The sequence below is a fragment of the Battus philenor genome, unplaced genomic scaffold (genome assembly GCF_028537555.1).
Source record: "Battus philenor isolate CCGP_79_NKW_IND1 unplaced genomic scaffold, ilBatPhil1.0.hap1 SCAF_27, whole genome shotgun sequence".
Taxonomy (NCBI): Eukaryota; Metazoa; Arthropoda; class Insecta; order Lepidoptera; family Papilionidae; genus Battus; species Battus philenor.
In genome coordinates, this window is record NW_027181690.1 from 3,275,318 (window position 1) to 3,396,479 (window position 121,162).

Consider the following 121,162-nt stretch of genomic DNA (forward strand, 5'->3'; position numbering starts at 1 on the left):
CATCACTAAATTGCTGATTGCACTAAAAACTGAGACAAACTAGTATACAATATCCATGGGATGGGTCAATCACAATATTCTCATCATTATTATGCAATAGTTTCTCTGCGGACGTACTTGTATGCCGTAGATTGCCCAAATGTATGTTGATTTCCAGTAAATTTTCTTTTTTTTGTTTTTGATCGGTATCGGGGAACATCGTGAGTTCCCTTTTGATTTTTTACTTTTATTGTTTACTCATTTTAAATTAAATAAAATGAGCTTACGAAGTACTCGATACAACGGTCAGAATAAAACTAAATGTATTTGGCTCCGAAAAAACGTGAGTAAACGAAAAATATACCGAAATAATTATATTTAAATATTTTTGTATACTTGGAGGCTCACAATAGAAACCGGAATCCTTTTTGCAAAGGTTGGAAAAGACGGTAGACTCCGAACTATAGCTCAGGTATGTCCCGTAGCCAATGCAACTACCTAACTGCCGAGCGGCTACTCTTTGAAACGGCTGTAACTCAAAAACTATTTAAGATATCGATCCAAAATTTTAGTATGTTATTTTTAAAGGTATAAAAAATATCTAAAATCTCTATAAAGGTATAATATATAAAAAAAATCGATTTTTTGAAAATTTCACACTAGGTGTGCCCCTTAAGGTGGGCTTTCACCGGCTGAAAATAAGATTAATGGTGATTAGAAACGATATGTTATTCAACTTATAAATATATGCCATAAAATAGCATTATACTGAAGTATTGTTTAAATAAATGGCAAACGTGTTTTCGAAACACCAAACATGACTAATCACTGAGTAATTTATTTTCCGAGTACTATATGATGTGTTGTACACGGAATATAGCAAACAGAGAAACTTGTTCTGTGTTTAAACAGATTAATTTTGTTCATTTAGTAACACAAAAATAATAATATTCTTAGAGAAACTCATTTGTGAATTACACATAGTTGAAAAAATTGTATGCAGGTTTTATATCGACTTGTAATTTAGTAAGACACGATTCGGAACGCCTTTATGGATGTTATATGTTATTAAAGATGATATAGTGTCTATATAAATAATAATTGAATAGTGGATAAGTAGTATGTTGGAGGTCACTGCTTTGATATATAAAATAAATCTTTTTATATCTTTATCAAGGTACGAGGATTGTTTTTATGGAGAGTTATATAAAAATATGCAGCAAAACAATTAAAACTTCTTTTTCCATTCAAACTAATAATAGATTAAAACACCACTCTAGCTGTAAAACATTTGACGTCAATCAAAAGTAAATTAATAAACAATACGTGGTTTCAACATTTACTACTCACGCCGAAAAAAGACTGTTTTTTTTTATTATAACATATACTCTTAATTAAACTGCCAGTTACTACATTTACTATTTCAGCGTACACAGCTGGACATAGGATTCTTCCGCAGATTTTGAATAGGACAAGTAAGATGCGGCCTGCTTTCAGCTTTATCCGAACGCCTTAACAAGGTAGTCTGGTCACCCTGCGGGCGGATGTCCTAAAATGCGCTTGCCGCTTCATGGTCTCCTATCTTGAATCTTACTTAATTTAAATACGTAACAAGGGCATGTATCAAGATTTGAGAAAGCTCACAAGAATCTCGATAGCTTTTTTTGGTTGTGACAAATTTTCTTTATATAGTTGTTACTCACTTCGCCATTTCTATTCATAGCAACCCTCTGCAAATTATTGGTGGCCTCTCCTAAATATATCTATAGGGAGATATACAGTAATTACCGCATTTCACAGGAGGGTTGACTTTCGCAGTTTGGTATTATGGAGCGCAGACGACGCTGCTGCCCATCCTCTAGAAACTTGTTTGTGAGCAGTGGCAATCTCATATAATTAATGCATAAATTGTAAGTTACATATAACACTGTATCCCTGTGATCGACCGATCGATGCGCGAACTTTGATCGCAGGTCACAGTCCTTTTCATTTACAGGGCTCTTCAAAGACCGGGATGATGACTTGTCTTGGTCTCCGTATTCAGCATCCTTGCCTATGACTTCGACTTACCTAGTGGGGGCCTACACACGCCACCTCTACCGGTTCTTGATCACTACTCAGAAACCTTTCAGCCCCAGTGGCCATCACTAGTTAGTTATGTCAGTAATCTTGTTCTTGTACGGATCTCATTTCAGATATAGCAACAAAGGTGCAAGCTTTGTCGTACCAATGGCTCTAGTAGTAGGATAAGGTAGTTAAAAAATACAACAGGTTACTATTCAGCATTTATTCGTGACACAAACGCGAAAAACGTTGGGAATGAACAATTTTTTTAAAACAATTGATTGTTAAATTCAAAAATTTACACTGAGACGTTATACATTATAATTCATCACAATATAATTATAAATCATTTTAATATTGCACCACACCAAATGGAACTATAATCATAAATCTTAGACTGTAACGCCATCTATACATATTAAATCTGATATATTTACAATCAATATTATGCACTAACCTAAATATATTACAATAAGTTGATATAAATATGAATAAGGAAAAAGCGTTATAACTTTAATGTATAATTGAAGATAAATTTATTTTTAAAAGCTATTTACAAACTGTAATCGTGATGTAAACATTTACAAATTATATTCTAAATATCAGTTGATATTAAATCCTATTGCAGCCATTATTATGGTTACCATTTCTATATATTTTCCTTGACCGTTAACCTTCACACAATTATTTATACTCTATACAGAATATATTATTTAATCTATGGCACTGATGATATTTACAAATTACATATACTTAAAAATTATAGTTAAATCGTGATGGTATTTTTTATCCTATTAAAACAATTATTGTAATAATAATCGTTAGATAAGCCTAAATATATAAAACAAAGATCGCAGTTTCGGCCTAGCTCACTGCAAGGTATAGGTCTCCCCAAATGCATCTATAGGTGGATATATCTTTCTCCCCACGCTTGGCAGGCGGGTTGGCGATCGCAGTGTGTTATTATGGTAAGTATAGGACGCTGCTACAGATCATTTAGAAGCTGAGCAGCACCAATCCGGTATATTTAGTGCACAAAGTGTGAATTATATAAGACTATATCCCGGGGATCGAACCCGCGACGTGGGTCGCAAGTTTGAGTCCTCTACCACTGCTCCAAATAAAGAATGTTTTAAGTAAACTAAATGCGTAATTGACGGATGACAGTTGTGTTTCCCGCCAATATAAATGTCACTGTGATTTATTTTTATTTCGTGGAATTAAATCACTTGATCTTAATTTATAGTTAATCAGATTATCTTCTTAATATACTATTCATGTAAACTGTAATTTAAGCAGAGATTATAGTATATAAAGATCAAATTTTTGTAGCACAATCAATTTTAGAAGTCAAATAGGTTTTAATGCAAGAAAATTTTAACAAAAATTTTATGTTTGAAACGGTACGTTTAGAGAACAATGTACAATATATTGGTGCTATATACAAAAGAGAAGTGTTGCAAAAGTTTAACCAGTAAGACTGTCACTTATTAACGTTTTTATGTAAAGGGTGATTGATTATAAGCGTAGAAGGTTTAAAGATACAAAATTTTAAACGGGTAATTGTATTTTTCTGTCAGTACACTTTATAAAAAAACGATGTATTGATTTATTATCGCAGTCTGCGTTGTCAACGATATTGGCCTGTTACATGTGAATAAAAAAAAATTATCACATTATCGAGTGATCATTGACAAAGAAGTTATAAATTGAAATAATGAAAGAAATATTGATAGTTTAGAATAGGCTTTGCTTAGCCAATTAAAAATATTTGCAAGTTTTTTTAAAAAAATAGCAAGAAATTAAGTAAGAAAAGAACCAATGTTTATAGGAGTTATGTTACACCGATTAGTGCCAAACACAGAGTTGGTTCCTGAAGATGCCCCGTGGAGGGGCGAAACACGTGTTGAGTAATTTGACGGTGGCGGTTGTGTGATTCGTATTGTTTGCCGCACACGCATTTATCAGCAGGCTGGCGGGCGGTGCACTTTGTTGCACGACTACCACTGCATGTGCGAAAGTGGCTAAATATTGGTCCTTTTCTTACTTAGGATGGACTTCCGCAAAGTAACGCCTGATTCCATTAAATAGATAGCAAGACATTGACGCTTTGTAAATTTAAACATGTGTTTATATATAGACTACCGCGTTTGGAATGTTGATTCTATGGAGAAGAATACGAGTATATTCACCTCTTTAAAGATTTTACACCTATAACCAATCATCCTGTATTTTCGCCATAATTTTTATTACAGATATATCATTTTGTTATATCTTTACTAGATTTATCTTCTAACTTTTCTTGGGAATCTGACGCTTGTGGTCAATATGTCCTTGTTAATGCGTCATTTCTTCCCTCCGATGCCGCCTATGAGGCCCTGAGCGGTAGTGAGTGTGGCTAAAGCTAGCCGGTCGGTGCTGGTGGGCAGACTGCGATCCTGGTTGAGCAACCTCTCAGCAGAGTTTAGGTTGGTGAGGGACAGACGTGGCTCGGAGCTGGTTGCGGGGCTGGGCGTAGCGCTGGGTGCTATTGGGGTTGGCGCGCGTGGGAGAACTTTCGCGTGGGAAACGCTCTGCGTCGTAGGCGGGGAATTCCGGAGAAGTGCAGTTGGTTTCTGCTCTCTGCCACTGCATACCTGTCAATTTATTTATTATTTAACTATTACGTTCATTGTATACAAGTTAAGGTTATTCATGTTTAGTTAAAGGATGGATATAATGGAGTTCAATCTAATTCTAGTTTCAATCAAGTTGGTCTCTTCTGATATTCTTATCATGACTAGTGGTCACTCTAAACGATCCATCATGTGGATATAATATCACTTAGTGAAAAAACAAATAAAGTACTCGTAAATAGCGGCTGAGCACAGATAACAAATAGGCAGGCGTGTAAATTGTGTAAATTTAAAAGTGTACATTTTTAATTTTAAAATTTTAAAAAAATATTTTACTTTAATACTATGTGCTGTATATGTATATGACAAATAAGTATAGTATTATTGTCTAATAACTAATAAACACATACTTATACAAGAGGATATAATATACACATATACTGTATAACTCGATAAGAGAGAAATTATGACGATTTTACCGCAATAAGTTTCCAATGTTCCTTTTAAGCATTTAATAAAAACTGACTTTCTAATTCTGAGAAGTTTATTTCAAAGCAGAACGCTTTGGACAAAAAAGAAGAATGAACCAAGACTGATTTTAAGAACGAAAAAGTCTTAAAAGAGTACTTGACTGTAGATTCTTCTTATAATCTAAGTCATATGAGGTTTAGTAGCTATGTGTTAGTCATAAGTAAGAAATAGAAAGACGTAGTAGTATTTCCGAAAGATTAAAAGCGAAACGAATGCAGTTATTGTGTATGTAGTTAAATTTAATTGTCCCAAAAGACGGTGTGAGTCTAAAAATTCTTTTATAAACAAGTAACACTCAATAGATTTCCGGGGTCTCGACTGGTCACGGTCTTTTTAACAAAAATCTATTTACTTTAGGTATTCTGCACAGTCCTCTGTGCAGGGCATGTGTGAAGAGTCCGAGGCTGATGCTCACATGCTGCTCCGGCGTATTGGGGCGACTCGGTGATCCATGGTAAAGGTAACACCTTCAGTAGTTACCTTTACCTTGGATCACCGAGGTACCTGCCTGAGATCACCAGCGACCTCACAGGTTTACAGCGATTGCATGAAGAATTGGGTAGGCCAAATTAAAGTCGGAGTTGACAACTATGCAAATTGAGCGCATTGCTACTAGATTGCGAAAACGAAAGAAGACGAGCGAGTCAAGGCAAGATATTAATGCTTGGATCCGTTGGCGCCGTAATTCGTGTTACCTGGTGGTGGTGTTCCCAGTCTTTGTGCTGGCAGAAGGCACCGCAGTAACGTGCCGCGTTGCACCCGGAGCACGTCTCCTGGGCCTTACGACCACAGTTCCAACAGCACTGCAAGTTAAAATGTGTTTTTATTTTTCCTTCTTAGTGGTGTTTTTTAACAGAATCTTTGCTAGATTTCCAATAACACTTTTTTCAAAAAGGCCTGCATCTAGTAGCTTGAGATGGTTCTTAATAAGTTCGTCAAGACATCCATGGTCTCGATTCCAAGAATTTACGGCATCATCGGCTGGAGCTTTGGTGTTATGTAGTGGAAAACCACGGACCGCCAAGCGCCAAATTTAGAAGGCATTCAAACTTCTTGAAAGTCTTATTTTAATGGACCTTAAGATTATGGTTTAGTGCTTACGTTCTGTTGGGGAGTGGCTGTGGGCTCGTGGGGTGGAGGCGTGTGGCGGCGTTCCTTGCCGCGCTCGGCCGCCACCAGCTCCAGTGCTTTGCACTCTGCTGCACCCACAGCGCGTTGCAGCTCTAACAGTGCCTGGCGTTTCACCTGCGAATAAATATCCTTATGAAGCAATTAAACGAATATTTATTTCAATAGTCTATGCTAAGTATTTTTCATTTTACGCATTTAAATATATATTTATAGATAGTAGTACACCCATCTCTTTTTTTACACGGTCTTTTTACATTTTGAAATAAAGCGATGTACTGATAAGAATAAATCCTGCAATTTTTTTAATATTTAATTTTGACAGTGTTTACAGAAACTTAGCTACACTGCAACAAAACATAACTGGAAGTATATTTAAGTTCCTCAAACTCAATTCAAATCGATTGATTTGTGAAGATCGTTAAATAAAAACTTATAAACAAAACCATATTGTAATGTGATGGATTTATTAAATTATAATAAAGCTTGGGAAGAAAATGCTCAATTTATTACAGATCAGGGTGCGTTTGAAATACGTGTAGTTTTCAAGCTGAAGAATGGCATTATAGGAAAGTTTAAAATGATTCTAAATTCTAACAAATTAAGTTCTTCTGTAATGTTTTTATACGGGTTCAATTGTCTTGCTTTTTACCTGGTTGACAGCATCTTCAGCTCGTCGCCTGACTTCTGCTACGCGTTCTTCGGTCTGCCGCACAGCAGACGCCATGATCTCACTTGCGGCTCGCTTTATTTCATTGCTCTCCGTCGTCTCAACTCCTTTAAAAGAAAGAGATTTAGTCAAAAATTCAACAAAGACGTAATACTAAGAGATGTTTATACATATACATTAACCCATAACCTGGCAGATTTTTTAAATATTACATTAATATTCATAGCACTTGACTTTTAAGACCCAAGGATGCCAACAGAAAAAAAACTGAATAAGCGTTCGAAAATTAAGAAATTACCTAAACATTCACATACAAATGATTACTTTGCGTTCAAAATTGATGACACTATTTTTTTTTAATTCTAATGTATTTCTACAGATACATTGTCGAGAAAAGGGTTAACGTACGTAAACATTTATTTGAATCGAAACTTTATAAATATGGCTCCTTTGTCTCGTTAAATCTCTGGTATTTGCTTTTTTTAACTAAATCTAAATAAATAAATAATTTGTAACAAAATATGACGTTAAGCGTTGAACTCAATGTCGATGCAACCAATTTGAATGAATCATAATATTTCTTTTTACATATTTTCGTTATATATACCAGTCAATTATCCTCATTATTTCAACCGCAGGACTTCCACTACTGAATAATGCTTCCTTCATAAAATTATCCTATAACCTTAGCAAGGCTGTCTGTCCACTTTGCCGTTGGACGTCCTAAGCTTGTTGGTTCATGGTCTCTTCTCCAGAACCTTAAGGCTCTAGATGCAATCTGTTTTACGCGCTATGTAACCTACCAACTGTCATTTTAACTTGCCAATTTGCTGGACTATGTCAGTTACATTCATTACTCTACGGATCTTTTTATTGATTATCTTATCTCGTACAGTAATTCCGGGCATAACCGTCTTCAAGAAGGTGAATACAGCTTTCTAATCTATGATAGGGCGAAGCTAAGTTGATCCACATCGATGAGCGACTCCTAAGGCGAATACATTTTAAAACAAAGGGCCAGGAGAAACATTTTAAACAAAAAAAAAAAAAAAAAACAAGGAAATATATGCTGCAAAATAAGAACCAGTTTAATCAGGAATGTGGATGAGGAAAGAAAGGCGGCGTATGAAAGAAAATTATAAAGCGAAGAAATGAAAGATTTTGTGAAGGATGTGCAGAACGGAGGGAAGAAATTTGTGACGAAAGAAAGAGGAAAAAACCTGCCTTAAATACAGCCTTGGGAAGAAACATTTAAAAAAGCGAATACATTGTAGTGGCATTGGAAGATCATACTTGACTAAAATCATTGTGGGTTTTTTGAGTTATTTTCTTCACTGAATTCTCTTTTATCATCGTCGATAAGGACCTAGACCGGATCCTTATCAGTGCCACCTTACGGAGTAGCTATGTACCTCCCACACCGTTTTTGGTACTAGATCGTGTCTTACCTCTCTGTTGTAGGATGGCCAGCGCTCGCTTTGTCTTCTCCACCATGCTGAGAATGCAGTTCAGCATGGTGTTGATATTTCTCCACTCGTCATCACTCTTGAAAGACCCAACTCCTCGTGGTTCTGACAGCGACGCGTTCATTGAGGACACATCACGCACCGATATACCACCTGTTGAGATTATATTTTTGTATAATGTCTGTGCACTTTACACATAAAGGAAAAAAAACTGTATCACAAAACCTAGTTTGAATTTCATTACCAACATTGCCAAATTCAAGCGCAACTTGCAAGAAACTTAACATATTTTTGATATACAAAATCGGATGAGGCTTTGCATGTATTTGCAGGTTCATCATTATCATTTCAGCCACAGGACGTCCACTGGTACAGACCTCTTTCACAGATTTCCAATAGAACTTGTTAGAAGCAGCCTTTATCCGGCGTCTTGTCGGTGAACAACCTTTATTGCGGTGGGAGGTCCATATCTTCTAATTCAAAATATTTAGTAAAAGTTGATATGTTGATGGCTAGTTGGTATATTAATTTTTAATGCTTACCATCCCTTCTTTCAAAGGCAGCGTCTCCCTGTCCACTGTGATATGGTGGGTAAGGATGTCCGTAGTCGAACAGGTTGGCGTTGCTGGGCAGAGGGCAGAGGAAAGGTGAGGGATTGATAAGCAGCCCCGACGCTGCCCTCTTAGCTTGCGGAGGGTAGTCCTCATGGGAACCGTTGGATTGCGATGCATCGTAAAACCTGAAGGAAAAAGGATTTTAATTTTGTGCAAAAAATTAAGTAATTCACCGCAGTCAAACTATTTGAAATATACTGTAATCAAAAAGGAAGGTGAAATTGTCATTTAAAACACCCGGGGTTTAAGAAGGCACGTAATTTTTTTTCCTATGTTGCTAGAATTGTCTATGCCATTTTCAAGCGTCTGTTTATCAAAAGGGTTAATTGTCTCCGAGCTACACGTGTTTTTGTCAAACGCGTCACGTCTTAATTGGTGTCAAAATCGTTCAATTTATTGGAAAAAACATCAAAAGCTTGACACATATTGTCCCCCAATCGCCATATTCACCTGATTTGGCTGCAAGCTACTTGTAGCTTTTCAGAAAACTCCAAGGGTCAATGCAGGGACGCCGTTTTCATACAATTGAGATGATAAAAACCAAATCGAAGGAGTTCTTGAAAGCTATACCGGAAAAAGACTACGTCGACTGTTTCGACTGGAAAAAGCTTTCAGACGAGGATTACTTTGAAGGAAATGAAATTGATTTAGAATAATTAATAAATATTTTACATTTTATCAACAAATACACCTTACTTTTTGACAACATTATATCATTTATTTTTTAATAATTTTATTTAATACTCTCTATTATTTACATTTGAAAATATTTAAAGACTTGCATAAGATAAAAATAGTAAAATTGGCCGTCTCATCACTCAAGATAATTTCTTCCGAACATTATAAAGTGGTCTCACTGAAATATACCACATTGATTAATTTTTTCTATTTGAATGAGACTGGCCAATAACTTTAAACAGTAAAAAGTTTGCATATATGTAATAATTTCTGCTGAAAGGTATGCGAGTGGCGACCACGAGCTGGTAGACGCAGGGTAGGTAGCCCCCCCTCCCCCCAATAGGTGACTTATGACATAGTTAGAGTCGAGGGAAGTCGCTGAGCAGGACAGGTCATCGTGGCTAACTTTGGTCTCCCTATGCTTTGCAGTGAGAGTCCATCGGCTGAAAAGAAGAAGAAGCATCCAACTTTTGCCAAGTTAAATCGCTTTTTCTTATTACATCATCATAACATTATTTATTATTTCTTATATAATTGATCTTGGATAAGTTGTTCCATACATTTATCTACAGCAAAAGACCTATACATTCAACCCTTTAAAACTTTCACACCTTTTTCCAATCCCATTATATACTCTTTTAATCAGGAACAAACAAAAGTATTTGCCTTGTAATAAATTTAACGTCTACAGCAATACGGAAAGTTTTTTAAACCAGATAAAGGAGGAACTTTACTGAATAAAGCTCTTTTAGGACAAAAAGAGTTGTCGTCAATTGAATTATCTTTGTAAAAGTTCATTGTGCAAGGAAGCCGCGAAACAAAGCAAAACTCGCTGGTAAATGTTTTGTGGATTAGAATTAAGGTTTGCGGTCCAAGTTATGAAAAAACGCGAAGTTCATTTATTAATTTACGTTTCTCTAATACATACAAACAAAAGAAAATTCAAAATGTTTACCAATTTAAATTACAATACTTTATTTTTAGTTTTTAATCAATTATTTGTTTTGAGGAAACTGTTTACGACCCCATAATAAATTCCCTTTTGTGCCTAAGCAGATTATTTATGAGTTGTGGTATTATAAACGTTAGTAGTATATACGTTATATATGTTCTTTTGACATATTCAGTATTAGCTTCTGGTGATGATTTAACGTTCACGTCTTGTTCATCTTTGTTGTGTGGTCTTAACTTGTTATTAAGTCTTGTTGTTAAGTCAAATATGATCGAATTAATTTTGGTCTTACTATATACCCGCTGGTCGCTTGTAACTTGGGCCAAGGACAATGTAGTGCCGCCGATCGGCACGCATTGTTTGCTCGGGGCACTGCGTTTGAACTGCGATAGTGATCTATAGCCACTAACAGATCGCTTTTGGAATCCGTTCAATTCATAATGAGTTCGGGCTTGTTCCAACTACCCTATTAACGTCCCACCCCACGTACGTTGATGAAATTTTAGAGGAAATTATGTATTGGTATGTTAAAGCAAAATTAATTAAATGAATTAATTATTAAACATGTTCGTAAATAACGCCATGCTGATTTTTACGTAACAAATACGAAAAAAAAATTGTAAAATTGGATTTTAATCTAACTGTCGAGTTTCTAGGCGTATTCTTCTCTTAAAAATCAATACTCCGTACCTTACAGTGGTACATGTATAAATATGTATTATATTAGAGAGACCGGAAAGTAATGTCGCTTTATTAAGTTAAATTTACACATCTACATTTTTATCGAGTTTTTATTTCTAATCAACAATATATTCATCTCCGTTTAACAACATTTTGCCATCTTGTATACGAATTTTCAATGCCGTCGCCGTAGAAGTTAATCGGTTTTTTTGTAAAATATATCGACAGAAACGACGTCATTTTCCAGTTCGCCTAATATTTTGACATACATTTTGACATACATACGCTTAGAAATGCTTACTCGAGTGAAAAAATATTTATTTTATTATTTCAATATTTAGCTCATTTGTCGGTGACTCCTTTAAAAATTACATCGATTTATTTTTTCAATTGAAATGCGACAGGCCATTAACTTTTGACAGCTTATTCTGCAGAGAAAAAAATAATGTTTGGCTTGTTTCATTGTTTAACAGTTTTCGTGTATTTATAAAAGGAGTCGTAAATTTTTTTAGAAGCAAAAAATTGGAATATTGACTGTCGCTCGTATAAAAATGTATTGTATGTGTAGGGTATATACAATATAGATACACCATAGTCGAAAACATATTTTATATACGTAAGACTCGTTTCACTGAGTCCGCAAATTTTTCTTTGGCTATGTATGCTGACAATAGGATCACAAATAATATTCACATAACTTCTATTACATTAAAAAAACTATATCAAAAGATGGTTCTGAGCTAAGAGTGTCTACACTGTAAATGATAAATTTAATAAAAAGATTGCACAACTTGCGAAAGACATGTTCGCCCTCTTACTCAACGCTACTCAATGTTAAATATATAATAATATATATCTTTCATAAAAACGTATTCCAATTGAGTTCCTATGTCTATCCTTCTTAGGTCTGAGAAATTAATCATACGAACCGTTGGTAAATTCCTCAAAGATTTAATCCATCCCATGTTGCATAGTTTTTGAATTTAAATTTGTTTTTTTTCATCAATTATCGATATTACATCATAGATGTATTTCCGTCTACCATTTAATTAATGCAAAGTTATTATGTTAATTATAGGTTATAGTAAAACTAAAAATAACAAAAATTTAAAACAGTAGTTTCTCTGCTAACGCCTGCTAGATCGTAATTAGCAGATGATTGGAGTTTACGAACTGTAATAATTGCCGCTATTTAACTTACAGGCGCCATCGTTTTGTAAAAGCACGTGTGTCATGTGCCTTTTACTTAATAATATAATTTAAACTTTTCTTTACTTAGAAAAAAAACTATATTAGCTTTTTATTTAGTCTCGACAAAAAAAATTAACTATACAATTGGGTCAATTGGATAAAAACCCATCTATTAGTGTTGTCATAATTTTCAATTCATTAAACAGTTGCCTAAAAGGATTTGTAGGTTATTAGTTTCAGGAAGAAAAGAACATATTTTTGATCACCCTGTAATTTACCCTTTGTATTTATTCTCATAATTTAATTTTATACTTCTCAGACAGATTTACATACTGCTAAACAAAAATCAATTGCCTGTCGCATTTGAAATAAAATAAAAAATCTATTTCCGTCTGGTGTACATGCATTTGACGTATAATTATATAAAAAAATATATATTTATAACATATTTCATATTATGTCAAACATAATTAATTGCCAGCAAATGAGCTATACGTTCATTCTCTTACAATCACCCTGTATATGTACGGTTAGATGTGTAAAGATCGAAAAACAGTATTGTGCACCCGCGATCGCTTGGCATAGTTGAGGCTCCGGTCCACCCCTTGTTCTAATAATTTGCGGGTCCATAACTCCCGCGCACGTGGGACCAACGAGTGCGGCCCGGGCACGATGTAGGGCCACCCCGGCGCTGCCAAATTGTGCCTCTATAAGTCAGCTGCCGGGACAAAACTACAGCCTTATTTATAAAAGCTTCGTTTTTGTACATTTTTTTTCGTAATACGCTTTGAAACCGTTTTACTATCTGCAGTATGAACACTGACCTTTATTATAACAATTTCGATAGAAGAATTTTTTCAGAGTCGCTGTGATCACGTTTCAAGTGGGCATCTATAACTACAAGTACTTATGTCTATTGTCAATTATTTCAAGATTATTATAGTAAGCTACCATCGTCTCGTAATGCTGATCTGCGAAGAATAGCCTCCCAGAAGCTCAACAGTTGCCCTTTTTAATAAAAAATTACATAATAATATTATATACCATGTAAATGAATCTACAAAACCAAGATCCACAAATTTCGATCAACTAAAAACTCTTAAATGCCATGGTAAGATTTATTTAACAATTAATTTAATTTCATTATTTTAGATTTAAAACACACAAAAGGAAGATCGAAGATATGTCGTGGAACTTTATTATGACCCATGAAGGGTTAGTTAATTTAGGCTTATCGAGTTTATTTTCATTGAACGTATTTATCATGTATCTGTCAATATAGTTTATATAAATATTTAATTTTTAGCGCATAAACAAACGTGTTTAATGTGTATAGAGAGGAACCGTCACAGTACCAAATAAAAAAATCATAGGTAATGTCTAGTTTTTAGGTTATAAATAGCCCGCCCATTTTGTAAAATAAATATAGAACTAATTACCGCGGCCGTGCCCCACAATAAAACAACATAAGGCGTAAAGCTGTGGAAATAACTAAAATAAACGAGTCGAGTCGTATTAACGTCCGTTAAATCTCTTACTTTTTTAATTGCAAAGACCGCCCGAGCTGAGTTTTCTGCGAGTGTTGAGAGATTGGGATTTCAAGTTTTGGAATTTTTTTGCGTTAGTTAGTTCTTAAAATTAATTATTAATAAGTTAGCTACATTTTTGACTTTTTACATTTGAAAATTTAACCTCAATTTATTTAGTTTTATGATAAAGCCTTTATACTGACAACCAGTGACTCTGTATATTCCTAAAATCAATCTTATCGACATGCTCTTAAGTTTTATTCTTCATGTCAAAATGAAGCGACAGCCATTTTGTTTCAAAGACTGATATAATGGTTGCTGTTATTTCTAAATTAATAAATTTAAAAATATCTACCCGTGCAGAGGTTCTAAAATTATTAAAGAAAAAACGTTGAATATCTTAACACGCTGTATATTATTGGTCGTAGCCAATCCCGTAACCATATCTAGTGGACTTATGGTAAATTGGTGATAATCAGTATGACGAATTTACAAATAAAAAATGTTTTCTGAAGATTAAAAAATTTCTTGTAAAATCTGAGCAGTAAAAAATAACACATTTTTTAGTACATAGAAGTTTTGAAAGAAATAAAATCTACTTACTCTTGATTACACAATAAAGAAGTAATAATCGCTTAAACAAGTTAATTGGTCATGGCGAAGGGATTCAGTAACCACGGCCTGGGTATTCGACCAAGTAATAATGAATCTAAAAGGTATCTACTTGGCAAAATGAAAGCGGACCAGGTAGTCTGCCTGGAATAGATAAAATAGACCATAACACTACTTATTTCTACCGATTGATCGATTTGAAAATGTACAGTAAAATTATTTTATGGATACTAAACACCGATTTTCCCAGGACGTGTTATATATGTTATACATACAATAACTCGACTTTATCGAACTAGAATATCTTTCTATGAGCAATGTATATGCCCTTTTGCAATAGGATCTCAAAGAATGTTCAAAAAACTTTCATCGAGCATTAAAAAAATGTCAAAAAACTCTCTAAATGACTTTATAGAAGTCAGTACATCAGGCCATATCAATGTTTATTCAATAACCAAATGTATATTATTAAAAAAAATAGTCTTGTTACGTTTCTTTCGCCTGTTCTTCCCAGGTCTGAAGCATTTATCATCAGAACAGCTAGTAAACTGAACTTAGCGGCAGTAAGATATGTATTCCATCTTAATTGAAAATTTGAATTTGAATTCGTCTAGTATTATAATTATAAAAACTTATCAACTAAGCTATCTGTGTTGAACTGATAATGATAGAATTATTGGTAAATGTTATAAATTCCACAAAATTTAAAAAGATTTATTTTTATACCATTTCAATTATAAACTTTGAATAGTTTGCGGTGAACGCTAATGCTTATCGCTAATTATGCCTGGTTGGAACTTTCGTGTCTCGGAGCCTTGGCGTGTGTGTGGTTATGCCTGGGGCAAAGCATGCGCCTGCCATCAACCTCACGGCAACATTTCACAATTAAACTTCCTTAGTAATTGCTGTTACTAAAACGACAGGCGTTGGGATAGTTTCGTTGGTATACACTTCTTAAAATTTATTTGTTAATTTTAGAGTACAAAATCTTTTAACCTTTATTTTTAATTTGGGGTTTTTACATGTGATATGTCAACCATTAGGGTAGCTATTATAATAAATGAACCATTAAACCATGCAATTATGATGGAAACGCCAACCTGCAAAATAATCTAGTCGCTTTTGACTTTGTTTGCAACAATATAGTTTGTGTGGCACCAAAACCGTACAGGCAAAATGTCAAAAGCCTCGAGGTTATTAACCATGTGCCGAGTACCAAGATGTACCAAGAATCGAATTAAGAGAGAGTCACTATTCTCTCTTAATTCGATTCTTGGTACATTCCATCAACACATCAACAACAAAAAAAAATCTTTACACCGAGGATTAATTAAGAATAAAATTCCATGTAGCGTTCACGCTCCGTATCCTGGCCATAACGGTGACAACCTTTTTATGATGAATAATTCTTGCGCGTTCGAATTATAATACGAAAGTGGATTTCAATTTTGCGTTACGGTCGTGTTAATTATAAATACTCCTTGTACATTTATTAATAAAGCATTTGGATTACTCTTGGCTATCATAAACGCGTGTACTTCATCGAAAGAAGATCGGATACGTGCTCGGGCGGTAACTCCCGCCCGCTAATCGCGTTTACGTCAATAACAGTTTGCAATGAGAAGCATTTCCTTCAGCAGAGGTTAAAAGTTAAATAGATATTACATTTTAATAGCTTTGATTACATAAATCTGTCACCATACGCGTTGTACATTGCAGTGCGATAAGTTTATCCACCACATGGTTTTCATTTGATAGTAACCAAACTTCGTTACTAGCCGTTAAGTTAAAAATACTAGCATACGTAACTAGCTGTCCCGACAGAATTATTTGTAACAAGTTATGGGCCCGAAGCCATCCAAAGGGAAAATAAACTAATATGGAATGTTTTAAAGTAATCATTTTATTTAGAGGTCGTTGTTTCAACCCATAGACGCCTACAGCAAGATAAAGGCTTTCTTCAAAGATATCTATGGGCGATATACTATAATCGCAACTCTTGAAAGGGGGGTTGGCGATCTCATTGTGGTATTATGGTACGCAGAGGACACTGCTGCCCATTCTTACTTTAATTATTTATCGATAAATGTAAAAAAAATAAATTAATTTTGTCATAGATATCCACTGTTACGACAGTTATACGATAATATAAATTGGCGCGTCAACTGTCAAAAGTTCGAAGCGAACTGTCAAACGCGCGAAGCTCACAGTATATTGTAAAACGCGCATATTTCAAAGAAAATTATCCAATACGCAGTTTTGTTGTGCGTAATATTATATTTTTTATCCATAAGAATCAACCCAATTAAGGAACTAAGGAAAATATAAACATTCTTTTATAACAAATCAATCAAAGCAAGTACCACAAATACTAAGTCCAGCTACCCCACCCCGTTTATAATTAAACTGTACGATTGTCGAAGTGCTGCCACTTGTCACTTGTCACTTGTCGCGGCGGCAATTTCGGCACAATCGCCGCATAGCCCTCACGTCATAGCGCACCGCAAAAACTTTGTCGACCGCTCGTGCGCGTGACAGCTAGGGATGGGACTGTCGCGCTATTTAAATTAGCACTGCTATATGCTACACCGTTTTACAACTGCTATTACAAATCTGTAAAAGCAACACGCTTTTGGCGTTATTAAATAATAATTATTAAATTATTTATTTATTCACTTTACGTTAAGATACGGAGAAATCATTCAAAATAAAAGTAGAAGTGAGAATAACAGTCTTATCGCAAACGACGATTCTACCAGAAAGAATGGGCCATCTTTGAGCGGTATTCGGCTGGAAATACGACGCATGTTAATATTAAAATACAAAGTAATATTAATACAAATATTATGAAAATAACTATAAACTATAAAATTGGAATATTAACTGTATATTTACTCCGTATCAATGGTTCCAGAAATAATAAACAACGTAATGACAATAACATAAATAAAAACGTTTTAAAAATTCGGATTACTATATATTAAAGTTAATCATTGTTTATTATCGTCTATGCTGACTATGTACTACCGGAAACACTTGATTTCTCACTGTCACATTATAATAGAATAAATAAATTAATGAAATATATTTCAGAGTGATCACTTTATACAGATTTATTGAAAATAGCTTTGAAGATAATGTAAAGTCAAAGGTATCATGTCAAAGGTATTTGCTGACAAATTAGCTATTAAGCATAGATCATCTTTTAGTCTTTTTATTTTATCACCTCGTATACAAAAGAGAATTGGTATAAACATTTATTTTCAACAAGAATGCTAAATGATTGTCAGAATTTTTTGTACTGTTAGTTAAATTTCTACTATTCTCTGTTAAATATGCAGAAACGTACAACGATGATTCTATTATAAGGAGTATATTTCAAGAGTAATGTTGTTATCTTTAGATAATTAGTAATCATAAAATAACAATGTAAGATATTCTGTTTTAGTCCTGTCTTAATCCTTAAAGTCCAGGTCCTCTGGGCTCCACGGGGGTCTATATCAGCGTTATAAAAATTGGAGGTTCACATTCCACAAGTGTGTGAAGTGAAAAACTAAAATGTTGGCTCGACTTGCCGATATCATGATAACATTTTAAAAACTTCGACTGTCACTTGTATAAACTTAAAAAAAGTGAGGAAAAAAGTGGGTTTCAATTGGTTCCCACTTTTTTTTTCTAAAACTATTAATTCGTAGTTAAAAGTTATTCGCCACGAAAATATCCACAGTTAAATTAAATCTTTATATTTTTTTTCTTGTGTAGAAATATGGTCAATCAGCTAAATTTTGAATGCCGTCTATTAGAAAAACAGTCTGTGAACCTCCAACGTAAAGAAATAAATCATAAAAATTAAATCACCAAATAGCGGTTAGTGAGTTATGTGTTTTAAGTCCCCTCCCTATGTGAGGTGGAAGGGAAGAGGGTTCGGGAGGCGCGGGCTCCCGCGGGACAAATTGCCTGTCCGGGGCACTCACCTGCGCCCGACGATTATTGTCCGGGCCTCACTTTGATTTTTGCTTGACGTGTTTTTAAACCAACCGGACCTTTAGTAATAGGATCAACTTTAATCAACATCAAGTTTTGACAACTAACATAGTCTAACTTTCGTTACTATAGCGATATATATAGGTTGATCTGAATTTTACTATTTAATTTAGAATCGAATAAAATATTTAGAAATTGACTTATTTTTTACTAGCTGATCCCGCAAACGTTGTTTTGCCAAAAAAAATTAAGTTTTTATTAACCAAATAAAAATAAGGGTTGATCATACAGGGGTGAAAATTTAGGGTTGTATGTATTTTTGTATGCTGTATCATAATAAAATAAAAACCAAAAAAAATAGGCTAAAAAATAAAAACACAAAATTTAACACTTAGGGGTACGGAAAATAGATAGTAGCCGATTCTCAGACCTACTGAATACGCATATAAAATTTTGTAAAAGTCGATCAAGCCGTTTCAGAGGAGTTCAAGTTCGAACACCGTGACACGAGAATTTTATATATTAGAAGAAGATATACGTTTTAACCTACCTAACTTAAACTTCTAACCTATCGCAACAGCCATTGTTTATGAACTTTATGCGTAATGGTGTAAGGCACACACACTGATTAGCTTAATTATTGTTATACAATTGCACATATTGTATATTGCACAATTAGAGCAGCTAACCCGGCCGAGAACTTAGACTTTAGCGATCGAGGATCACAGGTTCATATCCCGATATACAATGTTGCATACTTAATCTTGCCACAAATATTATTACAATGAAAAACGATTTTATTATTGTATGCTACATTTATTACTATGTCAGTTGTCAGTTTAATATATTAATGGAACCAATAACAATAAACAAAGCTTATTCAAAGTGGTCTATATATACAATCTTTTAAAGGTTGTGGCCAGTTATTTATACAGTACGCACTCTTTCTATGGGAAAATTCTTCACTGCGATCCTTATAGATTACTAGCTGATCCCGCAAACGTTGTTTTGCAAAAAAAATATTTTTAATTTTCAATTTAAAAATAAGGGTTGATCGTAGAGGGGTGAAAATTTAGGGTTGTATGTATTTTTGTATGTTGTATCATAAAATATAAAAACAAAAAATTTCGTCAAAAAAATAAAAAATTTTTTTTAAGGGTGAACAACCCTTATCACTTAGGGGTATGAAAAATAGATAGTAGCCGATTCTCAGACCTACTAAATACGCATATAAAATTTGGTAAAAATCGGTCAAGCCGTTTCAGAGGAGTTCAAGTTCGAACACCGTGACACGAGAATTTTATATATTAGATTTTAGGGACACCAAATTATCATAGCGTTTAGAGCAAGCTTTATTTTTTAAAACTGACCATAAATCACAATACAGTCTATTAATATGAATACTAGATGATGATCAGTTTTTAGCTGTGATGAAGTTCGTTTTTAACCAAGATTGGGTGAATCGAGCTTTAGGAACCGGCGCCGAGTCTTAAACTACCGTCTCAAGAATGGTATACTTGTGCCGATGTTTTGATACCGTTTTCACAAAAATATGGTTCAGTCACACCTTCATAGCTAACACCCCACCAAACCATCAGTGAAGTCAAATAAAGCCTACGTTGTACTCACTTCAGCAGAAACACACCAATACCTCACGTTGCGTCGTGGTTACGTTCCAAAAAAACACGACGCAAATTGAAACAGGCGCAAAGTGAATTAAGATTTTCTATAGCAAAGCATGTAAAGAATAGGATAGGACAAGATAGGTCTGGAACCTACCAAACCACCAAAATTTACCAAAGGTTACCAAAATACAACTTTTTAAAAATAAAATTGAACAAAGTAAACATTTAAAAAACAAAAATAATATAACTCTGCCAATAAATAAATTGAAAAAATATATACCTTTTTTGTAATAAGAAACAACACGATAAAATTTATATAAATTTATTATTTTCTTTGAAAAAATAACAACACTACATTGCAACACACTACGTAATTGAAACTGAACTCCAAAATTAGCAAAACAAAGTGAAATGAAATTGTATTAAAATTTTAGTTAGAAAGGGAATCCCCGAGTTTTGATGGCATGGCGCGATTAGAAACAAAAGTGTTGCCATTATTTGGAAAAAAAAGAAAATTAAAAAAAATTAAAGACTCGAATCCAAAACAACGCAACCTCGAAAATCTAACGACGCACAGTGAAAAATAGTATTAATTAAGCAGCGACGCAACTTCGAAAAAAACGCAAAACGAAACAACGCAAAAAGAGAGGTATTGGTGTATAGCCATTTTATTTGCTAAAATAATGATAACTAAGAAAGGGACTAATATATAGCTACTTCCGCTATGCAGCAGTAGTCGTGCAATGAAGTGCACCGCCCGCCAGCTCGCTGATAAATGCGCGTGCGGTAAACAATGCGAAACACAACTACCACTGTTTATCTCTCCAAGTGTTTCACCCTTCCACGGGGCAACCTCAGGAGATGTTAGACCGACCAGTGCCACCAAGTGACTTCATTGCGCGGGCGGTGCACTTCGTTGCACGACTACTGCTGCATAGAGGAAGTAACTATATATTAGTCCCTTTCTTAGTTAGGATGGACTTCCGTGAAGTAAAGGCTGAATCAATTAGATAAAATAATGCTAAATTGTAAATATTTTCTCATCCGTAAACAAAAATTTCCTAGGACCTCTGCGTACTGCTTAAGTAGATGTTTCGATTTTACTAGCTTACTCTTTTTTTTTTTAAATTATTAGCAATGAAATGTCCAGTGCGTATATATGCATAGGCTGCAAGTAATAAGTCATCTTTTAAAATACGATGTGTGGTCCTAGGTGCTATCTTCAACTCCCGAGATGAAATCTTTTGCTTTCGGACAGGATTTCTTTAAATTATTTCCCTTACTGCTTTGTCTGCTTTTTTCGTGCGAACACTACATGATCTGCGAGACCTTTTTCTGTCACAAACAGAAAAGGTTTCATCGTACCTATCAATAGTTCGGTACACAAACATTTGTCTAATATCAAAGAAATGGAGGATTTAAAAAATTATATTCGGCACTTACCTAATTTATATAATGCAAATAATATTAATTCGGTTCTTTATATAATCCCACTCCGTTTTAATATCACAAAAAATTTACACTATATTGGCGCGAAAATAAAACAATAAACAATCATATAAAAATGACAGATTCCAAATTCAAAAGTCATATTTTATTTTTTTTTAATTATAACTGTCTTTATGACCAGACTAAGTAATTAACTCTTTGCGCGTTAATCAATCCAACCCACCTGCCCAGCGTGGCCATTATGGTACCCCCATAGATCTTTGAGGGAGGCCTATGCCATTTGATTATTTAAATGCTACTTTAGTACGTAAGTACCGAGAGCATTTAAGAACTATATACTGAATTTGACTTGACGAGGTTGAATCAAAAGTAAGGAGATCCGTAGCAGAACCAAAGTCGTAGCTCGAAAAACTGCTTTAGCGTAGCGTAGCTTAGCGTAGCTTGGTAGTGGACGGGAATATCGCTCGTTCAATCGATGTGCGATGGGGCCGAAATATTCTCGAGTGGCGATCACAACGTTTTGTTTTATTTTCATTTGACTTCAATTTTATGTTTTGTATTTTGTGCAATTAATAAATATTATTATCATTCACACAATTTTACACTGAGGATTATTTATATATTTTGTGATCATTCCGGTAAGTTATAAAAATGCCCGAAGAGAAAATTTTATAGAAACTATAATCAAAAGAAGCTTCTTAAAGATTTATATTCGTCATCTTGAAATAAAACCACAAAGATTTCAAAGGCGTTTTTATTTAATTGTTCGAGATACGTAGGTCACCTTGATTCTTTTGCTGACCTCCTTAATTTTAATTCGATATCGCAGTTTTTCTAGTGATGTCATAATTATAGATAAATAAATATAACTATTTTTTTTTTAATTTACATATCTTTCAATCTTACGAGTAGTTCTGACACGGTAATATTATAATTATGAAATATATTTGAATTGAGAACGTTGATTTGAAATTCTAATTTCAAATAATACTTACTTTATAAAATTACTCGACATTTTTTATGACCAGATTTATACTATTATTCTAATTTCTAAATTACTGTCATTGATTCAGTTCTAGGTTTTATGTTACATTCTATTTTTCCATTTCGTAACATTTGATTTAAATAAATAAAAACAAAAACGGAATTATGGATTTAGTGACTTATATTAACGTATATGCGGATAGACATGTTTTAAATATCACATGTCATGAATTCTTATGTAAATACGATACAACGTAATGAAGGGTAATGAAGAGATAATTGAAAAGATTTAATCCAAAAGTTTCCAATTTGTTTATAAATCACTTTTAAAATTTAGCTGTTACTGGTGGACCGTGTAGCTAATAAAATATAAAAATTATGTCTAATACAATAGATGCGTTGCGACTGAACGCTAACGGAATATGGACCTCAATTTTTTTATCACATTAACGTAGACCCTTACCGAGACTCCTGTATAGCTCATTGGACCTGGACTATTTCAAGGACTAAGGCAGAACATATTACATTGTTCCTATTTTGTCCATCCCTATTTTTCCCACACTATCGTCCCCCGTCAAGCTTCCCGTCGATCTCTGACGAAACTAAAGTGTAATTTTTAGACCATTTTTATATTTGTCAATTGTTATATATGGAATACAGTAAAAAACTTACGGATCACTGGCACGTCTTTTAATGGGCTCCATGGGGTGATGCTGAGCGAAGATGTCTCCTCCTTCGCCCCCAACTTCCAACACCAGATGCTCGTGGCTCCTTATGTATTGGAGAGGTGTCTGATAACCAAAAAGTTTTTAATGAAGGGATATAGTTTATTCAATTGTAGTATTGAAGTGGCAGGGGACGGAGTATATCGCTCGTGGAACCGTTGGCAGTTGAAGTTGAAAGTATGTATGTATGCATGTACTTGTTATGATCTTATTATACTGGTAGACGGCTTAGGCTTTGTGCAGTTTTATCGACATTTAACTAGCGAGTACAGGTGGTCCGCCGTCAAAAATTTACACCCAGTTACATCGAAGATATCCGCACGAAAGGAGACTATACCGTGTACGTGTATAGTGTTATGAATGTAATGTAGCATAAGATGTGCGAAGCGAGAATTAAACTCGGCTTAGGAATTACCTTTGTATGTGAGAATATTATAAATATAAAGGTAAATGTACACTATCCAAGATCCTTTACAGTAAATATAAAAGTAAACGTATTCATCAAATATAATTACTTGTTTAGCTCTTCTAGCACGGGCGTGAAGGTCCCTCTGCGCCAGCGGGAGGAGGGCACGAAGGAAGCCAGGTACGGAGGCACGTAGAGGGTAATTCGTGCACTCCTGTACTCCCGCTTGGAACTCCTCTATACTCATTGTACCCGCCTGTAAACAAGTTATTTTTAAATCCCACCAAAGAAATATTTTGACGCCATAAATGAGGATTTATTATAACAAAACATATTATGATGACATCCACCCACAAAGACACACAGATGACCTTGGTAAAGTTGGTAAAAGCTGGATGAAGGCCATTTATAACAGGTCCTACTGGAAATGTATGATTGAAGTTCAGCTGTGGAGATAATTAAAAGGGTGATATAGAAAAGTTTTTAAACGGTTTTACTTAGTTCGACTCGTACGGAATTTGTTTATTTATTTAGGTCAAAATTAGAAATTGAAATTTAAGCACCTTCCCGTTGTCAGATTGATCTAAATTTTGTACACACATTTAATTTAGATGACAATACAATATAATAAAATCAATAACATTATAAATCTAAGATGGCCGCCGATACAAAATGTCGGATTACATATTTTTCCTTAACCACCTCAATATGGGTATCAAATGAAAGGGCTACACTAGTAAATCAACGATGATTATGTCAAAATATAAAATTCAAGATGGACGCCGTTCCAATATGGCGGACTAGGTACATATTTTTCCACAACCACCAAAATATGAGACAATAAAAGTCTTTTAAATGTATTTATTAATAAGTATCATGTTTGTCGCTTGATACGGGCAATTGTAATGGGCGTGTATTGTTATATTGTAAATGACTGACATGATGATCGCTAGTAGTGTACTTACCACCAAGTTGAATATAAGCTGTCGGACCCTCTCTCCCGTGTCAGCGCTGCCTTCTGGTGCGAACTGCTGCAGAGCGGAAAGGAACCTTCGGAGACGCTGAAGAGCAGGTGCAGCCTTCGAACCCTCCGGCAGAGGAGGTGACAGCGATTCAGTGGATGATAGATTCGCTGGAAGAAAAACTGAATTTGAATAGTCAAATACAAAATATTATTCAGGTAAGCATTTACACGGACTTTTAAATTGTCAATTATTTTAAACATTATAAGTAGTAAGCTACCGCCGGCTCAAGATACTGATCTACTGAGAATATTTGATAAATACGCTATAATATGCAAATGAGAACATGTATAAATATAGAATTTAAGTGGTAAAAGAAATATAACTAAAAATGTATCAAAGTAAGCTAAAAACAATATTATGTTAGAAATTAGCATAAAATTTCACAAGTAATCATACAATTTCTATTAAAAACGTCAATCAAAAAATAAGAAGCGAAGTAATACAATTAATATCATATAGAATAGCAAAATAAACACTAAAAGTTAAATATAAACATAGCAAATACATTTCCTGAAGTAGTCCGACTTAACTTCAATTGATTTTTCATGAAACCACTTCACGAGAGAATTTACAATAATATTACCCGAACTCTTGTGAATTTAAAAGGAGATATTCATCAAGAAATCAGTTTAAATGAAGCAAGTATTATAGAGCTTATGACACAGAACACAAAGCTCCGTTTTGATTAGTGTGTTCAATTTGACGGAAGACAGTTGGATGACATACTCATTAAAAAAATTAAATCCGGGTTTCTTTTTTGTTATTCAATGCTTTTATTAAAACTCACGTGCCAAGTATATATTTTTTATTTAAGTTTGAAAACATAAATTTGTGGCCCGACGTCCGTCCGTCATCTAGATATACTCGTAAGAACGTAGACAATGAGATATGAAAACATTATAGTTAATAGTATAGTTAAATCATAATATTACTTATTATCCATAGTATTTAATGGAATCAGGCGTTATTTTGCGGAAGTCCATCCTAAGTAAGAAAAGAATCAATATTTAGCCACTTCCGCATATGCAGTAGTAGTCGTGCAACAAAGTGCACCGCCCGCCAGCCCCCTGATAAATGCGCATGCGGCAAACAATGCGAATTACACAACTGCCACAGAGTGACTCTGTGTTTGGCACTAATCGGTGTAACAAAACTCTTGAAAATGCCCCGTGGAGGGGTAAAACACGTGTTGAGTGATTTAACGGTAGCTTATTTAAAAATCAAATACACAGATATTTTTGCAATGTTTTTCTGGCTGTAGAACAGGAATCATGTTAATTTCATGTACAAAATGAAATTCTATTGAATTATGCTTTGCTTTCACAAAGTCGCCTTTAATTTTGCTTATACTGTGTATCAGTTACTCCATTGCTATATCATGCATTGAAGTTCCTTTAGACTTTGTTGTTGCTTGAAATGCCAGAACGTAAGGGTCTCTCAAGACGTTGTTGTCCTATAGAAGTGTTTTGTAATTAACAACATTATGTCGGTAATGACGGCAAAGCGAACGTCGCACGTTCTTTTTAAACACATTACCCTGACTATTTTGCCATCGATACCTATGACATATATTTCAGTCAATAATGTACGAAGAGTCTGTGTGGCACTGTGTGGCCAAAGTTAGCCTATGTTACCTTAACTAGCTTGTGTTGCTTTAATTAGCACGGGAGGCCATTGTTGGCGAGCATGGTCTTAGTAATGTGCATGGCTTTAGTCAGCCTTTATTGCCTTAGATAACCTGTATTGCAATGATGAGCCTACGTGGCACAGATTAGTCTGTGTGGCACTGACGAGCATGTGTGACACTAATAAGCCTGCGTGGCCTTAGCTCGTTCATGTAACCTTAACTAGCCTGTGTGGCTATTACTAGAGATATATGAAAGAGCAAAGAGTAAGCACTTGAGAGGTCATTATCATAACGTAGTCGAATTAAATCCGCTTAACACTTGACTAAGCTTCATGTTGCGTTTCACGGTGCCAAAGATAGAAACAGAAGGTGGCTCCATGTCTAAGGGATCACGATTGTCAGCAACGAGGATTATGCTGGGAGAAGAAGTGCATGCGCAAACAATTTTTAACAATTACTAAAGTAACCAAGAGATTTAGACTACCAAAATAAAGTATGATGGATTTAAATGTACTGTTATTAATTTTTACAATTTTTTTACTATTATTATTAAATAATGACAAATCTAAAAAGTTACAATGTTTACTTCATTGAGGTCACTATAAGTAACATTAAATTTAAACTAGTTATTAATAGTGTGTTTAAATTGGATAAGAACTCTTAATAACGTACCAGCAGCGCCGTTGTTCTGTGGGCTGGGTGGTCCAGGTGTTGGGGATGTCCTAGTCTCCTCCTGTTCCGGTGATCGTCTCTCTTTATTGCTCCCGTTCGCTGCAACAGAAGTGATTGGTTATTTTTCCGCTTCTTGATCCCCAGAGTCCACAGAAAACTCACTCGGCCTCTTTTATGATCTCATCACAAAGGTCCTTAATACTGCGAAACCTGCTATAGTAGAATTTTTTACTACTACTTGTGTTAGTATTTCGATTAAAAGGCGCCCAAACGGGCCGAATCTTGCCCTGTCGGCTGCTATCGATTGTTTAACTTTATACACACAGGAAATATCATTATATATACACAATGTAGTTTGGACGTGAAAGATTGTTTTACCCATGAAATATTATAAATATGTTTTATGTCATAATTCCTAAGTCAGCGCTAGAAAATTTAAGCCATGATAGATATATATATATTTATATATATATATATATATATATATATATTTCATGGGTAAAACAATCTTTCACGTCCAAACTACATTTATGTTTACTTTTATCAGTAGTAAACTTTCACTTTGTATTTTTTTAGAAATTGTCAAAAGATATGTAGAAAGTGGAATTGCATTTATGATACCTTTATATGTATTGTTTCTTTATGACTATCTCTTGTTATCTAGAATTTAAACTAGCTGAAATTAATAATTATTCTTTTTTATTTTTGATACTCGTTATTATTATTATTATTATAATACAATAAGATTGGAACAAAAGTGAGTTTTATTAAAGTTATTATTTCAGGGTTCTAGAACCATCTGCATATATCGATTACTCCGTTTACAGTGCTGGAGAATCGAAGATTGTATAAACAGCGGGCCGTATGCCTGCGCACGGAACCCATCGGCCCGCGTTTGCTCAGCACACCAGCCGGCTCTACTTACGGCGGGCCAGGAGAATAGCGTTTACATGAGCGGAAGCGATTTGTCAAAAATTGAGATTGATACGTATTTTAAGTATATTGATATTACGATAAATTATCTATAATTTTTTAAATTACAAGATTCACCGATGACAGTTTTTTTCAACCTGTGTGAAATGTATACAAAATTCGAAACAAACTTAGGAATAAATAAATATTGTACGAAAAGGAGCACTGGTAACTTAATGATAGAGGACTGAGACTTGCGTTCGTAGGTTATGGATTGGATTCCAGGGGTAAAGTCTTATATAATTTACATTTTGTGCAATAATTAAACAGGATTGCTGCACTGCTCACAAGAAAGTTTCCTGAGAAGGGTAGCAGCGTTCTCCGCGTGCGAAAATACCATACTGCGATCTCCAATCTGTCTGCCAATGCCCCATAGGTATCTTTCGGAACGCTATGCAGGGGGTGTCTATAGCCTAAACGACTATACAGAAAAAAAACAGTTTTTATTTAATGATTTCTTTCTATGTTCTTCTAAGCTACTCGCGAACAATCTGTATATGTTTATACCACTATAATAACTTATAAAAAATATTTCTTAATTTGCTTGAAATTAAGTAAGAATAATGTTTTTTCCGCGTAGAGATCAGCTAAGAACGGAAGTGAAACGAGTTAAAGGAACGATCGAATTTTGAGAAATCGAGCAGTTAAAAATTTTGATTTTTGATTAAAACTAATGTTTGTCAGAAATGGGTAGGTGATTTAATATACTCTATTTGGTTTGTATGTGAGTCTTATATATTATTTAAAATCTTCCGCATGATTTAACGAAGATATTTAAAAATACACCGGATTGGTAGAGACGTATTCGAGTTTTACACTTAGAGACATACCTAGAGACTCTTTTTTATATAGATATCAGTGAAGGTTCAATCCAAGTAGCCACAATATTTCTTATTCTTGCTACACGGCTGTAGAATCTGACAACTAACCAATGGTTATCGCTTAACTGTGATGTAGCTAACAAATCTCTAGTTTATATGCAAATCCTAGACCGCGAAATGCTATTTACAAAGCTCCGGTCGTGCATGTCCGCGCTCTGATCGCAGCGTGTTTGCTCAGGCCGGGCTGCGCGCCGTGGGGCCATGAAAACAGCGTTTTTCAGTGTTAACCTAAATATTTTTTTATATGTACTTTAAAAATAAAATATCAAATAAGCTTCCGGTTATACTTTGTATTAATTACAATAAACAGAAGCCATAAAGATGAAGGCATAGTATTGTTAAATTAAAATGCGAGTAGATCCCAATTTAATAGAAACCAGAATCAGATTGAGCGTCCCTATAATGGCATCTATAAATTTTTAATACCAGGCTACGAGGACTCTGAAAGCACCCTAATCCTGCCATTGACCGTATTAGAACAAATAGAGAAATTCAATCTCAAGCTGTAAGTGTCCTTGTCGTCGTTTAAACCTTAACACGTATACTACTGGACATAGGCCTCCCCCCTCCATCCAGCCTCTTTCAATCTTAACAAGGTTGTCTGTGCACCATGTAGGTGGACATACAACGCTGAGCCGATCTTTGCTCTTCACTTCAGAACCTTAAACCTGTTCAACTCTCTATGTAGCAATTTGAAGTGGCAGTGGGCACCACTTCAACGTGCCAATCCACAAGGTTCTGTCCACTTTCATTCGCCTATGAATCTCCGCATGGCCTTTTTGCAACAGACATGGTCTTTTCACTGAGATGGAGATGTTGATAAATCAGGTGTTTACAAATAGCGTCGACCGATATAATGTGATATATATAATGTGATATATATAATGTGATATTAATGTTAAGCAAAAAAACAATGTAAATAAACAGAAATAAAATTTCAAAATGTTAATGTGTAACGAGGGAGGAATGAAAGGTCACAGAGCGAAAGAGAATGAAAGAGAGAGAAATGTGGAAGAAAACCGAATGAAAGATCTTAAGATGTATAAATGAAGAGTAAGAAAATAAGAAAAATTGTGAATAACTAAATAAATTAAAACAAAAAGTCCCTGTCCCACCCCAGATAGAGGGTAAGAGAGGCTCCCAATAGCGGGGGCCATTAAAATTTAAAAAAAAAATCGCGTCGACCCCAAAATAGTCAATTTTAAAGTCATGATTCACTATGTAAACATTAATAATATATATTAATTATACTTGTTTCATGGCCGCACAATTTATGCGGTTTAGTTTTGGTTTACACAAACAAGCAAATTTTGTTCATTAACGCGTCTGTGTGTATTATATTACCCAATTAATTGATCATTATTATCACTTTTAAGTCTTCGTTGATTCTTATTAGTTAATTGCAACACATTTTTAGATCGGATTTACAATGTTAGGCAAGTAACATTTGCAAATTTTTCGGGTTCAAGGTGGCAGGGCGCAAAGGGTACTTAGTCACAGACCTCTTTTTAAGGTAGCGAAAATCGAAGCCTTCCGGCAGCGTCTCGGCTCTCTACTATTATTTCACTGGATTGGGAGGCTGCCAAGCTTTAAATTTCGATCAAGTGTCTTCTCGATGGGACTTGGCCGGTTGTTATCCTATTAACCTAAGTCAAACGATGTATAACGCGAGGCAACAAACTACTCGCGCCATCTATTGATGGCTTCCGAATTAACAGCATTCCAACTTATATTTTTAATTATCAATGGTAGTTCTTTACAAATTATCATACAACCTCTATTGAAAATTCTAAACATGCGTTGAAAATCAAACTAGAAATATCACTTCGGTCTTGATCTTCGACTACCAGTCAACCAAATGTCCAGCGGTTAAATTTTATACAGTTATTACCGAAGAAGTCCATCTCTAACTCAAATCCTTACGAAATAACCAGAAATTGTTAGATTGTGTAACTGTATCCTTCATAGTCTGACAATATGAGAACTTTCTTGTGATAAACTGATCCAAAATAGTTTACATCACTAAAAAAAAATCACTCGTTGAGTTGACATCTTTACAGTTACCTTATATTCGGACTTCAGATTATGCTACAATTGTCGTTTCACTACACGCTTGCACACATGCTTACATAATTAGCAAGATACACAAGGTTCTATCCAATATTTTTTTTTGTTAACTAATTATGTTCAAATGTAATTGAAAATTTTTAACATCGAACGAAAACATAGCACAAAAACAGACATTTATATTTGTAAGTAACATTGTAAACATTGTTGGTAATCTTTAATAAATTAATAAATAAAATTAAGAAACTAAAGTGTCTGAAACTATTTCCTATTCACAGGCATTAGAATTATTATTATCTGTAACAACAGTTAAAAAACCAGGACCTTAAAAACTTTATTCACTGCGCTAACATTTATAAAAATAAAGATCATTATTACTAACATTTAAATAAAATAGGAGTGTAAATAAAAATTTAAAATTAAATTATAAAAAAAAGAATTATTACATGAAATTCTACTATAATTACGATGTCCGCCATGATTACAGATAATACATTACGTATTTATAAATAACGACTATAATAAATTCCATTGATTTTAAATAAACATCAATCATTAATACAGGTTTAAAAATCCTTAACCATATTTACGAATTTTATAGAATTTGGTATCAAAGTGGAAAAAAATTTTAAGCGATGCAAGTCGGCTTTGAGAATCAACTGCTTTAAACAATAATGTTTAAATTCTCCTAATAAAATGTGTAGAATGTACAATGATCTCACTGCCAAGTTGCCTCGTCTCTATATCGTACATCGTCATGCAAGTTCCGAAAAGAAATTTTTTGGATAAAGTTTAATAATCATTTTATTTATGTTTTAATATACATAATATATACCATATTAAAGCATCTGCTTCTAAAGTGCTTTTCTAAATAAAAAATAAAATCAAATATTTAATATTTCCTAATGATTTAAGAACAGGGGTCTTGCCTTTGATGTATTTTCCACGTACAATATATAAAGTGGCGTTCTGCGCTCGACAGAATAAATAAAAGTTTGGTCGAAATACTAGTGGTGTGCCAAGAGAGGCCCGCGTGCCGGTGACACGCGCCCTCTGCAGACCTCTAGTGATGTGCCACGCTTGTTTCTATCGATACAGTTGCAATCATCTGGTATTGACCATCTACTTTTTTACAAAAGGATCCCTAAAACAACTGTTTGTTACTTGCTAAAAAATGTCAGAGGACATTTGTGTACCAAGGGTTTCGACAGTTGTAAATGACTTCATAGAATATAGCGCGCCTTTTTAACGATATGTTAGCCTATTTCAAGGTTTATTTAATAAACATTTTCATAAGTTCTTCTGAGGTCTGAGGCCTTTATCACCCGAACAGACATTTCCGATGACACCGACATTTTTTCGCACATTCATTTGACAAAAAAGTACACACAAATATTAAGTGAAAGTTTTAATTTATTTACATCATACAGAAAAATGGTATCTCCATCTATATGGATTAAATGTCTTATTATAAAAGTATTTAATATGAAATTTATCCTATCATATATATAGAAAATAATAAAAAGTATATATATTTTGCAAAGTATTTTTGGCTTGAACCCTCATAGCTCTATTGTTCGGCGCATAGTAATATAAGATAAATTTATTCAAATTGGGTTATTTTGGTAATCTCTTCGCACATCATCACTATAAATAATTGTGTAAAATGAAATATAAAGTGGAAAAAGCGTACATATTACGTGCATTACTATGTAGATTATTTTAGAAAGTATCATATAACAATATTGAATATTTTCATTTATTTTTCATTATAAATAAGAGATACAATTTTGGATTGAAGATATACACACAATAAAACACTTAAATTTATATTCTAGCTAACAAAGTTTTGGATAAAAAAATTAATTGTGAAATTAGTTAAACTATGGCAATAAAATAAATACAATATATAACAAATAAATTAATAACGAATCGGCTTTGTGGTCAATAGGTTTCTGGTTGTTGTCAACGCTCTTAGCCTTGAGGGGTTGTTACGACTTAAAAATAAACCTTCGTACTGTACTGTGTAATTTATTCTGATGTTTTATTGCGCTACTTGGGTGTTCTGTATCACGCTTGGACCCATAGTTTATCCGCTAATTGTTTAGCAAGAAGACCTCGGAACGTTGCTACTGCTCTCATTCGTTGCTTCTTCTGGAGCTCTTGATGGATTCTTATAGTTGCCAGTCTTTTTCGAGCGACATTCTTACCTTGGTGTATCTAGTCCGTCTTTATACGACTAATTTTGGTGACTTTCCAAATTTTGAGAGGTGTTCGAGCTTGTTGAAGCAGCGTGGGTAGACCTCCAATCGATAGAACGCCAGCATAGTTTGAGCCCGCTAGAAGTTACTGGATGCGGGTAATGAAAGACTGGCCATAGTCGATATTTAGAGGTGGCCTTCACCTAGTAGTCCGCGTCTATAGGCTGGCATGATAGTGATGATGATGATGGAAATGAGTTAAAGAGTATAAGTATCTGTTTGCAGTGTCACTAGCAATATGAGTATATGTATTTAAATATTCTTAAGTTAGTATCTGTGTTTTTTTTTAATGGCCTCCGCTATTGGGGGCCTCTCGTACCCCCTATCTTTTGTGGGACAGGGACTTTTTGGGCAAATTTATTTAATTTTTCACAGATTTTTTTTTTATTATTTTCTTTCTCTTCTTTCATACTTCACATTGTCTTTCGGTCTATTCTTTCATTCCACAATTCTACTGTCTTTTCCTTTTGCTCTGTATCACCTTTCATTCATTACTCATTTCTTTTTACATTTTCTTAAATTACATTGTTATTTTATATCACATTTTTATTACTTAGATTCTATAATTATTTTATATCAACGTATTACATATTATTTTGCTTTTATTTTGTCTTTATTATCTTTTTATTGCAATATTTACTTTTTATTTCTTTCTATAGCATTATTTATAATTTTTTTACAGAAGGTGATGAATGAATTTTTGGTCTCTTTTTCGTTTATTAGGTAGGCTATTGACTCCTGCCTGATTTTTACGCCAGACCGGCACTCTAATTCGAGCCGGAGTCAGTATCTGTGTTATCGACATATGTATAAGTAAATTTATCGATACTGATGTTAGGCAGGCAATGTACATCACTATTCGTTATGGAGTGCGCTGCGCGCGACAGTCGACACCTCGCCCGGGGCCGGCTTTCATCTTGCCTTTGCAATTACTTGCGAAATATTGTTAATGATACGGTCCATTGTGCAAGACATGTAGTGATTGCTACCTCTACCTCTTCTTCTTAGTCGTGCGCTGTTTGCAAATCTCTAATAATCGTCTTTACTTTCAGTCAACTATCACTTTTCCCAAGATACTTCGCACATGTAGATTTATACTCGATTCTTCACAGCATACGTCGATTGCAAAGCTGTTTGATTCCCCTTAACTGTTATTCTATTTATGTGCAACACATATGTAGAAAACAGATAGCCGCTGTATATATTATATATCAAAACTAGCTGATCCCGCAAACGTTGTTTTTCAAAAAAAATTGATATTTTTATTTACAAATAAAAAATAAGGGTTAATCGTAGAGGGGTGAAAATTAATGGTTGTATGTATTCTTGTATGCTGTATCATAAAAAAATAATTTTTTTTTTAGTGTGAACAACCTTTATCACTTAGGGGTATAGAAAATAGATAGTAGCCGATTCTCAGACCTACTGAATACGCATATTAAATTTGGTAAAAATCAGTCAAGCCGTTTCAGAGGAGTTCAAGTTCGAGCACCGTGACACGAGAATTTTATATATTAGATTACCAAGAATCCAAAAAATAACGTACAATACAGAATTTATTATTAATAATTAATAACTTTTTCACTTCATAAAATTAATAATTATTTCGTAGACAACTATGTAGAGTGTTACTATACACATCTATTTAATGTCTATACATTATCATGCCATAAATTTAAAAAGTTCATTGAACAAAATCTTGTAAAAGAAATCCTATTATAAATAGTTTGAAGTGACAACAAAGCTAAGGAATATATATGGTTAGATACGATATCAGTATATTATATATTAAATTATATATGGCAGACCACATATCACGCAGACCAAATGACAGAGACCTTAAAGTTCTGGAGTAGATGCCGCTGATTTGCAAGCACAACGAAGGACGTTGGAAAGGTCGTCAGAAGACGCTGGAGGTAGACCTGGTCCAACCGGTCTTATTGGAAGCATTTCGATCAATGAATCACCTAAAACTGAAATGGTGTTTGGCAGGCAGGTTGGCGATTGTGGTGTGGCATTATGGTATGCAGAGATAGCTTGTTTATGAGCAGTGGCAATCCTATATAATTAGTGCACAAAGTGTGAATGACATTTAAGACTGTCCAGGAATCAAACCAGTGATCTACGACCTCAAGTATCATTCCTCTACGACTAGGCTACCATTGCTTAGTGATGAATATATGTACCTATATATATATAGCTAAAGTTACAAAACTATACATAATTTTGGAAGTCACATACAAACTCTGGCCAAAAAAACCGTTGTAAAAAAGAGTGAAATAACATTTGAATTTAGAATTTTCTCATTCATGTATCCATATTTACTGCATGTTATTATGTATTTTATTCTTTATAATTTAACCATAGAAGCAGTGCGAGACTATGAATATCCGGCTATAGCGTTTAAAGGATTGTATTAAGCCCGATATTAAGAATTTTGAATGAACATTAAGTATTTTTGATTTTATTCTATTAATATACAAACTAAGATTACACTATAGTTTATTATTTTTAGGCATTTTTTCTGGTTATATACATTTACATAAGCGCAACAAACTCTCGCAGGCTTGTTCTATATTCACAGAATACAGATAAAAAGCTAAAACAGAACAGATAAACATTTTTAATTAATATTATCTAATTTCAAAAGAAAATCAAAAAGGTATTATTAAACAATTTATTTCATTGAAAATATATTACGAGTACAATAATTGATTAGATTATAAGCTTATATATATGTGAAGTTTATATAAATATAAAAGAGGAATAATAATGTGAAATTAAAAAACAGGCTAGAATATTATTAATGGATTTCTGTTGTCCGACATGAAGGACCGTTGGCGGCTGACAGTATGATGGGTGACCACTTGAACCGAGGGGACACCGAGGGTGCCGAATGACTTATGAAATATACTGGACCATACTCTACACGTTCCTTGGACAAGCTAACAACTCATAAATATTTTGGTCTGAGAAGAAATCGTCTGAGTAGATATTGCTTCCTACCTTCATTCATTTATTTCAACGCACGATATCGCAACCTGGAAAGCATAGGTCACTCTCAAATATCTATACGATTATCTATCTCGCTCTGTCTGCATTGCATGTAGTCGGTCAAATTAATGGGCACCTATCCACGTCCACCTGTTCCAGGCCGCCAGTCGAGAACCTTTCGGCGAAAACAGCCTTCGACTACACGAACGTTGTGCCTCTCTCACGGTCCATTAAAATGAGCAATTCTTCGATCTACATCTATAACATGGATTCTTCTGTGGATTTCCTCATTTCTAGTTCTATCACGCAGCAAAGCTCCAAGTACAGACTTCACCATTGCTACCTGGGAGACTTTAAACCTTCTTCCAAGGCCCATCGTAAACATTGACATCCTGGATCAATAAGTCATCAACAAATCACACTGATCAAATAACTTCGTCTACAGACATCTCGGTATTTTATTTCTTCTTACTTTATGCCGAGAAAATAACTACCAAACCGATATGAATTACACCTTGAATATTTTATAAAGAGGTACTTTTCTTCAGAGGTAGATGGCGCTGATTGCTTCAAACATCGCGCTGTAGTTTGAACACAGCCAGTAAGACTTCAACAGACGTTATTTTGTACTCTTTCATATAGTTCACAGACTCTTCTGTTTCTTGAACCCATGTCAGATGAAGCTATAAAAGCCTTAGGGCTAACAGCATTAACTTCATCAGAAATAGACAGCATCTTTTCATTGTAACACGTAGCAGCTTTAATAGTTTATCTTAATTAACATCCTCTTAAAAAGCACGCTCGCTTTCAAGACTGACACGATTATTAAACATTATTAAACAACACTTAGTTTATTTGATACGTTAAATAAGAAAAATCCCGAAAAGTGGTCGTAGAGCAAACGTTTCCATACTAATTGAACTCAGGCTGTCTACTTATCAATCAACTAGATGTACAAAGATGATTTTCAAGTTTTTTGTTCACATTAGCTAGAAAGATGTTGATAACTTAGATAGAATGGACGGCGTCCATTCCACCAGCACAGAGGGCGTTACATAGTGCTCTACGAACTTTTGCATTAGCGTCACGATCCTCAGTATGTCTTATTTATGCCATGCAGTGGGCGTCTATTTGTTGACACGGTGATGATGATTGAGACCGTTTTTCGTTCACCCACGAGGTGTATATAGGACCTCGTCAAGGTCATCAGAAGACGCTGGATGTGGTCGCTTCCAACCGACCCTATTGGAAATTTACAGAAGAGGCCTATATCCAGCAGATGACGATTATTAAAAAGAACTGATTTAATCCATTAGACTTTTTACCAGTCAACCGTTTCTCTCCAATATAAAAATATTATTAAAAAAAATTTAAAAGAAATCAGGATCTAACTTTGCTTCTTTAACAACATTTACAATATCATCATCCTTTTAGCCACAGGATGTCCACTGTTGGACATGACATAGTCTTCCCAGTAGATTTATAATAGGTCTGGTTTTTTTTAATGGTATCGTTTTTGGGATCTCCCGATCAACTCCTACCACAGTGAGACAGTGATGGTGGGGTGGACTGTGTCTTCATTTACATTATTTCCGCTAATTTCTTTCATAGTATCTTTCATTCCTTTCCATCATTCCATATATTGCCTCACTTCTTTTGCCTTCCCTCCGGAGTTCTTCAATTTAATATTAATTTTAATCAATTGCTTTAACTATGTTTATATTTATTCTTAATTCTTCTTTATTTTTTTACTATGTATATCATACCTAATTTACATTTTTTATCAGCTGTTTTATAACTATTGTTTATTATTTTCATTACTCTTGATTATTTTAATACGACTTGTTGGAAGCTTCTAGAATTCAGTGACTTCCGTCGTCGTTGTTAACAAAATCGTCTTAGGCCCCAGCGGCGAACTGATTTACACGATATATGGCCTGGGTACTGCTACTTCAGCCAATCCGTTGTTTTATGTATCCTGCTTTCTTTTGTTTACAGATTTCCTCATTTTTTAATTCGATCTCGTAAAGAAATCTCGTACTAGCCCTCTACTAAAAATATTAAAATATCTATTTGCATAATATTTTATTAACCACAGAAGAAATGTTTAGATCATGCAAAAATTTGGTTAAATAACATCAAAGTACTATAACAGATGTCATTTAAACAACTATGATATGCTTTTTTATAATACTACCCATGATGGAAGTGAATTAAAGTCACGAATCAAGTTTGAAAATAATGTAGTGAACATAATGGATACGTTAATAATAAGGTGAGTCCATACCGCATTCATTATTCAAATGCAAGTCATAGACAAACACGCCATAGACCATACGATATATATTTTTTAATGACGATAGAATAGCGTTCAACTGCGTTTTAATTTTGTTAAAATAATTTTATATCACCCGAGTTGGTACACTCAAAAATGATTGTCACGACCTAGTCTAATATAGAATATAAATAAATAAAACATATTTCAATGTCATAAAGTTATTATATATTTAATGTTTTATTATTAATAGATATTTAATAAAATGCTTTCTATTTTGTAAGATTTGAATAATAATCTTATTGTTATTGCAACGTAAAGCTTTACAATGCGATACACGATATTAATAATTTTATTATTTGATATTTAATTGAGCAATGGTAGCCCAGCGGTGAAGACTGAGACTTCCTATGGTAGGTCACGGGTTCAATTCCCGGGATACAACTTAATGTAATTATGAACTACTACACGAATTGAATGTCAGCCAATAGCAGACGATGGCGCAAGATAGAGGAAAGTGGAAGTCTCTCGCTTCGGAGGCCAAGACCCACTTTGGGTCACTGAGCCAGCGGAGTAGTAGTAGTAGTATATGTTAAATTAATTAATGTTTACTATCTACTCCTGTAGATTTTGAACTGAAAGAAGTTATTGGCTTGTTGCTTAGATAAAATAAACTAATGTAGCATATTTCAGAGTAATCACTTCATACAGGGTGATTGGAAATAGGTGTAAAAACTTTAAAGCTAATTGCTGGCAAATGAACTGGTTGACCCCTTTAAAGTTAGCAGCGAAACAGTTGTAGCCCAGTGGTAAAGGACTGAGACTCGCGATTGTAGGTCGCGGATTCGATTTCCGGGTTACAACCTTATATATTTCACAATTTTTGCATTATATTAGATTGCCACTGCTCTAAAAGAAACTTTTCAGGGTATGGGCGGCAGCGCCCTCTGTGTGCCATAGTACCACACTGCGGTCGCAAACCCGCCTACCAAGTGTGGCGAACATGGTATGTCCCCTATAGATATCTTTGGGGGAGGCGTAAGCCAACTAGGATTGTCAAATAAATTAACAATATAACATACAAATACAGTCTTATACATGTTAAACCGTGATTACATTTCAACACTCTGTGTTTCTCACTAATCGGTGTAACAAAACTCCTGAAGATGCCCAGTGGAGGGGTAAAACACGTGTTGAGTGGTTTGGCGGTGGCGGTTGTGTAACTCGCATTGTTTGCCGCATACGCATTTATCAGAGGGCTGGTGGGCGGCGCACTTTGTTGCACGACTACCGCCGCATGTGCGGAAGTGGCTAAATATTGGTCCTTTTCTTACTTAGGATGTACTTCCGTAAGATAACACCTGATTCCAATAAATACATTTCAATATCCATTTTTTGATTTTGTTTTTCTTTATTTCTTTATTCATATTATTATTTACATGGGAGTGACGAGAACAAAGTTGCTTTTCATACAGACTGCTTAAACTTAATGTCGTAACTACCGGTATTCCAAACTCAAAACTTTTTTTAAAAATGGCGTCCATTTTATCACTAACTGAGTGATCGGAGCGACGTAAAAATTCCCGGATTGTAAACGCTTGTCAATCAACCAACTTTAAGCTTTTTTAACTGACATTGCATTGGCTCCATAAACGTCACAATTTATTAGCGGATTGGCAAGTTAGACATACGAGATTGTTAAAATCTTATTGGAAATCTGTGGAGCGAGACTTGTTCAGCTGTGGGCTTCCCACGATTAAAATGATGATACATATTCTTGTATATGTAGAAACATATCATTTATCCATATACACGTGTACTTCTCTAAACTATACTTTACCGTTCAAACGTTAACTACACTGCGCGACCGCTAATCGATGACGATAAGGGAGGTCCGCGAGAACAAACACCGTGAATAATAGAATGTGGGAACTAGCCGGTGCTGCAGTGAGACGGAGCGCTTTGCTACCCTACATTTATAGCTGGTTTTAGTACTTTGTTATTGTTTTGATTGGGCTTTAAAGTGGTACGGCGGTAAATAATGATATTTAATATAACATTTATACGCCTTAATTATTTATTCATTTATCTTCGTTCGGCTTCTCCCAAATATATCTATGGGGAGATACACTAGACACTGAGACCATAATCGCCACGCTTGGCAGGCGAGTTGGCGGTCGCAGTGTCGTATTATGTTACGCAGAGGATGCCGCTGCCCTTCCTCTGGAAACTTGTTTATGAGCATACGCATTCTTATATAATTAATGCACAAAGTGTGAATTATATAGGATTGTATCCCGGGAATCCAACCGGTGACCTATGATCACAAGTTTCAAACATCTACCACTGGGTTACGACTACTCAATTTCTATATCGTACACATAAAATTCTTTTCTTGATAATAAATAACCGTAAGGTGTTTTTATTGTCATTTATTACCATTTATGCACATTATAATCCAGTTGAATCGCTTATAGTAATATTTCTATCAGTCCTCTATCCTCTGACTATTCTTACTTTAACATTTATATCTCGCTTTGACATTATAAACGAATATTAAATCGTATAACAATTGACATGATATGACATATGAAGTTTATCTATTCGGCACTAGATGGCGCCAGTGGTTTATGTAGCTTTCGTTGGTATGCTGTCGGTAACAAAAGTAACATTTGCATTTTTCTTAGGGACACTTAGCTGCATAACGAGTTAGTCTTCACTGATTTCCTCTTTAAACGCGTTGGTGAATATTCTCACTTTTGGGACATGGCATTATAACACTTCAGGGTTGGATTATTTAAAAAAAAACAGTCAAAGGAGAAATTCTTAATAGTTTGTACATAATTTATTAAGTATGTTTATATTTTAATATAAGTATGTTTGTATTTATGTATGTGTAAGGTAATGTATGTATTTGTATGTATGTACACCCTCAACTGCCCTGTCCCTCGTGTCTCTCATCTCCATCCAAAGGTTGTCTGGTAGAGATCGAGCGAAAAGACCGCCTCTTGTACCTCTATACAAATTGTTTCTTTTTTTTTTGGTTATTACAGTACATTAGTTACATTAGGTACATTAGGTACCGTGTTACAATAGTTAATGGATTTTTTGGTACATTTTGTTTGATGAACTTTTTTAATTTATTACATTACAAGAGAGTAGGCGTGAGAGAATATAGAATAGAGAGGTAAGACATGGTCAAGGTCGCGGAAAGTTTCTTGATGCGGGCAACGCCAGACCACCGTGGCGTCTTTTAGGCCAGGCCTGTGCGTTTGAATGGGCGTCTATCAGCTGACGTGATGGTATTAATAACTAAAGAGTTTATTGTAGAAGGCCACACAGTTGCTATCAATTATAACAATCGGAAGCACATAATTAATCGATTTATAAATATACCTACAGTAAATAAAATAAATAGAAACATAATAAACAACCCTTAATACAATGTTCCTGGGACGAGCGCTCATTCGGCGCAAATACAGCGCTCTTTGTAGAAATGGTTACCGACACGGAATTGGGATATCTGGATGTGGCACGGAACATTCCAGATCAGACGCATCGAGTAACAGGGATCAAATTGACATGGATGTTCCTAGACGAAGACGACGGCGTTAGAAGATACGCGTTAATAAAACAGAGATACTAGAAGTATATTTTGAACTAGTGGTATGCACAATCAATTAGGAGTTTCCTTTTTGCGTGATATTTTCAAATCATCCACCCCAAAGATTTGTTCCAGATTAAGATGTTTTTTTTTTATTTAACTTTGAACAGAACTCTTGATGATTTTTTATATATTTTTGTTTGTCTTCACTCTGCTTTGTAAAATATTTTAGTTGCGGAGAAGAAGCAGGTAGAAACTCAACACTAACACATCTTTTAATAAAGTTCAACACAGGTTTACACATATACACTTTATTAGAAATCAAAATAATCAAGCGGCATCACTGCTAAGAACTTTTATCAATTAAGTATTCGTTTAGTTAATAATGTTTTTCCGTCAATTTACTTTTAACGTAGCTATAATTGGGAGACGACCTTGTAGTGGTCGTCTATCGGCTGACACGAATGAATGAATGGTTGACCAAGCCACGGCCACTTCAAAGACAGGCCCGTAGGGGAACCTAAATATATTTTTTGAAAGCCACTTCCGTCGACTCTATGTCAGTGGTTCGTACGGCTCCGTGCCGAGGTCCGCTATCGCTAGATTACGATCGGTCGACAGTTGCCGTCTTTCCCACGAGCGCTTCTGCCTACCCACTTTTCACATTACACCCATGCGAACGATTATATCCTACGCCTCGTCCGCGATCCTGAAGGCATCCTTCAATGCCTCTACCCTTGAGCTTCGGTACAGCTGAGTTGTTTTATATTAATTTAATTTTACAATTTGTAGTGTTCACTCATGTACACAATTTTTATGTATTTATTTAATGTTTCTCCTACTTGTTCTTTTTAAGATGGACGTTCACTGCAAGCCATAGACCTCAATCAAAGATGACCGGTCCTGCGGTACCCGCAAACAGCGACTTCCGGCGGCTTTAACTATATCATCGATCCATCTAGTGGCATGCCTATCCTCGCCGCGTCTACCAACTCGGACTCGAGCAGAGAAAGTATGATGTAAATAAATTGAATCTTTCTCTTGTTAAATAACTGTATGTTAGTGTAACACTCATATGTATCTTCGTTTTAGTAATAATGATATACAAAAGCACCTAGTTTTCATCAACAAACGTTTGCAGTTTAGGGATTTTCCATGTACTTTTTTCTCAGCTAAATATGTGGAGAATAAGTAGTAAAAAAATTATTTGAGAGTCTATATCGTAAGTCACACATACATTTACATAAGCGCAGCAATCTTTTACAAGCTTGTACGACATTCACAGAACAGAGATAAGCTGATAAAATTAATATTAATTGAATTAAATCAAATATAATTGTAAGTAACAAGACATGAAATATGTTTTAGTAGGAAGCAAATCGGGCCAGCTAAAATACAATTGTAATAACAACGTATTTAAATTAACAATACCGAATTGAATTTTCAATTTGCCATCAACGTTTTCAATTATGACGTCACGCGCATTTGTTTTAATCTAGCACCCTAATTTCGACCAATATTAAACATATTTGAAATTAATTAAAAGTCAAATAGTCGATGCGACGAACTGTACGGATAGTCAATTGCCTACGACGCAACTTATTACATACTATTGTGATCATTTAATAACTTGTACAGAGGCATAGCGAATGTTAGTTACAACCTGAAAATATGTCTGTTTCTTTTAATTGCGAGGAAAACGAGATCCAGTAATACTCGAGGTTGTATATGTTACATATTTACAGAAACTGTTCACAATTTCCACCCTAAGGAAATAGCAGGGACACTGATGGCGTTCGAATTCAAATCGGCGTTCTGAGGCTGAGACTGCGTATGTACATTTTACAAGGTTTACTGTCTATTAACCGTTTAACAATCTTAAAAGTAAAATGAATCTTATCATTGAATGTGTGGTCCATACCTATAATTTTATCATATTTCACCTGAAAAGTGTTGTCTTAGGAAGGTTAGGAATTTCATTATATTATGTTAGAAGGAACGTATAGCATCATTTACACATATACCAGATTATAAGTGGGTATATAGATTGTAAGTATATGATTTCTGGGAGTTAACCTATTCTTTGTTAAACATAACAAAATTGTTGTAAAACGAGTCTCATTAACTTTCGTAGACCAGTAACATTTCATTATGGCGTGGTGGATCTATAAGATCCATGGCTGCCCTGGCAGACCTGATAAATTGCTTCAATGTTCTACTGTAAACGCAGTGGTAGGTCACGGGCAGGAGGGTAGACGAGAGATGGGGACCCCAAAAGCTGTCTTCTGGACCTGTGAGATCCAATACCAACATCGGAGTTTTAAAAATAGAACTATAACTGTAAATCTGTTGGCCTGCCACAAATGGAAGGCTGGAATAATAGCTTTAACATATATATCCCAGTATACCAGGCAGAGCTGCTGGCATTGATGTATGCTACAGGGCATGCAGCCAGCGGGCCGCAGGAAAAAGTAGCGATCTTCAGCGACTCACGGTCCGCCCTAGAAACGGTCGCAAAATCTGACACCCTCCATCCCTTAGCGTGCAGTATAAAAGAGAATGTGATGGATGCGAGAAAGAAAGGAAAGGAAGTGAAACTGTACTGGTTGAAAGCGCACGCAGGGACAGAGGGCAACGAGAGGGCGGACCAGCTGGCTAAGGATGCAGCCCTGAAAAGTAAAAAGAGACCAGAATACGAGAGATGCCCCATCTCATTTGTCAAGCGACAGCTTAGGCTGGACACGCTTGGCGAATGGGATAGGAGGTATGCGCAAGGATGTACGGCTTCGACAACGCGGATATTTTTCCCGGACGTAAATGTAGCGTATCGCGTTCTACGAGAGATTCAGATGGACACAGTCTTGGTGCAAATGTTCACGGGGCACGGGGGATTCTCCGAGTACCTGCACAGGTTCAAACTCAAAGAGAGTCCTTCCTGCCTTTGTGATCCTGCGGTGGACCAGACTGTGTTGCATCTAATCACCTGTTGCCCGAGGTATGGCAGATTGAGGTATGACTGCGAAATGACAATGGGCGTTGATATACAGAGGAACACTATCTCCTCTATCATAGACGACGCCCAGAGCCGTCCCGTATTTCTCGAATTTGCAGCAAAAATAATTAAAAAAGCCACAAAAGAAAATAAAGTCAGTCAGTAACAAAAATTAAACGTAAATAGGAAACAGATATTACCCGACAAATAAGTATAAACCGCTGTAAAATAAATAGAGCAAGTAGAAAATAAGAAAAATGGTTAAAATTCGAAATGCATTGTAAATATAAGGTAAACATAGATAGGAACAAACATAAGTATAGAAATAAGAAATATTATTTAAGCATAGACTAAGTGAAATATTGTAATTAGCATAAGGAATAAATAAATAGCGATGTAAAAACAAAAATAACCATACTATAAGCGTAAGCAACAATAGATATATTAATATTAAATGTATAAAATTAAGATAGATAAATGATAAAACAGAGCCGGCGGTGGGGGGTTTTAGTCAGTAAGAGTCTGACACTGTCTGGGCCCTCCATTCCCAGACGTCCATTCGAGGATTTCCCCCCGCCGCCTAGAAATTGTAAACTAGAATAAAAAGGCTTTGACCATGTTAGAGGTACTTTTGCATTGTATAATTTAAAAAAAAAAAAAAAAAAAAACATATATATCCTTATTAAAAAGGTACATCACAATTTTTCGTTAATTATTATTATCTTATATTTTTTACTATTTTTTATGAATAATGATTCAACTATGTATTAACTCACATTTCCGCCTCTCTGTGGACGTTGGCTGACTGTAGTCTTTATCGGGTACTTCCTCTTTGACTTTTGCTTCCATCTGTAAACAAATGTACTTGTTAAACATTGATATTTCTGATATGACACTAATGTTGTACTTTAATTTTATATAATATATTCTTACTGCAAGCAAAAGAGGCAAAGCTCATCATAAGCTGCCAGGTCACTAACGCCCTGCTCTGGCTGACGCGATCACGATTGCGTTTGGTCGCAGGGACCTTTACCAGTCATGATCTTTTTAACGAACATCCATTTATATTAGGCGTTATGGATAATTCTTTGTGCAGGGCGCGTCTGGTGGATGACGAGACTGCTGCTCACGTGTTACTCCGGTCTACAGGAGTAGTAGCATAAAGAGCTACCAATATCGAACAGCCGAGGTTCCTCTCCGAGATCGCCGGAAACATCAAGGGTCTGCTGGGATTTCTCGAGGAGTTGGGTTGGATTGATTAAGACCAACTACGACGCAAAACGATCGCAATGTTGCGGAAACCAGCCCGCTGAAACAGGAAGAGTAGACATGTTCTTACTGTGAGAACATCTAGAATGTTTCATCATCATAGCAGCCGATAAACGCCTAGGCATATTTTTATTTCAGGGATGTCATTGTAGGAGTGCGTGATTTGATTTTAGTTTCTATAAAAATAGACTCTTCTGGCATTTTTCGATTGACGTATAGAAGTCTTTATTCTACACTTAATAAATTCACCTGAACCCTGTTTCACTTGGTAACGCCATCACTTGGCGACGACTTCACCAATATCTTTACACCTAACACCGGCTCGTGGTCGCTATACGAAAACCTTTCGGCCCCAGAAGCCTTCAGTTGCTTGTCAGTTCATTTAACAAATTACTCAAAACAAAACTAATAATTTTATCCCTTTTATATGATTTTATTTCTCGTGAAGATATCGACACTTAGTTCAGACATATACAAGGCGGTTTAACCACTGCGCTATCTGGGTACAACGCGTGCGAAAACATTTCGTGTACATTCAGTTTCAATCTTTCGTCTCCTGTCCATTCTTTACGTTTCGGCCCACGTAAATTTATATTTGTATTTACGTACTTTCGTTTAACTGATTTGTGCGCAGAACGGCTTGTGTGCGTCTGTGTAGAATAACATTTAAATGCGAATCTCTCAACTGGAAATAATGTCGACAGACAGTTAACAGATAACAATTAAAACGACAGGCACATTAACGAATGGCCAAGCGCAGCATAGGTTTGAATCCCAGTTTCGGTTACAGGAAAGAAGAGAAAAAAAGAAGGCAACGTTCCTTTTTTCTTTTCTTTCCTGTATGTTACGTTGATATGTAAAAAGTAAAAAAGTGGTATGTTGATATGTAAAAAGAAAGGCCGCCAGACCTTTTTGGATTACTGCCAGAAGTTAGTAAATAGAGTAATAAAACGCAGTAGTAATTGAAAAAAAAATGGTAATAAAGAAACTAAATAATAATACTGAGACAAAGAAAAGTTAGATCAATTAAAATAAGAAATTAGACTAAATGTAAAATAAATTAAATGAATAAATGAATTGGAATTATAAAGTAGCGACCCAGGAAGACCTTTGAAAGATAAGAGGCAAGGTATAAAAGGTAATGAAATGGATAGTAATGGAAAATAATGTGACGGATAAAAGAAGATAGAGTGAGAGTTATTAAGAAGGAAGTAAGAAGAGTGAGAAATTAAAAAAGAATACGAATAAATGATTAAGCGAAACAATCTTTGTGAAACTAAGACAGGGGTTGTACGGGAGATCCCCAATGGTAGGGACATAAAAAAGCGCAGCATAAGAACGTCTACCCACAAAATGGACGATCGTGATGAGGTCGCTGAAAGATGCTGGATACAGGCGGTTAAGAAGTCGAGGCAGTGAACGTCTTTTGGCTGGAATGATGATGAATTTAATTTAATACATAAAATTCTCGTGTCACGGTGTTCGAACTTGAACTCCTCTGAAACGGCTTGACTGATTTTTACCAAATTTAATATGCGTATTCAGTAGGTCTGAGAATCGGCTACTATCTATTTTCTATACCCCTAAGTGATAAAGGTTGTTCACACTTAAAAATTTTTTTTAATTTTTTTAACGAAATTTTTTGTTTTTATTTTTTTTATGATACAGCATACAAGAATACATACAACCATAAATTTTCACCCCTCTACGATCAACCCTTATTTTTTATTTGTAAATTAAAATATCAATTTTTTTTTTGCAAAACAACGTTTGCGGGATCAGCTAGTATTCTAGTAAAAAGTTTCTGTGTGTAGATGATGTTTTCACACAGATGGCGGCGCGTACGAATGGGTTGCGTCGTGTAACTGTAGGATGCGTACTGACAGTAGTGTTATGGAAAAGATTGAAACTGAACAGTGTAGCCGGGCGCCTTGTAAAATATTTTAATGGAGGACGCGATAACACGAGCCAGGCCAGCGCAGAGCATCGCGCGTCAGAGACGACGTCGACTTAAGAAAACCAAAATGAATTATCTAAAATTAGAAAGACAAATTTATTACTCTGCAATATATGTGAAGTTATTTTAAAACACGTATTCTTATTTCCCAACTATATATATATTTTTCTCTAGATTAGAGTTTTCCAGAATTTATTTATAGACAATTTTCAAAATTTTGCTAGTTCCGGTGGACTAAATACAGCTACATTTCTACCATATTAATATAACTTGACAAATATTTTAAAGAATAGATCTAACTATGGAAATTTGAGCGCAACGGCTGCGCTTCGCAATTCTCAAAAAAACTTGAAGTTTTTACAAGGTGCTGAGCTTCTATAAATATTATATGTCTACATTAGCATGTGAAGTGAAGTTAACATTTTAATTCTTTAATATCGAGAGCAGATAAATCTTTTTGGACCTCCGCTTACAAATTGTGAATGCATCAAATCTCCGGTGGACCTTTAGGGGTCCACCTGGACCATTTTGGAAACTAATAATTTAATGTATGTAATTTTTAGAGCATTCTTATATTAGTGACTTGTTATATGGAAAGCAGTCTATTACCATGAGCGGGATATATTTAAAAAAAACTAACGAATCGCTTCCTCGTCGTTTGAGAGACCTTCAAATGGTTAGGATGAACATGAACTTCTTTCGAAACCTATCGTCTAATCACAAACGCTTAGTAGCGTGGATCATAATTTTTTAACACCTCTTTAAAACGCTGTACCTAAGCAAGGAAATGTTAAGTTTTAAAAAGTTTTTTCGCATGACTATATTACATGTGTCTGGTTGGTTTTGATTAAATTAAAAAGGTTACTTTTCAAAAAAAGAAATGGGTTACCTAAATTATTTTTGGGGCCATTTTATATTAATTTTTTAATGACAAAATAAGTAAATCTAAAGAATTAATTCGATACATTTTAAACATTAAAAGAATGCATGCACGCATGTTGGGAAAAATAATTGCGCTGTTAATTTAACAAAAGCAGCATTAGTAAGAGTAAAACATAATAGTTTATTTAAGCGTTTTTAATCCGGTAAACATGATGTCAATAACGTACCGCGCTCTGGTCATCCAGTTACGAATAAAATGGACGCCATTTTTGCAAAATTGGATCATGATCAGCATATCAGTGAACACAAATCACAAAAAATGTGCATAAGTTATTACTATGGTTAAATAAAATTATTTCAGTGATTAAAATACCTGTTTATTTTCTTTGTAATAATCATAGTGTCACGAGTATTCCTTCAACTAAAAATCATATCGCAATGGCAGATTTGAGAGAAAAATATAACTTTTTTACTCTCGTAACTGCGACTTATCATAAATATTTGGCATAGATATTTTTAATTAATTCATCTTGACGCTGATATATGGGAAATGTAGTTTATTCTATTATTGTGTGAAGATTAAATATAAACGTAGTGTCTGTGCTTTGATTACTCTATGCAGACCGGCGATGCGTCTGGTCGGCGTCACGCTAGTCAACTGAGGGCAGCTGGTGCGGTCAAGTGCGTCTTGAGTCTAGACTTTCAGCAGAGCCGCTTTATACCTGCCCCTTACACTTTACAGTCTTTACCTTAATAAATACACGAATACTTGAGATAAACCAAGTGGTACAACAATTTTATTTAATACTATTTATCGAAATGAAATAAAAACGTAGATTTAACCTACAAACACACACACACATATATATATTTACTTACAGTACCCTGCGATAAATATTGCACATCGACCATTGGAAAGAGACAATTGGCTAATTACGGCATCGTACTGCCAGATACTAATCTTCTATCTAGATTTACGCACTTCAGTTAGATAGAAAAAAGGAAACGAAAGAAAACGAATAACTTAATGGAAACATAATCAATTGTCAAGGAAATACTTATTGACTAATTTCTTAAAATGTTATTGTTCATGAGTCAATTTTGTGATTTAACTTAAGTAGCGTCCCGATTTGAAATGCTAGAACCTTCAAATTTAGTAAATATAACACAAACTTTACATTTTTTATATAAAAAAATATACAAGTTGTTTAAAAAAGCTTTAAGGCTTTCCCACATATTACCGATCAACCCGTACTCAGTGATGATTCTGATAAATTTACTTTTGATATTAGAATGCAACAGGACAAATACTTCTGGCAATAAAGAGTCTACAGCATGGATGCACAGACAGCGGCCCGCGGGTTGCATGCGGTCCGCCAGTCGAATACTGGTGGCCCGCCGACAGCAAAAATGATACTCTCGTACATTCGAAAAATATTGAATTCTATTCCAGAATAAAATGAAAAAAATTAATTATCTATACTTCTGGCGGCCGGCCCGCCTTCAGTTCATGATTTACCCGAATTGCCCCTAGTCTTAATAAGTCTGTGCAACCATGATCTACAGAGACAGATAGTAAATAATCATTAATTTTGATAATAATTATTACAAATGTAATAAAAATACTATGTAACGTACTTTAAAGAGGTTGATTTGAAATAGGTTTAAAAGCTCAAAAGATTTTTGCTGACAAATGAACTACACATGCACTCTTTTAAATCTTTAGCATTTATAAGTTATAACTCTATATAATACCAATTACATTTAAGTACATTTCTTTTGAGAATTTGATACTACTTTATTAAATCGGACTCTTATGGTATGAAGCCGTTCATAAATATTATAAACGATTCGAACTGGACTATAATATAAATAAACGGTAATAAATGTCAACAAAAACCATCTTATAGTTATTTATTATCAAGAAAAGAATTTTATGTGTACGATATAGAAATTGAGTTGTCGTAACACAGTGGTAGAAGTTTGAAACTTGTGATAGTAGGTCGCTGGTTCGATTCCGGGGATACAATCTTATATAATTCACTCTCTTTGCATTAATTATATAAGAATGCGACTGCTCATAATCAATTTTCCAGAAGAAGGGCAACAGCGTCCTCTGCGTAACATAATACCACATTGCGATCGCCAACTTGCCTGCCAAGCGTGGCGATTATGGTAAATCTCCCCATATATATATTTAAGGAAGGCCTATGCCATGCCAATAGAAGAATAGAAGAATTCAATATATCTTTATTTAAATAGGCATAAACACGTACTTTTGAATGTTCATTATTTTAACAGTATATGTAGTAAGCTACCACCGATTTAGAACGCTAATCTGCTAGGAAGAGCCGGCCAGAAACTCAACCGTTACTCTTTTAAATGAATTCTAACAATTTTTTTCATGTGTACATTATAATATCAATCATTTAAAAGGCCCAACAAACCAAGTTCTACGATTTTAATTATAGTCATAATAGATTTAAAGCTAAGAAACGGGAGATCTGAGGTATATTGTGGAACTTTATTATATATGTATACAACTATACCCATTAAGGATTTTTATAACTTTTTTAAAACGAAATTTAGGCGTCACCGTTGTCTTAGGCTGCTATGAGATTAAACGAAAAAAACGAACAGTGAATTCATAAACATTTAATCCATAGCATCTATCAATCTATCAATCTAATTGGAGATACAACACACATTAGACATGCATCAACATTTGGACTTCAACTCACATTATAGATTCTAGCAGGTTTTTGTCTATGTCTTGTGTATAAGTATGTACAATCCTTACATACAGACTTGTATTTTTCTTATATATATTATTTATCTTCATAATTTCAGGCGTAAGACAGTTGACTGGTCGACTTATGCCCCTCCTGTAGATATCCAGTATAAACTGTTGTTAGCGACATACATCTAGTTTCTTTCGACGACTTTATGTTACATTTATGTACATTTAAATAAGAAAAGGACCAATATTTAGCCACTTCCGCACATGCATGTGCAGCATGTGGCCATTTTCTTACTTAGGATGGACTTCCGCAAGGTAACGCCTGATTCCATTAAACACATTTAAATATACACACATAGGACGAAAAATAAGGTTTTTCATTTGTCATAACTGAATAGTTTCAATAAAATATTTAAGGTTGTAATTTTTATATTTGAACGCAGCAGATTTTGATACCATTAAGAACATATCATTTTTAAATAAAGAACGAATTTTCCAGTATATTATTTATTCTCCGTAGAATTAAGTGTAAAGAAGAGTTGACTTATTAATATGGAAAAACGTTATTGTGTTATTTTTTAACAAGTTTCAATAAATATTTAGATGTCTGAGAAATAACCGACCGTAATCAACCGTAGGCAGGATCTTCTTGTCATCCACAACGTCCTACGTCGCGTTCGCCAGTCCATGGTCTCCTCTCCAGAACCTGAAGATCTCAACCATCATCAGTTCTGTGTGCTATGTGGTGTGTTGCTACCACTTCAACTTTTCCACCTACTGAGCTGTGCCGGTTACTTGCGTTTGTTTATCAATTCTCTCATTATCTTCGATCACGTAGAAAAATCCCAAGCATATCTTTCACAGTGGTATTTTAAATTATCTGTTCACATTTCTGCATTGAGATAACAAATGGGCTATCCTTCTTTTATCCTTATAATTTCGTTTTTAATTCCCCGGAGTATCGGAGCTTAAGTTATCGGGAACAAAAGGGGTAGTCGGGTGTGGGCGGAGGGTTGGGGAGGCCCCGACGGGGGCTCGTTAGAACAGGTGCGCGGACCAGCTGCTACCCGAGCACAATTTTTACTTTCACACGTAATTGCATCGAACCAGTGTCGGTTATGGCTTTAGCTTATTCAATAATTCTTTCGTACGGTGATAGGTTGACGGTGCTGGTGTATCTCTGCTCACTCTAGTTTAGTCTTGCGTCGTGTCATTGAAGACTGCCACCCTTTTTAGAAATTTCGTCTCTTTGTTACACCGCCTTCTGTGCCGGTCTTGCTTCCCCTTTGCCACTGCGTTATCGAACGTGGTGTGGACCTATCGAATCAGCACATGAAGCTGCCGCTTCGTCGTCAAGGTCCATCAACCTCTCATCATTTTTTTCAAAATTATCACCGCTTTTCCTTGCTATATAATTGAAACTCAAAATTCCTCCTTGAGCCTATAGTTAACCGAGTAAAAACTTTGAGTTCCATCATCGTATCGTATCGATGCGTTCGTTGTAGAAGTCCACGCGTCGAAACCTGATAAGTCAGTTTTTTTAAGGTAGTAGTGAAAGTAGGTAGAATAACATCTGGTCTTATAGATATAAAATGAGCACGAGTTATGTGACCTTATATATATTTATATTTTTTTTTCATGCGACTTTCCATGACATTCCTCGTCGTTTCATCGGACTTAAGATAGAAAATATTTTTTATCTTTGTTTCTTTATTTTGATAAATATATTATATTATATGCATTTTACTTTTTTAAAGTTTTCACTTATTTAACGAACATAAACTGACATGTATATAAATATTCATTTTTATCTCCTTGTTTCTTTCAGTATGTAACTTTCTATTACATTTTTTTCCATTTAAAATGAATGTAAATTAATAACTACATTGTTGTTACTTTTTTTAAATTTTTATGAATATATGACTTGCCATCCTACTTACAAGCATTATTATGTCCTTGAAATTTTCACTTGTTTCTTCCAATTACTTGATGATTTTACTTGATATTGGAAATATCAAATAATGCTCTGTTTTCTTAATGACCAAAGTCTATTATGTATTTATTTATTTAAGTACACCAGCAGTACACATAATTTAAAAATACATTCAATGTTGCCAAATCAATAACGTTTCGGTTATGTGTTTTTTTACACTTTTATTAACTCTGTGTTCGATCTCTTTTCTCCAACCAATGTTCTCTAATTCTATTCGCTACGGAATATGAAATATAAATGCTCTCCCGTATAATATAATATATCAATGTTAATTTATAAAAGAACTACCATGAAATGTGTTTTGTAAATAATTCTGGAAAGAATTAAATGCTTCATGTTCTAAATGGGATCGTTATTGCCCTTATAACATATTATTTTGTGATCATTCTTAATTGGAATATTTTGAAAATGCAAACGCAGTTTTTCTCAGACTATATGAAAAAACTATATTAGTTGGTTTTTAAGGTATAGAGAGATCTGCTTATAAATTAGATAGCTTGAAAACTTGTGCCAAAAAAATAGTTTCAGACCAGCTTGAAAGTATCTGGAGCAAGCTGGAGAATAACGCGTGTGCAGCTGCCACGCGGATTCCTGACTGACGACCGAGGCGTTGCAGCTTGAGGGACAATTCACATACACGGCTTTTATATTTTTAACATTTTTGGTAAAACACTTGTTTTTATCGAGCTCCATTTTTTTTCATAGTATTGACTTTATTCACAACTTAATGCAATGAATTCTTCTCTATTACTCTTATTTTAGAATTGTAGTGTGAACGATTGTTGGTCAATGTAGAGAGAAGTAACAAGATGCGAGCAGCGCTAGACCAGCCGTCGTGTTCACCTTTGGGAGAGGTCTAAACCTGTAATAGGCGATGATTGTTAGTGAGTCTCACCCTAAATAAACATATTAGTGTTGAGCTGAACCCATGGCATCCCCAAAATTCGCCCCGGAATTATCATTCATAAGGAACTAGATATAATAAAGGATGCCAAGCAGTCATCATCAACATTTCACTCATAACACTGCTGGCATAGGCCTCTATCAAGAACTGATGTGGCAGAGGGCACACTACTCCTGCAACAGTCAGCTGTGGGCTCCGAAAGTTTCAAGAGTAGCAACGAAAAGCCGATAGACGCAGTACTACGTGATCCGAATATATAGTGACAGTCTCTAAAAATTATCGGATGTGAGTAGCAGAGAACTACGCGTCTATCAGCCGACATGGTGATGATCATACATTGCCCATAGATATTGCTTAATCGAAAAAATCGAGACTTATTTATAAAAGTTTTGCAGAGAATTTTTCAAAAGAATTAATTATTTATCATCCCGATAATGCGAGTAGTCCAGATGTGAGCAGCCGAAGTAGGAAAACACATAAATAGCCCGCGCCCCCGCGCCATATGGCCCGCACGTGCCGCGTTTGCGTCACATCCGACCGCACCAGATCACTTCCGGTGCGCCAAGGTTACGACCAGTGTCTCCAACTCCTCAGGTGATTCTTGAGGAATAGTTTAATAGACAAGGGTTCTAGGGTACCATGGGCTCCGCTTCTTACGAGATATAATAAACCTGATATTGAAAATTAGTATATCATTCTCTGCTTTCTAAAAAGAGAATCCTATTTAAAACTTTCCACTAAATAGGTTTAAAAATGTTGTCAAAAACCTCGCTTACATTTATTAGACAATTGCAAAATGTTTAAATAACAAAGATACTCAGAGACAATCGGCTTTATTCTATTTACGAGATATGTATTCCAATAAAAATAATCACTTTGTTAATTGTATTTTGAAAAGAATAAGTGTAGAGTTTTCTGTCGCTTCTTATGGGTGTATATTTACCTTCTAAATGCGGTGATAGAGTAAATGTATATATACATATACGGAGTGATAAGATATAAAAAAAATTAAAGGAATGTATGCATAGCTTTACTTTTGAGCACTTGGATTGCGAGAACTCCGTTTCTGCTTTTAGATAGAGAAGCGGAAAAGAAAGTGCATTAGATTCTGGCACGACTTTAGTTAGAAAAAGAAGTGAAAAGAAAAGAGAGTCATTCGTATATTATAATATGAGAGCTAGAAACTCTATTAAAGAAAAATTTAATGAATATCACGATAAATTGCTGGTTGTAATACGATCAGTGAATCAAATATAACCAGGGGTCGTGACATCAATACCTATCCATTTTACCCTATGTTCAGCTATTTTTAATGGTTCAGCTGATTTTTGACAATTCCTTTATTTTTTAAATATACGGTTCCTTTAAAAACATAACGAAACGATGTAACGGTTTGATCTACGCTCGTGATTTTTTGTCTCAAACTAACTGAATATTATATTATATTATATACTATTTGTATCATGTAACCGCATTTAATCGAAACTATATAAAATTTTTAATATCATTAAGTTGAATATATTTTAATAAAGTATAAATTAAGAGTTTATTGGCCTTAATTTTAAAGGCTGTGGTGTAACAAATCACATAACCTATTTAAAAAACTACTAGGTTTCATGTAAAATAATTCTTGAAAATTTAATCTGTCTAGAAATACTAGCACTACATGTTGTAAACATATAATTGAGTGAAGAAGCAGCGAAATTTCAACATTCAACACAACTAAACGAAATGCCTACTTCATGTTGATGAACAATGTCTACCATCCACTGGGCAAATATGATTAAAATAATCAATTTCGCTTCAACTTTCGTAGTGTTTCTCGCCTGCTGGGACATCGTTTTCAATTCTCTTATATTTAGTTACAGAAACTATTTAGGATAAGTGAATATAACAGTCCCTTTTCAGATTGATGCGTCCTGATTTTAAATATATATTCTATTTCATTTCTTGAGCAATTGTATAGAGATTTAATATTTCCATTTGAGATTTCGAATAAAACTGCTTGAAAGTGGCCTATATCTAAAGTCTTTGGACGATATTAATAAGGTCGTGTATCCTTGTGGGTGGACATACTTTACTGAGATTACTATTCCGTGGTCTACGCTCCAGAACTTAAAGACCCCGTGTGTTCTGCGCAATTCGGTCTGCCCACGGTCACTACAAGTTTTCAATTCACAGAGCTTAACTTTCGTTTCTCTTATATCTTTTCATTCCTGATTTGATCTCCTCCACAATTATATGTATCATCTACAGGAATATATATGAATCGCCTAATCGTAAATTGCTTTTCATGAAGTATTTGCACTAACTAATTTCTTCTTTTTTCTTCAAATTTTGTTCGCTTATCTTAAAACTATAACAGAACTTTTGTTTCAAATAATTATCAGTACATTTTTTATTAGCGTTACCTCCTGAAATCCTTCATAAATTCTTATACTATATCTCCTTTCATTCTTTACATTTTCTTGTATAATCTTCTTTCATTCACAATCCTTCACTGCACTGATTGATTTAAATATTATGTACAGAATAACTTTAGTTAAAAGCTCTAGGAACTCACATCTCTCAAAGCTCATAGGTCCATCTCTGTCATCTTTGTAATTAAAAAATTAAGACAATTAAGGGACGTTAATACAGCCAGACTTGTATATTCTACTTATTTCCATAGCATTTTGGCTTACGATGCTTTAAAACAGGACAGTGTCGTTGAAATGAATTCTATATATGTTTTACAAAAAAAGAGCTGTCCAAGCTATTTATAACTTAGCTAAAATAGCTTGAGAGGTGTTTTGAAAGAAATTGATATTCAACTGGTGAAATTTGAAAAGTCTATAGAAAACAATGCAAAGACACATTATAAATACAATAAATTAAAATGAACCCATAACCAAACTTTTACTCTTCTAAAACTAAAAAATTCTTTATAGGTTTGAGTGTTCGCATGTGCAATAAAGTTCCACAAGATATCTTAGAGCTTTCTTTTCTTAGTTTTAAACCTAACACTAATACTAAATAAATAAGATTTATTTGGTAGCATTTAGCATGCAAAAATTATAAGTTAAACATAATGTGTGGAACTTGAGTGGTGAATTACAGTAATGTACAGACGGATGATTATTATTGAATTTCAATTAAATAAGACCAAATGAATTCTGAATTTATTTCCCGATTAGTATTGCCAGCCAGTTGCTTACTCTCGAACTGACATTGACCTTTTTTAACGTTAAAAATTATTGTCGAAACAAAAATGCGCTGTTTTAGTTTCATTTCAATTCGGCATGTATAGTAAATTCTCAAGCACAGCACGGCAATATACCAAAATTCATTAGAATGAATGTGGTGCCATCAGTTAATTTTTAAACCTTCGTGGGTTCTTGCCTAACAACTTCTTTAAAGATCATCGTATGATCCAATGCATAGTTTACAATTCTATCAAAGACATACACATTCTCTATATGTATATATATATATATATATATATATATATATATATATATGAATATTTATATACATATAGAGAATGTATGTATATGTATAAATATATATATATATATATTGATATACATATAGAAGTATTATACATTTTTACAATCGGATTAAAAATAATGTTCTCAAAACTTCTATCGACTAAAAATTTTAAAAAATTCTGTGATCTACTCCTTAGGAATCATGTGTTCACTGTCCCGCTAAGTTTCTTTCTTTTATTTTCAGGTCTAAGGTATCCACTTGAACAACTTGAAGTCAATAAGAGATGTAATCTATCGTACGTTGAACATAAGCATTAAGCGTTTTTTTTATGCTAAGTAGCAATCACTGTCATCTGTCAAAAAGAAGTAACAAGGTGAAGGCCCATTAGTAGTCTTTAGTTTCAATCTCGATTTACTACTCACACACATTTATATACATACATACATACTACATGTATATATAAACATACTGCATTTATATATACATATATATATACTATTGCGTGTTCGCAAATGATATTCGGAGTAGTCGTCCAACTGTCGACGTTAATACTGAAAAGATTCGGGGCGCAATGTGCCGCCAGATGCCGCCAGAACCCCTCACGGTCACTCACACGGGCACAAATCTTCTGTCCAAAATTAAGTCTTAGGCCCAAAACAACCGACCGGACCACGAACAAAGCATGAAATATCACAATATTCTAAACCTACCAAAATTATTATTAATAATATAATTACCCGAAGCTTAAACTCCATTTCTATCGGAAAAAGATTTAAAATTCCTTAAACCTACTCGCATTTTGAATTAAAATATTATTGGTAATATATCAAGGTACATAATTGTTTTAAATAGCAAGTTTATCATATATAACAATAGGTTTTAAATTACTTTGAATACTACATATATTTCTTATTTTTCATGTATAAAGTTAAAATAGTTCTTATGATTTATATAATGCCTTTACCGCATACAAATCAGGTTTAAAAAAAATACTTTAAATTTTATTTATATAACTCCTATTTAAATTTAGACCTTAAAGTAACACTCTTAAGGTTTCAAACGGTTTAAACGTAGCAGAGACTTGTTACAGAGATGGATTAGGTTTAATTTGCTTTAAATTATACACAGATACATACACACACATAAATTGTATTTTTTATTTAATTGTTATGTGTGCACTATGTGTAGTGAAGTTTACGAATTACTATTGATTTATATGCAATTACTTTAAAATATCTTTTTCATACGTCTTACTAAAAATGATTAATTTGTTCTATTTGCGCATGCAAATAAGATTTAAAATACTTTAAATGTTATGTACATAACTCATTTGTTTATTTTAACTTTTACACCAACTTTAATTGTTAAAATGTTTTGTTATTTTAAAATTTTGCGTATATAACTTATTTGACTTTTGACAAGCTTTAAAGTTTTCAGTGAATATAAAAATTTTCAGCAAAAACCTTTGAATCTTTTAAAACTGTATTATTACATTTATTTGTTTTTTTTTGTAGGTGAATACGACATGTTAATTTCTTTTGTCAATATAAAGTCAGCAGGTATAAATTTCTGTAATATGTAGTAATCCGTGTTTTGCAAAACATATTTTCTTACTATATAACTGATCCTCCTGTATACTTTTGAGATTGTTATTTATTAATACTTATATCAAAATATTTACTTTATGCACCTCACTAATAAAGTTTAATTTGCTTAAATATTATGTACATAACTTGTTTCATTTATTTCTAAAACTTATATTAACACTTGTAAAATATATTTAACCTTCTTTGTACACAAAGAAGGCATAGAACGCACAAAATCTTACGTAGGTAACCTATGTTTTGTATTTAAATCTTATAAGTTAAAGCATAAGGTTTAAAATCGCTTTATATAAATGTGCGAAAGGATTTTGTTGTAATTAAAGATTATATACGAATGCAAACAGAATTATTGCAAGTGAAAATCCAAAGTTATCCTGATATACGTGCCGTTTCGTCCGTGTTTGGACAGCGGCGGCCCCAGCTGGGCCCGTCGTGTTTGTTGTTTGTCCTGACCGGAGAGCGTTTTAAATCCTAACGCGACATGCCGGCACAGCTCTGACGTCACCTGCACCAATTACCTGCATTTAACTTGGATAAGCTTATCTGAAAAGCACTAATTGGATGCAATGCAAACTGAAAAATTGTTCACAAATCTACAAATTTATTTGAGAAGGTAAGATTAAAACTAGAGGCGACTAATCAGGCGTTTATTAATTGAAAATTCTTTTGCATAACCAAGTACACCTTCATCTCTTTGCTAATAACCATCATGTTGACATCTGAGACTTATAATAATACTATAAGCATTTACAATTCACAATCAATAACCCAAATTTAAATATAAAACTGTTTGATGTCTTTGCTATGAGCGAGGCATATAGCTTATGACACGGATATCCGGAAGGTTTACGAGAGTCGACCATGTGTCGGTAGACGCAGCGGTGATAAGCTTCCACTAGGTCCAGGTCGAAGGAAGTAGTTGGAATTATTTGCTCATGGTAGAGCACTCGTCATAAACCCTCCTAACAATTTCTCGCCCTCTTTTCGTCTCTAAAGCAATACCTGATCCATTAATCAATCTGGTCAACCATCAGCTCTTAAGCTAATAACTCTACTCTGGACAAGTCTCTCCACGTCGTCTCTACTTTTCGTAACGTCACCAAAGTATTTCAAATTTAAGTGTGAACGATTGTTGGTCAATATAGAGAGTAGTCGCTGAAGGTGGGTAACGCAAGACCTGACTGGTCATAGTGGCGATCATTGTGAAAGGCCTAAGTCTTACAGAAGGCGCCTATCACTTGTCATGATGATGAACCAAAATTAAGAATGAAAAAGGAAAAAATGTACATAGGAGTACATGATTTGTGTAAATGTAGGGAAATATTATAGTCAATATTAATATTTTTTGCAAATAAAAACAATAATAATGTCAAATAAAAAAGAATCGTAACAACGATATTGCGTAGAACATCGCTACAGTGCTACGCGTACCTCACGTAGCGGGCGAGCTTTAGCCCTTGCTACGAGACAGCTACCGTAGCTGCTATCGTAGAACCTTTAGCTATAGTGAGGCGTAGACGACGGATTCACCGCGCGTAGCGAGTTTAAGAAGTTCATTTTACTTATTTCATATTTAAATTCAAAATAACTATTCAAGTTGTCATTTAGAAGCGCTTTTGAGTCGTTGATTATTTTAATAATATAACAGTAAACTGCAAACAGCTCGGAACGTTGGTATGGTGTTAAGAGCAGACCAGAAACTCAATAAGTAAATAATTATCTCAACCATATAAATGAGTCAACGAACCAAGTTCCATACATTTCGATTAATTAAAAACCATTGAATGTTATTATAAGATTCATTTAATTCAGTTCTATTTTTAGTACATTTTTTTATTTAGATTTACAATTGAGATAATTAAAATTTAATATAAATCGTGGAACTTTATTATATATGCGTACACTCAGACATGAAGGATTTGTTTGCAATAATAGGTACCTCAGTGGTATTTGTAAAATTCTTTGATGATTTTATTATTTCCAAACATTGTAATCGTGAACATACTCTGAAATAGACTAATATGACATTTGACATAACCTATGCTTAATAATTTTTTTGAATTAACTAAGAAATAAATTTACCACGTCGTTTGGTAGTTCATTATAAAATCGTATTCATTCGTTTATTTTTGTTCCATATATTACATTGCTGGAAATCATAAAATGTCTTAAATTTATTGTGATTTTTATGTACATACATTAGGTTTGCTAAATATATTCCGAGTGTAATGTTAGTATGCTAGTGTTTTAACACTCTTCAATGTTCTTGAAAATAGTAATATATCCGACGCTAGACGACGGTACCACCATATCCTTAGAGATTCTATAGTTTGTTGCGTTAATGAACGCATCTGACAAACTACAATGGTAAGCGTACAATGAAAATATGGTACGAGGACAGAAAAAGGTTTTAGTTGTTCTTTTTTACTTTTGAATTTTCCAAAAAGGTCCATTTTATCCAAAACTAGGCAACTAAAGCGAAGTACATTTTTGGCATCAAAATTTCCTAATTGTAAACGCTTAAAACAACTTTTTTTGAGTCCGAATCTTAATTAGTTACGTAAACGTCATAAAGTTTTCGGCGGCTTGCGTTGTAAATTTTTGTTTCAAAAGAAAAAAATGCGTTTAAAAATGCGACAGGAATTGTAAATAATAATGTAAAATAGCACATTTTACTTTGACTTTTTGTCGACCTGTGTATTCTATTTACACAAAAATTACTGACTTTCTTTATATCGACATTTTATTTTTAAAAATTAATTGATCAGCTCTGGATATGAATATTTTACCAACAGAGATTTCATCGTGGCGATCTTTGTGAAAGACCTATGCCTCGCAGTGGGCTCTATCGGCTGAAAAAAAAAAGAAGAATCGAGAACTTTTTACATTACATACTATTTGCGTAAAAACATTTTTCCCCGGCTTATTACATATAATGGTACTCGACATTTTTAGTTTGGATATTTTTACTGCCATTTTTTTTTTTGGATTGTCGAAAAATGTTTCACATGTATTTTATTTTCCCAGCAGTTGATTAAGAAAAAGAAAAGGTGGTTAGGCTTTACACTTTTTTAACATTTTTCATTTTTCCTATCATTTTTCATTTTTTATCTGCGTAATCAAGCCGTTCTGAAGTTGTCGAATGCGTTCATATGCGGTATAGACCAGAAATATCAACTGACAGGGTTGATAAAGATAAAATAATTTAATTTATTTTTGTATTCTTAAATATATTTCACAGACCGTCCCGCTTCTATTAAGAGAAACCCCGGGCAGCCCTAACACAACAGAAGCTCCATCAGCCCGGGAAATTTGCCATATGCTTGCAATAAGATGATTGAGAACGTATTCAAAAATGCGTCTTATGTCTACAACGTTGAGTAGAATTTCCCGTGTCTCGGTTTGCGATGTTGGACACAGATACTATGGAGAGAAAGGGGGGGAGATAATGTGGAAACAGCATTTGCATATCGAAATCCCCGCGTGGGAACACACATCTGTCACTCCTGTTAGATATACAAGACCGTTAGATGAATGCCGTAAGATTGATCGTTACAAAATATTTAATAGCATTCTCATTATACATTGGCGAGTCTAAGAAATCTCTAAGAAGGTGTATTACTATAAACCATTACTATATTTAATATTATTATAAGAACCATATACAATACATTACTTTTTCATTAATAATTTACTTTTTATATTTCTAATGACTAACAAATCGACTTTGAGTATATATTTATTACAGAAAATTTAGATTATTAACTATATATTTATGTTACAGGCTATACTTTAGATCATTTCTATTTGTAAAATAAAATAATTATATTCAGTGACGAGAGGTCCACTGCTGGACATTGGCCACCCCATAAATTTCTAATAGTGCCGATTAAGACCGGCCTGCATCTTCCCACGATCTTAACAAGCTGGTCTATCCAACTTGAGGGTGGTAGACCTACGCTGGGCTAGGCATTGCGTGGTCTGTATTCTGGACACCTGAAAGAAGCCCACGTATTCCAGCAGACTGGTAAGATGAAGTGTTAGTGAGCAGGACACAGCATCCAAAAACCATGCAAGCCGGTGCCTTAAGGTTCTGGTCGGAGCGGCGATAGCAGCGTAGTATAGAGTACAAAATATACAGACATCCCTGATGAAATTATCGCAAAACACTGTATGTGGTCTGCTCTCAACTGGTTCTATTGGAAATCTGCAAGCATTAGTCCAGCTGTGGACGTTGTACAGCTGAACTGCTAATGAAAAGACGCATAATTCATTTGCTCATACAGGAAAGGTCGTCGCGGTTCAACATAAATTATTCACGTCTTTATTATTATATACTCAAATTACATCACTCTCCTTATTCCATAAATAGTCTATATAGTCCACTTTGAAAATACTACAGTGACCACAAATATATCATAAGAAGAAAGACAGAAGAGACCAATTTAAAATATACAATCAAATTGATCCTTCCTCCATATTGGCATTCTTAAATTTAAAGCTATGACGGTTCCAAATCGCCTTGGTTTAGAAAAAGTCTTTACTATTAACATATTACGATTTCGTACATAATTTCATTCCCAGCTTTGGTGTGACTTAGAAAATCCTTCACACATTAATTTTTTTACTGATATTCCATAAATAATTCAATGATATTACAAATACAAAAGTTTAAACTAAAATATATTAGGTAACAAATAGGTTTCTAAATGAATCCTGATGATGTTACCACGACAAACTAAATTTAAATGTTCAAAATTTAATAATATAAAATAATATTTTTTTATTTATTACTGTATTATATTTATAATATGTATTAAACCTTATTTATTATAAGTATATATGTTATATACATATGTATGTATTGCTACGTATGTTTATGTTCGTTTGTTTTTAAATATGTATTTTTTATACACGTAAACTACCCATTATTAGTACTTTTACCTTTTCCATACTAAGGTTGTCTGAAAGATATTGCCTTGTCTGATAAGACCGCCTATTGTACTTTTTTTTTGTAAAACTTGTTAAACGTATCTTAACGTGTACGTACAATAAAGAATATTAAATAAATAAAATAAATAAATAATAACGCTACATTCTAATTTATTTTTTAATTTTATTTATTTTAAATTTATTTATTTTAACTATGTCTTTGGCGACTCTCTTGAACTGCCTGAATTCGATTATATATTTAATACAATAGGTATTTAAAAACAATTGTTTTTCACCCGTTTTTTATTATTTTGTTTCACTTTCTTTGATAATGTATAAGAATCGTCAATTCCAGGTAATAAAGTAAGTAAAAAGTCGAAAAAGTAAAACTAAGAAAATTTTCATTCCTTACATCGTATAACGGTTAATGTGTCGGAAGTGTTTACGCCGCGGCGACACGTGCGTTGCATAACGACGCCCCACACCTTATTCCCACTCCCACTCCCATCCCCCCAAGTCCACCACTGCCACTAGTTTTACGCCCGGATTTACGCGTATACGATATTGGAAGTTTTTGTAGCCCCATACATAAAACATAGGCTAACCTATGGTTCAATTAAAACAATCGAAACATCTATACAGGGTGATTGGTTATCAGTATAAAAGCTTTAAACGGCTGAATGTGTCGTTCATTTGCTATCCATTATGTATGATCATCGTATCCATAATACAAATAGAAATCAGAAATAATAAATAACGTAATAAAGAAAGAGCATTTAAAAATTCACAATACTACATATTTAAATCAATAATTGTTTATTATCTGCTTCTACAGAATGTACTGCCAGAATTCATCTCTTGCTCAGACACTTCACGCACAGAGTCAGGTCTAAGAGGGCTTTTGATTTATCCACCCGTATCATTGGGCGGCCTCTTAAGTCTTGTATCATGAAGTGAGATAAAGCGTTTTCGACGTATTAATACTACATATTAAAACTAATACGTTTTAATTATCTGTCGCTGCACACTGTACTGTCAATATTTATACTAATATAAAATATTAAGTAAGAAAAGGACCAATATTTAGCCACTTCCGCACATGCAGTAGTAGCCGTGCAACAAAGTGCACCGCCCGCCAGCCCGCTGATAAATGCGTATGCGGCAAACAATGCGAATCACACAACCGCCATCGCCAAATCACCCAACACGTGTTTCACCCCTCCACGAGGCATCTTCAGGAGTTATGTTACACCGATTAGTGCCAAACACAGAATACTACTACTACACGGAAGTGGCTAAATATTGGTCCTTTTCTTACTTAGGATGGACTTCCGCAAGAAGGCTCTAACGCCTGATTCCATTAAAGAATTCATTGTCATTCTAAAATAAAAACAAATTAATGTAACGTATTTCAGATTGATCAATTAATACAGGGTAATTAAAAATAGTTGCCAAAGTATTAAAGCTATTTAGTTACTAATGTACCTTATATTCACATCTCTTTAAAGTCTTTTCTTTTATTATCAAATAACCTGTATATGAAATTTAAATAAACTTAACGCAGCACTAAACGAAAAATTTTGAAATGACTGTACTAATTTATTTTTGAATTTACGTTAAAACACGATGTAGTGTTCTAAGGCTGAGAAAAAACCCTAGCTGTTAAACTTTCTTTCCTTACGTCAATCAAAATATAAAAATTTCGTGTTACAATGATCATCAAGTTTTCAAACACTGCCTCCGTTGAATTTTCCGATATTGGCCTGTAGCCCCGATGCGGCCTACGCAAGACCAGTGACCATCGTTGCAATCTTTAGGAGGAGTTTATACTTAGCATTTGGAGTCTATTGGCTGAATTGACGACGATGGCTGGACCAAGAATATTACCAATACTGATTTATGAGAAAAATGCAACGAGATTTAACGCAACAGTTCAAATGGAATTGGATAAGCCACATGCTCAGAAGGGACACCCACCATATAACAAGAAAAGTTGATTTCAATCCCCAAGGAAAGTGCAAACATGGTTGTACTGAGAAAGAAAGAGAAAAAAAAACATGGATAGAGTTTAAAAAAACCTGGGGGAAATAGAAACAAAAGTCAATTAAGTGAAGACTACATTATTATTTTCATAGTAAATTTTACTTTATTTTCTTTTTGTATATATATATATATATATATATATATATATGTAAGGCGCCCTCATCAATAAGGCTAGTTCATTTAATTCATGTTTTCAAGGCTTTGGGCAAATTACTACAAAGAGACAAGAAAAAATTTAAAAATATATTATTTACTGATAATAATTCATATATGATGCTATACAAACCAAATAATAAAATAAAAGCCTCCTTCTAACTGTCAAATACTTGACATTGAACGGCGTGGTATAATTTGATAAAAGAAAAATTACCATGTATCTTGAACCATTACAATGACAATACAAGTACTTATTTCAAAAAAAATCATTTTAAATAACAGAATTTATACTTAAGTCATATTTAATTATTATTAATATCTTTTCAATCATTATTGTCAAACAACTAGCTGTCGTAACATACTTTGTCCTACAAGAAATTATTGGCATTTCGCATTTCAAGAACAAAATAAAATTAATATAACTTATTCTATAGTGATCACTATTTAATAAATAAAATGTAACAAAACAATTTAGTTTTCTTTCCAAAGCAGTTATAGAAAAATATTAATTTTAGTGCATAAATTATTTAAAAAAAATGTGTAATAGAAGTGTGAATTATTGGACTAAACAAGAACATGAAAATAAAAGTTTACACTCCTACTTTTCGTCTTATAAAATAAATCATTTATGACACAAGGTATACATATGTATAATACAATAAAAAGCACAAACAATTTCAGATCTGCCACTGGAGAGATTTAAAACCAATATTAAAAAAAAATTATTTAAAAAACTATATTATTGGATACAAGAATACTATACTGATATTGATGCGTGGCATTAAATGTTGTTGATGCTCACTCAGGAAACTGATTATTGTCGCGCACTCTTTATAAAACTATATTTATAAAGAGCAACTGTTGAGTTTCTCGCCGGCTCTCTACAAAACTGTCTTTCGAGCCGGTAGTAGCGTCCTGTAGTCCTAACAATGCAGATTTTTTTTCGAAGACTCGAAAGTATAATACTTAGTAAGAAAAGGACTATTATATAGCTACTTCCGCTATGTAGCAGTAGTCGTGCAATAAAGTGCACCACCCGCCAGCCCGCTGATAAATGCACATGCGGCAAATAATGCGAATTACACAACTACCACCGCTAGATCACTCAACACGTGTTCACCGTTCACCCCTCCACGGGGCATCCTCAGAAGTAATGTTATACCGATTAGTGCCAAACACAGAGTCATTGTCATTGTGATTTAGAGGTGGTAGTTGTGTAATTCGCATTGTTTGCCGCATGTGCACGGTGCACTTTATTGCACGACTATTTGTCCTTTTCTTACTTAGGAGGGACTTCCGCAAAGTAACGCCTGAATCCATTAGAGGTCGAAAGTACTTATAACAGCCTATTCTTATAAAGAACATTTTGATTTTGAATTATTGCTATAATTAGACTGGGGTAACCTACCCACTAGGTGGGACGAGGACATATTCAAGGTCACGGGAAGTCGCTGTATGCGAGCAGCGCAAGATCGGACATTGTGGCGATCTTCGGGAAAAACCTGTACCTTACAGTGGGTGTCTGGAAGTAAAAATGGTGATGATTGATGTAATAAGTTGACTCATGTATATACAAAAGGAAATTAAAATGTATCATCCAAAACTGTCTGAAAAATTTTGACAGCTGTGGCGAAAGTTTCAAGTCGTCGTGCTGAGGAAAAGTGATTGTTACCAAAGTTTCTGTCTAATTTATAAGGCAATCGAGCAAAAAAAACAAAAATGAATGCGAAGAGCACCCGACTAAGAATACCTTTATTCAGGTGACGGAGACCTCCGTGGAAATAATCTGTCACCCAGATATAAGTAACAAAGGGAATGTGTTAAAACAGAAGCCAGACGACGACTTGGGACCTAGCAGTATCAGTCACTTCTAGGAACACATTCACTTCTTTCAGTTCTAAAATCGGTATGCCCCGAATCCGCGTCTCTGTCGATTGTAGTGTAGGCGTGTATAACTGTTTACGCAATATACATAAGTAGTTTTGGCGGTAATCGGGCGAGCGGCGCGAGTTGCAACGCGGCAATGTATTCGGAGCAAACAATGCGCGCGTTGGTCGCGCGCCAGGGCAGCAGGTGTGGCCGACGGGCGGCGGGCGGCGCAAATTTTAATGAATGTCGCCGCGGATACATGAATGCGGGAAGTGGCCTGTGGACGTGGAGGCTGGCACAAGTACGCTCGTCTCATTGTATGGTAGGATTTTATTTGAAACATTTATTTATTCGTATCATTATCAGGTAAGGATATTCACAGTGATCACTTCTATACGAGGATGTACATTAATTAGATAAGCCACTTCGAACCATTTCAGAAGAAAATCTCCAGGTAAGGCCTATATCCAATAATGGACGTCTTAAGACAGAATATCAAGATTTTTTTTTTTAAATAGCATCAGTGTGATGCCGGGTTAAATTTAGATTAGTACAACTATATTTAGCAAGAGTAACGACATTGAATCAGCAACGTGTCTGAAACGTGGACCTTCAAGATCGTGTGAATGCTTACGAGACTTGGTTGTATCAGCCCATAGACACTGACTGCAAGGCATGGGCCTGCCCCAAAAATATCTATAAGAGGAAATACCTTAATCACCACGCCTGGCAGGCAGGTTGGCGGCTGCAGTATAGTATTAAGCCTCCACTCCCTGGAAACTCCACCCTCTGGAAACTTATTTGTGAGCAGAGGCAATTCTATGTAATTTATGTACAAAGTATGAGTTATATAAGATTGTATACTGGGAATCGAACACGAGACCTTCATTCGCAAGTCTTAGTCCTCTACCGCTGGCCTATCACTGATAGGTATATATATTATTATAATACAATTAATTAAAATATTTCGTATATAGTTCCGCCGAGTACCTTTCGCCGGTTGCTCTTAAATCTGATGCATTTCATTTGAACAAGTGGAAGACAGAAGTTGACGTCATCAAAAGATGTTAACCTTTATATGTTGAATAAAGAATGATTTAAATTGTAATTTTTTACTCTCATTTATAATGTCCACGGTGTGTTGGAAATAAACACAAAATTGTTATACCTTTCTCTAAGTTTCATTAAATTACTTACTGTTATATAAGAATTGCAATAAACTTCCCCTGTGAATATTGAACTAATAAATTCTGAATTTAAATTAGGATAAAAAGTATACAAGAAACAATATACCGTTGAATATAAAAATGATGATATAAAACGAATGAGTTTCAATTGCGAACGATTTTTTTATTTTTTTGTTACTGGCCGCATATTATACTTTTTAATATTAAATAATTCTTGCGCGTTTCAATTCTCATCCGAACGTCGATTTGTCTAATACGCCGTCAGTAATATGGTAGCTGCCATTACAAATTAAGGAATAAACGAACCTTGATTTTAAGGAATGAATATGTGCACAGATGGTACCACACCCCCGCATAACGCGTATATATTTGTGTTAAAACTTTTAGTAAATGTAGATGCCTCGAGTCGCCCACGCCGGGCCGCTTCCAGCGAGCGTTTCTCGGCGTCGGGCGCCATATGCCACCGACCGGAGTGTTATATGGATTTTCATTTAGGAAATCGTATAATATAATGGCGTTTAGCCCGTCGTTAATGTGAATTTTTATGCTTAATTTTTTTAAATTGCCCGCGTAACGACCTTTGTGCAGCTCACAGGCGACATTCGTTAAAACCAACATTCCGTGATGTTGTCAACGTAAATAAAAAGTTACCCACATAATAGTTAAACCTACATATATTATTCTATACTCATAGGCCAAGCTAATCGTGATACATTAAAAAGAGAAAGAATTAATTGTAGCACATCTCCTCAGCTGTCAAATGTTAGACATCATTCAGTAACTATTATATTATCTGTATATAAATGATAATCGTGTTACTAAACGCAAAAACAAGAACGGCTCGACGAATTCGACGTTTTTTTATATTTTCGTTATGGCAAAAATTGGTAGCTTCCACAATTGAGTCCCGATCGACGATATACTTTAAATGAAGGGTGAATAATCGTCTTATTAACAACTTAGTATAACACATAAAGTGCATTGGGACACCTCGTTGATAAACGCCGCCAGAACTAGCCACTCGTACGTCGTATGAACCCTTCATGTTAGTATTCACACAGGTGTAATTCTATCAATACAAGCATTTCATATGGATGAGACATGTTGTGATCATACTAGTATTTTATTTCATTTAGAATACAGAACTTCATCTAAGCTTTTACCTTTCTATTTCTAAAAGTTATAATTTAGAGTAAATATTAAAAATGTGGTGAAAATATCAGAGAAAAATTCTTTTATTTTCCTACAAAAAACAAAGAGTTAGTAAAACAATAAAATAAAGTTATGGTACACTACTTTTTTTAAAACTAAAAACGCAGAGAGGTTTTCTATCCCTAGAGTATCAGAAGCATAACAGTTCTGCAGACAATGGTAGGCTGCTCTTTAACATCCAGGAAGACAGAAACACAATTTCTTGGATCTATAAAATTATTTATTTTGTGGAGCACGTATTACACATTACAGAATGGTTTTAAGAAGTGCTTTCGTCGGTAAATCAGTACCACGTTTATGAGGCTTATTGACTAGCGCCATCTAGTAGATTTTTATGGAAATATGATAAAATAATTATATTTATTTGTCAAGTTCAAATTCCTATTCAACATTTAGTTTTTCAATATGCTATGTATCACATCTCAAAAAAAAACGAAAAACGGTGGAAAGAACTCAAAACTGTTTTTTTTTTCATTTAAAAAATCATTTAAAATTACATATTTAATTAACAATGAATTATGAAGTCACTTACTGTGTAGCAGCCTTTGGCACACATTCGTTCCTTGACATTTTATTTTTAAATCTAGCTACCAAAACTTTTTACATTATCTGGGATCAAATTCTAAAAGAGATATTTCCTTGCCTTCGACACACAAAATTTAATTTTTTCTTTTGATATTTGCAATGTGTTTATTACGCTTCTTGAGTAAATCGGTAATATTTTTGTAGACATACTATATATTTTCATAAACATTTTGGAAAGCGACATTTAATATTTTTATTTGAAATAAATTAAAATACAGTTTATGTATCTATATATTTATTCAAGAACAACCCTCGAGAGATACGTGACAAACAATGAATAAATATCAATCAATAAATATCACCCTTTTTAAAAACACACCGCGACCTGTTTCTAAATTAGCGCAGACCACAACATGCAATGAAACTGGTGACATACGATTGCACTAGACTTTCAGTATACGAAAAAGAAATATTGTTTAGTATGTAATCATTGTTTATTATCAAGACATTAGATTGATTAATAAAGTGATGACTCTATATTCATCATCAAAATCATCATGTCAGCAAATAGACGTCCGTTGCAAAGCATCTTGCTCAAAGATCTTAACACCTTGTTAAACTCGTAACTCCCTAAATTTCATCATCAAAAAGATAACAAATGCTTCACGGAACTAAGTGTATATAGATATAACAAAGTTCCACGAGATATCATATAAGTTTTAATTCATGAATGCTTTTAAAAGATTTATTTAATAACATACTTTAAAATAAATCTATAATCCAGCGGATTGGCAAATTCCAGCGTCAGTGGACTGGTGACATACCACGCAGAATAATTGACTTCTAGGGCCTTTGCCGTTACGCCTATATAAATGTATGTAACCTGATTAGGTTATATGAATTACTCAAAAGTAGGCAATTGTTAGCCCGTCTGTGAAATAAATAAATAAAAACAAACCCTGAGATATGAATCTACCGCGCAGTTTTCCGGTTCGTCGGTTTTATAAGAGCAAAGCATAGCAACAAAGCGCGCGCTAAACCTGAAAACTGAACGTTCAGAGGCGAAATTACTGTGGAATATATCAAACGAATCAATTTGGCGGCTACAGATAAATAAAACGAAGTCCGGAGGCTGCGGTTGACAGGCCGGCTGCGAGGGATTGCCGGCGCAGATGTTGCCAGCCCCGGCCCCCGTCGCCCCCAAACACCCCCACACACCACCCCAGCGGGGGGAAAGGATTACAATTATCGATGTTTGAGAAAAAGCCTCACACTTGCAACAACTTCTGTGACCTTTGGTGGTAGGTCTTAGGGCTCTTAGCGGTCACTTGAGAACGCTGTGTATTACTGGCCACTACGGCTACAACACTTTTTAAATTAAAATAACTTTGGTACGTTTAAAATTCGAACACTGATATGAATTCCGACGCCGTCATTGAGATAGTTGTTGTTGTTGTGTTTGAGTCAATGTATATACATATGAAATATACATTGCAGCGATCACACGTGATTTTTATTTTCCTTACCATCTTTAGAATTCAAATTCGTACACTGATTTGACGTCATCATTGTCATAGTGACTGTGTTTGGGTAAATAGTTCCTTTATATTGAACATAAGCCGCATCGATCACACCCGGTATATATGGAACATACATCACCTCAATTACACCTGTATTTCATTTTCCTCGCCTCACTGTACCCCTAAGTCATTTATAGTTGCCGCGGGTTTGGATGGGCAGGGCGCAGATGGCGCTTAGCCTAAACTTTTTTGAGAAAACAAAACAGGGAGGTTCTCTAGAGGCTTCCAGCTTAAGCTGCCGCCTACCTGACTGGATACATATTTATATTCAACAGCCACATAAGATTTGGAAGTATTCGTTTCATCATTTCACTTGCATTACTTTCACTTATAAACATTTCTCTCCCCCATAACTTTACAATAAGACTGGTAAAAGCAGCCTGCATTGATGGTTTTTCGGGGATCTTAGATGGACATATGACCTTATGATTGCATGTTATTAACTTTAAGGCCCCAATGGTCATTTGTTTTCAATCTAATGAAATCCAGAAAAATCAACCAAGACACGGCTCTGGCCGAAATGTTCACGGAGCACGGGGGACTCACTGAGTACTTGCATAAGTTTAAACACAAGGAGTCTCTCGTGCATCTGTGACCTTGAGATGAAGCAGACCGTGGTGCACGTAATAACTAACTGCCCCAGTTTCGGAAGGAAAGGTCGGATTATCAATTGGAGTTGGAGAGAAGGATGGAGAGTGATACCATTGTCTCTATAACGAGAGATAAAGAAAGCTGACATGTGTTTTTGAAATATTATCACAAAATTATGAGGCAGGTTATAATAAAGCTTAAAACATAAGTAAAATAAAGATAGAAACGAGTTATAGGAAACAAAAATTGTAAATAGTGTACAGTGATTTTTAAGATTGTGGCAAAGAAAGAAAGGCGATGTGTGAATAAACAAAAAGAGACCGTAAGATAATGTGAAAGACGAAAGAAGGTAGAAAAATATTATTTGCAAAGGATAAGAGAAGAGAGTGTCAATAAAATATAGATTAATAAAATTATTACGAAATAATAGTCCCTGTTATGTCAAGAAAGGGGTGAAAGAGATGTCAGGGGCCATAAAAATGAAATAATCCTTTGTGGATAATAATATAAACAAATAATTAAAAAACGTTTTCGTGTATAGGATTTTTTTTGAGTTTTTATTTAATAAAGTTCAGCGACATTACACAGGAGCGTATTGTAAAACAATACACAGTTAAAAATGTTATGCGCCACAATTTCTGTCCAAAAAAATTTTGACAACTATTATTAAAGCAATTTTCTCTTTTGTGGGGATTTCGAACATAGTATATATTTTTACCGTAGTGGTTTCGGCGCAAAATATAGCCCACGTCCTTTTCTATGGTTACTGTAAGAGCTAAGGTAAGAACATAACGTCCAGCAATGAACATCTTATGACTGAAATGATCATGATTCAATAATAACTCTTAAAAAATCCTATACACTGCAAACGTTGTTTTTTTAATATTGTTATATGTTTTTCTTTTTATGACCCTGTGTTTGGCACTAATCGGTGTAACATAACTTCTGAAGATGCCTCGTGGAGGGGTGAAACACGTGTTGAGTGATTTGACGGTGACAGTTGTGTAATTCGCATTGTTTGCCGCATACGCATTTATCAGCGGGCTGGCGGGCGGTGCACTTTGTTGCACGACTACAACTGCATGTACGGAAGTGGCTAAATATTGGTCCTTTTCTTAATTAGGATGGACTTCCGCAAGGTAACGCCTGATTCCATTAAATATTTTTTATATTATTTTAATTACTAAATATCACCTTACAAACATTTTTAGTGATGATCTGGATACGTCATGAGAATGCCAGAAGAGTTTAATTTGACAGACACTAGAATCAGGTTTAACTTCCCTTTAACATCATCCTTCAACAAAAGCTGTTAGTTTCGATGCTGTTCGCTTGTAAAATTATTTTTAACTAACTCTAACCAGAGAAATTAGAATAATGTTAAAGTTTAAATCACTTTGGATATTTTTAAATATCTTTATTAATAAGATAAAATGTACCGAGGACATAGACTGTTGCAAAAGGTCACTACAGGCACCGTAAAACCCGTCATTATGGAAGACTTATGCCATGCAGAGGGCGACTATCAGCGTACATGAATAAATAAATGAAAACGACCTCGTATGGTAAATAGATCGAATAACCATGAAAGCAACCTACGTATCGTATCAAAGAAACGTAAACGCAACGCAAAGAAGATAGAATAGCCCCCCGGCAAAGATCGATGTAATCCTTTGTAGAACAAATTAAAAAGATACATATATAATTTACTCGGTTTGGTGCATCTCAAAAGAAAGTTCTGTGAGATATTATTTACTAAAGTAGAATAATTATTTAATTAGACATTACATTACATATAATTTTTAATATACATTACAGAATAATAATTACATAAAAATGAATTTTTTTTCGGATTGTTAATCAACATATAATGTCAATAATTACAGTCTTGCAGGAATCTACCACCGGCTCGGAAGGCAGTTCTATTGAAAAGATTTGCCGAGGAACTCAACGGTTGCTCTTAACTAACATAGTCTTACAAGGAGTCCAATAATTAGCTTCCTGAGTTATACACACGTTTTTCATATGTATATATATATATAAATATATTTATATAAATATATATATATATATATTTATATATATATATATATATATATATTACTGCGTAGATTACTGTTTGTTTCTTTTACCGCAATTAAATGAAAATAAAGTTATATATTTACATTGAAACACTTCCAGGGAGGAAATATGAAAATGTTTTTGTAGATATACAATATATATTTAGGCACGTCTTGTGAATCTATATTTGAATTATTTATATCGTAAATAAATGTTTTAAAATTTTTATTTTTAAAAGGAATATGCTTATGCCATATAATATTTCATATTTATAATTATATTTAAAATTTTTTAACATCCTCTGTTGCGATTATAGTAAAACTTTTTATTTTCTTACCATGTTCGATTTTCAAGTTTCAGATATTCAAAATGGCGGCCGGTAAATTTTATACTGTGTATTTACGATTTGAGTTTATTGCAGTTTTTAGGAGCAGTATTTAATAGAGAAATGGTGTTATTTTAAAGGTGTACAATATGCTTCTGGAAATACGATATTCTTTAACTGGATATACTATACCATTTTTTACGTAACTATTTTGTAGGCAACTGTGTAAAAGGAGTTAAAAAAATTCATCGATGGAAAACCTTTTATGGATTTCTTAGTAATAAAGCTTGTACAGAAGGAAAACTAAGGAATAAAGTAACAATAAAAAACTCTGAAAAGATGTACATATATATATATATACATATTTTATATATGTATATATATATATATATATATGTATATATATATATATACATATATATATACATACAGTCTATCGCCATCTCTTCCCACCTAACAGATTCAAAGGCAATTCCATCACAAACGACCTCTAGATCTGAAGTCATTTACTCTACTGTCGCATATCGTGGTCAAGTATTTTTAAATTTGTGAGTGAACGAGACAAGGAGTCCTTGGTATCATTATTGCACTATTGAGAAACGTGATTTCAATTATGCGAAGAGAGTAATTTCGATTAATAATTCAAAATGTAATTTATAAAATGAACGGGAAATATCCGACCACATGTACAAAAGTTATCGATGTTCAATTAAAAAGCAAACTAACCGCCATTTTACAAACGATTTCCCGCCAAAATATCTGTCATCCGACTTGGAAATGCCGGTGAGCGCAAATGTTTAGCCGAAACCGGTTTTGCGGAGATCCCGGCGGTGCGAGGGGGTGTGAGGTGGTGTGAGGGGGTGTTGGAGGTGCGCGGGAGGGGTAATCGAGCTGTCAGTCGCATTCCCGCTCTCGACACCCGGCGCTGCAGGCTCGGGAGCGTACAGGTCGCCATCCGTAGCACGCGTTTTGTTATATCAAAGGAGAATTGATGGCGCGACGTCAAAGGGTACGGCAAATTTTAATTTGTTGTACGAACATATCGCAGACATTTATTTTATATTTATATATTTATTTATACTTTCTTTTACTTCTTTCTCTTGCTCTCCCATAACTAAGAGTTAATCTTAGTCTCTCCTCTAATTTTTTTCCAGGCTAGGCTATTTTTTGAAAATTTTAAAGTGCTGTACACTATGGTGTTGTAAGCTTTTAAAACTGTCTCAATTCAGCGAGTAGGTACATTCTAATGTGATTCTAAAAGAAATGAAACTCTTTGGTCAATTTACTGTTCTTTGCTACATTCATTCAATTGTCCGCTAGCGTTCATATTGCACTTCTTACTTACGATTCAAAGTATAATATTACAAATACTAAGGTATTATTAGTTATTGCAAATATATGCAAGACTTTAATATTAAATTAGATCACTTTAAATTTAATTATTTCTCCTGGTATTTATTTCACATAATCAATGCTCTACCCGTCCCTAGAAGGGTTGCAATATATTTTGTCGTAAAAATACATCTGATAGGATATATAGCACAAATTACACAAAACTACAACACAACACATTACTACAAAAATTTGAACAATGTATTAATGCAGTGGTGGTACAAAAGGCGGTCATATCGTTGGAAGCGATCTCTACCAAAGCCTTTAGATAGAGACAATAGGCATGTAAGAAAAGACAGTTTTTAGCAGGGGTGTTAAACTCAAAAGCTGTGACCAAAAATACAATGCTTAATTTACGAAGGGCCGTAAAAAATCAATTTATATATGTAAAGAAATATTTATTATTTTTACATATACATTTTAGTAACCATGTAAATACAGTTAAATTATTGTTTACGTATATCTTTTCTACTTTGTGATGAACTTTATTGACCGAAACTAGTTGCAAAATTGATCCAATATTTTATTGATATATTGACAAGCCGCGGCTCGCGAGTTTGACATTCCTGGTTTTAAGCGTACATAATAAAAAGGTACTATGTAATAAACACATTTAATGTTCCTTAGACTGAAGGATATAAATATATAAATAAGGTCATTTTAGTACTAAAGTCAAAATTGAGACGCAAATTAAAAATAAAAACGATTAAATAGTAATAACAACTAGCTAGCTGCCATCCGTTTTGCGTGGCCGTAGAAAAATAGCGATCGTAGATAGCCATATACGAATTCCGCTTGTGTAGCATTAACGTCTATACAACCTGATTCCAAATATACAAGTCGCGGAAACGCCAGGTGCTATCCGCGTTACTCTACCAGAGGCGTCACTATCGTGCTACATCCTGCCACCTTGATTGTGTCGTCGGTCCAACTAGTGGGATGCTATGTCTCTACTTCAGCCAGCACTAACACTTTCCGAAGTGATTTTTTTATTATTTATTTATTGTATGTAGTTCATTCGTTTCTATTCTTTATGTTCAGTACAAGGCATAAGCCTAAGGATTGTCTCGATGACCAGTCTTGCGCTGCCCGTAACCAAGGACTTTTTTTTTTCGGTGGGGGAAATCTTCTGGTATTCTAGATGCCCTGCCTCTGGGGGGAGGACAGGGGTATGTGGGATTCCTACCCACTAAACCCCCCCCCCCCCCGGTGGTCGCCCTCTGCGCTAAACGGGGGACCGCGGTATCTCCCGGTCAGGGATCGCCTCGCGGTCTTCCCTCGCGCCTTGCTATGTTTCGATAGCCCGTCCCGGGGTATCCGTGGATACCCCGGGACGGGATAACCAAGGACTTCCTTTGACCTTGGTTTTATCTTCGTTCCTCCCAGTGGAAGACATTACCCTCGCTGTAACCACCTGATCTCGGTTGTCGCTCGAGAAGCTTTCGGCTCTAACGTCTGTGATTCGTCGGTTGTTGAAGTACCTCGCCCATCGTCATTTCAGACGAGCAATTCTTCTATTACGTAGTCTTGGTGCTTCTGTGGACCTCCACGTATAATATATTTAGTTAGTAGATATATGCATTTGTATGCTCTGTGGTTTAAAATGTATGTAATATCGAATTTCGAACGTTTTTTATCACTTAATGACCACTTTCTATGTAGCCTCGGCAAAAAGAGCCTTCCGATGGTTGTCTTGAAAAAAGAACCGTTTACGATAAGACCCTAATTTGTGCTTTTTTCTTTTTCATATAATTTATTCTCTTTTCCCGTGACTTCACATATGTTAAAGAGCTAAATAAATAGACTTTTATAAAGTTTTAGTTATATATCTTTGGCGTATATAATAAAGTTATTTCAATAGAAAATCAAATTTTTTTGATCTCGGAATATTTTAAAAACATTTTCGAAATAAATTCCAAGTTTGTTGTTTCTTCTACGCAAACTCGCTCAACTGTCACGTTGTGTATTTTTTTTTTAATTTTCTATTTTCAACATATTATGCCGGCTCGTGTGGTTCACACAGGCAACACAGTTTTTGCACATAAGCGAGTGTGCTGCGCAGAATCGCGGCTCGGCTCCATAATCGAGCTGTCAGAAGCACTGCGGCGTCGAGCAAAACTTTGATTAAAAGCAATCCAATCAACTAAACTGCCACGTCCGCGCCCAGATAATGTGCCGTGAGAAATTCACAGGTGGGGACGGGTAGCTGGGACGGGTAGCGGGGAGTGAGGTAGCGAAATGGGGTAGCGGAGGTCATGTCTCATTAAAACGTCACCGGTTATTAGATGTTTTTATAGCATATACCTGAATACATCGCCTTGTAGTGTTGTCCTGTTTGTTAAAGTCCTGAGCATATTATCGTCATGTAACCTCCTTTTAATCCAGTAGCACACTTTTTGACAGTTATGTTAACTAACCGCACAGAATTGTAAACGATAAAAAAACGCAACATCTTGTAAATCTGGCGCAGGAGAGAATATTGCGTCGTCGTCGCGTATCGAGCAAATATTTTTTTTTGAAATATTTATATCACTGCGAACAAGTATTTTTTTTATTAAAAACTTAACAAAACCTTCGAAGACTTTGGATGCTGGTCGCCATCCACTGGTCCAGTTGAAAGATCTATGTCCAGCTGTGGGCGTCCTATGACTGTAATGATGATGATAAAGGTTAAGAGTTTTTTTAAAGACATAATTTTTCCGTCGATCACCATTCGAATGCCGGATCGTAGATGGTACGACGCTTAATAAGCCTCGTTGTAATGTATTATCGTTCACCTTCACCGTCCACACTCTACCAACGTAATCAAATTTCAAATGATCCTAACAATGTTACAATGGTAATCAATTTCAGAAACGAGATGATGTCTGTTCTTACCAGAGCTTAATCCTTCGAGTTACAGACAGATTTCGATGTTAAACTTCTTTAAATTTATTCCTATCTATTTTGTTAACTAGGTCCTAGTACGTTACCTTAATTGTGTGCTCCTGAAGTATTATTACTACGAATAGATCGCTGTAACCTTCATCATCGAGTAAGCCGATGTCGCCCATATTTTTAGGGCTATGGTCATCGTAACAGATCCATATGTTATTGCTCGCAATACAGACTCCTCGAAGACTTTCGTCTTCAAAAATTGCGCTCAATGATCGCTATAGTCATAAAATATTAGTCTACGTCGTTGTGATTTCAATCCAAAGAAGCATACTACTAGGCAATGGTATACCATAATCGCCAGACGAGTTAGCGATCGCTTTATGAAAACTTGTTTATGATCAGTAATAATCCTATATAATTACTGCACAAAATGTAAATTATATTAGACAGTGTTTCGGGAATTAAGCCCGAAACATGCGATCGCATTCTGAGTCCTTCCATTGGTCGGCCGCGGTCACGTTATTCTATGTACAAGAATTAAATTAAAATATGATCAAATTAAATCAATAATTCTCTGCGATTTTACATTTATACTTTAAGACTGTACTAAGCTCGCTTTTATTAATATTTATGTAACGTTTTATTTCTTCAAAGCGAGGCTACAGAAAACAAAAGTAAACATAAGTAACCTTATAAGTTACTATAACTGAAAAGGATTAAATATAAGCAACTTATTTAAACCATCGTAACAGTTCCATATCTTTTCTGATATAAATTCTTTAAATAATTATATAATAGTTGCCGATTACAATGATAATATAACATGCTTTTATTTCCTTAACATACGAAATTACATTAAAATCCACAGCTTAAAAAACCCTCTACACTAAGCAAATGCTGTCACGTAGAGTGAATTATATATAAGCGTTTGAAATTACATGTTTAAATTGGCGTAGCGTTAGACAACTTGAAGTTTAACACGTTCACTGCGGCTTGAGGTCGATTCAGCCTCATGGTAAACTTTGCACTGGTGCGGCGCGTAAAACTCGTGTTTTCTTTCTAGTGCGGCGGCTGTTTACACTCAACCGTATGAGGTATGACAAAGACAAATATAGCTTTCTTTATGTCTGCGAAGCATTGACTCAATATTGTAAAAAATATTGATGAACATGAGGCAGAAAAGGCCTCAACCGCACTACTAGGAAGTTCAGCTTGAGGCTGATTCGACCTCAGCCGCACCAGCTGAAAGTTCTTCAAAATTTGGCCCGCAGTGAACGTGTTAAAAAGAAAAGAGAAGTAAAATTGAAACAGCATTATAGACAATAAAAGCTGTTTATATAACTTTCCTCTATGTGATTGTATTTGAAAATACACTGATTGGCGATTCATATAAACATTCTTGTATATTCCAATTAACAAATAAGTAGGTTCTTCTTTGATCACGCCATAACTTGAGAAGAACTTTGTTCACCTTTATTATATATAAATATTCTAATTCTCGAAGGTTTTATAAAAAAAAAGTACCAGTTTTCAGCTCATTTTGCGCTGAAGTCCCTCGAGGAGCTTCCTAAACTTATTCTTCCAATTTAAGTTCGCTTAAGTGATCTAAGAGCTTTCCAGTCCCAAGCCGCGGTTCCGCAAGGTAACCTCTTGTTTCGCTTCTTTACCAGAGGTTTAGGATAAACGCTCTCTACGCTCAGCAGGCTCAAACCCGCACAAACTGCAAACGCCTCTTAGGCAGCAATGTAAACTAGATAAAAAAGAGCTTTCATTTGCATTAAAGATAAATACATTTAAAAAAACTTTTAAGTTAAACAGTTTTTTGATACCCATATTGTGGTGGTTGTAGAAAAATATGTACCTAGTCCGCCATATTGGAACGGCGTCCATCTTGAATTTTAAATTTTGACATAATCATCGTGTTTTACTAGAGTAGCTCTTTCATTTGATACCCATATTGAGGGGGTAAAGGAAAAATATGTAATCCGCTATTTTGTATCGGCGCCTATCTTAGTTTTATAATGTTATTGATTTTATTATATTGTATTGTCATCTAAATTAAAGTGTGTACCAAATTTCAGATCAATCTGACAACGGGAAGGTGCTTATGCGAATGTGCGAATTTCAATTTCTAATTTTGGCCCAAATAATAAACTCCGTACGGGTCGAACTAAATAAAACCGTTTAAAAATCGTAGACTGTGCCCGTGTCGGAAATGCATCGACATTGTTTATTTACGAAATAAATAGATCTAAAAATAATAAAAAGGAATAACAATGAACACGGTATTATTAAAATAAGTTTATTTTTATTTATTTATGGTATAATTGAATATTCGTAGCTAATATATCAAAGTCACACAAAATGCAAAGCACAGAGCATTGCTCGGACCTTTCCTGCGAGATCATTTTAGAAATGTAGAGATCCGTAGATGAACTAAATTTTTTTTAAAGACCCCCGTTATTGAGGAGATCCCGTACACCTAGTCTTATTTTTTGGAATAGAAGTTTTTGCCTTTAATAATTTTTTCACATTTCTTTTTATTGTCATTCACTTCTGTCGTTCTTCGTTCGTTTATTTTGTATCATACATTAAAAAATCGTTCTTTCTCATTTATTCTTAATTCTAATTTCATTCTTTGCTTCTTTATCACAATATCTTGCTCTTTATTTTATTAACCTAAGAAGAACTAAGGTTATCGACGTAGCTTGAAGAATTGTTCGCTAGTATATAATAAAATCTATAGGATGCATGTTATTATCTAGACTACCTGATGTGGGATAGTCCCTACACGACTTCTGTTTAAGAAATAGATGTCAGTGTCGCTAGGAGAGTTTAGAAGGACAGCCCCATACCTGATTACTCGATAGCCCACTCCCGCGCAAGCAAACTTTACCTTGCTTTAACAGCCTATCGTCCTAGTTAGTGTTATTTGTAAAATTGTTATATTATTACAGACTTTTACCTGCATTATCTTTAAGTTTTTCAGTTTTAAGTTTACCATAACCTATTGTCAGAGAATACACCTCGCAATAAAAAATAAAAGAAATAAAATTGATAGTTTAGAGGTAAAAAGATAGTAAATACGTTCATTTCTTCGTGTGAAACTTGACACCGAACTGAACCCTCTTTGATGAGGTCGCCAGGTGTAGCATAATTAACACTGTTTACTCATGATTAGTACGCCCTCATAGAAAGGGCATAGGAACCAATAATTAAATAACATATATTTAGGAAAAGCCTCCGTATGTCATTATTTCCTAAAGAGTATTATAGAGTTAATTTTATTATATAATTTTAGAAAAGATAGAAAGAAGCCAGATGTTTCCCTTTACGCGCTATTACATTTCTCTTCAATCTTTGTTTTATAATTTGATGAAGTGATCTTTATACAATGTATATAGTAAATTTTTTATGTTGTGTCAATTATAAAGAAACACAAATAGTACCATCATTTGTACTGTAACTTTTAACGTATTTTTGTCTGATGTATACGTGCTGATATACATAAATATATAAATGTTTTAGCAGCAAATGCCGTAATTTGAATTTTTAGTTCTATTAGCTTTTCTAACATTTACAGTTTCAATAAACGAACTTAAAGATTCAAGGTCTCATTTAATGAAACAATGAAACATATATTTATTCTTATATTTACGCTTTGCAAAAGACTTTAATAAATCAAGATATAATGAATACATAAATATGTATTTATACATAGTATTATTCATAATAATTTCCTTCCCCCACTGCAAATCAAGGACCTCCTTTAAAGATAGCCACGACAGTAGATGACCAGTGACAGTGACAGTAACTTGTGCTGCCAGTGGCTTCCCACGACATTAATTATTGCCTAAGCAAATCCCTGTTCCGAATAAAATAGGGGGTAAGACAAGAGCTCCCTAATAGCCCCTCTATTGGAGAGCTCTCATTCCACCCCCTATTTTGTAACGATAAAAAATATAGAAAGTGCTTCGACTTTTATTAATAACAATTGTATCTTAACTCTCCTCATTTTTAACAAGACATGAATCCGCGACTTATGTTAGTCGAATAAACAGTAAGTAAAAATTATTTCGTGAATTATGGTATATAAATATATTACAGTTGCATCGCTAAAAGACCAGCATGCGATACACCGAGGCCAACGGCCGCATACTCGGGTAAGTAGTTCAGAAATGCATGCGGGCGCCCTCATCACTCCGGCCTTGCTCTGAGTTGCATCATTTGACTTGCATTACTGAGATGGGATGTCGTTGATCATTTATTTAAAAACTATATTCTTAACATAACCTCAACGCTTATTAAACACAGTTAACTATATACAAGGAGTATGGTTATAGGAGTAAAAGTTTTAAAGTCGTGAATGTACAGTTCATTAGCGGTCAATGTTTATTCAACCTTATCAAAAATAATCAGATAATGATAATATAGTAATAAAAATCATTTTCAAAATTTGAATAGCTACATAGTAAAATATAGAGTAGTAGTAGTCCTGCTGTTAGAACCGAAACTTGCGAAAATAGATCGCGGGTTTGATTTCCGGGATACAATCTTATAATAGGTTGTCAAATATCTCCCTTCCGCCTTTTTGTCTTTTGCATTTCGCGGCTATGTACAAAGCGCTACAGAGCTCGTATCTGGCAATACTATACATAATTTGAAAGGTCTTGACATAACCTACAAAACGACGCTATGCATGATTAGTTTGGATATTGCGTTCAACAGTTATAGACGTGTAAACATGGAGTTCACTAACGCCGAAATTCGCGCTATTTTAAAGTTTTCCTTCGTTAAAGGCAAATCCGCTAGAGAAACGTTCCGTGAGATTAATGGTGTTTTGGGGGATGGTACTCTATCACTTCGAACTGCGGAGGAATGGTTTCGACGATTCAGAGCCGGCGAAAACGACACCATGGATAAGCCAGCCGGCGGAAGACCTATGACGACAAATACCGATCAAATCATGGACTACATCGAGTTAGACCGGCATGTGGCATCTCGTGACATCGCCCAGGAGATGGGAGTTAGTCATCAAACCATTTTAAACCATCTGCAGAAGGCTGGATACAAAAAAAAGCTTGATGTTTGGGTGCCGCATGTTTTGACGCAAAAAAACCTTCTGGACCGAATCAACGCCTGCGATATGCTGCTGAAACGGAACGAACTCAACCCATTCTTGAAGCGGATGGTGACTGGCGACGAAAAATGGATCACATACGACAATATCAAGCGAAAACGGTCGTGGTCGAAGGCCGGTGAATCGTCCCAAACAGTGGCCAAGCCGGGATTGACGGCCAGGAAGGTTTTGCTGTGTGTTTGGTGGGATTGGAAGGGAATCATCCACTATGAGCTGCTCCCATATGGCCAGACGCTTAATTCTACCATCTACTGCGAACAACTGGACCGCTTGAAGCAGGCGATCGACCAGAAGCGTCCAGAATTGGCCAACAGGAAGGGTGTAGTGTTCCACCAGGACAACGCCAGACCACACACTTCGTTGATGACTCGTCAGAAGCTACGGGAGCTCGGATGGGAGGTTTTATCACATCCACCATATAGCCCGGACATAGCGCCAAGTGATTACCACCTGTTCCATGGCGAACGCCCTTGGTGGTGTAAAGTTGAACTCAAAAGAGGTTTGTGAAAAGTGGCTGTGAAAAATTCTTCGCAAATAAGGAGGGGGGCTTCTACGAGGGAGGTATTATGAAGTTGCCGTCTAGATGGAAACAGATTATCGAACAAAACGGCGCATATTTGAACTAAATCCGATCACTGTAACACTTTTTATAAAGCATTGAATAAAGAGCATAAAAGCGGAAGGGAGATATTTGACAACCTGTTATAAATAAAAATTCATGCATTAATTTCATAAGGCCATGATGACCTAGACCAAAGATATCTATGAGAGGATTTACCATAACCGCTACGCTCGGCAGAAGGTTGCTGTCCATCCTCTGGAAACTTATTTGTGAGCAGTAGCAATACTCTATAATCAATGCAAAGTGTGAATTATATAACATTGTATCCCGGGAATCTAAACCTTGAACTACGATCGCAAGTTTCGCTCCCCATACCGCTGTGCTACCACTACTTACTGAAGTTTATTACAGTCAATAAAACCATCTCAGACGTTGCTTTTCTAGTGCTTAAAACGTCACACTGAATAAATCATTTGGATGTTGATACTTGTGCAAATTTTCATATTATAGACATTTTCTTAGTAACCTAAATACTAACTTATGATTGGTTATGGAAAATTATTATCAACACGTCAGCCAGTAGGTGCCAACTGCAAGTTATAGGAGTACTTCAAAGTAACTTTCCGCGACCTTCACTATGTCGTCTATCTATATAGGCGGAGGCCTACCCATGTAGATAATAAAGTGAATAAATAGAATACATCATAGGTAATATTTTCGTCAAGAAGTTTCTGGAAAGACCGCGACGCATCCGTATCGCGTAAAAACTGTTTGTCCGTAAACATTGGGCACAAAAGCTATCCACTACCCGCAGGGTAGCATCGCGGGGCAGCCGGCGCGGCAGATAGCGGCGCCTCAATGTGTGTAAACGGAGATAAAATTATCCCAAACAACGCCGGGGGACACAGCCTGTATGCCGGCGATGCGGGCAAGTAACGACAGCAGAGAAAGTTCGTTAAACATTTAAATTGATTATTTATTATATTGTCTTTCCCATGAGAATATAAGCTTAATATCAATCTTTCGTAATTATAAAATTGTTTCTTCCACCTTCTTACCAGATTCTTCTGGATAAAATCAACATACCGAATCTGGCAATATTCTATATATAAATACATATTTAGACACACATTGCATCAAAATATTGACGTTTCGAAAGCGCTATTTCTTTCATTGTTTCATTTAAAAAAAAACCATCCCTAAACCCAGTTTTATGAAACCAGAAATGTCTGAAAAACTAACAGAACGTAAATTTCAAATCACAGCGTTTGCTACTGCAACATTTTATTTATTTATTTATTTAGATACACCAGCAGTACACATCAGTTGAAAGTACATTAAAAGTTACAGTACAAATAATGATACTGTTGTGTGTTCCTTTATAGGTGACACTACATTATAAATTCTCTATATACAATATTATAGAAAGATGAAACTACATCAAATAAAAAAAAGATTCAAGAGAAATGTGAACGCACGTAAGAGGACACATCTGGCTTACAACTTCTAGACACCATGATACAGAAACAAGAGATGCGCGTCTGTCTGTCCAATATTATCTACTATATCATCATTATTTCAGCCATAGGAAATCCACTGCTGTGTATAAGCCTCCCTAGATATCGAACAAGTTCTGATGGAAGCGGTCTGCGTCCAGCATTTTACAAACAACGTATCCGTCCACTTTGTGGATGAAGATATGTTTGCCAGTAATCTCCACTCCAACAAAGACCTCAATAGCTGTCTACATGTCGCATAAATCCGAATGATCGAGCGCCTGTGCATGTATTTGCTTCCTTATTTCTGAGACGGCCGCACGCCTTCTAACCGCGAACAGCGTGGGCTAACAGAGGTTAGATCTGGATCCCTTCTTTCTCGCCTCTGGTCCACGCTGCCGTCCCAGGCCACATATACAACATCAACACCACAGCTCTACTCGGGTAGAGCGGTTATGAACTGTGAAAACGTAACTGTTTAATGTATACCCTACCATACCTAAAGAAAATATAACAATAAGTAGTAGTGGTAGACCGGAATCCCATCGGTAAAAGAAAACAAGAGAACGAATGAAACGAATGAACGAATGAAAGAAAGATAAAGTATTAATTATAAGTGGTGGAAATGGAATGAAAGAGTTAATTAAGATATAACAAAGGCTTTGACCCTGAGTCAGAGGAATTAGAAAATAAAATAATCATTATTGTTTACTTTATGTTTGTGCGGATTGAACTGCTAGAATTTATTGGCCTATCGCACACCTAAAGAAAAAAGTAAATTAATATAAAATACTTCCGAGATTACTTTTTACTAGGTTATTAGAAATATATGTAAATCTATAAAGCTTTTTCCTAACAATTGAGTTATATACACACTGCTATATAGCTTTTATAGATATAACCAATTATTAATTATATTATATTTTATCTGTATAGTTAATGTACTATCCAGTATTTTATACGTATCATAAGATTTCGTATTTGAAACTTCAGCTTTTTCCAAGTTCATATATGATTTATTTTTACGCAACAGATGATATATAATAAAATGAAGCACAGATAAATCAAAAATATAAATTATTTGTCGTTATGGTAAAAACTTATTAACTTCTTTACGAACTATAGAATTGTTTTAATTTAAAACCAAAATATTTTTATTCAAGTTCAACACATGAAAATTGCATCATTTTAAATATAATTTAACAATGTTTGGCATATATATATTATAATATCAATCATGTAAATGAATCAATAAACCAAATTCCGCACATTATGAACAAGTAAAAACTCATGAATGCTATAATAAGATATATTTTATAATACACTTTTAATTTTAGATTTAAAATTAGCAATAGGTTGAAGGATTTGCCTTTTTAAGACCCTTCTGTATGAAGTATGATTTAGATTTATTTGATAAAAGAAAGACATTGCACATACAGACCCTTGTAACAAAAATCAACAAAGTAGAAATACTGAAATTTTCAGCGATGTTCTATCTTGTTAGATAATATTTATGCATATGGTAAGGCTTTGCCGTGTTAAATTTGTAATACGCAATATCCATTTTTGTATCTAAAATTCGATATAGAATCTTCAAATATATATAGAATTAATATTTCACAGATTAATATTGAATCTACTTGTCACGAATTAATGCATGTTATATAAATGCGTCACTAATTATGAATACAGAAGTAATGGGTAATCTATTGATAAATGTAAAATTAAAAAGCCACAAATTAATGAACATAGAATCAATATTTCGCAAATAAATGAATAATTAATGAGTCTGTAATTGATGAATATGAGAGGGTTTGTTAGGGCGACGGTACAGTGGTGCGGGCGGAGGGCCGACGATCGCTCACCTCGCCCGCACGCGCCGATAAATTGTGTACAAAGTGCTGGATAATTAATACCCGGAGCCGGCGTGCTGGTCGGCTTATTGGCCGCATGTGACTGATGACCCACTCCGAGCTTCGAATCCATCACGCCGTCTGAGCTGTGACCCACTTCAGGACGCACCACATGCGACCTATGTGTTTAAACTTTTGAAAGTTTAGAATGCATGTATACTCTCTTTGCAAAACGACTAAAGTTATCTAACGTTGTATATACGAAAATAGCTGCAGGAATTATTTGTTTTAATAAAAAAATTGTCATAGTGAAATAAACATCTCATTAACATAATTATTAACTTGGGTAGGCCTCCTACAACAGCAGTATTAGTGAAGCGGTACGAATATAGAAGAATGACAAGTAGCGGACAGTCGACGTATATATACAAACTTATTTGTTGTATAAGCAGTGGTTATCGTGGGTTCCGGGTTCTATTCCCGGGATACAATCTTATGTAATTAACACGTTGTGCATTCATTATATAAGATTGAGCTCACAAACAAGTTTCCAGGGAATGGACAGCGTCCTCTGCGTACCATAATACCACACCGCCATTGCCAACCCGCTTACCAAACGTGACGATTGTATTAGGGAGATTGGAAAGTAATGTCGTTTCTGTCAACATATTTTACAGAAAAACCGATTGAAATTTACCGTTCCGGCATTGACAATTTGTTTACCAGATGGCAAAAGATTATTGATAACGAAAGAGAATATATTGTTGATTAGAAATAAAAAATTTTAAAAATGTAGTCGTGTGGATTTAACTTAAGAAAGCGACATTACTTTCCGATCTTCCTAATAGCATATCCTTCTATAGATATCTTTGAACAAGGCTTATTCCAGTGGGTGTCTATGTACTGAAACGATGGTATAAACAAATTATTAAAATTTAAAATTAAATACTGTTTATGTTACGACAATACAGTAAACTGTATATGTTAAATGTGTGATATATGTGCGTGTGTGTGTTTTAAGTTTGAATATTTCATGTGTATAAATTTTTGTACAATATGGATGTCAATGTTAGGTTAGGTGTCAAAGATGAGGTAATATTTTTAATCATAATAATTTTAGCTTTGAGCCATGCTTTTGCTCAGCATTGAGTATCTATGGGCTGAAATCACAACGACGATAACGAAGACATCCTACCAGATGGACCGATATAGTCAAGGTCACTACAAGTCGTACGATTGGTAACTGTTGTTAAACTAAATTTTATTATTATTAATTATAAATATAATATCCTTTTTCATAATTATTTTTAGTGAAATAGAGCTGTCTACAAAAATATATATATTTTTAATGTTCTTTATTGTACACGGTGAGATACATTTTTAAAAGTTTCATAATAATATACAAAAAATTACAAAGGGCGGTCTTATCACACAAGGCAATCTTAGACAGACAACCATAGTATTAAAAGTATGAGTAATCTAACGAACATTTTTGTTGATGTGACCAATCTCATGGTAAATCATTTTTAATACAAGATCTTCAACGATCATTTCTAAACTATCTTTACTCTCTAATTGAAATTTTACTTTTGTTTCTTCGATAATGTTTTTAATGTAAATATTGACTCGAGTAACTTCTACTAGGTATACTGATGTTAAGTTAAGATGATAGTTCATGGTCACGACGGGGAGATGCTGGCGGTTTTTGGGGGAGTGAATAATTGACTAAGCTGATATTTTCGGCATAAAATATTAAATAGATTCTTTACCAGACTATTATGATTTTCATATTTATTTATAAGATATTAAATACGATAGTACAAACTAAAAATCTCCCACCGTTCTGTTTTAAAGGAACACATCTACCAGCTATTGTTTCCTTAATGTAGCTTGCTACATTCCCAGGGCCAATGGATCCCGTGTATCTGTCTGTCGAAATAATTATATTATATATTGCTGAACGACTACAACTTCGATAGATTGTGCTAGTAATGTAAAACGTTAGTGTTTGACATTTAGTTAAGTCGACAATTAACCTGCCAACTCTCGTGCAAGACAAGTCAAAGACAAGAATTTTCTTATCTCAGTGGGCTGATTTTCACACCACAACCAATTAGCATTGCTATAGTATATCTCTTGTGAAATAATTGTATGTAGCAACCAGAGCCGAGGCTCCCCCGGAAGGCTTCTACGCCCAGCCACCTGGGATCTGGAGAATCTACAAATGCCATTTGGACAACAGTGATAGTCAAATCAAAAAAAAATTGACGACGTCAGTTGCACTGTTACTGTAAGTAAGTAAATTGTTACAGTATTTAATACCTAAACATGACATAAAATTTATGTACCTATGTGTGCGTGTGTGAGAGTGTGTGCGTGTCCGTATGCGCGTGCGTGTGCATATGCGCGCGCATGTGCGTGTGCGTGTTTATATCTCTATTTTTCTTGGGTGCGTAACTCATATAACATATATTTTACTGGTAATTGTACCGATTTCATTTATTTTCTTTTATAATTCTCTAAGACTTTTTGGAGATTCTATGGATATATTCAAAATATCCAGTATTTTGATTCGGCTTACTTTTTCAATGTCGATATATTTAAAAATGTAGTGTTTGAGTTTGTGACTGAATTGTACGTCGTCTGTTGTAAAGTTGAAAAAAAATCAACGTTATCTGTGCACCGGAAATTAAAAGTAACAATGTTTTGCTTGAAAAGTATACAACACAATAACAATTTTAAGAAACTAACTATTAAGGCTGCGTTCTTAGTTAATAATTCAAAGTCAATAAATACTCAATACACTGTTTTCTAAACAGGATAACAATATAGGAGCGCACGCCTCACGGATATCGTTGATTGGTGTCTATACAACACTAACTCCTTCGTTTTTAAGCGACGTCCCCATGTATTATTCTATTATGAACGCAGTATATTAAGCGTATATTTATCTTCTATCTATCGATCTTTTTTGTTTGATTTATTAACCAAGAATTAGTCCATTGTTAACTTCACACTTAAAACACTATACAAAATAACATTTTTATTGTTTATCAGATTACATGTTGATTGTTCATAGCTATGACCGGTCAACATCTTTCAATTAAGGCTATTATGAAAATAAATTTCTTCTTAATTTGTCACGCGGATTTACCGAGCGCCGTGTATTTTCAGAGAGGACGGCGTGTTAAAAATAAACTTTTTCCCCCAACAACCTCCGAAGTAAAGTGAATTGGAGGTTGTGAGATTTCAGAGAGTTGTGTCACCACTTTGCCGACATCGAAGCGTTTATTTATGCAAAAACTCTATATATTTAGATTATTTTATTTTACGTATTTTCTAGTTTATTAATTCTATGTTTGTGCTTTTAGAAAGACAGTGCAAAAACTCGATAAAGATCCACTAATTCCTATATTCCTCGTTGTAGATTAATGCTCATAAATAAAATCACTAAGATATTTATATATGTAGTTCAGTGTGATGATAATATACAAACTATTAAATAGTATCCAAAATTTCCATTTATTTTATTTTTATTATAAATAAATAAATAATAAACATCATTCCACGACAAGACATTCCACACAGACAATGCCATTTGTCCTCGTGGTTGGACTTCCTGTGCTGCGCTTACTAGTCCGTGATCTCCACCCCACAACCCTGGTGGGACCTTGACAAGATAACCATTTTAAGTTCATCAAAAGACGTTAAACCTTCTCCACCGGAATGGAATAATTGAGAAAGGAAGATGGAATTATGGAATGATAGAAGGAAGAAAAAAAGATATTGTGAATTATGGAAGACGAGGACGAAAATAAAAAATTCATGTGAAAAAATTGTTAAGAAATAAAAAACCCTGTTCCCAACAAAATAGGGGTGGAAGGAGAGGTCCCAATAGCGGAGGCTTCATATTAAAAAAAAACCTTCTCCACCATAGATTTATATCCAGCAATGAATATTGTACGGCTGAAATAATAATGATCTCCATTTCGATATTCAAATTAAGAAATAATGTTTTTAACACAAAAACGTAACAATTACCAACGCAATTAAAATTCACGGCGTGTTTATACAGAACGTAGTTGCAGTAACACCTGAGCTAACTTCGACGCGTGCTATTCTTATGTTTGCTTGTTTCCTCAGATGGCACCGCCTTTGTTTCTCAACGTATACCAGAGGCCTACCAGGGTCTACAGTCTCCTTGATCTTGACACAGTATTGTTTTCACTTTTTTATTTTAGATATATGTCATCGATTTTTCTCCTTTCGTGCTTACAGTATCTTATAATAATACTATACTAGATTTATATTAAATAGGTTGTTATATATGTGTAAAAGATTTAAATGTAGAGCTTATATGTCAGCAAAAAGTTTAAAGGCTGTAACACATATTTTCAATCTCTCCGTGTATGTAATTACTCTGAAATATGTTACATTAATTGACTTTTTAAATTAAATGTTACAGGCCAATAACTTACAGTACGAAATCTGACGGTAAATAATACAATGATAAATTTTAATATGTAATAATCAAAATTTTGCAAACGCTTTTTACTATTCTATTATCATTACGTTCTTATTTTAAACCATTAAATTTTGAAAGTACATTCGCAGCTTTAAAGCTTTCACATAAAACCAATCATTCTATATAAAGTGATCACACTGAAATATGTTACATTAATTTGTTTTTTAATTTTAGTTTCACAGGCCTAATACTCCTGGCAACCTGCAAGAGTAGCTAGTAAACAATTTTAGTACGTAGCAACCCGAGTTTTAAAAATATTTTTGGTAACTGTTTTATCATTATGTTATTATTTATGAAACATTTGATTTTTGAATTTACTATATTACTAACAGTGAATAAATTATACATGCATCACTTCAAAGTATTAACACCTATAATCAAATACCCTTTATAGTAGATTAGAACTCATGCTATGTCGATAATGACAACAGTTATTAACCTAGTAGTAGCAGTAGTCCCATAAATAATAAATATAAAAGTATGTCAGAATGATCTTCTTATTTTAAGATGTTGGAGGCTCACTGCAAGGCATAGATCTCCTCCCAAGATCTTCATGATAACAAGTCTTGCGCATTCGGCGTCCCGCGACTTCCCGCGATCTATGTTGTCGATCCACCAAGTGAAGGTCCACTTATCCACGCCGCGTCTACCGGCTCGTGGTGGAGAACCTTTCGGCCCTGATGGCATATGTTGCACAAGCAATGAGCCACGCCCACTGCCGCTGACGAGCAATTCCTCAAATTTTGTCAGCGATCTTGATTCTTCTACGGATCTTCTCAGAGCATAGCTCTCTCTATTCCTTTCTGGGAGACCGCGTCTCGAATTCGTATGTCATCACCGGCAACACATTCATAATTCAGAATGATCACATTATATATTTATTGTTTTATATAATAAACAACTATTACGTACAAAATAAATTTTCTATTTCAACGTTACTAACAATGTAATTAACCAAAAATAACTCCGGCACGTCTTTTGTTTTGATAAACGTCAAATGTTTGACAGCTGCGGACAGATGTTTTAACTTATTCCGCGGTTTGCATTGAAATTTAAAAGCGTTATTTTTACAGATTTCCTTGCGTTTTTTTACATTTCTTTTCCTCTTTAAGAACCTTCGTTTCGTTACGAAAATAAGACATAAATAGGCGAATCAGTAGAGATGTTCTCTACTTTTTAGCAACATATTTGACAATTATTATTACTTATATTTACTTTTAATCTAATAATTCCGGCAATTGCGTTCTTAATTATTTTAAATATTAAAAGGTACGCCTCTTCTACGTAACCTTTCAAAACTTGAACGACAAATCAAACAATCGATTCGAATAACAAACTGTGAATTATGTAATATACCTACGAATTCTATACAATGTAACGTTTAAGTAAAAATCGCTGAACAACTCTCCCACGTATGCATGTTAAGTATAGTACCTTGGCCACAGGTGCGTTACACGATGTATAGGGAAACCACCATCCGATATATTAACACTATTTTTCACGACAACACTTTCGTTACTCCATATTAATTACTTTACAGTTGGTATCATTATTAAAAAGTGGAATTAAAAGTTTAATAAGTTTCCACTCTAGCCTATATTGTGTCTGTTGATGATAATCCGGGGTCCGTCAGCTATCATCATCATCATGCCAGCCGGAACGCATGTACATCACCAGTCTTGTACCGATGTAAGTCAAAGAAAACTTTCCGTATTGTTCTTAACTTTAAATTAATCACAAGGCAAAAATGTTAGTTTGTTCATTATAATAAAAGATATATATTAAAAAAATATACTATTTACGGCGGGCTTTACAAGAAAGCTCAAGGTCACCCTGAGAGCGATAACTCTATGTGCGGAGATTCGTTGCGAAATTAGCCGACAAACCGAAGTCACCAATGTAATTTGTCTGAAATGACAGCGTGTTAGAACAAAAAAGTTCTCGAGTGCCACCATAAACCTATAGACGTGGTGTGGATAGGCCCCCGCTAGCTGTTCCAATGACATGGTCAAGGAACCTACTACTACTACTTCAAAACAAATGACCAAAGATCCCGTATCAGATACAAGTATTTAGGTAATGGCGAGGAAATTGTAAAACTAGTGTATTTGTTAAATAAAGAATGTTAATATGTTGAACTAGATTTACGCGGCGGTAAAGGGGGAGTACGGAACCTTAAACCACCCTTGCTGGGTGCAGAAGTAGGGGGCGGCATCAGCTGTCCTTGGGCATAAAACGATTTGAGAAATACTAGCCTATCATAGCAACCTGTGCCAAGGCTTATCAGGGAACCCTTGCGCTTCGCTACCTTCAGTCGATTAGGATAAGCGCCTTCTGCGTTCTATCCCCTCGCAATCATAAAATTCTCAAATGCCACTGGAGCAGCAGTGTAAACCAGTTCCGAAATTTACAAGCACTTTTTTAATCATCGATTATTTTAACATTATATATAGTAAGCTACCAGCGGCTCGATTGCTGAGAAAAACCGACCAGAAACCCAACAGTTGTTATTTAAATAAAATTTGACATTGTTTGATATGTACATTATAATAACAACCATGTATATAAGTCAACCAGCCAAATTCTAACCTAGAACTCTTAAATGCTGTAATAATATTTATTTAATAATATGCTATTAATTTTAGATTTGAAACTAAGTAAACGAAGGCCTAAAATATATTGAGGAACTTTTGTATAAATATATAAGCATTGCGTATCGCTGTATGTGTTTATGCTTGAATAATACACAAACAAATTTTTTAAAACTTCTCTATAGTTCATTCAACCAAAATAATTAATACATTAACGAAGTAACCATGCAATTTTTATCTCACGCTTAACGAACTATGAACGTTTTTCATTTATTCATTTTATTTTGAATTTAACGATCACATATATTGGGTGCTTACATATATGAGAAGAATGCTTAAAAAGCTATGGTTAGTAAATCCTAGAATTAAACTGAACTCATCTATAATGGTATTCTTACTGATGAAAATACCTTTAAGGTCATTTTTACATTTTTATTCTTATGATAAATTATCTATATCTCACGTAAAAATCAGCATGATACTCATACATATTCATCTCCCCTCCCTATGTATATATGAATATATGCAATATGTACTCTTATTATTTTTCAACGAAACTTTTATCTGAGCAAGTCTGTCTCATATTATAGATTGCGTATAAAATTCTTTTCTGTAGCACAAAAATTGAATTAAAATCAGCAGTATAATCCTTTATAAACACTACTGGTTACATATATGCGTTACGTAAAGCGTGTTCCGTTTTACGACAAATATAACATGGTACCAGCATATTTACGTTCCGTATTACCAAAAGAGACACTCTTTACCAGCTTATTCTTAAAAGTGAAAATTTCTTTTTTTAAACAAAATACATCCCGCAGCTTGTCGCCCGTATCTCGCCCGCATTCCAAGTTACAACAAACGGAATCCATTTCCCCAATATCCCTCCGTTTAATCTTAATTCACCCAATCCGTTTTTTTTTTTTTAGATTTACATAACATTCATTTCGTCTGTGTAAATAACTAATTATTTAAAATTGTTAATAATTTTAGACTGCGCTCTATAGAAACTTAAATTCAAGTAACGACTCTCGTAAAGATTTGTGGTCAAGTAGAGTGAGTGAATGGCTCTACATCTAGAAGTCTTTTACAATGAAACTGCCTTTGAATCTTTGTACGGAGTAATTATGTAAGAAAGAGATGGCGGTAGGCAGAGAGAAGAGATATAACATTAATTCAATTCCTCATTTACCGTACGTACTGATGTGACGTATTAAGAAGAATACCACTAACCAACAATGTTATGCGAAGAGTAAATGACTATTAGTCGTTTGTAATAGGCAAATCATGATGTGGCTTTAAGATGATATCACTGTAGGTAGTGCCAAACACAGAATGTGATTAATCGGTGTAACATAACTCCTGAAGATGCCCCGTGGAGGGGTGAAACACGTGTTGAGTAATTTGGCAGTGGCGGTTGTGTGATTCGCATTGTTTGCCGCATACGCATTTATCAGCGGGCTGGCGGGAGGTGCACTTTGTTGCACGACTACCACTGCATGTGCGGAAGTGGCTAAATATTGGTCCTTTTCTTACTTAGGATGGACTTTCGCAAGATAACGCCTGATTCCATTAAATCTCTGTAGGGGCCTAAAAAAAGGCACAGAGTGTCCGTCTACGCCATGTTGCTATGACACTTCTTGCTTTCGTCAATAACATTTATACATAAATATATACTTATTCGGATTGTATGATGAAGGTGTGTTGATCTCAAAGCTATGTCGCCTTGTCCCGACATCTTTGGTACATAGGTATGAAATTTAGAAAAAAATATAAAAACTTTGAAAAGTTTTAAATTTTGCGGTGTTGCATAAACTTATTCATAGAGTAACAAAATAGTATTGGAAGAATACTAAGTTTTCCAACTCCAAAAATTATGTTTTATGGTCAAGACAGTAATTAACTTGCACGCGTGTTATAAAGTAGCGAAAATTAATAACAATATGGATTTTTAATATTAATTTCAATTTGTACTTTATGTAATTTCAATTTTTATGTTTCGTTCTTACGGATTGAAATTTGTCTGTAAACTTATTTTAATTTATTTCGTAATAAAAACAAATTGTTTTCGTTTTAGAAATATTTGAGTATTTAATATGGATTTAATTATGATTACTTTTTCACCATGTCTTGAAAAAAAAATATTAGAAGTTTTTTTTTTAACTTACACGATTTTTTAAAGTTGCGGAACATATCTCTAAAATCACATGAATATTTTAAACGATTTTTTTTTGCACGCTCTATGCACGCTTTTTGCACGCTTTTTGCACGCTTTTTCTAAGGAACTTATTTACTATGTGAAAAATGCATGTCGTGTTTCAGTCAGCGTGGGCGCAGAAAAGTGAAAAAAATCCCTTAAGATATACTGTAGTCATTATCAATTTCATGTAAATTTTGTTTTACATACTGGATCATGCAGTCGCGTAAGCTTTCCCCAATTGCTTGCATCTGTCCCTCTTTAAAGCCAAAAGTGTCCACAATAGCCCTACAGCTCTTTTAAGATCATCAGAATCTGCCTCGTTTCCTTATTTTATTGGGTTTCCATACAGTGGTGGACTGCGTCCACTTATTATTTAAATCTTTAATAATTTTTGTAATAACAATTCGATTATAAAACTATTCATCTTCATCGTTTCAACTTATACACTTCCACTACTTGAATCAAAGATATCTATGGAGCTATATACCTTAATCGAGTTAGCGATGACTGTGTGGTGAAATCAGTTTTTTTTTTTTGACCAGTGACAATCCTATACAATAAATGCACTAACTGTGAATCCTATAAGATGGTATGCCGGGAATTAAACCCGTGATCCGTGATTACAAGTCTCAGTACTCTACCACTGTTCTACTTATGGTCATTACACATAAAAGCATGTAAATTCGAACGGAACAGTGGTCCTGTTCAAGACACTAGGTCTTCATAAGTACTGCTCGATGTCCTTTATGCAGCAAAAGCACTAAACATAAATAAAAAAACTGAACATGTGCTAAAGAGCTAGCTATTTCTGATTACCACATTAGAGCGACTTGTTTCAGCATTTGAGACACGTCTGGGCGCACTACTTCGCTAACTACCCGCAAAACTGCAATTAGCTCAGGTGCCGGTACTCCACACCTGCGCCGACCGCCAGCGGGAACGCCAACCAAATCGCCGGAAAGATTTACGGACAAATTTTAATATGTACTATTACGTAACTTGACGACGCCTTTGGAATACTTTATATACATGATTGGTTTTAGATGTAAAAGCGTTAAATGAGTGTAATACATGTATATAACATTTTTCATAAAAAACGTTTTGTACCCTTTACACTTATTTCCAATCATCCTGTATAAAGTGAAATACTTTATAAGCATAATACCGGTCATCGTGACGATCACAGAGAGACAAACACAGAGTCTTGTTTCTTCAGTCTTCACTCTGTGTTTGACACTAATCGGTGTAACATAACTCCTGAAGATGCCCCGTGGAGGGGTGTAACACGTGTTGAGTAATTTGGCGGTGGCGGTTGTGTGATTCGCATTGTTTGCCGCATACGCATTTATCAGCGGGCTCGCAGGCGGTGCACTTTATTGCACGACTACCTCTGCATGTGCGGAAGTGGCTAAATATTGGTCTTTTTCTTACTTAGCATAGACTTCCGCGAGGTAACGCCTGATTCAATTAAATATCGTGACGATCTTTGAGAGAGGCCCTTGACTTACAGAGGGAGTCTGTCGGCTGATATAACAATGTTAATAATGAACTAAAGTTTTACTACATTCTAAGTACAGATAAAATACAAGATACATGGAAACAAATCAACCATGTTAGACACCACGTAGATCATACGTCACGTCAGCGGTTGGTAAGAGTTCAAGGTACCGAGGACAATGATCTCTACCGTCTCACACGCATCAATGAGATACCACCATGCTGCTTATAAGAGTCTTGGATTTTAAATATTAACAAGTCGACAAAATGTCACTTCAACTTTCTTCTCAACGAGGATAGTCGCTGGACTTTTCTAGAGAATTGCAGAAAAGTCATATAAGAGATTATTAAAAGGAACAATTTAGGGAATAACAAAAGTGTATGAAACTAGTCGAGATAGAAACTTAAATCTTAATATGATAAATTAATAGAAAATAGGAAAGTAAAAGTCATAAAGGAATTTAAATGCAAAAAAATTGGAACAAATGAAAATAAAGCAAAACAGAACAAAATGTAATACAAAATGGGAAGGCCACGAAAGTGAAATGATGAATAAAAGGATTTTAAGATAAAATTAAACAAATTAAAGAGTTTGTGAAGAATAAAAGATAAATGAATAAATGAGATTGAGAAAGAGAAAAAATAGAACGCAAATAATAAAATCTGTGAAAAAAATATTTTGTAAAATTTTTTTAAATATTTTTTTTTAATTTTATTTGTCCATGTGTACCATAAAGGAAGTACGAGAGGCCTCCAAAAACGGAGGCTATGAAAAAAACCTTCCAACTTTTAAGAGCCTGAGATTATATATTTTACCACGTAACACTATAAATACATTTATGACAAAGGCTTTATCTACAGGAACCTTCAGTTTATAGTAATGTCCTGTCATCCTTAAAGTAAGTAGTACAGGATATAGTAAAGAGCAACCAGGTTAAACACTATAATCAACTATATATCTTATATTAGGGGAACGACTTTACTTTCCGGTCCCCCTATTTATCAATAATTCACATGAAGAGGTAGAAAAAAATGAAGTGTATTTTTATATAAACTAGAAATAAATCCATCCATATTCGTAAATAAACACGCAAGGGTTGTAATTGATTTTTAAATACAAAGCCGTGAATAAAAAATGTGAAAGTGCGGAGCAGAAATTAATAATATTTAACTAACAAACCTTTCTATTTTGAATTTGAGACAGAGAATACATTATGTAATAAAAATAGATATGAATATCCAACGTTATTATTATAACACTATTTAAATTATTTAATATTACATAAGATTTTAAATAGATTTTTATTTTATTTTTGCGAAAGTAATTCAAATGATTTGTTTTACGTAACAACTGGTAAACCGTTCCCGCCAATTACGTCACAATACATAACCCACCTGACTGATGTCAATAGGGGCTTTGGAAAATTAAAAATCTTTCTTTCGCGCATTCTGATGACTTTAGTTAAACGTAATTTGGTCTTAAATATCATATCGCATTAAAAGTGCATTTGTAGGAGGGTTTCTTTAGTCTATGAGACATAGATCTCCACCATAAACTTCCAATAGAACCGGTTGAAACCGCTTGGCGAATTGAACAATGTTGTTTGTCCTTCTTGTTGGTGGACGTCCTAAGCTGCGCTTGACGGTATGTGGTCTCCACTCCAGAACTCTAAGTCCCCAGCGGAAGTCTATTCTACCCATAGGCACTTCAACTTACGAATCCGCTATGATGGTTATTTAAATTGGTTCACGGATATCCATATTTCCGATTCGATTTCGTCCTTGAAGGCTTAGTTCTTTGATATTAGACGGTCTTGAATAATGTTTTCTCAAGGAGGGCAGATCAGCAATAACAATAATTATACGAAACTGAACAGAGCATAAATAAGAAAAGGGCGGGAAAACAAGAAAAAGTATCCAAAATGGCGCCTCGGCGTCGAAGGGTTTAATGACTCTATATTGGTTGTGGCAGCTGTGGCAGTCCGCGCCCAGGTGCCGCTTTATGAAATCTAATAACATTTTATTTATTCCCTCCGATAGAGGGCGTGGGTGCCATCTGCTTTTTTTAATACTTCTCCTCCGAGGCTCGCTTGTGTACAGATATTGAAATATTCATGCATTCATACATTCCGAATTACACGGTTTAAATCTAAAATACAGATAATAATAAAATCGATTCGTAAAAGTTTTTTATTTCAAAAATTTTAAAAAAAATCAAGAACATAGTTCCGTTTTTATAGTAATTTGAACTTCGAATCTTACAATTTATACGATGTGATTAAATATAGGTGTAAATGCTTTAAATAGGTGAATACATAACTTCTTTGCCGTAGGTAAATATATAATACAGCCTTTCCGAAAATCAATGGTTTCAAATATCATAATAAATAATAAACAACGTAATTGTAACATAATTAATCCAAATTCGGATTACTAAATATAAACATAAAAATGAATTATTATTTACTACCTATTTTAAAGATTGTAATAAAAAAAAATAATAAAACTTATTCCAGTGTAATTCTTTTATACAGGCTGGTTGGAAACAGATGTAAAAGTTTTAAAGCTTTTCGCCGAAAAAGCGCTGTTTATTCATCCCTTCATAACTTTCACGTTTATTATTATATATTGATGATAAGTAAAATATTTGTAACTGTATATTGCTAATAATGTATCTGTACACATAAGTTAATCTTTTTTAAAAAAATACTGTATCTTTTTTTCTTTTTCAGGGAACGATGTTATGCGAACCAGACTATTCAATATCTAAAACACGAAAATATAGAAATATTAAATCATTCTATTTTGTTAATTATTTTTGTTTATTTTTTAAATTACTAAGAAAAAAATGCAGCAGTAATATTTTTAATCTATAGCGTTTTTATTTACTTTATTATCAATTTTATTTACATGATGAAAAATAAAGGAATAAATTATAGTTTTACTGTAAAATGTTGTTAAATTTTAATGTTTACATCATCACACATAAATCATCTAGTAACATAAAATTCTGCAACAAATGTACGAATAAAAAAAAATTTCCTGATATATGTTTATTTACAATTTACCGCAGTAATAATTCATACCAATACTGACCTCAACAACTCGGACACCTGACGATCGGAGGTATCAGCTCACACCGCAGCCCCACAAAACACACGCACAACAAAAATTAATCACTGCCAAAATAATACACACACAAAAGCTATAATTCAATTTTATTTATTTATAATAAATCTTCAAATATCTCTCGGTTAAATGCTAAGATTGTTAAAAAAAATTGTATATTTTATTTTAGCGCTGACAGACGTCAAAATAAAAGCCCGCGCTTTTTCTGTTTTTTTTTTCGCGTAAAGGATCGTGACGTCTCTACCGCTCGGCCGGCATGCGTTCTGATACGCGTCTAACAAGAGACTGAGGGCGGGAGCTTTCGTAGGAAAGGCGTTGATACGCCGGGCTCGTTTTTCGCTTTTATAGCGTTTACAGGGTGCAAAATTTTGCTTTTAAACCCCTTTCACACGTCAACCTGCCTGATTGTTGTTTCTAATATAATCACTCACGCCTTAAGCATTCTAAAGTACCTAATTATTAGTACAGTTGCTGAAATATTTATTATTATCTGTAAACTAACAACTTTTTCTTTTCGAAATACAAACCGCAGAGTATTGTACACAAGTACATGAACGCCTAGAGACATTACGTACAAGTTAAGCTTAAAAGAAATAAGGATAGATATAAACCATTCATTATAAACTACTATACACAATGTTTTGTTACACAGTATGATTGATTTGGTTGTAAAATCTTTAAATAGATATACATAAAGCTATTCTCTACCAATTAATGTATGGTACACTGTCCAAAATCAATGATTTCATCAGTAATAAATAGCATACTTATAATAGAAAAAGTAGTAAGAAAAAAGCAATTTCAAAATTCGCTTTACTAAATAATAAAATTAATTATATATTAATATGTCCCTGCAGACTTACTACCAGAAATTAGCTAGTGCAATCGAATATAAAAATAAATTATTTTGATTCAGAGTTATCACTTAATAAAGGGTGATCGAAAACAGGCGTAAAAGCTATAAAGCTAAGATTGTTTAAGGTACATCTATGACCCTCTCTTAGACACGCGCTATCCATATTAACTATCTTTCTTTACCTTGTAAACAGTGTGATTAGTAGAAAACCTTTTACTACATTGTCCTTCTTAAAAAACTGACTTTGTTTATTCTCCTTTTCCTTTTGCTTGTCAAAAACCTATTACTACCTTTATCTATTACAATGTATATATATATAGATACAGAGTACACATATATATATATATATGTATGTATATATATAAATATATATATATATATATATATATATATATATAAATGTTGCGGCCACTTACATTATTGAAAACGCGAGGGTAAAACGCCACTTCTCGTTTGGCATTCACCGACTAAAGACCTTTGTAAAATCGATTCTAGAGAAATATAAAATTAAGCATTATCTGGGTTTTTATTCAAATTTAAAGACCACATAAGTTCCCAAAGGAACCAACATTGCCGACCGTGTCAGGACCACGTCTGATTTACGAGATTCGCAAGAAAATTCCGAAATAGGAGTCAAGCTCGTTCATGGGTGAAGAACGTGGTGGACTCTCAATCATCGCTGGGTCATCATCGAGCATCGTCTAAATACAGATAGGTGCCCACCTGCTTCACCTAATTACCTATTTTGCAAAACCTACCTCTCGATAACTACAATCCGTTCTTCCACAAAATAACCATTCAATCTTTACTAATTGAATCTCTTTCACTGTTCGTTTGTGTGAACAATACATTAAATCTAAATTCCTGTGATTAAAGTCGCAAAATTACAATTTTAGTGATTACACTTCCATTCTACCGTTTTTTACAATTGTTAGTTGTTCGTGTTATTTTGATATTGCTATTTTACGGTGAAAGTGCATTAAACTACGCCAAATTAAGAGCAAAACGCAACTAATTATTGCGAAATTCTATAAAATATACCTAAATACTTAGTTATCGTCAATCAAGTAACAGTTGGCATTCTTTAACACTTTTAACTAGAGGGTAGATATAAGCAGTGCTGAATCCAGTGCATCCCTGTTAAATTGTTGTAATAAACTTGTTGGTACTAAATCGAAACTATTATGCTTATCTCCTTTCATTGATGATTATAATCCGATAAAAGTAGGTGGACAAATAAATAATTCTAAATATTCTTATGATAAAAAACATCTAATAGTTTTAGATTTATCACATTACTTTATAAAATTATGGTGTCAGCAAATGCATCTAAAACACTTGCATGCCGGCCCTCAGTGATTATTATTCATCATCAGAGAAATAGCGTACTGTTAGTAATTGTATTACATGTAGGCGCATGAAAGGCCAAAAAAGAAAGGAAAACCTTACAACCAAAAATAGGTGAACTACCATACCAGCGAATTACGCCTGATTTTCCTTTCAGTTCAGTAGGTATAGATTTCACCGGACTATTTTTCACTTTAAATCGTAAAGATCGAGGGTCAAAGTTATTAAAAAGTTATTTATGTTTATTTGTTTGTTTTCGCTGTAGATGTTTATACTTGGAATCTATAAGTGATCTATCAAAAGAGGCATTCATTATGACATTAGAGCGGTTCATATCCCGCCGAGGCAAACCTATAGAAATCTTCTGCGACAATGGTAGAAATTTAGTTGCTGCTGAAAAGGAAATCAATAATTTTTTAAAAATTTCAATTAATGAATTTGCAAGCCAAAATTCCATTAAATTCAATTCCTCACCTGCTTACTCTCCTCATTTCGGCGGAATATGGGAAGCCGGAGTAAAATCAGAAAATTTCACATTAAACGCGTCATAGGAAACGCACATTTAACGTTTAAAGAAATATCTACATTGTTTGCACAAGTGGAGGCTGTATGGAATAGTCGTCCCCTGTGAGCATTATCCTCATCTCCTATCGACTTCCTTTCCCTCTCCCCAGGGCACTATCTGATCGGAAGACCACTCGTGGCGCTCCCGGCTCCAGCTGCTCAAGAAAGTGATAGATCCCCGGATTGACGCTTCTAGAGGCTACAACAAATCTACCGACACTTACTACACGGAAATACATAGGAGAGCTACAAAAACGTAGAAAATGGTATACAAATAAATCAAACTCAAACATTGGAGATTTAGTCATCATTCGAAAAGACAACACTCCTCCGCTCTGTTGGAAACTCGGGAGAGTAGCGAAACTATTCCAGGGTGCCGACAGGATCCCCCGCGTCACTGATGTCAGCACTGCGCATGGCTGCATTCGACGTCCTTTGGCGCGACTCTGTCCACTTCCAACCGCGGAAGAACTTCAAAACACTACTGAAAACTAGTGCTTTCAACGGCAGAAGATGTTGCGGCCACTGATATTATTGAAAACGCGTGGGTAAACATCACTTCTCGTCGGAACTCACCGACTAAAGACCTATTGTAAAATCGTTAAAGAGAAATGCAAAATTAAGCATTATACGGGTTTTATTCAAATTAAAAGACCACACAGATTCCCAAAGGAAGCAACAATTTATAATATATTATTTTAATATTATATTAATAGCATTATAGGTATAACATTGACACATTTAATTAAATATTAGTAAATAAGGTTGTAAATCGAAATGCAATGACATGTCATCGGGATTTTATATAATTTTCATTTAAGAAGAGACTATACTTTACAATGTCAGTATTACGTCAAGCTGTGCGAATTATTTACTTTTTAAAATAAACGATTCCAACTTGACGCGTAGCCTATTATTCCTAACACCATTGTAATAGTAACTTATAGTTCTTTTATGATTTTTATATCTCTACACTTACACACCTGTACACTGGTTACTCTCTGTACTACTCTGAATCGACCGGCAGAGCAATGAGACAATAGAACATAATGCCTCATCATCCTTATATTAGCCGACAGATGACCAGTGCAAGGCCTCTCCTAAAAATTGCTCGGTCTGGTCCAGCGCTGCCAACATACACCGACTTTCAGCAAACTTAACTATGAAGGTCCACTTAGTGAAAGGCCTTACTAAGCCGCATTATTATGTGATATTTGTTAAAAGAATGAATGAATGAAGACTGAAAATTAAAAGATACGTGAAAAATTTATTTGCAATGTAATAGCACCTTTCCCACAATAAGCTGGGAGTATACTAAAGGTTCCTAAAAACAAGCTTCTCAAAAAAAAAAACTACGCGGCATCTACCAACTCGTGACCACTACCCGAGAATGCCTATTGGCAGTATGTCCGCCATTGCACAATATGTTAAAAGTGTAACAAATCGTTATTTTAAAATAAATCGAATGGGAAGAATAATAACATACATTAAGACACCATAGGGTCCCTCTCAAACAATCCTATATAACAGAAGGGGCCAAACTCCGGCTCGCGAGCCATATGCGACTTTATAAAGGATTATTTATAACTCTCGATACTATATCAATATTTAAAACATTTGGTTTCATTTTAAAATTCGTAGAATACATGTACAACATCGATCAATATTAATTAACCAACATCAGAAAGATGAAAGAAAATATTATTTATAAAATTTTAAAGTGTAGATAAGAAAAATAAACGTATTTAAACTTTAATATTTAAATTTAATTTTGCATTTTGCACTTTTTTATGTGTTTTAAAAATATAAACTCTGTAAAAGTTGAATTTAACACCTTTTAAGAAAATGGCGATTTTTTGAATACGTGTTTAATTGAGACTCGCGAAAATTTCAAGTATTGATAAATATTTCGTACTACAAAGGGCCTCTTCAAGGCCCTTGGTTGTATATTTGAACGACGTAAATAAAACATAAGGGATTTTGTAAATCAAAAATTAAATAAAAATTAAAATGTTTATCTTTATTTGTTATATTTATCTTGTGTCTGTCATTATTAAGTTATTATTAGACAATACCATAGGTTATTAAATATAAGTTTCTGGATTGGACATCCATCCACAAGGAGAAGACGACCTTATTAAAGTTGTTGATTGACACTGTATGCTGGTCGTTCCATATCATTCCAATGAGAAATCTACGTGAGAGATCTAAGTTTACTACTACACAATCTATGACCGACATTATAATGATACAGGATGTTCCTATCGGAGATAAAATCAATGTTGAATCATGATCATAAAACTGTTAATACATTCCAAAATAACTGTACAAATTATGAAAATGCTTTTTAATTGTCTTAAATCTTTAGATAATTTAAAAATAGTGTGGACGCACATGCTGTATTGATGTAAAGTTGCATATAAAGAATATAAATCAGGGCGGTTTCAAGACGGCGGTGAACCATTTTTTAGGACCGACAATACGTCGGTATTGGCTCAGGTGGCACATTAAATTTGTGAATCCCATATTACACACTCTCGCAAGTGTTGCTTGATCGATGTTATACCCTGACTTATACGCTACAAATTTATGGTCATAAGTTACGTAGTGACGAAGTAAAAGTGATAATAATCTTTAAACCTGCAAAAGAACCGGATATACGTTATCATTAAGTTTAACTCCTTTAAAGTGGTATAAACTGTTAAATAAGGTTAATGTTGGCGACTGATTGACGCGTTCCGAATCTCTTTATATTTTTATATGTTTTTTATACTCTTTACATTGACAGTGTCGTTTGACAGTTTGCATTTTCATTTGTTCTGTGTCAGTTTACTATTACGTAATAATCGACTGTTACCTTGTTAATACATGATTAAAATATCCACCACCAATTTCATTTATTTAACCTATTAAAGAGTCCACATGCTCGCCAACAGTTATGCTCGCAAATTGTCTAAGAGATCGCATCAGGAATGTGGAGATTTATGGAGGAAAGAAAGTAACTGGTATCATCTAGCGGATGAGTAACTTGAAATGGCATTGCACGGGCCACATAGCGCGCAGAACCATAGTCCTTACAGTCCTTTAGTCAAGGCTATAGACCATCAAGTGTCAGACGTACACTTATAAGGTGAACAGATGACCTAGCTAAGATCGACCTTTTTTATGGTTTCAGGGGGGGAGGGCACCCCCGGTGATCGCCCTCTGCGGGACGGAGGACCGCAGTAACTCCCGGTCAGAGATCACCACGCGGTCTTCCCTCGCACCGTGTTATTTTCAATAGCCCGTCCCGGGATATGCGTGTATACGCTACCCCTGAAACCCTTGTGGTGCTATCACGATGGTTCGAAACCACGTCGAAACATCGTCCGCCTCAGAGTCGCCGAAGCTAGTGGGAGTTTAGGGCCCCCACCCTAAACTCCCGCAACTCCGAAGGCCCCGTTTATGGTAGGAGAGCACCATTCACCGAAGGGCCGTCGCGAAGCGCGTCCCTGCGCTGAGCTAAGATCGACCTATGCCATCATGTCACACATTGGGCTTAGATATTTTTTTGCCCCCTTTTTTGAGGATCCCACGTTCCCTCTGCCATATGTGGGGCAAAAACGTTACAACTCGGGTATTTTTTGTAACTTTATACTTTTATTCGTCACAACCTCATATATATATATTATAGTTTTCTTCTGTCCTTCACAATATCTTCGATCTTAGATATTAAGACTTTCAATACAATGCGTAAAGTGGAAGGCACTCCCTGGAGCCGCTACTTTTACTTATGTCACTTCGCCATTGCTGAGGGCTGTAACCTACCTACCAACGTAAACGAAATGAGAAACATTGCCATGATGCCAGATGTTAAAAAGATTATTCAATAATGATAATGCGACTATGTTAGACGATCATAATAACCATCGACGTTGTACAGTTACCGGGTTGGAGAGTATGAAAATTTTACCGAAGCTTCCGAAGAGGTTTATCTACCTCATAAGAAATCTCACGTTCTATCCTAAACCTAGTCAACGTTTTCGGGGACGAGTTTTTATAGGTCGTCGCCATGTTTGCGGGAAGTCGCTATATGCGGGCAGCGCAAGAACGATCATCGGATCGACCTCTGGGAGAAGCCTTGCAGTGAGGGTCTATGGGCTGATATGATGATGATGATGTTTTCAGGTGAAGTGTATGAACTTAAAAGAAGCCTTAAGAAGAACTGATAAATTATTTAGGATAATTTTTCACTATTAGCAAGATTCATAGAGTTTGTTGCGCCGGTAAATGTTTACTTACAATTACACGGCGAGCGTGCGTCTGGATGATGGTAACACTTGTGCAAACGCCGCACAGCGCCGACTTTACACAGGTGGGCACTTGTGCACAGGTGGTACACAGTTATATAAATTGGGACTGAAGAAATTGGAGATACCGGGAAACTCATACGATTTTTATGTAATATCGCCTTTATTACCCGGCTTATGCTAAATTTTATATAATTATAGATAAATGAAACATCAACATTTATTAAACGGTTTTATTTAGTTCGACCCGTACGGAATTTATTTGGGTCAAAATTAGAAATTTAAGCACCTTCCCGTTGTCAGATTGATCTGAAATTTGGTACACACATTTAATTTAGATGGCAATACAATGTTATAAAATCAATAACATTATAAATATAAGATGGCCGCTGATACAAAATGGCGGATTACATATTTTTCCTTAACACCCTCAATATGGGTATCAAATGAAAGAGCTACACTAGTAAAACACGATGATTATGTCAAAATTTAAAATTCAAGATGGACGCCGTTCCAATTTGGCGGACTAGTTACAAATTTTTCCACAATTACCACAACATGGGTATCAAAAAACCGTTTAACTTAAAAGTTTTTTAATGTATTTACTTTTTAATTAATTTATTATCAATAAGTACGCCTAAAGTAAAATATAACATAAGTTTGAATTAGTTTCAAATAACAAAGTACAAATTTAAATATGTTTGTCAATTATAAGCATACATTACACAACCCTGTCCATTACAATGCTAGGTTATATCTCATCCTTAAAAAATAATAAAACGGAAAAACAGTATAACCAGTTCTTTCTTACATGATATATAGGTTCCTAAGAAAAGCGTGTAAAAATAAATCGTGTAAAACATATGTAACTTATGATTAATTTGACAATATTTAAAAATCCTTAAATAATGTAAGGTGTAAAAGCTAAATATTATCCCAAAGAACCTTATAAAAGAAATATTAATGGAATCCATATTTCGTAAGTACTTATAATTACTGTTCCTACAAAAACAATTAGTGTAGAGTCAAAATTTAATACAAAATATAATAAAAAGACATTAAAATTATAAATAAAAAACAATTTTGAAAATTCCTCTCTACTTAATAAGCCAACGTCCACGTATGCTATCAGCATTAGTAGGTACATTAGATATGCAGATACACAACTAAAAATTCTTTATGGCTTGCTCAGAGACTTATTTTGAGTCGGATTCTTCTTACCCAAACCCTCTTATATGGATTGGTTCTCGCTAATCCTCCCCGAACCTCAGCAAAGGCCAAGAGACATCGCCTCCTCACGCTCATCACAAGGCTCCCACCGAACAAGTACCACACCACACCCGCTGCAGACACTCACAACACTGCAAGCGCTAACCATACAGCATTAGCAATACGCCGCACAGGACATTGCGTCATTCACAATAGAACAAAACACTACTCGCCTCGCCACAACACTCGTTCTTAGGGGGCGGCCGCCCGTTCCCTAACCGCGAACAGCGTGGGCGAAACGAGGTTAGTTCCAGATTTATCGTTGGCTCGCCTGTGGTCCACGCTGCCGTTCCAAGCCGCATACACAATATCAACACTACACAGCTCTACTCGGGTAGAGCGGTTTACTACGTGCGATTCATCGTACAACTGGAACGCGTCTGTCCAGCTTCTTTTTTATTTTTAAGTTCAGGGACCATTCCGCTCCTTGAACTCAGTTCCGATGAAGCTGTAAAAGACCCTGAGCTAACAGCATCAATTTCAACCGAAACCAAAGAGATCCACAAAGGTTAGAATTAAAAAGCTTCCCTCAATTTTATTTTGTTTCTCGACAGATAAGTTTCTGTGAAAATTATTAAAAGTATAATTTTCAAAAAATGTATTAATCGAAAATCAAAATCAGTTGAATATATTAATCGGCTATCTAAATATTAATAAAAACACACCCGAACTAACAATGTAAATTAATTACAGCAAAGATTATGTACTTTCCTTACAATATTAAAAAAAGAATTTTTTTTTTACTAAACAAGTACATAATCATAATAATATATAATAACAATGCGGCTAATCTTTGAAACTAGTATGCACATCTAACTTATCTAGAGATGGTAAATACAAGAAATAAAAATAAACTCGCAAGACCTGAATTTCGCGTTTAAAAGTTTCACAAATCCTTCAAGTGTCTCACTGAACGCATAAATAATAAAGTTCCACAGCATATGTTACACTTATATTCTTTATATCAAATCTAAAAATAAAAGTATACTGTAAAAAAATCTTTTTATAGCATTCAATGAGTTTTTGGTTTGTCTAAATGTGCGCAACTTGATTTGTTGACTTATTTTATGGTAATTATTATGTTGGATACATCAAACTTTTTTATTTTTTTCTTATATAGCCACTGTCGAGTTTCTATGCAGCCATTCTCAGCAGATCAACTTTCTGAGCCGGTGGTAGCAGCTTAATACTAGTAAATTTAAAATAATCAACGATTAAAAAGTGTGTAAATGCCTATTTGAATAAAGATATTTTAAATATAAATTAAAACAGATAATCTATAAAAGTCGTATCTACGTTGATTTTTATAAATCAAACCCAAAATTGCATTTGATATGATTGAAGTTTCGCTCCTAGCCGATTTAGGTTTTGTACAGCTTCATTGAATTGAGCTCGCGGAAACAGGAAGTCCACGAGCTCAGAATTTTATATTTAATGGAATCAGGCGTTATTTTGCGGAAGTCCATCCTAAGTAAGAAAAGGACCAATATTTAGCCGCTTCCGCACACAGTGGTAGTCGTGCAACAAAGTGCAAACACCAAACACAGAGTGATACTAATCGGTGTAACATAACTCATGAAGATGCCCCGTTGAGGGGTGAAATACGTGTTAAGTGATTAACGGTGGTAGTTGTGTAATTCGCATTATTGGCCGCATGCGAATTCATCAGCGGGCTGGCGGGCGGTGCACTTTGTTGCACGACTACCACTGCATGTGCGGAAGTGGCTAAATATTGGTCCTTTCTTACTCAAAATTTTATGCTCCAGTTATAACGAAGAAATTAGACTATACCCGTGTAGGTGTATAATGTTGTGACTGTAGTGTAGTGTAAGTTGTACGAAGCGAGAGCTACTCGGCGGCCGGGAGCGACACGGACCGACTCTGACCGCCCTCGCTTGGTCGCGGGCAAGGCGGACGCTACGGACGGTGTCTTGAGTATTAGTATGATACTTGTTCAGTACATCACGCCCGATAGGGGCCCGCTGTGCGTAAATATCATATCGTTCAGATGACAAAGGGAAATTATTTAAATTTCATTTTAAGAGAGGCGAGAAGCGCCCTATGTAGCCCTATTTAGAGAGTGCTTCGATAGACCGAAAGCTTTGCGGGGTAAAGCGGCTAGAATAGAAACCTTATCGAGGTCTATATTCGCTTGATATGATAATTATAATAACACCCACAAAACGCAGCGCGGGCTTCGCGAAGCAGACGATAGACATCTAGTTAATAATAAAGATGCATAACATATTTATTATTAACTAGATGTAAACCTATGCCTTGCAGAATAAAAAAATCCTTTTGAACAAATAAGCAAAAACAAAGAAAAATAACAATAGTAATGACTATAAGATACATAAAGACGATATTAAAAGCTAAAAGTAACAGTTAATAAAAAATAAATTTAATTAATAATTCAGTTCATACCAGATGCTATGCATCAAAACAAAAGAGAACAGAACAGTAAACTACTAGAAGAACAGTAAACTATTAGATTATTAATAATGGCAAATTAAAAAGTAAATCAATTTTATTTGTCATCAGCCGCAATTTTGTAAACACATTTTCTTCAATATACAAAAGTTTTCGTGTGACACCAAATCGTCAGAATCTTCAATCGACACAAACCGTATTAATTACAATAATTATCATTTTTTTCGAACGTTAAATCCACTACATATAATAGCTTTCAAATGACAGGGCAGAAGTTAATGGCCACAGACAACTGTAAACAATGATTATCGCTTGAATTGTTTATGAGTGTCGACTCATGTACGCGCCAATATGTACGCGATCGAATACTTTCTTTAAAACAAAACATTTAGCGGAATAAACAAAAAACATCAGAAATATATGATAATTATTTCGATTTAAGCTATGACATTCTTTTTATTATTTTATAGTAAGAAATTTTGTAACAACAAGAGTATTACGTAACAACAGTACCCTCTTCTCCTCTCCTCTCTTCTCTTTCGCGATTTCCTCTTCCTTTATTTTCTTCTACCAACATTATTCGTTTATTTTTCTTCATCAGTTTTTTCCCATGACTTCTTCTTTCTTTTCTCTTTTCTGTTTTCCTCTATAGTTTTCCTTTTTTCTTTTCCTTTCATCGATCACAGATGAGAATAATTACCTCTACTTTCAATGAAAGTGTTTTTTTTTCTTTTTTGCTTATTGAGCTATGGTCTTCTGCGAGTTTCGTAAAAATACAAACAAATCAAGAACTAGATCTGCGCAACGCTAGGGTCTTAGTCATCGTGGTCTCTTTTACATTTCTCTTTTCTGCTTTAACCTGTTACTATGATTTCAACTTAATGTTTATACTTATATCAACTTGATGTTAATATCGGCAAATATCGTATGATAGATCACGTTTGCACACCGAGAGGTGAAAAATACTCACCATGTCTACTGAACCAGTAGACATAAGTAAGATTAAGCTACGAGTGTAAGAAATATAAACTTTATTTTGAGACACTGACATTAATTTCAATATATTTAGGAGTGACCCGCATGTGACGTTTCGGCGTCCAAGGCATTATGTGCCATGTTTATCTGTGCCCTCATGCTAGCTTCAATCAATAGCGTATGAGATGCGGGTTATGAAATTCCTTACTTGCGCTTGAACACTGGTGATTTTATTCAATTTATATAATACACATAGATTCATTTACACAGGCCACTTGTACACATCACTAGAAAAATGCCACATCCTAAATATATTGCAACTAGAGTCAGACTGTGATCCCCTATAATGGCATACTTGAACTTGAAAGTACGAAGGTAAGTGGAACGAAAGTCCCAATGCGCCGTGATCTAAAAAAAGGTAACGAAAAACTCAGACAAGTGTGTTTTTTTGTAACTTTTACAATAGTGTACCAATCAATTCCCAAGCTATATTATCACTATATCTTTTACAATTTAACAAATTCATTGCATTAGGAGATCTGAAAGACCCCTAGACTTTTGTCGACATACAAAATATAGTACTTTCTAAATGTTGACGCAACGAGCAGGTTAATAGGATTTTTGTAATTTTTTAGTTTAATGAACACTTTAAATGTGTTATATGATAATTAAGCGACACTGTGAGGGGAAGGATGGAAGGATATTTAAAAAATCTGCAATAAATGTTTCGTTTTAAAATAAGCCTATAAGACATCGTTCTTAGAAAGGTCGATCTGTAATTACACATGGACATTTAATAGTAGAAACATAAAATTTGTAAAATAATAAAATAATTAGTTTTACTTTATTTTATCCACTTCAGATAATTTATATAGATCATTTAAAAATAAGTCATGGGAAGAATACGAAAAGCGTACAATTTTAAAACTAGAATTAAATTTCGCTCCCACGAGAATTCCGAACGATCTGCGAAAAGCCCACAATTAAGTTAATCGACTTTTTTAAGATGACTGACAATCATCCTTAATACAGTGATAAGAGTACCTCCAAAGATTTATTATCACTTAAAAATCTTTTAATATAAAATGATTTTTACGTATCTTTTCAGCTGATAGATGCCAACCGCAAGGCCATCCCCAGAGATTTTAACGGGGAGAAATATCATATTCACCACGCTAGGCAGGGGGGTCAGCGATCGTAGTCTAGTATTATAGTACGCAGAGAACGCTGCTGCCATCATCCTCTGAAAACTTGTATGTGAACATAGGCAATCTGACATAATTAACACACATTGTGAATTATAAAAGATTGTATCCCGAAAATCGAACCTGCGTTCTACGAAACTCAGTCCACTGCCGCTCAGCTACCACTGAGTTAACAAACTACAAGTAATTATTAAATTAAATTTATCGGAAATAAGATTTACATAATACTCAACCACATCGAGCGGTCATCATTTATTTAAATATTTTGAAATATTTTCAGAACAATTGCACAGAAAACATTACGTCAGCTGTCAGTTTAGCTTTTTTTACCATTTAAGCCAAATGATCTTATGTTTTATAATAATGAATATCGTATTTCAATACTTGTACTTGTTCCATTTGAACACATAACCACAAAATTACACGTACACGGACATATTTCCGTTTTTGCGCAATAAATATGTAACAATTGATTCTTATTGCTATTATCATTATTATTCTGTAAAATCCCCAAAAAATCGTAAGAAATAAGACCAGTTTTTGAGTTATAAATGGTGTTACTAATATGGCATTGTTTTATATATGTCAACATATATAACCGTATTACATAGATATTATTTAATACGATTTATTTTACAGTAAAAACTGTAAAATAATATGTATGTATTTATACATATATACTTATGTATGTATATATGTATGTATAGATCGGAGGCATTACAGGAAACCGTTTTGTAAAACTGTATACAGTTCCCCACAAATATGCTTTCAGTTTTATGAACTCTGAAGGATATAACAGGCTTATATATCTTGTGGTACTATTCTGATATTTTTAATATACTTACACACGTAAAATACTTTATATTACAGGCCGGCAATAGATGTTCTTCTAAAATCGCCACGATGACCGGTCTTAACTGTCAATTAATCGCACACCTAACTAAAAAATCAATTATTTCAGAAATAATAAATAACATAATGAAAATGTACCAAGAAAAGGCGTTTTTGTAAATTCGTATTACTACATATTAAAATTTATTACTGTTTACTGTCTGTCCCTGTAGACTTCATACTGCTAGAAGTTATTGATATGTCGCATTATAACAGAAAAAATAAATTAGTGTTCCATTCTTCAGTGTTCACTTTATACAGTATGATTAGAAATATTTAGGAGTACAAATTATATTGTATGAAAGTTGACGACAGTTATATATGTATACATTCACCACTTTTAGACATACAACAAACACAATGTATATCATTGAGTGTTTTATATTTAGTCTATTGCCTTATTCTAGAAGCTTTAATATTTTGACGAGAAGTCATAGTGTAGTACCGAGATTTGGTACATTAATAATAAGAGGGAGATACTCGGATAGGTTCGGTTTTACGAAGTGTCGTCTTTATCATTAGCAATTACCACGCTGTTGTAGAAACGCGGGACAAAAGCCGTCTTGCGTAATTCCTCTCAATTTATGGTCATCGTCTCCACTCGATGAGATAATTTATTTTTTGGAATTATTATTGCACGTAAAGGTCCATTTGGATAATGCCATAAAAGTTCCACTCTAAAAATTCGAACCTAATCGAATTAGGCAGTAATTCTTACTCTTTATCTTTATGTGTCATATCAAATGTCAGTTACAAAGTTTTTTCTAAACGAAATAATTTAATAAACATCGAAATAGCCTAGAGTCGAATATATAAGATGGCGCAAAAGTCATGCCATAATGTAAACTGGCTTTAACTTTTACTAATGGCGCCCAACATCACCGTGCTTTAAGGTTTATGATATAGGTATATAAAGAATTAGTTTCAAAGTAATAGCGAGCTTAGACAACAAAGGAAATTTCGTGACACCAATTTCTAAGTGTAATGATTTTCTGTTTTGAAGATTTTAACTGGCTCTCCAGAGCGCCAGATCTCACTTCACCAAATTTCTTCTTATAAAGGTTTTTTACAAATCTCTCGTTTACATCGACAGCCACGCACGCTAAGGATTGAAAACTAATATTGAAAAAGATATAGATTTGGAGCAACAATTAAAAATGTCGCAAAAAGAACGTAATTTTGCATCAACTCGACTTAAACAATCTCATTTTTATCAATCAATTTCATCAATCTTATAATTTCAAATATGCTTTTTAACGAAAGAGCTCCTTTTTTTAATTTATTACGAAATGGCTGCCGGTTTAAATTACGACATTACTTTTGCACTATACGTTATTATATCGAGTGTAAGGTCTGCCTGTCTTCTATAACGTCAGTTACAGTGTAGTAACACTTAGCACAAAAACCTTCTTTGATATTTTTGTGTGTATAGTGATTTAACGGTGGTAGTTGTGTAATTCGCATTGTTTGCCGCATGCACATTTATCAGCGGGCTGGCGGGCGGTACACTTTATTGCACGGCTACTGCTGCATTGGCGGAAGTAGCCGTAGTAGAAGTAGTAATATATTGGTCCTTTTCTTACTTAAAAAATACTTACATAAATAATAGTGACAGACACATCTGTGGGAGTCGTATATATACTGATGTGATGTCTGAATGAATAATAGGTGTAAGATTTTGTGGGCGAGCGTAGCCGACGGGCGAACTTAGTGTGCCGAATTAGTGCAGCGGGCACATGCACGCACCGGTGACGCGGGCGCAGACCTTTTGTTACTTTTGTTTCTTTTGTTTCTTTTGCGCCTTTGTTCTATTGCCCGCTTTCACTCGGTCGCAGAGCACATTGTGCCCCAGAGTCCTACGACGAATGCACGTCCTTTTTGCTCGCCCTCAAGCGCTAATAAAAATTTGTTCGTATGTTAAATAAATTGATAAAGTGTTACAAACGTCTTTTAATAAGACGCCTAACTCTATACATCTATACAAATAAATAACATCGAAGTACGTACACGTAAATGAATATATATAAGGTACATATATCAAAATACATGTTTTTTTTTAATTCCTGGACCGATTTTGACGGGCTTATACTGCCAGGTAGCTAAAATAGAGTAACTTAGGCTGCCTTTATTTAAATATATAAAAAAAGTAAAAATACTAAATTTTTATTTGTTAAATTCCACGCGGACGAAGTCGCAGGCCAGCTAGTTATAGATATTAAAAATTAAAATAGGCTCGTAACGCCTAAATTTTGCTTGAAAAAGTTAACAAATCCTTCATGATAATAGTGTACGCATATGTTATAAATTTATACCTAAATTAATAGTACATTATTAAATAAATCTTATTAAATAGCATTCAATAGTTGTAATTAAAAAATTTTAAATGTAATTTCACCTGTAAAAAGCTACAAATCAAATAAAACCATTTACTTCATCAAAATATGTGAAACTTGGTTTATTGACTCATTTTCATTATTTAGCTTTATACTTTTAATGTTAAAATAATTAAAGTTCCAAAATGCGTGCCAATATCTATTTAATTGAAGATAATTGAAATTTGAAAACTAATTTGATTCGTGATATTCTGAAGTATCTAAAAATTCCTGAAACATTATTGATCTATTGCTTTTCTGAATTCTTAGAAATGTTTTGATGAAAATCGCGATTCATTTGCAATGGAGCACCATGAAGGCGTCACATCCGGTGAAAAGCGCGCGAACCGAATAAAACATGGCGGCCTGCAATTAAAGCGGCATCAGCACACGCGCCGTCTGCGGCGGACGTGACGTCACGAGGCGCCATTTGCATTTTTTCCGACCGCGAGTTTGTGGCGCGTTGCGAAATACGCCTCCGAACTAATGCGGGTATAGCATCGCATACGATTTTAACGTGGATTTAATTTCGTTTTGTGTTTAACACATTGGTTTCTCTCGATAATATTTTGCGTAGTATATCATCATGGATCTGAGATGTGGTCGCTTACGGTGGGCATTACAAGAAGGCTCAAGTTCACCCAGAGAGCAACGAAGAGGGCTATGGCCGAAGCTTCGCTGCAAGATTAAATCAGAAATGAATAAATATTCTCAAGCGGCGACATGGATAGACCAACGACGTAATCAAGGTCGCGGGATGATCGCTGAATGCGGGCAGCACAAAACCGGTCTTTGTAGGTGGAGGGATTTGCTGTAGGCTTCTATCGGGTGATATGAAAATCTAATCAGCATGAATGCAAGCTATTTCCAACCGAATACCTAGATTATTTTGAAGATGTATAGAAGTCTTATTCTAATAGGTATATTCCTAAGATCAGATAAGCTGAAATGATCATTATAAGCATGAATAAATCAAAAAAAAAACTTAATAAGGTAGAGGAATCTTTATTACTAGAATAAAACCACTATACGATTTTGGTCACACACCTAATCATCCTAAGATTTCAGATTACAGTCGCTGCTATTAGCCTTGAGGGGCTGTTACAGCTTCGTCGTTAACAAAGGCTTAACAAGTTGACTGTATAAAA

The 121,162-nt window shown here is 34.6% G+C and overlaps 1 protein-coding gene across 1 annotated transcript; it reads right to left on the minus strand.

Annotated features, from left to right (window-relative positions):
- Window positions 1-4,388: 4,388 nt before the first annotated feature.
- Window positions 4,389-103,861, minus strand: nvy (CBFA2/RUNX1 partner transcriptional co-repressor nervy). Its single transcript, XM_068769094.1, has 12 exons — window positions 103,784-103,861; window positions 46,030-46,102; window positions 27,208-27,306; window positions 24,849-25,015; window positions 23,993-24,139; window positions 23,425-23,543; window positions 8,996-9,192; window positions 8,436-8,606; window positions 6,970-7,094; window positions 6,291-6,434; window positions 5,885-5,992; window positions 4,389-4,679 (listed from the first exon to the last, which is right to left on the minus strand). The coding sequence occupies exons 2-12, from the start codon at window positions 46,100-46,102 to the stop codon at window positions 4,389-4,391; spliced, it is 1,641 nt and encodes a 546-aa protein (XP_068625195.1). The 5' UTR covers window positions 103,784-103,861.
- Window positions 103,862-121,162: the final 17,301 nt, after the last annotated feature.

Bases quoted from the DNA above. Each gene is read 5' to 3' on its own strand.
- nvy (XM_068769094.1), bottom strand. From the start codon at position 46,102: ATGGAAGCAAAAGTCAAAGAGGAAGTACCCGATAAAGACTACAGTCAG. The intron at 24,140-24,848 runs GTAAGTACACTA...ACTTGTTTACAG, and splicing joins AGCTTATATTCAACTTGGTG to GCGGGTACAATGAGTATAGA. The intron at 4,680-5,884 runs GTAACACGAATT...ATAAATTGACAG, and splicing joins ACTGGGAACACCACCACCAG to GTATGCAGTGGCAGAGAGCA.